At 38.9% G+C, this 144,179-nt stretch overlaps 4 protein-coding genes, 1 long non-coding RNA gene and 1 pseudogene across 7 annotated transcripts; 3 read left to right on the plus strand and 3 right to left on the minus strand.

The window, feature by feature from the left end:
- Positions 1 to 8,254: 8,254 nt before the first annotated feature.
- LOC143216463 (UDP-glucosyltransferase 2-like) lies at positions 8,255 to 33,599 on the minus strand. The gene is made up of 5 exons (XM_076439525.1): positions 33,043 to 33,599; positions 24,861 to 25,231; positions 17,379 to 17,598; positions 15,755 to 15,974; positions 8,255 to 10,788 (listed from the first exon to the last, which is right to left on the minus strand). Exons 1-5 carry the CDS (start codon positions 33,521 to 33,523, stop codon positions 10,491 to 10,493), a joined length of 1,590 nt encoding a protein of 529 aa, XP_076295640.1. The 5' UTR covers positions 33,524 to 33,599; the 3' UTR covers positions 8,255 to 10,490.
- A 3,594-nt stretch (positions 33,600 to 37,193) lies between these two features.
- LOC143216470 (uncharacterized) lies at positions 37,194 to 38,543 on the plus strand (the record flags this gene model as incomplete). The annotated part of the gene is made up of 1 exon (XM_076439552.1): positions 37,194 to 38,543. A coding segment is annotated over one exon (1,017 nt), but the record flags the coding sequence as incomplete, so codon positions are not given.
- A 12,088-nt stretch (positions 38,544 to 50,631) lies between these two features.
- On the plus strand, positions 50,632 to 53,400 carry LOC143220098 (uncharacterized). Its single transcript, XM_076445837.1, has 3 exons — positions 50,632 to 51,403; positions 51,749 to 52,062; positions 52,123 to 53,400. Exons 1-3 carry the CDS (start codon positions 50,632 to 50,634, stop codon positions 53,398 to 53,400), a joined length of 2,364 nt encoding a protein of 787 aa, XP_076301952.1.
- A 3,696-nt stretch (positions 53,401 to 57,096) lies between these two features.
- On the minus strand, positions 57,097 to 75,093 carry LOC143216453 (UDP-glucosyltransferase 2-like). The gene is made up of 5 exons (XM_076439516.1): positions 74,296 to 75,093; positions 67,407 to 67,777; positions 66,279 to 66,498; positions 61,731 to 61,950; positions 57,097 to 60,243 (listed from the first exon to the last, which is right to left on the minus strand). The coding sequence occupies exons 1-5, from the start codon at positions 74,780 to 74,782 to the stop codon at positions 59,946 to 59,948; spliced, it is 1,596 nt and encodes a 531-aa protein (XP_076295631.1). The 5' UTR covers positions 74,783 to 75,093; the 3' UTR covers positions 57,097 to 59,945.
- A 36,867-nt stretch (positions 75,094 to 111,960) lies between these two features.
- Positions 111,961 to 121,260, minus strand: LOC143219203 (uncharacterized). Of its 3 annotated transcripts, none has more exons than XR_013011273.1 (5): positions 121,103 to 121,260; positions 120,792 to 121,019; positions 119,673 to 119,962; positions 119,492 to 119,587; positions 111,961 to 119,343 (listed from the first exon to the last, which is right to left on the minus strand). It is a non-coding gene; the product is annotated as an uncharacterized LOC143219203 (long non-coding RNA). The 3 variants fall into 3 exon arrangements; XR_013011275.1 differs by having other exon boundaries at positions 119,673 to 119,756; positions 119,847 to 121,019; XR_013011272.1 differs by having other exon boundaries at positions 119,673 to 121,019.
- An 18,425-nt stretch (positions 121,261 to 139,685) lies between these two features.
- On the plus strand, positions 139,686 to 143,609 carry LOC143220109 (SCAN domain-containing protein 3 pseudogene; annotated as a pseudogene).
- The last annotated feature ends 570 nt before the right edge of the window (positions 143,610 to 144,179 follow it).

Raw genomic sequence — 144,179 nt, forward strand, 5'->3', positions numbered from 1 at the left:
CTCCAACCAGCAGATGGATCATGGACTCCGGTACGACAGCTCATATGGCGAATGATGATAAACTAATATATAATGTAAAACCAAAGGACTCTAGTATACATACAGCCAAAGTAAATCAAATAATGAAAGCAGAGGGAACTGGACACGGTGAGTTCAAATCATGCAATCTTAAAAACATCATTTATGTTCCAGATTTAGCTTCTAACCTGTTATCGGTTAGCGAAATTACTGCAACTAACGCAACAGTTATTTTCTCAAAAGATAAAGTGGTAGTAAAAAAGGATAACACTGAAATTCTGCAAGGAAATAAAAATAAAGACGGACTGTACGAAGTCGAACTCAGAAGAAAACCAGTAGAAAATTCGTACTTGACAAGAAACATCAAATCAATAGAATATTGGCACAAGGTGCTGGGTCACCTGAATAAAGAGAGCATGAAGAGACTGTCGACCATGTCAGAAGGAATGAACTTCAGCACTACAGAGGTAGACAAAGTGAACATATTCTGCGACATCTGCGCTAAAGCAAAACAAGCGAGACAACCATTCGGAAATGAAAGAAGCAGAGCAACGAGACCATTGGAGCTAGTGCATACTGATCTGTGCGGTCCAATAAGTCTTAATACATGGGACAATAAGAGATACATTTTGACGTTTTTAGACGATTACACACACTTTGCAGTAACACTGTTAGTAGCAACTAAAAATGAAGTGACAGATAGGTTCAAAGAATACACACAATGGGTAGAAGCAAAGTGGAATCTTAAAATATCAAAACTAAGATGCGACAACGGGCGCGAATATATAAATACAGGATTAATGAACTGGTGCAAATCCAAAGGAATTCAGATGGACTGTACCACGCCCTATACTCCACAATTGAATGGCCGAGCAGGAAGGATGAACAGAACTATAATGGAAAAGACTAGAGCCCTGCTCATCGAATCTGGTCTAAAAAAAGAAATGTGGGGAGAAGCTGTGCATTCGGCTACCTATCTGGTTAACAGAAGCCCAACGAAGGTTCTAAAAGTGACGCCTTTTCAAAAATGGATGAACAAGAAACCCGATTTAAAAAATTTAAGAATGTTTGGCTGTAGAGCGTTTGCAAAAGTGCTCACTCCTGTGAAGAAACTAGACGAAAGGAGTAGAGAATACAAACTCGTAGGATATGCACCGAATGCATATCGGCTGTGGGATGACGCAGCGAGAAAAATAGTCCTGTCCAGAGACGTAAAGTTTGAAGAAAATAAAAGTAAAGAGTTCAGAAACCGATAAATTCGGAAACGAAATGTTCGGTGAAGAGTCCTCAGAAGCAGGAGAAGAAAACGAAAACGAGCTATCAGGCACAGAAGATACAGAAGATTCAAATGAAAGAGAAGAGATAATCTCATCCGAAGAATTTGACGATGCAGAAGAAAATCAAGAAAACACCAGGGAAGAGACTGGAACACCAGAAATTCGAAGATCACAAAGACCTAGAAGAATTCCGGAAAGGTTCAACGATTATATTGCACTTTTTACATATAATGAAGCTGTTACAGGTTCCGATAGAAAAGATTGGAAAAAAGCCATCGATGAAGAGAAGAAATCACTAAGCAAAAACAATGTATGGGAGCTAGTGGACAGTGGGGCAGCTGTCGGAAAGAAACTGTTATCCAGCCGATGGGTTTTCAAGGAAAAGGAAAACGGTTTAAAAAAGGCTCGTCTGGTTGTCAGAGGGTGCCAACAAAAACACGGTATAGATTATGAAGAGACGTTCAGTCCGGTAATAAGTAACAACTCACTGAGAATATTGTTCGCGCTCGCTACAACGAGTAAGTATCACATAGTAACTTTTGACGTAAAAACAGCCTTCCTATATGGTGATCTTGAGGAAGAGGTTTTTATGTTACCCCCTGAGGGCTATGAGTACGGTAAAAAAATTTGTAAATTGAAAAAGGCTCTCTATGGGTTGAAACAAGCTCCATTACGGTGGAATCTAAAATTGACTAATTTTTGAAGGAAAAACAGTTGTGTCAACTGAAAACAGAACAATGTTTGTTCAAACATAATAATAATTCATTAATTTTAGGAATTTATGTGGACGACGGCATTATAATTGGTCAAAGTATGAAAGAAATTGATAACCTGCTTAAGGACTTAGAAGCGAAATTCGAAATTAGAATCCTTAAAAATCCAAAGACTTTCCTAGGTCAAGAAATTTACAGAAACCAAGGAAGTTTAAAACTTTCTCAGACTAAGTATACCAGGAGAATTCTTGAGAAGTTCAACATGGAGAACGCCAAACAAGTGAACACACCCTTGATGCCGAATAATACAGATGAATCTCAATACTCAGAAGAAGTAACATTTCCCTATCGAGAGGCTGTTGGAAGCCTGTTATACCTATCAAGTAAGACTAGACCTGACATTGCCTATGCAACGGGATATGTAAGTAGGTATACCACGAAACCAAAGTCCAACAATGTGAAAGATGTAAAACGTATATATAGGTACTTGAGGGGCACAATTCAAACGGGAATTGGCTATGACGAAAAATATAATGCGGATGTTATTGAGGCATACTGTGATGCAGACTTTGCGGGAGATACGGAAAGCCGTAAAAGCACTACTGGTTACGTGATATTGTATGGGGGAGGTCCAATTGCTTGGTACTCTAGAAAACAAGAAATAGTAGCTCTCTCAACCACTGAGGCTGAGTATATTGCAGCAGCGGACTGTTGTAGAGAACTTCTATATCTAAAATCCTTACTTGAAGAACTAACAAATCGTAGCTTTCTTGTAAATTTAAAAGTAGATAATCAGAGTGCGATTCACTTAATGAAAAACGGAATAATGAACAAACGGTCCAAACACATTGACGTTAAATATCATTTTATACACGAAAAAGTAAGAAACAAAATACTAAACGTAACTTACTGTCAAACGGAAAAACAATGTGCGGACGTATTAACGAAAGCGTTATCAGGTGTCAAATTCGAGTCATTTCGAGACATGTTAGTTGAACCGATAGAGTATGACAGTGAGTGAAATAAAAAAAAAATAATAATAAAATAATTTTTCGCCTGTAAATTACCAAGATGCAGAATCAAGGAAGAGTGTTGGAATTTGAATACTTGGCGGGAGTTCATAATGATTCTGCATGTTGGTAACACCGAAAGTGTGGATGCGTGAGAGAGTTGGTAGAAGCGGTAGAGAGAGAGTATTGTAAAGATGTCGAGCGAAAAATGGTCTGTAAATGCCACGTGTGTGTAAAAGATTATACGAGAGTCACAAAATCCAGTGTAATCGAATTATTATACTAAAGCAAATTGTGAAGTTTTGTTGCCGGGCAAAAGTAGTGTTTTGTGCAGCCCAAAATAAAAGTTTATTTTCTGTTCCTTTGTAAAACCAAAGATTAAAATCATTTGTAATATAGCCCACGCTGTCCAACAAGGTGAATTGTCTATCGGTCTAACGAATGGTTTTCTTATCGCCGTATCGTAGAGGTATCGGTTCAGGTGCCGATTGAGGTATTGGTTAAGGTATCGGTTGAGGTATTGATTATGTTTCGGATGTTTTATACTCATTGCATGGTTACAGTGGCACGCCGCACGGTGGTGCGAACAGGGAAAAAAATTAATTTTTCGAATGTTAGGTACGGGTCATTCCATGCCGAATCGATCACTTTTTGCAGACACCATCGTCGATTCTGTTCTAAACGAAATATGTTGTAGTCCATGAAAATTAGGGGGGGTTTAAGTCATCATTTTGCCGGTTTCTAATTTTTTTAGAAATGGCAGGCCTTCAAAGTTGTCAATTTTTGCCCATTTCGGCAAAAACGGGCCACGCTTACGAATTTTTGTCTCGGGAACTGTTTGTCCGATTGACCTACATTTTTCTTTGTTTATTCGGGAAGAATTGGGCTATTACAAAACAATTTTCTCAACCTCGAAAATCAACTTTATAATGTCGAAAAATGGAAACAAATTCTTTTTTTACGGTTTTTTCGATGAGGGGTCGGAGTGATTTCAATTTTGAAAAAAATATGGTTATATTCCTTGAAGTTTCTCCTTTAAAATGAGCCCTTGAAAAAGATGGTGTCATTAAAATTGGCGTCACAATGAGCTTGTAAAGGACGCCGCGTACCTCCGTTTCAGGTAGAGACGAGTCGAGCGCACGGCTATTGTGGTCCGTTGTCTACCGCTGGTCTCAAGAAAATACCAGCAGACTGTATACCACTAAATAACCCCATTTATACCTCGAGAACAATATAAGTAACCACTCTTGGCCAACAACACCTTTTTAATCATGACTTTATTTATAGATATTAGTTTTTATACGAATTTTATATGTTCTACAAAAAAGGTGTCGTTGCTCAATGGAAGCTACGAGAAGGTGGTGGTTTTCTTCCATCGGGGAGGGATAAGCAGAGTTTATGGTAAGAAGTATGAATAGGATCATTGTGTGGGATAAACTTAAGGATTATGGGAAAAATATAAGAAAAACTATTTCGTTACACTAAAAACAGAGCCATCATTATCGCACGAGCAAGTTTTGCATAGCAGTTCTTTATTCGATAATGGGGTAAAGCTATGAAAGCTTCTAGTGCCTCTAATTGGTAATGCTGTTGCAAAGCGAGCTTGTAAACAATCAGCATGTTTGTTATTGTAACCAAGAGTGGTTACTAATATTGTTCTCCAGGTATAAATAGGCTTATTTAGTCGTATACAGTCTGCTGGCATTTTCTTGAGACCAGCGATGTAGACAACCGACCATAATAGCCGTGCGCTCGACTCGTCTCTACCTGAAACGGGGGTACGCGGCGTCCTTTAATACCTCATTGTGACGCCAATTTTAATGACACCATCTTTTTCAAGGGCTCATTTTAGAGGGGAAACAACAAGGAATATAACCATATTTTTTTCAAAATCGAAATCGCTCCGGCCCCTCATCGAAAAAAACGTAAAAAAAGAATTTGTTTCCATTTTTCGATATTATAAAGTTGATTTTGGAGGTTGAAACAATTATTTTGTAATAGCCCAATCCTTCCCGAATAAAACAAAAAAAATGTAGCTCAATCGGACAAACAGTTCCCGAGATAAAAATTCGTAAGCGAGACCCGTTTACGCCGAAATGGGCAAAAACTGAAAACTTTGAAGGCCTGCCATTTCTAAAAAAATTTGAAACCGGCAAAATGATGACTTAAACCCCCCCTAATTTCTCATGGACTACAACATATTTCATTTAGAACAAAATCGACGATGGTGCCTGCAAAAAGGTTTGGGCATGGAATGACCCGTACATAAATTTTTCATTATAATTTCGTTTACTAAATAGTTGGAGTATTTAAACTAACTTAAACATTCTGAACAACTTTTGTCATTACATGTACCCGGTGCTCGGTTTTAGTTTTCCATCACCACCTAATCCTAACTAATTCTGATCGCATAATTTTTGCATTCTACAGAGTGTCTCAAACTTCGTGAACTTCCCGAAAGGGAGTGGTTCCTGAGACCATTTCAAGCGACATTTTCCTATGCAAAAATGTTATTCGCGGCTTTGTTTAAGAGTTATTAACGAAAAATACGGACCAATCAGAGCGCGACCTAGACGCGACTTGCCACAGTCGGCCCGGCGCGCCAACTGTCTATTGGCGCTCTGATTGGTCCGTGTTTTTCGTTAATAACTCCTAAACAAAGCCGTGGATAACATTTTTGCAAAGGAAAATGTCGCTTGAAATGGTCTCAGGAACCACCTCCTTTCGGGAAGTTCACGAATTTTGGGACACCTTGTATATAGCCGTCATACAGAATTTGAACTAGTAATGGAAAAATCATACGATCATAATTAGTTAGGATTAGGTGGGGGGGGGGGGCCACGCATACGAAAATCCAGAAGTCGTCTTTCAAAATTGAAAGCTCACCCTATACATATAGAGTGACACTCTGTTTTGTTTTCTCTTTCTTTCCCACAACGTGTTTACAAACAGAAAATAAACAGATGCCGCCCCGCGGAGCAGGATTACCACGGAGCATGCAAGAATACGGAAAATTCAATACAGTATTAGCAATAGGTTTTTGCGAATATCTCGAGAACTAATGTAAGTCCGAGCGACAGATAGATGTATGTATTGACAAAAGTTGTTCAGAATGTTGTCCTTGACAACATATGTCAAGGTGAAGGTCATCCGAGAAGGCTCCTCTCAAAACTACATTTACCAACATTTTTTGTTAAGACTTTCAAAGTGCTCGCGTAATTCAAGTTCACGGATTCGTGTTCACGGATCCGTATTCACGTGTTCGTGGATGCGTGTACAACCTCTCTTCCATGCAACACGCGCCTTCGTCGCACAGGGCGCTCCTCGCTTCCTCGCGGCCGCGATGCGCGAAGCCTTCGCGAGACATGCGCACTACTCGCTACGGGCGAAGCGCGTTCTTTCTCCATGGTAACGGTGGATGCTGGTGGGAGGCAGTTGGTGCTGTGGTGTGGACGGTCTTGCCTCAAATGAGGCAAACATGCCCATCCCTGGTGTACAGTGTACACGGATCCGCATTCACGGATTCGTATTCACCGATCCTTAAATTCGTACTACATGCACGGTTCACGTACCATGTGTATTTACATACACGTGAAACGGGAATCTCTAGTATACAGGGTGTCCCAAAATTCCTTCAACAGCCGGAAATGGGAGGTTCCTAAGATCATTTGGAGCAACATTTTCCTTTGCAAAATTGTTATCCGCGGCTTTGTTTCGGAATTATTAACGAAAAACCACGGACCAATCAGAGCGCGACCTAGACGCGAGTTGGCACAATCGGCCCGGCGCGCCAACTGTCTATTGGCCGACTGTGCCAACTCGCGTCTAGGTCGCGCTCTGATTGGTCCGTGGTTTTTCGTTAATAATTCCGAAACAAAGCCGCGGATAACAATTTTGCAAAGGAAAATGTTGCTCCAAATGATCTTAGGAACCTCCCATTTCCGGCTGTTGAAGGAATTTTGGGACACCCTGTAGATTATGGTCGAGAAATGAGGCAATACTACAACAGTAAGAAATGTGTGCAACAATTCGAGGATCATATTCTAGAAAGCAGGATAAAGGAGCATTGAATCATAGCAAATGAATATAATCATCCGACAACACGCAATAATAAAGCGTAATAAATGTAATAATATTAGTGTAATACTTAATCTAGAACAAACAATACAATTTAGTAAATAATAAAAAAACTTTGGGCTACCCCCCAATGTCAGAAGTACAATGAAAACAATGACTACACTTCTTAAAAATCTTTTATTTACATAAAAATTTTAGAACATTTCCTATAAAAAAACATGCTGCCCCGTTCGTATTTATATACTGTATATACCTACAATTATTTTGAACATGGTTACATCACTCGAGTGTTAACATTAATTAATGTGGAAGATACAATAAAAATAATCGATTAATTCGCCATGTTCTCGTTATTAGCTCAAGAAGGTGAATCGTCAATTATACACTGTATTCTTGAATTGTGTCTAGAATTCTCTAGTCTAGACATTGTGTCTGGGCCTGTGCTGCGATCGAGTGGAACATTGTCAGTTTAGAGTTATTTATTGGCGTGCGTAGCTCTTAGAATTAGTCACGGACTAGGGTACGGTTGAAAGTCGAGTGTCCTCTTTCGTTCGGAAAAGCAAATCAGCCGTACCCCGGGCAATGACGATTGACGCATCGCAGGCCCACACTCAGCGGAAAGCCGACACCAGTTTGGGGACAGATACCTGAACAAGGGACCATTGTGTATAGGCTTGTCTTATTTACGAGGCTTGCGTGAGGAACAAAATCACGATTTTAGTAGGCGTACCAAATAATGGGATTACGCCCCGAACTGGTGATTGGTCCTTCGGTTACCCCTACCAAAGAAACGATTTTCATCCCGAACTTCGGTAGGGGATTGCAGCGGAAATAGCGGGCAGACTTCTTATGACTTTGAAGAGAATCGTACGAACCTGGTACCTTGTTACATTAATTCGTGGAACGTTACGAAGCGTATGATTAGAAGATATTAATTCGGATTCGAACTTGAAGTGTGAACGGGAGTTGCGAAATTGAACTGTGAAGTGGATTGTGAACTTTCTTCTAAACACTTTTATGAACTTTCTTTCGATCTTTTTTATGAACTTTCTTACGAACCGTCTCGTAAGCCTTTCTTGTGAACTTTTTCTGAACTTTCTTACGACCGTCTCGTAAGCTTTCTTGTGAACTTTTTATGAACTTTCTTACGACCGTCTCGTAAGCTTTCTTGTGAACTTTTTATGAACTTTCTTACGAACCGTCTCGTAAGCTTTCTTGTGAACTTTTATGAACTTTCTTACGAACCGTCTCGTAAACTTTCTTGTGAATTTTTATGAACTTCTGAACGTTGTCTTATGAACTTTGTTATGAACCCTTGCTTGTGATGTTACGTCCCGGAGTCTGACTTTCGCGAAAACTATCGTTCCGCGACCCATTCCCCTTACTGGACGCTCTCAAATGCGATACAACCTTTTGTCCACGCGGCACGTTACGTCCGACGTCTGACTGGGAACCACGACTTTCGCGAACATGCGTATTCTACTTAACGCTTACAGTAGATTCGCCCCAAAGCGGCGGACGAGAACAGAGATAACTGAGACGGCACGAATCTTCGCAGGGAAATATCTAGCAACTTATCGGACAGTTGAGTATAGCGATCGGTGAAGACAGGCTGGCTTCCTTTATGCGAACTGCTTCCGTTGCTCGCTGACGGCTGCAGTTGAATCAGGCTGGATCGTCGTAGGAAGGACGATGATCCTCACTCGTCCTGGGAAGATCACGTCGTCGGTGATCCTCGGTTGGCGGGAGATACCCCGCTGTTGTCCTCCGTCTCGCGTTCGTTGACGCGCACGAGCTTTCGTAATTGATAGCGACGAACGCGAATTGAATAGGAGAGTATTGCAAGCGCGAGGATGTAGGGAGAAGAACTAAGCGAGACTCACTTATTAAATTAATAACTGGGAATATATTTGTAACGTATGAAATGAAATTATAATGAACTAGAAGCGCGTGTTATATCAGGACCGCTCAAAGGCGGATGAGAGCGAGGACTCGTCGGAGTCTGGACCGGGACATCCAGGAGGCGGCGAGCCTCGCTGGAGTCTTGAACGAACGTGTCAGACTGGCTGTCCGAATTGAACTGAACTAACTGAACTCTTTTTAGGATCGTGAGGTCGAATACATAGGTGTCTTATTTTCTACCGGATGTCTCGTTAGACATAACGCTATGGATGTTATGAGAAGCGCGCGATTAATGATTACGGTGAATGCTACGTGATACTGCTACGGGGAATACATTAAGATATGATTATTATACAAGGGTTAAGATAAGAATGGGTATATGGTATGAGGTGAGAATCGGATCTGATGAACGGAGCGAAGTATGACTACTTATAACTAATCAATATTCTTAATAATTACGGTTACAATATCCTACTCTTATTGGCTATGCTTATAACCTATGGCAACACGTCGGCAGACGTGACAGTGAACTTATGAACTTTTACTATAAACGTTATCATGAACTCTTATTATGGACTTTTCTATGAACTGGTGTTTTGAACTGTGAACTGTTGAATCTTGGCCGTTCCAAGATCTTATGACGAGTGTGATCCGTGTACGCATCCTTGTGCAATTCAGAGCGTTGATTGCTCTTGAACCAGCAGCAATTTTGGATTCAACAACGCTCTAAACAAATTGTTATGCATCACGCTGTTGCATAATAACATCAGATAACTGACTTTAAACTGTACAATATGTACAGTGACTCCGATTAATATTCGGACGTTCTAAAAAAGACGAATCACTGAGGGTGCGTTCCGTTTCACTTTCCGGAACACTTTTCCATAGATTTGATGCAAATAAAAAATGGCTGCTTACATGGGCAAAACATTGAAAAAGAAGAATTGAACAATCAATGACAGCGAAGATGAATTGGAAGATATTTTTGTAAATTTTGATTTGGGATTAATTTATTTATAATTACATGTTATGTGCAAAATATATTGATTGTATATATTTTATACCTTGAGTAGCCCTCGCAGCACTTTCCTTGTCAAGCAACAAGGTCAGTACTTCGTTGCTTTCTTCACAAATCGTGCTTTGTTTCACAATGTGCTTTACTTGCATCTACTTTTTTCAAATGTACCGCTAATGCATCGACAACGCATCAAACGCTTTACTTCTGAACTGTGGTAGCTGATGCATGGTTGATACGCGAGAAGTGGTGGGAATCTGCGGAATTCTGTACGCTCTGATGCGTGCATTGAATGAAACTGAACGTTCCTCTATGCAGTCTATGCGCATGATGCGTTAAACGTAATGCACCCTGAGTCGGTCAGTATAGTTCGCCACACACGAAACGCATAACAAATGAAATCAATAAATATTCTGATACAGGTCTGTGGTTCTTGCATCGAAAGTGTGAACTCTCTTCGTGTTCTATCACTTTATAATTAACTAGCTTTATGTTTCCTCAACGTGGATATCCTTCGGTAATGATTGTAAGAGCGCACAGCCAATTTCGCAATGATACTAGATATGTTTGAAATTATTAAAACTGCCACGATCGTCAGAAATATCACAATGTCCATATCGCAGCGTTGGTACCATGGTTGATGAGCTAAATTTGAACGAAAATGAGGAGCACCTTTATTGCGAATTACGTACTCCGCCCACCATGCTAAATGCTTCACCATATTGTACGGAGTATCGTTCACGAGCTTCTTCAGTTCAACCATTCTCTGCTTGTACCTAAAAAAAAACAGCGTATAAAATTATACTTTCCTACAAACCTTATCAGAAATTGGCGGGCAAAGAAAGTGTAATGCGATGTTTTTGTATTACTATTTCATACTATTACAATTGTAAACTGAATTTATACAAGGTGTCTCACAATCAGCTAAAAAAGGCTACATAACTATCTCTACAAATTGTAAGAAAGAAGTTTCTTTTACTTAACACATTACCGACCGGTGATTATTGCATAATTTTCAAAAATCTATGGTATGTACAAGGCTGAACACTTTTTAATGGAACCTTCAATGGCAACAGCAATTTTCAATGTGAACTAACAAGTCACCCTCAATAACGTCATCTAATAGTTTCATTTAAGATTGCAATGTAAAAGAAAATTTCTATGCTTCCTTCTGGTACAGCACAATTATTGAAAATCCTATTAATAGGTTTCCGGTAGGTAAAGTGTTAATATGAATGGTGTCAAAGGATTTATATCTGGCAAGAATATTTTTCTTCTTTGGTCATCTTTCTTGGAAAAAAGTAATTCTTGTCGAATATTAGTCCTTCAACACGTACCATTCACTGATCCATTTTTTGCATTATTTCCAATTCATATGAACCTCCAATTCAGCTGACCTCCTTCAATCGAGACACCCTATATGTGGTACTGGCCGCTCTAAATTCCTTTATCATATTGCAGTGCCTCGCTCGTTGCACGAAACGAGTTCGAAAATGCGTGTAAAAATCGAGGTTGTGCAACGAAAGAGGTAATCAATCACGCGAACTGTTACCCCTGTTCCCCTCTCCGTATTTCCACTAAATTACCATAAAAATCTCCACTATGAATTGCAAAACATCTAACAACTCTTGGTGGGAATCGCTAGTACGCAACAACCGAAGATACCGTCCGATAAATGAGGCTCGGCTAAACTTCACCTCAGGAAACAAAAAATACCGACATCCCAACTTCAATGTTAGGAATTCACTGGTTCAAAAGTTAAGGATACAGGTTCGTATTTTACCTTGGTCGAGCAAATGTAGGCCATCTTAGGGGCCATGCGAGCTAGATTGATCTTTTATCTAGCGATTCTGACTACGTAGGGGCCCCAAATGTGCATTAGCGAGACGAATAACATCGGGAGCCGGACCCTTGCAATCTCGTGTACGTATGTATATGTATCTAGCGGTGTGTGAGGGCGCCACCACACTCTCGCTCGACCAAGGTAAAATCCGAACCTGTATCCTTAAGCGTGTTTGACAGGAAAGGGAGCCGCCATAATGGTATGTACTCAGATATCGTTCGATGAACCAAGCCGTGACAACCGTTGGGCCGGCCTGACTACGCTTGCAGACCTACGTTGCCATTTAGCGGCTCCGCTCGTTAGACGACGCATGACGCTGAATACATACCAACATCCCGTCCAAAACGCTTAAAATCACTCTACTTTAAACGAGCATAACTTCTGAACTAGTGAATATCTAACATTAATATTTGGATTTCTGGCACGTTCACGTTGAAATCTACAGGATTACATAACAAAAAGTTAAACATTTGTTGTTTCCTGAAGTGAGGTTTTTTTACCTGAACCTCTCTACTGTAATTCGCACTAGAAAATACATTTTTATAAATCCCAAGTATTGTTATGTGCGGCTCTGAAGGATTCATCAGTCTTTATCTATAAGACCACAGTCAGCATAAGCATCAGTCTTTAAAAACGTGTCACAGACAGTGTCGCCAGTTCGCCAGCAATCGAGGGGAATCAAGTATCCCCTCTCTGATGATCAGTCCAGTCTACGGCACGGGCACCGTGGTCTACGGTCTTACAAGGAGAGGACGCGGTCGACGAGTCACGGATTTTCCTGAAACTTGCAGTATTTGAAGATGTCGTCTCCGTATGTAATTTCGCACAGCTATAGCGCGCACTACTCAAGATTTTCCGAGAAAATTGCACTTGAAAATCGCTTTACTCGGTTATGAAGAGTTTGCGTTAATGTGCCAACAAGAAGATGAGTGGCCGAGGGCGTAGCGAGAAATACGAGTAATGTAGGTTGCTGGTTCGAATCCCGCTATCGACATTTTTAACTTCCCGATTTTATAGGGAAGTTATTGTAATGACCCCGAAAATCGAAAATCGATTTTTTAGCAGATCTTCACGTTTCATGGTCATTGCAGTAATTTTAAACTAATTTCAGCAAAATGTTCGTATGTGTGTGTGTGTGTGTGTGTGTGTGTGTGTGTGCGTGCGTGCGTGCGTGCGTGCGTGCGTGCGTGCGTGCGTGCGTGCGTATGTCTGTTTCTATGGTATCAAATTTTTCGTTAACGTTTTCTGAAAAAGTAACAACGCGATCAGAATGATGAATGATGCAATCGATGTGCCCCGTCGTAACTTAGAGCTGATTAGTTTTTGGTCCATATTGGTCAAGTAGTTTTTTAGATTTTTAGTTTTTTTCGAAAGGAGTTGATTCTACAATGCAATTTATACGAGAGAACGGAAAGTTTCCACCGAAGAAACAAACGTAATTACACAAAAAATTTTTTTTTCATTTTTTTAATTAAAAAAAAATTTTTTTTTCTACCTTATGCTAATGGTTCCGCTTACAATAATCGAAAATTATCCCAATGCAAGAGTGAGTGAATCATCTCTACTCCCAAGAATACATTTTCAAAGAATATCGATGAAAGTACAAAAAAATTTTATATTACAATCTTTAAAAAAACAAAAATTTCAAAACGAATTATTAACTGAGATTAAATTGAAAATTAATATAAACTATATGATAATTATTAATAACATTGATGTTGAAAACGGATTGGTTAATGGAGCACACATGCGGAATATTAAAATTTATTACTTTTCAAGAAAATACTAAAATTCCGTCTATATTGTGGTTAGATTTTCAATTGCCCAGAGTAGGAGTGAAAGTAAGAACTCGTTATCGTGATTATATGAAAAATGCAAATATTGATCAAAATTTAACACCAATAATAAAAATATCGAATCAAGTAAATATGTCGAGTGAGGAAAAATATCAAATCACACGTAGTCAATTTCCAGTGGTTCCTGCTGAAGCGATTACGATTCATAAAAGTCAGGGACAAACATACGAGAAAGTATGTTTGGATTTTAAAAAATCAGAAATGCGAACTTTACAAATGTTGTATGTAGCACTGAGCAGAGTTTCAAAATTGAGCAGTTTATATATTTTGGGACAATTTAAATTAACAGTATCGAAGAAATCCAAGATCAATACTGCAAACCCGAATAATGAGAAGTTGTATCGTTTGCGAAAAACTAATTAAGACAATTTATTTTGCAACATTAGTACGCTATAAGAAGGAACCAAGCGAGCAACGAGCCTACGATGTTCGTTTAATGCGACGCCATATAGCAAACATCTTGATAAGTAGAAAACTATTGAATTTCCCTGAAAACGTATAATCTAATATAATAAGTACTAAAAATAATGATAATAATATACTGCAACTAACGAATCGGGAAGTTCTTTGTGTGGCTCGTGGAGAGTCACACACCAAATAAAAAAAAACATAAATAGCTATAGGTACTACTACCCATGCGTACCACTAACCCTTTCGCAAGAGCAGTCCTATCCGCGAGCTCGCGAAGCGAGCGAGCAAAAACAACCCTACTCGCGAGCGAGCGAAGCGAGCGAGCAACAATAACCCTCTAGTTTTTTCTTGAAATTCATATCTATCTCAATTTTAATAAACCTAAAATCTATTATTTAAAAGTTATTTTTATTTTTAAAGTAGAAAATACATGTTTTTTATTTGTGGGAAATGAGGAAATAAAATAAATCGAACATAAGAATAATACGAAATGTTACTTTATAATACAACTTACTGTATTATTGCACATGCTTTTTATTAATTACATCCTAGTATGTGTGTGTGACACGGGCCAGGGTGATATTCATCGTAAAAACATGGAAAACAATAATTTTGGCGGCATTTAGCACTTAGGAAAACATACCTCGTTCACATTTATAAATATTTCTCTAGTATCATAGAGTTTGGGCGCAAACCATGCATACTGTAACATAATAATAATAATAATAATAATAATAATAATAATAATAATAATAATAATAATATATTATTATAATTTAATTCTTAATAGTAATTTAATAGTTTTCCATGTTTTTACGATAAATATCACCCTGGCTCGTGCCACACACACATACTAGTATGTAATTAATAAAAAGAATGTGCAATAATACAGTAAGTTGTATTATAAAGTAACATTTCGTATTATTTTTATGTTCGATTTATTTTATTTCCTCATTTCCCACAAATAAAAAACATGTATCTTCTACTTAAAAAATAAAAATTAACTTAAATAATAGATTTTAGGTTTATTAAAATTGAGATAGAGAAAAAAAAAAGAAAAAAAATGTCGAAAGCGGGATTCGAACCAGCAACCTACATTACTAGTATTTCTCGCTACGCCCTCGGCCACTCATCTTCTTGTTCATTCATTAACGCAAACTCTTCATAACCGAGTAAACCGATTTTCAAATGCAATTTTCTCGGAAAATCTTGAGTAGTGCGCGCTATAGCTTTGCGAAATTAAATATGAAGACATCTTCAAATACTGCAAGTTTCAGGAAAATCCGCGACTCGTCGACCGCGCCCTCTCCTTGTTAGTGGGGGACGTTAGAGTGTGCGCATGGTGCTGGAATGGGATAGTGGAAGGGGAAAAGGAGGAGAGGAAATGAAGCCACTTTCTACCTCAACTGGCGACATTGGTCACAGATTAATGACTGCCATACAATCCTACGGCTCATCAAATTCAGCCTATAAAAACACCACGCGAGCAGGACTCGTGGCTTTTTTTGGTTTTCGTCATTTGTTCTGTAAACTTATAACAAAAATACGCGAGTCTGTATCCGTGTAAGCACCTGTATCCGGATCCCGGCCCTTCTCCTCATACGCAAAGTCGCGGCTTAACAGTATACTCACTGTTTATTATTCATAACCTCCCGAATAGCAGCTTCCAACTGTTCCCTCGTCACGGTTGTGATGTCCATGTATTTACCGACACCAAGGGCCTCCATCCTGAGCACTTGGTAATCCTGGTCCGCCAATATTGGAAAACCTAATAATGGTACCGAGAAGTGCACCGCTTCCTCGCTACTTTGCAGCCCTCCTTGATAGATGAACATCTTGACATTGGGGTGTGCTATATAACAGTGTTCCGCGGTTAATAACCAAACGTCAATATCTACAGGGTGAGTCCGAAGAAACAGATCACCTACATATCGCCGTTACTTTTCGTTGTACAAAAAAACTTCTTAGGACAAAGTTACACTGTTTGATGGGCCACATGTAACGGTGTAAGGGAAATAATTTTCAAGGTCAGTTTTTTACAAGATTTCAAGGTCATCGATGTTTTTTTAAATGGAATGAGGTACATTTTAATACATGAATCGATGTAGCTGGGCATTCGTTATAAAAAAGTACTAAGCCGTTAGCGTTTACTTGCTAGTGTAAATTGAAGAGTTGAAATTGAAATTGAAAAATTGACGTTGAAGATAAAATAGAAGATTTGAAATTAACGAATTAAAATTGAAAAATTGTAGTTGAAATTGAAATTGATGTTACTTACTTGTGTAACTTGTTAGTAAGACAGTAATGGTGTTTTAGAGTTATTTAAATTGAAATATTTCCTGAACTACTAACTTTTCGACATACGTAGGTTAGTACTTTTTATAACGAATGTCCAGCTGCATCGATTGATGTATTAAAAAAATACCTCATTCCATTTTAAAAAATATCGATGACCTTGAAATCTTGTAAAAAAATGACATTTAAAATTATTTCCCTTACACCGTTAGATGTGGACCTTCAAACAGTGTAACTTTGTCCTAAGAAGTTCTTTTGTACAACGAAAATTAACGGAGATATTTAAGTGTTCTGTTTCTTCGGACTCACTCTGTATACAAGATTCACGAGAAAATGACTGGAAACTATCTAAATATAACAACAAACAAAAGAAAATACCATAGGAAAAAGTGATATTGTTGAAAACATTATTTTCAAGATCTTTTGAAAGCTGTCGGAAATTTTCTAACACCTTAGAAATCGATGTTACAACGACTAGGTTTAGATCATTTAATATTTATTCCTAGCATCTCAAGCACCTGCGTCTCATCAATCAACTAAGACAAGAATTAGAAAAAGAAAAGAATTCAACGATGTAAGATACAGTAATCTTAAAATTGTGACTGTTTCATTCTCTTCCTAGATAACGTCTACTTTATATGAAATGTTTTTAAATTTATATGAACAGATTACTCGTTACTGTTACGAGATTCTGATGATACCAAGGCACGCTATCACTTTGACCTCGATGACATGAGTATGGAATAAATTACTTTCGATCTACTAAAATTAATTATATTATAATAATTTACTTTCTGCCCACTGAAATTATTAAAGAAAAAAAGAAAATTGCAAGTAGCTCCTGTTTGTTGTTGTAGATGTACACGATTTTTGTTTTGCATATCGAGATCCGCAGGGTGATAATCAATATTCCGTGAATCTCCTGGGAAGGTGATACATTAGATAAAATATGATACTGTACCAAGAATACTCTGCTGTGGAAGCCATTTTCCAATAAAGACATTATCCGGCTTGTTGGGCATATCCTTCTCGAATTTCCACACAATTTTATAGGGCAACTTGGCGAACACATCGATGAAAACCTGTAGGGTTTCCTTTGGCAAGTCCGAGCTCATAGCGTTACTGCCTAAACTGAAATAGATGAACCCTTTGGACGCGCTGTCCACAAAGCGTTTCAGATCCTAGCAACAAAAAATAGAAGATAATAATCTGCCTGTGTAGATGAATGATAAGTTAAACACAAAGTGAGTTAACACAAAGTAGGTGCGGCTTGTTATGTGTATGGCTTGGAGAGTTCGTGGCTTTAGATGCACCTTAAGCAAATGACTAAACTTAAGTATTGATTATTCCTACTGCAACAATTTACAAAATACACAGGACGCAAAGATGCAAATTTTCGTATCAGACGAAAGTTCTAAAATGACTGACCGAAGTTTGATTTTGATCAGTTATTTTACGCAGTATTAACCTAACAAAATGAAAGCGTTCAAGTTTCGATATTTTCCTTGATAACACCATTTTGACTTTTTTTGTTACACTCTCTTGTTATCAGATTAAGAGTAATATATGTACTCTTAAAAATCGTTTCGTTTTTCGAGATAACTTTACACGTGTGTCTGTGCTTCTTAACTATTTACAGTAAAAGCGCGTTTACTGTCAGGTGTCGCCTATGCGAGCACTGTCAAGTGCCTACCCATTCTACTGCCAGCCAACCAGAGATGGGCAAAATTTTTATTTTAATAAAAATTCCGGGTACTGAATAAAAGATACAAAATTTTTATTCTTTATTCGAGGGCTTGAATAAAAAAGTAACTATTATTCAAAAATTATTAGAATAATTTTTTATTCACCGAGAATTTATTCAAGCTTAGAATAAAATTTTTATTCTTTATTCTTATTCTTTATTCTTATTCTTTTTTCTCGAAAATGAATAAATCCATGAATACTTTCGGCCAGCTCGAGGCTACAATGAACACGACCGACGCCCGAGGGTCGAGCCCTGAGGCCTGAGCCCAGAACACAATAGTAGTGCAATAAACACGGCCCGACAATCCCCCGGCGAGCCAGGTAGCTCGGCATGAAACCGCTAAGGAGCGAATGGTGAACTTATTTATTTTCCGTGCTACCCTCACGAAAGTCACACGAGCCAATTCGTGGCGTTCTCCCGATTAAGAAAAGCCTAAACTCGACGGAATTAGGACCGTTTCTAGTGGTTTTATTAATTAAAGTATGCTCGAAATTTTTATTCTAATAACTTTCTGGCCATCACCGCGCTAGCGCGACGAAGCGACGGGGACTTGGGACGCCTTGGCCAAGTGGTGCAATAAACACGGCCCGACAATCCCCCGGCGAGCCAGGTAGCTCGGCATGAAACCGCTAAGGAGCGAATGGTGAACTTATTTATTTTCCGTGCTACCCTCACGAAAGTCCCACGAGTCAATTCGTGGCGTTCTCACGATTAAGAAAAGCCTAAACTCGACGGAATTAGGACCGTTTCTAGTGGTTTTATTAATTAAAGTATGCGCGAAATTTTTATTCTAATAACTTTCTGCCCATCACCGTGATTGTCACCGAGATTGTCGGGCCGTGTTTATTGCACCACTTGGCCAAGGCGTCCCAAGTCCCCGTCGCTTCGTCGCGCTAGCGCGGTGATGGCCAGAAAGTTATTAGAATAAAAATTTCGAGCATACTTTAATTAATAAAACCACTAGAAACGGTCCTAATTCCGTCGAGTTTAGGCTTTTCTTAATCGGGAGAACGCCACGAATTGGCTCGTGTGACTTTCGTGAGGGTAGCACGGAAAATAAATAAGTTCACCATTCGCTCCTTAGCGGTTTCATGCCGAGCTACCTGGCTCGCCGGGGGATTGTCGGGCCGTGTTTATTGCACCACTTGGCCAAGGCGTCCCAAGTCCCCGTCGCTTCGTCGCGCTAGCGCGGTGATGGCCAGAAAGTTATTAGAATAAAAATTTCGAGCATACTTTAATTAATAAAACCACTAGAAACGGTCCTAATTCCGTCGAGTTTAGGCTTTTCTTAATCGTGAGAACGCCACGAATTGGCTCGTGTGACTTTCGTGAGGGTAGCACGGAAAATAAATAAGTTCACCATTCGCTCCTTAGCGGTTTCATGCCGAGCTACCTGGCTCGCCGGGGGATTGTCGGGCCGTGTTTATTGCACCACTTGGCCAAGGCGTCCCAAGTCCCCGTCGCTTCATCGCGCTAGCGCGGTGATGGCCAGAAAGTTATTAGAATAAAAATTTCGAGCATACTTTAATTAATAAAACCACTAGAAACGGTCCTAATTCCGTCGAGTTTAGGCTTTTCTTAATCGGGAGAACGCCACGAATTGGCTCGTGTGACTTTCGTGAGGGTAGCACGGAAAATAAATAAGTTTACCATTCGCTCCTTAGCGGTTTCATGCCGAGCTACCTGGCTCGCCGGGGGATTGTCGGGCCGTGTTTATTGCACCACTTGGCCAAGGCGTCCCAAGTCCCCGTCGCTTCGTCGCGCTAGCGCGGTGATGGCCAGAAAGTTATTAAAATAAAAATTTCGAGCATACTTTAATTAATAAAACCACTAGAAACGGTCCTAATTCCGTCGAGTTTAGGCTTTTCTTAATCGGGAGAACGCCACGAATTGGCTCGTGTGACTTTCGTGAGGGTAGCACGGAAAATAAATAAGTTCACCATTCGCTCCTTAGCGGTTTCATGCCGAGCTACCTGGCTCGCCGGAGGATTGTCGGGCCGTGTTTATTGCACCACTTGGCCAAGGCGTCCCAAGTCCCCGTCGCTTCGTCGCGCTAGCGCGGTGATGGCCAGAAAGTTATTAGAATAAAAATTTCGAGCATACTTTAATTAATAAAACCACTAGAAACGGTCCTAATTCCGTCGAGTTTAGGCTTTTCTTAATCGGGAGAACGCCACGAATTGACTCGTGGGACTTTCGTGAGGGTAGCACGGAAAATAAATAAGTTCACCATTCGCTCCTTAGCGGTTTCATGCCGAGCTACCTGGCTCGCCGGGGGATTGTCGGGCCGTGTTTATTGCACCACTTGGCCAAGGCGTCCCAAGTCCCCGTCGCTTCGTCGCGCTAGCGCGGTGATGGCCAGAAAGTTATTAGAATAAAAATTTCGAGCATACTTTAATTAATAAAACCACTAGAAACGGTCCTAATTCCGTCGAGTTTAGGCTTTTCTTAATCGGGAGAACGCCACGAATTGGCTCGTGTGACTTTCGTGAGGGTAGCACGGAAAATAAATAAGTTCACCATTCGCTCCTTAGCGGTTTCATGCCGAGCTACCTGGCTAGCCGGGGGATTGTCGGGCCGTGTTTATTGCACTACTATTGTGTTCTGGGCTCAGGCCTCAGGGCTCGACCCTCGGGCGTCGGTCGTGTTCATTGTAGCCTCGAGCTGGCCGAAAGTATTCATGGATTTATTCATTTTCGAGAAAAAAGAATAAGAATAAAGAATAAGAATAAAGAATAAAAATTTTATTCTAAGCTTGAATAAATTCTCGGTGAATAAAAAATTATTCTAATAATTTTTGAATAATAGTTACTTTTTTATTCAAGCCCTCGAATAAAGAATAATAGTTATTTATCTTTTATTTAAAAATTTATTGAATAATTTTTTATTTGAATACTGCCCATCTCTGCAGCCAACGCACAGTGGTCTAGAGACCCTGTTTTCGCGGCCAAAATTCAATTTTTCAACTTTAATATATTAAAGAGATTTTTTTCCTATAACGTAACAACCCTTCAAAGCTCCCAAATTCAAAATATTATTCATTTTAGATAATTCTGTGATGAGATACAGCGTTCCAAAGACAAAGTCAAAAAATTCAAAGTGAAATAAAACGTTTTAGATTTCAATAATCGAATATCAGAACATAGATTTTAATGGTGGTTTTATATATGTTAGTAAGCGCATTTCAAGTATTTAATCCATTTTTAAACATTGCTTAGTCCATACACGAATAGCGTAAATTAATAGCATTTCAAACTTTGAAAAGAATTATACAAAAACGCTTAAGGCCGCTAAGCGTCAGACTTGTTTTATATGAAAGCTTGAACATTTACTAAGAAGATCATGTAAATTTTAACTGCAATCTTGAACTATGAACGGATTTTAAAAAATACGGGCCCGCATTATTCGACGCCTGGATACGCAGGTCCACTTGAATCTTGCATAGCAGCTTGGAATTACAATATATGTATGTATACGTTTTCTCTGCGCCAGTCGGAGCCCCGAAAACCTCTCATTACTAGATTTCGTATAATTCCTATGAAGAATTCAATCTTATTGTTTGCTACTTTTCCGCGATTTCTAGACAATTGTATGCATTGTGAGAATTGTTAACAAGTTTTTCAAATATTTCCGATGATCTGACAAAAAAATGTTTCGAACGAAAGTTAATCAGTATTCACTTTTCTACAAACTGCAATACAAAAAGTTAAAGAAAAATCTTTTTTTATAGAAAATGAAGGTCACCTCAATGTTTTAAATATTAACATATATTTTTTACTTTATAATATTCTAACTGGTATCAAGACGAATCCAACGACCTATAATAATATAACATTAAACCTTAAAATAACGCTACGATAGTTTTGGCCACAAAAGGCGAGCTACCGGACCATTGTGCAACGCCGCACAGTGGGCAATTTGGTCGGAACTCGATTCAAAATCAAAGAACTTTCGATAGAAATGAGGTAGAGCGATGAAATTTTTTTTAAATTAAAGCTGAAACATTGCAGGATCTGGGAAAAATAGGGAGATTATGGTAAGAACGTTTTTTAACATTGAGAAAATTCGATAAACTTGCACAATTTCCAGAAAATTGTGGTTCTTCCAATACCACGCGCAGAAAAAATTTTTTTTGAACATGCTGTACTTCATTTCCCGTAGATTTTTTCACGCTGATTTCAAATCTGGTCTCAAAATTTTTCTACGACCTCAGGATATTGCAAAATCGATTTCGTGAAATTCTACATGTTTAACGAATTTTCTCAAGGTTAAAAAACGTTCGTTCCATAATCTCCCTATTTTTCCCACATTCTGCAAAGTTTCAGCTTTAATTTAAAAAAAATTTCATAGCTCTACCTCATTTCTATCGAAAGTTTTTTGATTTTGAATCGAGTATGGTCCAAATTGCCCACTGTGCGCCGCGTCGCGCCGCAGCGCAGGGCGGCGATGATTGATCTCGGCTTGGGTATATCGGTGTGAACACCACAACATTGACTCGAAAGATTCGAATGTTCAAACTTCATAATTTTCATTATTTTATTATGCCACTTTCACTAACTTATATCCGGTATTTTTCTGATTAAAATGACACCAAGCACGATATAATTTCAATTGTATTTAGTGGTTTAATCGACGATGAAAGTTTCGGTCGCAAGGAAGGACAGCGACAACGCGGGCCTTGGAACTGTGCCGGCGACAGCGGCTGTCCGCGTTTCTTTCTTTCCCATACGCTGTTCTTCGTTGCGTTCGAAAATTCTATCGTTGAGTAAACCACTAAATACAGTTGAAATTATATCATGTTTGGTGTCAAATTAATCATAAAAATGTCAGAAATAAGTTAGTGAAAGTCCCATAAAAAAATATATAATGAAATATAAAGCTTTTTCGACTGTCATTACATTGTGAGAACACGCGGGTCTTTAAGGGGGTCTTTTCCAGCAGACGACGCACAGTGGGGTATTTGGCCTGAAAAAGTGGAAAAAACTATTGTGGCGTTATTTATAGGCTCAAGGTTATAATATTATATATCATTGGATTTGCCTTAAGATCAGCTACAACATTATGAAATCCAAAATACATTTTAGTATTTGAAAAATCAAATTTACCTCAATTTTTTGAAAAAAATTTTTTTTTAACTTTTATATATTGAAATTTGTAGACGACTGAATACTGTTCCTCTTTTGTTCGAAACATTTTTTTCTCAGATTATCGAGAACCCCTGAAAACGCGAGGCGATAGTGGAATATTTGCACTATTATAACTTGAAAAGTATTTAAGAAAAAAATATTTTATTACAGCGTTTTGGAAAGCTCTGAAAACAAGCTGCAAGAATATGCAATAAAAAATAGGGTTTTCTATTTAAGAAATTGAAGATGACCTTCGCGTGATTTTCAAACGACTATCCAAAGTCAAATCAATGACGCCGTTTTATGGCCCCCTCGAAACCATACAACTTTTGTCAGAAACATTTTTTAACCAAAATGCTAAATTTCGAAGATATACGTCTGTTTCACTTTGAATGACTCACCCGGTATATATACATATATATTATAAGAATTTTAAATTTATTTTAAAATTATATTACCATTAATTTTCATCCGAAAACACATAAGAAATTTCTATCTCGGATAATATTTCTTCTTCATTTGAGGCCAAGCGTAGCCGAACATGCAGGCGTACGCGAAACGCTGCTAAACGCTTAAATACTAACTTAGCTATTTTGAATCCGGACATATCCGGAATCAAACTTTGTTGGCTTATAATCACAAATCTTTACCGAATGTAATGACACCAAAAAGAGCACTCAATATCGCTTTATACTATAACAAAATTGTCAATAAAGTTTTGTAATTTTTAAAAAGCTTACAGAATGATCGGTAATATTCAAATATTAATAACTATACTAATTTAGATGATAACAAAATAAAATCTATGCGAAAGTGCTCTGTATACCTACCTGAACAACTTTTGTAATACAAGAATTTACAGAATTTTCCTTCAAACACTTGAAAATCGCCAATGAACATACGCTGTCTTAGAGACTGTTTAAGAACGCCAAGCGCGCCTTAAAATCTCTCGACTTTCGATGAAGTTTACTACTTCACGGGTGTACAAATAGAAAAAATAATATTACGAGTTACAAAATATACACAAATACACATGTTATACATTCATTTTTCAGACTCAAATCATACCAATTTTTTAAAATTCTGCGGGGTGCTCAAGGTACCCCATTTTATCGAGAAACTTACTTTACTGAGGCTGAAAGCGCCACCAGCGGCCATCCATCGCACGAAAAATCCTCGACAATATCGGAACACTGCTCTCGATGGAAGCCTCGCCTCGGCGCGGTCGGCGCGGCAAACGCAATCATAAAAATATAGTGTCCCTAAACGATCACTGTCAGTGCAGAACACGGCTGTTTGACAGTAAACGCGCTTTTACTGTGCCTACAATTTCTGAAGATTTCACAACATGTACTAAAAGCAGTACTAGAAAATTGGGGGAAAATGGACAGAAAGTCTCGCAAAACCGAAGTAACGAATTCCATCAAGCAAAAACTGAAAGATTAACATTGTTCAAAGCCACTGTTGACATTTTTACAGCATATTTAAACAAAATCTAGTTGATTGAACACATTAGGATAAAACTTAATTTCCTGATGTGAGTAAGGGTTTTCGTATAGTATATGTATACCTCAGGCAAAGGAGGCTGGTTCTCCTCAATGTGGGAAGAGGTGAAGGTGATCACGTTTGCTAGTTTCGGTCGGGCTGGTGTTACGGCATCAGCTTGGTTAACAAATACAAGGCTGGTGTTCTTCTGTATGTCAAGCATCGGAGGCACATCGGTGCCGAAGTACTTTTCCACTAATTTCTGGTGTCGTGGATAATGATCAGTGTGCATTAGGTACAAGACCCGCCAGACTTTAATGTAATTTTGTAGTCTCGTCCAAAATGGCTGATTCGTCCCCACGTTCGCCTCCATTTCCCAGGTGTACTCGTGCGATGGCAACACCAGACCACCGAGAACGTATTCGGTTAAAGACAAAAGTCCCAGTGAGCTCAACCCTAAAAGTACACCAAAACAGAAAATTATTTCACATCATATGTCCAACAAATTAATGGGAAAAAATTCTTAGTAAACGTAAATAAAGCTTGATTTGATAACAGAGAGTTTTTTTCGTGACCTGCGACAATGAAAATTTACAGAAGGTACTTTCTTCAAATTTGATAAGTGCTAGTTTATAGAATAAAAGATGAGAGTAATACTTATTTTGTGTTTTATCATAATATCTGAACGATGTACCACAAAATAATAATTCCCGTATAAAATAAAAAAATTGATGTTAAAATATTTTGAAAACATATACATTTTTGTATTAGAAATTTTCATATCTAATCTAATTTTTGTAATTCCCGACAGCTTCGTAAGAGTACTTCAGTAAATATGGTTTATTTCAGCATAATTATAAACTTTTCAATAATTAATTTTTCTCCGTTTATAGAATTTATGATTAAAAAGATCAGAAATTAGTCAATATTTTCGTGGCTAATTTCATCTTTTATATCGAAATAATCGTAGGATAAATACGCAGGTGACTAATATTATCTCCTACCTTGCGAATCAGTAAAATTTATACATGCTGGTAGAAGATATACACTTATTAAGAGCACTATTTGTGGTAAGCAACTGTTTCAACACATGCTTGTTTCAAATCGCGAACACGCAGAAGGAACATGTTATTCGTTTAAATACAGTTTCTCACAATAAAATGTTTTGGTTTATTTAGAAAATATATTGTATGTGTTTCTATGCTTACGTAGGATTTAAGGAAATAAATATATGTCTTTGTAGTTAATATACACATACTATGCTTTATTAAAAAAAAGTAGTTTGATTTTTATCTAAAAAATATTTTTAATAGAAGTTTATCTCTTCTAATAATTATATGATTTGAACCTTTATATGAATAAAAAGTAATGAATGTAACAATGTAGGTTCGCATGGTTCAGCGAGGAAGCACATCAAGTAAACGGTAGTCCCGAATCCGAATCCCGCCAACTGCATAAAAATTTCTGAATTGTGATAAGGTCCTTTCGAAGACAAAGTGGAATATTTCCTCAAGTAGTGCATAGAAAGTAGTTATATTTACAGGGTGTCTAAACATTCACAGTCGGCCAGTTGACAGTTGGCTCAGCGGGCCGACAATGCCAACACGCTGCGGAGATGAGAGAGAAAACAGGGTCTCACTCTAGCCATACTGTATAGGGTGAGCTTTCAATTTTGAAAGACTACTCCTACATTTTCGTATGCGTGGAAGAAGCCTCTCCGCCCCCGCCACCTAATCCTAACTAATTCTGATCGTATATAAAAAAGTAATTCAAACTATTTCTAATTGTATAATTTTCGGATTTTATATAGCCATCATACAGAATTTGAACTAGTATATAATATAATTAATATAATTATAAATATAATATATAAATAAAATGTTGTTTGAAATATCGATCGCAAGATAATGAAATGTATAATATTCAAATGTTCTCGGCGCAACGGTTCGATCAGTTAATAGGAATCACTTCCTAATAACAACTATTTTCCTATTACATACTATATAAATTACATCTTTTTCATATATTTAATAAAAGTTTTTCATCATATGGTCACGAACATGTGGCAAGTTTGTGTTTTTGACGTTTTTCACGGTTTGAAATAACCGCCAAACATCGATCGACGATTGACTTTGTTTTGATCGATCGACCAGTTACGTTCTGTGTCTAATGACTTTGATGGTCTATGATCCAGTATCCTGTCTGACGACATGAAAGCAGCATGTGCTAAGACAATTTCAATTCCGTATTTATAATCTTTATAAAGCAATGTAAGTAAATTATTGCAGTATCTTGTTACATTGTTACATTCTGGTTACGCAGATATTTTAAAGTTTCTGGTTTTACATTGTGAAAATATATTTTTCAGACGCAGTTTTTTCTACTTTCTTGAAAATGATCTGAGTGAAGATCGAAACGTTGAAATTTCCTAACTAACGTGCAAATTTTGCTTTTTTCCTATTAGCTGATCGAACCGTTGCGCCGAGAACATTTGAATATTATACATTTTATAAATAAAATATTAATATAATATATAAATAAAATATTAATATAATATATAAATAAAATATTAATATAATATATAAATAAAAGTTTACAATGGGAACATTATGTAATCAGAATTAGTTAGGGTTGGGCGGAGGGGGCGGAGAGGGCCGGCCGTTGGGCCGACCCGACCACTAGGGTGGACCTTAGTTATACTTGGTGAAAATTATTTTGTCGAATTTTTTTCGGGACACCCCTAGAATTGTGACACTTGACGCAAAAATAATGTGTACAAAATTTGAAATCGATCGGATAACGGGAAGTGCTGCCGCATCGACTTTGAAAATTTTTTAATTTTGTAACTCGACTTTCTCCACTGTAGTATATCATTAGTATATATTTTTATATCGTTGAATTTGTCTTTTTACGCACTATAATAATGCAGAAACAAAATATAGCATTAATTTAAAAAAAAAATTCGTGACTGTTGAGGAATCGGCTGATTCCTGGTTGCTGATACAACCTTGTAAGAATGTTTGAAAATCGAGGCGGCGGGTGCCGGTAGCCTGGGAGATAGAATTGAGCAACACCTCGTTCTTGTTCGGTTGCCGCACGACGAACACGTGGCACGGACGTTTATTGATATAATACGTACTTTCGCACTACGCGTAATGACTGGTAGCCTGGTAGCACGACGCGTAACAATAGACGTTGAAACCCGCTTGTGGTAATTCGTCGCACTTGGTCGATGTTAACGGGTATTAACAATCAAAAGAAAACGAGATCGAGTGTGTCGCGGTCTTGTCGCAATGAAGGTTGTACATGGAAGAGAGCGAGTGCGCGTTCCGCAATTCGGGAGTCGGTCGCGAGCCGATGGTACAGCGCTCTAATAGGCTAATTTGGTAGTCGAAATTTTGGGAGAGGTAACAGGTGCGTCTCAGCAAGGGCATTTCCATAATCGCGTAGCGATTGGCTGAGACGCCTGATCCCTTCCTAAGTTCAGCTCTGATTCCTGAACAGTGACCTTGAAATCTCAAAAATTGACTTTTCAAAAAAAAAATTTTTTTTGCATTATATTTAATTTAATAAACAATACAACTTTTGTCTAAGAAATTTTTTATATTTTTATAAATATACATCTCTATCTCTTCTCTATCTCTATCTCTATCTCTATACAGGGTGTCCCAAACTAAGTGTAAGTCCCGGAAATGGAAGGTTCCTGAGACCATTCTAAGAGACATTTTCCTTTGCACCAATGTCAACTGCGGCTTTGTTTAGGAGTTATTAACGAAAAACACGAACCAATCAGAGCGCGCCCTGGGCCGCCGCGCCGCGCCGCGCGGGCAAGCGAGTGTCGGTGGTACGCCGTGACATCGCAACGAACAAGAGTTTCTCGATTATGTGAATGCTCTCCGATTTCAATGAGCTTTGGATATGTGGTCAAGATCATTATTCTGAACAACATTTCTCTTTAGACTTTTTGGCGATCGGCTTTAGTTTACGAGATTATCGCGAGAAACTTTACTTGTAAATCCATGGGATCGATGTACTACTAGCTTCTATCCGATTTCAATGAGCTTTAGATATGTGGTCAAGACCATTATTCTGAACAACATTGGCATTAGTTTACGAGGTTATCGTAAAAAAAGAGAAGAAGCAGAAACTGATTGTATTAAAAACTCACGTATTCAACCGTAAATCCATTTGCTGCTTCGAAATATGTGTCTTGAAATTTCTCCACACTCACAGTCACTGTTCACATTTGTCAACACATAGTTATGCACTAATAATAATTGCCATATTCCTTGTACTGCTGCACAAATCACAACAATCAGGTAATGCAATCACTAGACCGCGGATTTCATGCATTTGCAGCAAACATGAGTAGGTGCATTTTAAGACAGTAGAGAGATTAAAATAATTTCAAAACACCATAGTATTATTTTCAACTTCTTAAAATGATCACAGTGAGAATCAAATATCTGTCTGGCTCCTGTCCCTTGTAATAGCGGCAGCCAACATTAATGTTGCATAAAGATCCGTAGTCTAGTGATTAGTTTAAATATTACTATCAAAAACACAGCTAATAGCAACCGTTAGCTTTGAATTGACAAGTCTTTGGAGATGTTCTCTCTATCGCGGCTCGAACGACACTGATTTTCCGCAAGATTTTTCTAAAGAATTTAGGAAGGGCATTTAGAGTGTCGAAATTCGAAATGCACGCTGTAGCACGTTTACGAAAACGACGGGACGGTTAGACGAAAAACAGAACGCGAGAAGGACCGCTGTAAGATTTACGGCAAACACATGTTTAGTTTTTCCTACAGATCGGTACGCAGAGTCGATGGGTAACCGCGCGTTCGAAAACGTCATCCGTCCTTTTACCCAGCAAGGGGTAAAAATGTCAGGTCAGCGTACCATCCCTATTGTCCTATACCTTCCTTAAGAAACTTTCTAAAAGAAGGACAGACGACGTTTTCGAACGGTTACCCATCGACTCTGCGTACCAATCTGCAGGAAAAACTAAACATGTGATTGCCATAAATCTTTAAGCTGTCCTTCTCGTATCCTATTTTTCGTCTAACCGTCCCTTCGTTTTCGTAAACATGCTACAGCGTGCATTTCGAATTTCGACACTCTGAATGCCCTTCCTAAATTCTTTAGAAAAATCTTGCGGAAAATCAGTGTCGTTCGAGCCGCGGTAGAGAGAACATCTCCAAAGACTTGTCAATTCAAAGCTAACGGTTTCTATTAGCTGTGTTTTTGATAGTGATATTTAAACTAATCACTAGACTGCGGATCTTTATGCAAAATTAATGTTGGCTGCCGCTATTACAAGGGACAGGAGCCAGACAGATATTTGATTCTCACTGTGATCAGTTTAAGAAGTTGAAAATAATACTATGGTGTTTTGAAATTATTTTAATCTCTGTACTGTATTAAAATGCACCTACTCATGTTTGCTACAAATGCATGAAATCCGCGGTCTAGTGATTGCATTACCTGATTGTTGTGATTTGTGCAGCAGTACAAGGGATATGGCAATTATTATTAGTGCATAACTATGTGTTGACAAATGTGAACAGTGACTGTGAGTGTGGAGAAATTTCAAGACACATTTCGAAGCAGCAAATGGATTTACAGTTGAATACGTGAGTTTTTAATACAATCAGTTTCTGCTTCTTCTCTTTTTTTACGATAACCTCGTAAACTAAAGCCAATGTTGTTCAGAATAATGGTCTTGACCACATATCTAAAGCTCATTGAAATCGGATAGAAGCTAGTAGTACATCGATCCCATGAATTTTGAAGTAAAGTTTCTCGCGATAATCTCGTAAACTAAAGCCGATCGCCAAAAAGTCTAAAGAGAAATGTTGTTCAGAATAATGATCTTGACCACATATCCAAAGCTCATTGAAATCGGAGAGCATTCACATAATCGAGAAACTCTTGTTCGTTGCGATGTCACGGCGTACCACCGACACTCGCTCGCCGGCGCAGCACGGCGCGGCGGCCCAGGGCGCGCTCTGATTGGTCCGTGTTTTTCGTTAATAACTCCTAAACAAAGCCGCAGTTGACATTGGTGCAAAGGAAAATGTCTCTTAGAATGGTCTCAGGAACCTCCCATTTCCGGGACTTACACTTAGTTTGGGACACCCTGTATGTATTCAGGGTGTCCCACTGTATCGAGAACGGCAGAATATCTCGGAAGACAGTGTCGTTATCAAAAAAGTGTTCCTACAAAAGTTGTTTGGTATTACGGGCTACGTTACGTGGTATTAATTGTTTTGTTGTGGGTGGAGTGGTGGAGGACATTTCAAGGTCACCTTGATTTTTTTAAATGGAATACTATATTTTTTTCTTTAGAAAATAATAGCGGGTAGTGAGACGAATCCAAAGATGTGCTACACGATATTATTCTGATTTTGATGAAGGTGAAAAAAGCTTGTGTTTACATCCTGGATCGGTCGTCGGCCAACAGCCAGCAGCCGCTGCTAAGTGGCGTCGAATACGTCGGTATTAAATTACTGCGATAGGACTGCGATAGGTTTGTGGGAATCTGTTTGAAAAACAGATTGCAGTCGCGAAAAAGCACAAAAAAATAAAATAAAAAATTTTTTTTTTTTAAAATAGCAAAAAAAAAATTAGCACATCTTTGGATTCGTCTCACTACCCGCTATTATTTTATAAAGAAAAAAATATAGTATTCCATTTAAAAAAATCAAGGTGACCTTGAAATATCCTCCACCACTCCACCCACAACAAAACAATTAATACCACGTAACGTAGCCCGTAATACCAAACAACTTTTGTAGGAACACTTTTTTGATAACGACACTGTCTTCCGAGATATTCTGCCGTTCTCGATACAGTGGGACACCCTGTATGTACTGAAAATTTCATCGAAATTGATTAACATACACACGAGTTATAAGTGGTTAAAAGTGGTGAAAATCTTGGTATGTACTATGTACACATACACAGCTCTTACGGCTCCTGGTCAGTTCCTGCATACGAAAATGCGAATACATATCTCGAAAACTAAAAGCGACCCCCCTATATTGGAGAAGGAAAAAGTTGTTCAAAATGTTGAAATCTATAACATATTTAAATTTCATCAAAATCGGAGAACAGTAAAACAAGTAAAAAAAAATTTTAATGAAAAAATAAATAAATTAATAAATAAATAAATAAATATTTATTTTCTTGCCACATAATCGTTGTACCTGTGGCATGCTTTCCACAAATTTTCAAGCAAATTTGTTGGATAGTTGGTTTTTTATAGATTTTTTTCCGCTTTTTGGCCATTTGGCACCACTGTGCGCCGTAGGGCGGCGATGATTGATCTCGGCTTGGGTATATCGGTGTGAACACCACTCGACTCCATTGACTCAAGTGAATCGAATTCTCAAACTTCTTAATTTTCATTATTGTTTTATGGACTGTTACTAGCTTATTCCTGGAATTTCTCTGATTAAAATGACACCAAACACGATATAATTTCAACTGTATTTAGTGGCCTTTGAACTGTGCCGGCGACGTCGACTGTCCGCGTCTCTTTCTTTCCTATACGCCATACGCTCTTCTTCGTTGCGTTCGAAACATTCATCGTCGATTAAACCACTAAATACAGTTGAAATTATATCGTGTTTGGTATCATTTTGCATTAGAAAAATGCCACGAATATGTTGGTGAAAGTTCCATTAAAAAATAATGGATAATGAAGAAAATACAACTTTGGTGATGACGCACGGGCCTTTAAACTTTAAACTGTGCCGGCGACGGCGACACGCTTCGGCCACGCGATCCTATTTCATTCTGACCTTCTCTATGTTCGGCTCGTCGATTGAATTCTCGGCGCGTTTGGCGCGGTTGATGCAGTCATAAAAAAGTAGCCTCTCTACGCTACTGAAGTCCATTCAAAACATAGGTGTTGGGACTTCGATTGAAGAATTACTGTACTGAAGTCCGTTCAAAACACGGGTGTTGGGACTTCGATTGAAGAATTACTGTAGTACCAAGATCGAAAGATGCGAAGAAATCCCCCCGAGGCGTTCGCATCTACAGGGTGTCCCAAAATTCCTGAACATCCCGGAAATGGGAGGTTCAGGAATTTTGGGACACCCTGTACAGAAAATTTACTGTACATATGTAGTTTATGAGTGAGTTTGAGTGGTACATACAGTTATACGATTCACCCTGAGCCTTTTTTCAGATGTAAACATTTGATACAATTGTAAATTAATTCTTGGCATAAGTGATACGTAAATGTGAAGAAATACCTATTAACGGGGCGTTGAACCTATGAGCGAAGACATATGTACTGGGAGCCACAAGCATCTCAGTCATCACGAGGTCGAATTTCTCGTTGCTGTTGGGCGCGTAGATCGCTTTCATATCCGTGTGGTTAAGTATATGTTCGGCGAAACTGAGAGTCATGTCACACAAATGATTCTGCACGAAAAACAACCAGTCATGCTTCTCGAATCGAAGCTTAATAAAATCGATGGCCCTGATCTTCTTGTACGATCCACTGACGTCAATCTGCTTGAACCTCGTCGAATTCATATTCGGGATCGGATTCGATGTGATGAGCACGATGTCGTGGCCACGTTCGTGCAGTTGGAGCCATAATCGGCGGTACGGGATCTGGTGGCTGTAAGAAGGTGTCGGGACGAGCGCTAAGATCCTGGCTGGTTCCGCCTGTCTGACGATACACGTCAGTCCGATGACCAACACCAAGACGGGCAAAGCAAACTTCATCGTTGACGAGAAGCACTGATCGATTTCCGATGCTGGACGCGAAGCAACTAATTACCGGATCCGACGCTACTTTACTTTAAATAAGTTCAGCTTTATGAAGAAACTGTATCAGTAATACAATCCATAGATGCTGCTGCTGAGTCATGGTGTCAATGTGGGGTATTATAGCAATTCATCATCCACCGCGTTACATTATGTCGCAACACTCGGTATCTCTGCACGTAATACCGAACGTCAGACAAGAAAATCTATTCATTTTCTTCGTCTTTTAGACAGATTAGCCATGTTCATGTTTGAAGTACCTTATATCGGTAATGGAAGGAACGACTCAAGTGGATTATTTTCTATACTTTTTTTCAGTATTATCAATTCTATAGGTGATTTTTCAAGTCTGATTAATTCTGTTCCTTTATCTGTGATGTTAGTCTTGATTTGACACTCGAGCATAGCATAATAACTGTAGTAACTATTGTAGATTGAGTATCTGTACGGAAATTAACAATTTTCTTTCTTAGTTACAACGAAGGAAAGTTGGATAGATATAGTTTTAATGTGTTGACAGCAATGTGACTATTGCCGTCTATCCTGCTGTTGAGTTCAGTGTGTTGTGTTCCGGCTGTGCCTTTTTATCCTTAGTGAATGGAATCCGCAGTCTAGTAATAACATAAAACAATATAATACATTGCTATATTTTAATATGTGATGTATAAATTAAAAATTAATATAATGATACATATTTTATCAATAAGGAACACGCAGCAATATATTGATTATGTTCTCATTTAACTACCTTCAACGTAGTTAAGGTAACATCGATAAATTCAAATTGTCTGAGGCACCGTAAATTTTCGAGCATTAGAAATAAATCGTTCTATTTAAGAAAGCGAAAGTGGCTTTCATATTTCTTTTCTATTTAAAAAAGCGAAAGTGGCTTCCATATTTCTTTTACGTGTCCACTTGTTAAAAAACTGGTATTACTATATGATTAATTGCTTTAAATCATATAACTTTTATTTGAAGCATTTTCGAATATTGTTTAAAATAACGAAGATATTTCACGTAGACAAAGTTCGTGGGACACGCTGTATAAGATTGCGTGAGCTTATGATAACTTACGTTTTTAAATGGAACTGAAGCAGCTAATGCTGAATGAAATTCTAATCTTCTTATATATATGTGGTTCTGATAACGTACGAATAAAATAGTGCTGTTGTACAGGGTGTCTCAAAAATGTTGTACTTCCTTGAAGAAGGTGATTCTTGAGATCATTTAAAATGATCCGTCGTTAAGGAGCTATTAACAAAAACCAGCGCCCGCTCTAGCGGTTACGTCGCCCCGGACAAAAAGACAAATTGCCGCTCCTTGAGAATATATATATATTTTTTAAATAAAGGTACATATTTTTTATCTTAAATAAAAATCACATCATTTTATTTAAATTTTAATAGAAGCATTTATAATATTTTAATAAAAGAAAATTTTCTATTAATTGGGTCTTTGAACTCGTCAATATTTTTCTCAGAGTTACAGCCAAAATGGCGCCCCTAAATTTTCGCGCCCGGGACAAATGTCCGGGTTGCACCCCCCCCCCCCTAGAGCGGGCCCTGCAAAAACCATTAGCTAATCATAACACGATAACGGCTGACGTATTCTGGCTCGGTCGCTGCCACCGTCTTTGCCCGCGGGACTTGTCGACGAGCTGGAATCTGTTCGCTGTATCCAGTGCTGGGCCAATTCAAATAAAAAGTATTGGAAATAGTAGTTACAATACCTTTATTCAAATAAAGTAGTATTTCAGCATTTATTTTATTTCTTACAAGGGAACATATTCAGATGCGAAATTCGAATTTTGATAAAACTTTGGGAGTTTATAGTTCTTTGAAAAATATTTGACACGTATTTTTTTTTATCGGCAACCATCCACTTGGAAGGAGTGAAACCAGCCCTCAAAGTTGGGGGTCAAAACCATACTTCCTGAGATATCTCGGAAACCAGAGGTCGAAAAAATTTGAATTATTTTTTAAATTGTGTGTTTTACAATGGGCAATGTAGTCGCGCAAGAAAATTTTAACAAAAGTTTTTTGTTTAAACAATATATTAAAAATTTGATTTCTTTTTGTAGTTTCTCTTGTTTATTGTTAGTTAATTTTAATGTAAACTTGGGTGCGTGATCTTTGATCCAAAATAGGGGATACATGTTTCAGGATTTTCTTTTTTTTTTGCCATTTAACAATAATTATGCATAATGGAATATAGTCTTGCACCTGGCGTGTGGGGGAATTCTGGCTTGTTTTATCGAAATATAAGCATTTAGTATAAACGTATGTAGTATTTTAAACAATACCACTGGATTACATGACGTTTATTGTTTTATCAGCAGCTAAAGAAGGTGGCGCAGGTACCAGCGTGACGCGGTGCTAATTACCGCGGCGGAGTAAGGGTACCGACTGGTATGTATTACTATGTATAGCCAATTCTCCTGCAAATTTCTCCGGTTGTTGGGTGTTTCCTTGTTATTATTGCTGTGATATGTTTCCACCAAAATGTTTATAATGTTCATTAGATTGACCTTCATGTTTGTAAAAACGAATCTAAAAATAAACAATCAGTAAAAGTAAATTATTTGAAGGATCCACAGTGTATTTGAAAAGGCTCCAGGTATATTTTGACCGAAAGCCCAACAACCGCAGAAATTCGCAGACGAATTGGCTATAAGGTGAAGTGCCCTAAGTCTGGACAGTCCAAAAGTGATACCTAAATCTGGACAATTAAATTTTCATAGTAAAATCAGTAATTAAGAGATTTAATAATTATATTATATATTCTGAGGCCTCTTAGCTACAAGTAGGTGTGAATATTATTTCATTATGACATCAATTGACATTTAAAAATAAATTCAAAGTTCATCTGAAAACAGTATACAAAATAGTCCATTTACATGCGAATCATGTGCATTTATAGTTCGAACTTTTGTTAGAAAAAAAGATATAATTTAAGCCCTCGGACAAAAAGTAATTATCACGCATAATAATATTGATATTTTAAAATAAATTGGCAATCAAACTTAACGTAAATAATAATTATTAATCCGAATATTAGATGTCCAAGATTAGGACTGTTTTCAAATATAAGTACTCCATTCTGGGACGCGATGACAGTAGCTGTCCCACTTTAAGGTTATACGCAGTTTGCTTACGCTTGAAGCCGGACACGCGTTTGTAAATAAAATCAACGCATTGTTTGCAAAATATTTAACTAAATATACGTATAACTAGTCTTCCATTAGATTGAATAACGTATGTAGAAAATGTATTCCGGTTGTGACGTTAATAATACTTTATGTTTACATCATAAATCTATCCGTATTACTACCTAACCTTAAAAGTTGTATTATGACAAGTTTTCTTAAAACAGTAAATGAAAATTAATTATTCATGTCGGTATAATTCTTTAAAAAATGTTTTTTCAGATTGTAAACTTGCTTTAAAAATTAAAATGTCAGGATGACCATCACTAGAAGTAAAACTCTTGATCCTAGTCGAAACAGAATTAATAAGTATGATAGAGTACAAATTAAAAGTAACAGCAAGCCAAAAGTCTTCATAAAATCTAAGGATATTATTAAAAATGACGGATTAAAGGACAGTAGAAGATTTAATAAAAATAAAAATTTAAGAGAATTGAAGAATCTCATTCCGTTGAGTCCATCGTACAAGCTCTCAATGCAATGGATGGTGGGTTATCGTTCAGAGAAGCTGCTAACCTGTATGAGATTCCAAAAAGCACATTGCATTCAAAAATGAAAAATTTAAGTTCTGTGGATGCTAAGAAAGGATCACCAACTGTACTGTCTAAGACAGAAGAAGATGACATAGAAAAATGGATTATTTACTGTGCCGAGCAGGGATTTCCAGTAACAAAAGATATTGTGTGTGATCAAGTTCAAAAATTTATCACTTCAGAGAACAGAAAAACACCTTTTAGAAATAACAGACCAGGCCACCGCTGGTTTAATGGATTTATGAAGAGACATACAAACCTAAGCAAGCAAATCGCACAAAATCTTACTGTAAAAAGAGCGTCAGTTTCTGAAAGTGATTTGAGGCTTTGGTTTCATGATGTTGAAAGCAAAATGAAAGATAAAGGAATACCCTTAATAGATCCTAAAAGAATATTCAACTTGGACGAATCCTCTTTCATGCTTGTACCCAAAGAAAGTAGTGTTTTGGCAGAGAAAGGTGCACCAGTAAAAAGAATTGTTTCAAACAATGAGAAGGGCTGCTTAACAGTATTGTTTACAGCATCTGCTGAAGGGGTAATTCTACCTCCAATGATCATGTTTGATCTAAAAAATGTACCCAAAAAAGAAATCTTAGAAAAGATTCCAGAAAGCTGGGGAGTAGCCTATAGTGATAATGGCTGGATGACAGGAGAAACTTTTTTCCAGTTTATAGCAAATATTTTTGTACCTTGGCTGAAGAAAAATAATTATCAATTCCCTGTAATTTTGTTTGTAGATAACCATGCGTCACACGTTAACTTGCCTTTATGCAAGTTTTGTGTAGAAAACCAAGTGGAATTGGTCGCACTATATCCCAATTCTACTCACATAATAGGTCTAAAGCAACTAATGATACAAAAAGAGATGAAATTAAAGAAGAAAAAGCAAAATTATGCACTCAATTAGACAATATGGAAAAAGAAGTATTGTCTCTTGAAGTGATTGCTTTACAACAAAAACTAAAAATTAGAGAATAGAATTTAATAGAATAATATTTGGTAATTATTTACAAAAGCACCACCCTCTCCGATTTTGATAAAATTTATATATGATATAGATATGGACATTTTGAACAACTTTTTCCTTTTCCAATATAGGGGGGTCGCTTTTAGTTTTCGAGATATTTGCAAAAAACTATCGCGAATACTGTATTGAATTTTTCGCATTCCTGGACACTCCGCTGCAACGTAGACCTGTTTAGGTACGGCGTTTGTTTACATTTTGACGCTGTAGAGATAAGAGAGAAAACAAGGGGGCGGAAAGGGCCAACCTGACACCACACACACCCACCCAGTGCTTAACACGCACCCACTGTTTCTAAATTATACTCTAGGTTCTTACGTATTTGCACGTGCTGATTACGAATATGATAGTGAAAATTGGTGCAAATGTTAATTTCTTAACGGAAACCTTCTTTTTAAAAACACTGGGTGCGTGTTAAGCACTGGGTGGGTGTGTGTGGTGTCAGGCTGGCCCTTTCCACCCCCCCCCTGTTTTCTCTCTGACACCACACACACACACCCAGTGCTAAACACGCACCCAATGTTTTTAAGAAGAAGGTTTCTGTTAAGAAATTAACATTTGCACCAATTTTCACTATCATATTTGTAATCAGCACGTGAAAATACGTAAGAATCTAGAGTATAATTTAGAAACAGTGGGTGCGTGTTAAGCACTGGGTGGGTGTGTGTGGTGTCAGGCTGGCCCTTTCCGCCCCCCCTGTTTTCTCTCTTATCTCTACAGCGTCAAAATGTAAACAAACGCCGCACCGAAACAGGTCTACGTTGCAGCGGAGTGTCCAGGAATGCGAAAAATTCAATACAGTATTCGCGATAGTTTTTTGCAAATATCTCGAAAACTAAAAGCGACCCCCCTATATTGGAAAAGGAAAAAGTTGTTTAGAATGTGTTGCTGTATAACATATATAAATTTCATCAAAATTGGAGAGGGTGGTGCTTTTGTAAATAATTACCAAATATTTTTGTATGTAATTTGTTAAAAATTTAATAAAGTTCGATGTTATAGACATAATTATATGTTGTGGGTTCGTAAATAACGAGAAGCACCTTCAATGGTTAACGATATAAACATATATTTGGTTAAATAATACAATACGCAAAGCATCTTTTATTCGTCATGCGCAACCAACCAACGTTTTAGGTTATGTTCGTTCGATCAACTCGTAAATTGAATTTGTCCCGGTATAGGCTTTACTTCTGTCCAGGTACTAGCTTAGATTGGATTTAATATGTCCCACTATAGGTTTGAATTATTCTTGTTAATACAATTAAGATATTAACCTAAACAATGATTTTTTTATTTTAAATTACTTTACAAACTCTGAACTGTATGTTAAAAATCTAAAAAAATTATTTTTGTTTATTTAAAGTGATAAAATTTAAAATAGAAAAATATGCTGTCCAGGCATAGGGCACTTCACCTTACCTGCGCCACCTTCTTTAGCTGCTGATAAAACAATAAACGTCATGTAATCCAGTGGTATTGTTTAAAATACTACATACATTTATACTAAATGCTTATATTTCGATAAAACAAGCCAGAATTCCCCCACACGCCAGGTGCAAGACTATATTCCATTATGCATAATTATTGTTAAATGGCAAAAAAAAAGAAAATCCTGAAACATGTATCCCCTATTTTGGATCAAAGATCACGCACCCAAGTTTACATTAAAATTAACTAACAATAAATAAGAGAAACTACAAAAAGAAATCAAATTTTTAATATATTGTTTAAACAAACAACTTTTGTTAAAATTTTCTTGCGCGACTACATTGCCCATTGTAAAACACACAATTTAAAAAATAATTCAAATTTTTTCGACCTCTGGTTTCCGAGATATCTCAGGAAGTATGGTTTTGACCCCCAACTTTGAGGGCTGGTTTCACTCCTTCCAAGTGGATGGTTGCCGATAAAAAAAAATACATGTCAAATATTTTTCAAAAAACTATAAACTCCCAAAGTTTTATCAAAATCCGAATTTCGCATTTGAATATGTTCCCTTGTTAGTTCTACATAGAAAAATAGTTGAAAATCGGTTGTAACCGAACTATTGTTAACCTTTCTATAAGAAACGATCGTATCAAAGTTGAAGGGTTAGCGAGCACGCACTCGTTGGAAACTCACCGTCGTTGTTCGGTACAGCGAGAGGATCTCGGCAGGGCACGATAACGTGGCCGTGGCGAGTCGTCCGCAGACCGAACGTTCCGATGAGTTAATCCCTCAAAATGTGTACTGAATGCAATAGGGTGAAGAACCAAATGTAAAATGCGAAAAACCGAACGGCACTGCTGGAGAATCACAGGAGCGGCGAACGATCTCGAATTGTAAAGAATCACGGGTGAGCGTAGACAATCCGATCAGCGTCGGCAGGGCACGATACCGTGGCCGTGGCAACAGTGCTTCGATTGTGCCCAAATTTTCTCGCGCATGCGCGGCGATTTCAGCCTCAGTAACATAAGCTTCTCGATAAAATGGGGTTTCTTAAGCAACCCGCAGAATTTTAAAAACTTTATATGATTTGATTCGGAAAAATGAATGTATAACAAGTGTATTTGTGTATATTTTGTAACTCGTAGGACACGTCCTGAAGTCTTTTTGTCCGGTAAGATTATTTCGGTACATTCCCGCTAATACAGGGTGTCCCAAACTAAGTGTAAGTCCCGGAAATGGGAGGTTCCTGAGACCATTCTAAGAGACATTTTCCTTTGCACCAATGTCAACTGCGGCTTTGTTTAGGAGTTATTAACGAAAAACACGGACCAATCAGAGCGCGCCCTGGGCCGCCGCGCCGTGCTGCGCCGGCGAGCGAGTGTCGGTGGTACGCCGTGACATCGCAACAAACAAGAGTTTCTCGATTATGTGAATGCTCTCCGATTTCAATGAGCTTTGGATATGTGGTCAAGATCATTATTCTGAACAACATTTCTCTTTAGACTTTTTGGCGATCGGCTTTAGTTTACGAGATTATCGCGAGAAACTTTACTTGTAAATCCATGGGATCGATGTACTACTAGCTTCTATCCGATTTCGATGAGCTTTGGATATGTGGTCAAGACCATTATTCTGAACAACATTTCTCTTTAGACTATTTGGTGGTTGGCTTTAGTTTACGAGGTTATCGTAAAAAAAGAGAAGAAGCAGAAACTGATTGTATTAAAAACTCACGTATTCAGCCGTAAATCCATTTGCTGCTTCGAAATGTGTGTCTTGAAATTTCTCCACACTCACAATTACTGTTCACATTTCTCAACACATAGTTATGCATTATTAATAATTGTCATATCCCTTGTACTGCTGCACAAATCACAACAATGAGGTAATGCAATCACTAGACCGCGGATTTCATGCATTTGTAGCAAACATGAGTAGGCGCATTTTAATACAGTAGAGAGATTAAAATAATTTCAAAACACCATAGTATTATTTTCAACTTCTTAAAATGATCACAGGCAAAATCAAATATCTGTCTGGCTCCTGTCCCTTGTAATAGCGGCAGCCAATATTAATTTTGCATAAAGATCCGCAGTCTAGTGATTAGTTTAAATATCAATATCAAAAACACAGCTAATAGCAACCGTTAGCTTTGAATTGACAAGTCTTTGGAGATGTGCTCTCTACCGCGGCTCAAACGACACTGATTTTCCGCAAGATTTTTCTAAAGAATTTAGGAAGGGCATTTAGAGTGTCGAAATTCGAAATGCACGCTGTAGCACGTTTACGAAAACGACGGGACGGTTAGACGAAAAACAGGATGCGAGAAGGACCGCTGTAAGATTTATGGCAAACACATGTTTAGTTTTTCCTGCAGATTGGTACGCAGTGTCGATGGGTAACCATTCGAATATTAGCAGGTCGCAAATATACATTTTTCAAACCTTAATTTGTGTTTATTTAAGAATACACGAATACATTTATTTCATTATAGCAGTATAGCCTACCTTTCCGGAGCAAATCAGCTTGTATAAGCGTACGGTGTTTTCTGCGCCACTCGGTAGCATGCTCCACGAGGTACGCGGCAGCGGTAGTGGTAAGAATGGGGCAAGCGAAGGCAGGCTTAACGCAGCTTGGTGGCGAGAGACGGAAACGTAAGGGGCCGGGTACGCCGTACATCTGGCAACCCTGCTCTAGACGCAGCAGAGTGATCCATCTGCAGCTCGCGTCGATCTCCTTCGATTGTAATCGAGAGGGGATCGATGCGCGCGCATCTTGTCAGGAACACATATATATATATACATATATATATATATATATTTCGCTCGTGCGTTCCTTGTCTATGACAAGGATCCTGCATGACGTCACGTACATATATATATTAACTTGTCCGATGAGTATGTCAATATATAACCGGAGCGGTTACAAGGTATAGAAAAAAAAACATAAAAAAAAAGTTTTCCTTAGTTCTATCGCACGCAATGTGGTATAATATATGATAGTTTAACATTAATTATAAATTATAACAATTGATATTTTATTTCCCGTACAACATTATTATAAAGTCTGTCCCAATTAAGAACATACTTCCTTCGCGCAGCTCGACTGATCGCAGCGCCTTGCTGCGAGCCTCCGAGCTCCCACTCCACTACCCACTCCCCACTGTCTCGACGCGAGTCTTCATATACGCGGTGTACCGGAATGAAACGGGTTAGCATATAGCATATAGAGAATAGTATATTATACAGAATTATATAGAAAAGAAAATGTACAAGTGACAATTGAATTATACAGATGCAGATAATACGAAATCGTGACTATTTACATTTATTGATATCTAAAAAAAATGTACAAGTGACAATTGAATTATACAGATACAGATAATACGAAATCGTGACTATTTACATTTATTGATATCTAAAAAAAATGTACAAATGACAAAATTGACTATTTACAAGCTATTTAAAACTATTTAGAAGCTATTTACAAGTTATTTAAGACTATTTACAAGCTATTTAAAACTATTTAAAAGCTATTTACAAGTTATTTAAGACTATTTACAAGCTATTTAAAACTATTTAAAACTATTTAAAAGCTATTTACAAGTTATTTAAGACTATTTACAAGCTATTTAAAACTATTTAAAACTATTTAAAAGCTATTTACAAGTTATTTAAGACTATTTACAAGCTATTTAAAACTATTTACAAGCTATTTAATTACTACTTTGTCCGTCTGTGTCCGAGTCTTCCCCCTCAGACTCAGAAATCCAATCGTCCTGCTCATCAAAAACTGAGTCGATTGTCCGATCTAGTTGTCGAAATCTCTCCTCCTCCTTCTTTACATGTGCAATGTAATTTTGCCAGTTTGTGGGGGACACGTTCTCCACGGCTTCGTTTACAAGATCACGGACCTTCTCCAATTGAAATGTCGTGTTTCTTGTCCTTATGTAATGTTTTACTTGTGCCCACGCGAGCTCATCAATTGGATATAGCTCGCAGTGCTAAGGGGGAAGGCGCAATACTAATTTGTCATGCTCTTTTTGCACATTCATCTACAGCATAGATTTTGCCCGGCTGCCTATATTTTTCGGCAATGTCTAATAACTGCGTCTTTACGAGATCCGCGTCAATCGTTTCCCCCTTACCCTGCAGCCACTCCACAATTCTGGCTTTCTTCCAGATTACTTAGTAAGGAGCGTTATCCATAACTATTACTGCCCTATCTCTCAGCGTGGGCAAAATTTTTTTGAACCAGTCCAAGAACGTGTCCCCGTTCATCTCATTGTGGTAGTCGGCCGTATTTTTCTTCGATTCGAAGCAGAGGAGACCCCCAGGTAAAAACCCGTCCTCTGACCCGATATGCAGGATAATGAGCCGCTTTCCTTTATTAGCGGGAGCAGGTAAGCCGGTCGACAGCCGCCTTTCTTCGGCGTTTCTCGGGGAAGTGACCGTAGTATCTACCCATAATTGATTGACAACATCCCCGCAGTTGTACCATGTTTCGTCCAGGTAATAAATTGGACGCCCTTCCTCGCGCAGTTCCCTGATATTCTTGATATAGTTTTGCCGCCAGCTGACAATATGCTGTTTATCTATCAGCGCGCTGTTCCGCTTCCTTTTGATGAAACGGAATTCCACCCCCTTCAGCAGGCGGTGTAAACTCGATCGGCTGAACGACGGGAGTTCCTCGTCATCATTCACCGCCTGCAATATTTTATCGAGGTTCGGCACCTCGCGCCGTACCCAAAAGTCGTGGACCTTTCTTCTGATGGCCAAAATATCCGCTTCCAAGGTTTTCTCCAAAATACTGCAACGACGCCTCTTCATATTCGGCGACGAAACAGCGCCTGTACTTTTGTACTCCGCTATCGCATATTTTACAGTACATATTCCAATCCCCGTCGTCTTCGTCAGGGATTCAATAAGCGCCTTGTAGGAGATCCCAGCGTTTTCCTGTTTCAGTTTTTTATACAGGTTGATTATCATCTCCTTCTGCCCAGATAAAACGTACTAAAAACAGAAAAAAATTGAAATAAAGATTTTTAATTCATTAAAGAACAGGTAAAATAACGTCTTATTTACATTGTCATGCATTTTACAAAATTACGGATATCGAAGATTCGAAATTCGAATTCAAATATATAATCGAAATGCATTATTAATATGTACAATGCGTACGTACCTTTCCTCTCGGATTCCGCTTCTGTGGAGATACACCTGATGGCTCTCCTTGGTCCATTTTCTTTCACCAATAAACACTTTAAAGAAAAGCGCGGAAAAACTAGCGAAACAAACGTGGTAAAATAGCGAGGGCGGTGATGCGCAGCGATGCGTGTAACACAGGACACCTGGTATAACGCGAGTGAGGCAGTTTGCAGCGCTGCATCGCGTGGCGTCGCTTCAGTGCCACTGCGCGCATGCGTTGTGCATTGGGAGTACTACCAATCAGGGCGAACCTGCGCAGCGAACGATGTAAACTGGTCATTCGCGAAGTATGTTCTTAACTGGGACAGACTTTACATGATTGATTCTGTTACGAGCCAGGGCTGTGAGCAGCACGAGTGGCCGGCGAAGGGTTGTTACCCTAGGAATATGGTCTCAATTTGTTAGCTAAGGTACGCGGACGAACCCAATGCGAAATTGGGGAGCCGCTAGGATTATAGACAGCGAGGACGAACCTGACGCGAAATCAGGGAGCCTCTAGGAATGGAGTGAAACGCAGACGAACCTGATGCGTAATCAGGGAGCTGCTAGGAAGGTGAAACTTTCTAGCAGCCCACTAGGAGTCACTAGGAACGACGCGACGCGCAGACGAACTCGATGCAAAACCGGGGTGCTACTAGGAGGTTGGGAGCCGCTGGGTGGTTGGATAAAGCACAGACGAACCTGAGGCGAAATCAGGGAGCTGTTAGGATGCGGACGAACCTGATGCGTAATCAGGGAGCCGCACAGTAGTCCCAAAGCCCGAAAACGTAGTCAAAACCTCAAATCGTATTAAAAAATTATTGGATCTGCTTGAAAATTGGTATTAACCTGTTTTTGGGGTTGCTGATTACGAATCTGAACTCAAAATTTAAAAAAACAAAATGGCGGATCCAATATGGCGGACATATACATTAAAAAATTATTGGATCTGCTTGAAAATTGATATTAAGGCGTCTTTTAGGTCGCTGATTACGAATCTGAACTTAAAATTAAAAAAACAAAATGGCGGATCCAATATGGCGGACATATACTGTGACGTGGCAGTTTTGCCAACGTCACCCGATGCCGATTGTCGGAAGACCGGGTCACCCTCTGGCAGCCTAATACGCGAGAGGCGCCGTGGCGAGCGCTCGCCCTGGGTGCGAACGAGACCCATGGGCGAGTTCTAATATTTTTGAGCGTCGCGCCAATTGCGCGACGCGTATCTGCAGGACCGTAGTCGGGCCCCGAGGGGGGACCCGAAGCACCTCTCCCGCCGAGAAACGGAAAATATCGGCGCCGGCGATAACTCCAACGCCGAGCGAAGCGAGGAATCGACGTGGCACAGGAAAAACAACCTGGAGGCGCCGACGAGGATGGGAGCTGCCAAGCCAAGAATCTCAGCGGACTCGCCGTCGCCTCATCCGGAGAGAAACCGGATCGCTGCCGGATTGGCTCACGTCGATCACCTCTGCGGGAAGCAGCCAATCCACACGCGCCGCTGCCGGAGAGCCACCGAATCGCCGAGCGCCAGGGACCGTCTCGCAGGGCTAGGCCCTGTCCGAAAATCTATCCGCGATAAGGGGGGCAAGGGGGGGACGCTTCTCTTCCGCGTTCCCGAGACACACAGCGACTGATCACTTCTTCGTTGGCTCTGATAATAGACAGTCGCGTAGTAGAAATCTCAATTGTTGCGTAATAAACTAAGTACCTTGTGTTACTGCGAAGAGAGCTGCCGGTTTGAGGGACGAGAACGTTCGACGATCCATCGTTACCCTGGGTAAGCTTTTGTCAGATCTAATTTCGTGAAGTGATCTTTCTCGCGTTGGCTCGGTAGTGTGTCGTGTTCGCGATCGCGTCATCGATGCACCGACGTGGTTTCGCAACTGCCGATATTTGCGAAGTATAACATTCCATTCGCGAACGGGAGGAACCCATCGGTCAACGGGCGCGCGAAGAAAATATATTTAGCGGGTGTTAGTCTCAGTAGAGGTCGGTTGTAGGGATCCGCGCTGTTCGGACCTCGACAGGCGCGGTGACGGAGTTAGCGGAGACGAGCCACCATTCTTTTGGCGAAATTCGCGCGTCGCTGTCGTATTCACGCTAACCTCGAGTCGTCTCACGGTGCGACGTCGCCACGTGCTCTCGCCGTATTTCCGCGATTCGTTCTGCCGACGAGAAGCTTATAATAACGCGTATTCCATCCGAATCCGGGCGTAAAACGCGAAGATTGTGTGCGCCGACATTAAAATCACGTTGCTGCCGGATTCGTAGCGTAAAGAGAAGGACCAGGAAAGGTCGAAGCGCGCGTACAACGAGTTGTCGTTGCCGATCACCTATTACGCGTAGGTTAACCGTGAAACGCTGCCGGTCGCTGCCGGCATCGTCATTGTACCATCGGGACAATAAATTTTGTTAACCAAGATCGTACGAGAGTGTTTATTGCGTGAGAAACCTTCCCGCCGCGGGGAATGCCTCGTGTACGACCCGCGTAGGATCCTGCGACCAATAGTTTATTATCTTCGTGTAATCTCGATTGTCGCAGGCTCGTACGATTGTCTCTCGAAGTGTTCGCATTTGCGAATTTAGCGTGGCACCTTCCGTGCCTGGCGCCCGAACTTCACATAAACGATCTCGAGAGACGACGAGCCTGCGTACAATTTTTGTCCCGGGTGGACCACGTTTCGCGCGGCCGAACGTGGCCCGGCGGAATTGCTTGTACATAAATACCCGGTTTCGCTACCGTTTCAGTAAGAGACGATAAACGACGTGACAAGAAATTAAAAAATTATTGGATCTGCTTGAAAATTGATATTAAGGCGTTTTTGGAGTCGCTGATCACGAATCTGAACTTAAAAATAAAAAAAAACAAAATGGCGGATCCAATATGGCGGCATAAAATTATTCGTTCTTCTCAAAAATTGTTTATTAAGATTTTAAACGTAGTCATTATAAATCAAATTAATTAAAAAAAAAGATAACTTAGTTTTTAATACATAGTATATAATATAATATCAGTATAATATAATAATATAGTAGAATATATAAATTACAATATAATATATAAATTACGATATAATATAACAGGATATCTACTCATTTTGTTAACGCGAACGCGTATCTTTATGTAATTTGTAATTCGCGCTATACTTGTTTTGTTTTCTCGTCACCTGTGATTGCTCTATTTAAATGTATATGTCGATCTGTATCTTGTATATTCTCGTTCTGTCTGTATTGTCCTTACTCGGGCAGTATAGTTCGCACCGTCAAAATAAGCGGATCAGTCCTCAAGTAATCAGTACATTCTCTTTGTCTGTTCACCTCGTGTAATAATCTCACGTTAATACTCTGATCTTCTTTTCACTACCGGGCTTCAGGATTAGATATTATAACGAACCGCTCTCTACATTAATGGTCCTTCGAGCCGGATCTTGTAAGCTATAACGGTAGTGAAAAAGAACAGGACGTTACCGCGCTAAACGTAGTCGAATATATCGCGCCTCTCTTGTTAGTTCTCGATTCTCGGCGATCTCGATACGTATCGTGCGTAAGTGGACATCTCTCGTGATTTAAAACGCATTCTGGAACGCGTATTTAAATCTTCTCGAAAGTACTTGACTCTCTCAAACTCTTATTCGTATGTGCATGTGTGAGTGGTAACCGTTGCGGCTGACCGTTGGAATAAAAATTTGAACCTAGTGAACTCAGTGACTCCTATTGTTGTGGTTGACTATGACTTTGCAGATATCGAAAATGAGTGACGCGAGCTTCGAATATCTTCTCGAACAACAACAAACGCTGTTTGGACACATTTCGCGTTCCGTCCGCAACGTTCGAAAAGTCGGAACGGAAAAGATCACTCGCCAGCGCGCGCAAGGTCGCCTGGAGGCTCTTTGCAAAAATTGGGAGAAATTCGAAGCGAACAACGACAAAATTTGCGCTGCAAGGGCCACAGTCAACGCTGAGTCCTGGGAAAAAGTTAATGAACTCGCGTACTTCTCGGAAGAAGTTTTTATCACGTGCGAAAAGAACTTTGTTGATGCTCAAGAGGCTATCCAAATCCTGGTAGACGATCTCACGGAAAATGAAACCAGTCTGAAAACGAAAGACCAGGATGACGAGGACCAACCAGGCACGAAAAACAAAAAAGCTCGACTTCCGAAAATCGATCTTCCCAAATTCAACGGCGATTACTCGGAATGGGGAGAATTTCACGATTTGTTCAAGTCTATGGTTGTCTCCAATACTGACTTGGAACCCGTGGAAAAACTAAAGTATCTCAAGTTGTGTCTCTCAGGAAACGCACGGCTACGGTTAAAGAATGTCGCTCTGAGAGCGAGTAATTTTCAAATCGCTTGGGACGATCTGGTGGCGTATTACGAAAATAAGCGCATGCTTGTGGGCGCCGCGTTAGAATCGCTCTTTTCCGTTAAATCGCTAAATCGTGAATCAGCGTCCGATCTCGAGCGACTATATTCTGAAATTAAACAAGCTCTCGGCGCTCTCGAAGCTCTCGATAGACCTGTCAAATACTGGGACGACATACTAGTCTTTACGATGGTTGGGAAACTCGACGCAACCTCAATCAAAGAATGGGAAAGTGAACTCGGTGCCAATACAGAACCTCCAACCTGGAAGCAACTCATACAATTCATGATTTCGCGAATCCGATCGCTGCATGCGTACAAGAGAGCTAAAGAAAAGCCACGCGCCGAGCCTCAAACCTCCTCAAATTCTCGCCAAACGAGTGCTAAATCGCATCATACGGCAACTTCGACAGGTGCTATCACGTGCTCACTCTACGACGCCGCTCATTATCTCTCGTCTTGTCCAAAATACCTTGGAAAGTCTATGGAACAGCGTCGCGAGTTTCTCGCGCAGAAAAGACTCTGCTATAATTGTGTAGGTCCGCATCAACGCAAGATGTGCCGTTCGCCAAAACGATGTCGAATGTGCGGAGCTCAACATCACACATCGATACATAGTGGAGACACTGCTCTCACAGCAGTTCCAGCGCATCAGCATCTCGAGAAGACTACTGATCCTGCAGCATCCGCGTCATTTCTCCCGCGCCGCGATCAGACGATGCCGAGCGGCTCAGCATCGAGCAACGTTGCTCAAGTTGGTGGCCTCGAACGACCGCCGGTTCTTCTAGCCACCGCCGTCGTCAAAATTATATCGAGCAGCGGTGAACCTCTCGAAGCCCGCGCGCTTCTCGATCAGGGATCGGAGATCTCTCTCATCACGGAGTCCTTATCGTCGGTATCGGAGCGGAATCGTCGCGTCCTTCGCGTGGCTCAGTCGCACTGAATCTGCAATCTCGCGTACAACCAACGTTCACATGCAAAGTAAACGCCTCTATATTGTCGAAACTCACAGGATACTTGCCCCCAACGAAAGTATCCGATTATAGCTGGCCACACCTACAGGATCTCGAATTGGCTGATTCGAACTTTGCACAACCTGGACGTATCGATCTCGTGCTCGGAGCGGATGTTTACGGTTTGTTCCTCGAAGAAGGCGTTCGCAGAGGACCAGTCACAGCTTCGATGGCTCAAAATACGACTCTCGGCTGGATGCTATCGGGCGTCGTCCCCGCAGCGAACGCAACATCATCTTAGCCAATAGCTCAGAGTTTTCAATGTGCACCCGATCGCGGACTTCTGGAGCTTTTACAGAAGTTCTGGATGCAGAAAGAAGCGTTCTCAGTAGTTCCGGACCAATTGTCGCCTGAAGAAACTCGGTGCGAGTCTCATTTCGTCGCTACTCACGCGCGAAATTCGGAGGGAAGATATATTGTTCGTCTACCCTTCAAAAGGATACCGGAAAATCTAGGGAATTCTCGATCGCAAGCTCTCAGGGTGTTAACCCGCCAGGAAAAACGCTTCTCCAAGGATTCGACCATGCAAAACGCCTACGTCTCATTCATGGAGGAGTACGAAAACCTGGGACACATGCGTCGCGCGGCAGACACAAATCCGGATCAGAATCGCGTTTATTATCTTCCGCATTTGTGTGTAATCCGCGAATCGAGCTCCTCCACGAAGTATCGCGTCGTGTTTAACGGATCTCAACAGACAGATCGCGGTATCTCGTTCAACGACTGCTTGCACGAAGGTCCGAAGTTGTTGAAGGATCTCTCTGACTTCATCACTCTCTGGCTCGTATTCAAGTTCGTGTTCTCGGCAGACGTGTCAAAAATGTGTCGCCAAATCCTTGTTCATCCAGAGGATCAAGATTTTCAAAGAATCCTCTGGCGTAACTCCCGCGGTGAACTCGTAGAATTCGCCTTGTGCACCGTAACGTACGGCCTATGGTCCGCGCCCTTTCTCGCGAACCGAACTCTACGGAAACTCGATAAGGACGAAGGTCATCGCTTCCCTCTCGCCGAAGGAGTGATCAAGGAAGGAACCTATGTGGACGACGTCTTCTCCGGTGCGCACAGTCTGGAACAAGGCCGTGAGAAAATTGAGCATGTCGCCGATCTCTTCAAGGCGGGCGGCTTCCCGCTGAAGAAATGGACCGCCAACCACGAAGACCTGCTTGAAAACATTTCGACAGCTGATCACGAAACTGCTCTCTCTCTCTCTCTCTCTCTCTCTCTCTCTCTCGACAACAGGCCTTCGTTTCGTACACTCGGTCTAACGTGGCGACAACAAACCGACGCGTTCGTGTTTACGCTTACGCATACAAGCGAGCCCGCTGTCACAACAAAGCGAACGGTATTGTCGCGTACTGCTCAGCTGTTCGATCCGCTAGGCTGGCTCGCTCCCGTTGTGGTACGTGCGAAAATATTCATGCAAGAACTCTGGTCTGCTCATCTCGGATGGGATGAACCTCTACCGCAGCATCTCGCCGCTCGCTGGATGGACTACGCGCGGCTACTTCGAGATGTAACGTCCATTTCGGTGCCGCGATGGCTCGGTCTTTCGCCATCAGCTCTCGGCGTCGAAATACATGGATTCTCCGACGCGTCTCATGCAGCTCTCGGCGTCGTTGTTTACGTGCGTGAGCTCTACGATGTCGATAATCCGAAAGTCACTATTGTATCCGCCAAAACAAAAGTCGCGCCAATCAAAAAACATTCGTCTACCGCTAAGCGATCTTGTACGACTCGCGTAAGTACTCCTCGTCTCGAACTCTCCGCGGCGATTCTTCTCGTTTGACATTTGTTGCAGATACAACATGCTCTCAAGGTCGACGACGCTCCAGTCCTCCTCTGGACTGACTCTACGACTGCGCTTCACAGGATTCAAGGCCATCCCTCACGTTGGAAAGATTTTGTGAGGAACCGAGTCTTTCAAATTCAGGAACTCGAGGACGTCGACCTCGAAGAACGTCAGAAAACGGTCACCCTTACGAACTCCGACAGTTCTCTCGTATGGAATCTTATCAGTAGATACTCGCGCTTAGTACGACTCCTTCGCATTACCGCTTGGTCTTTCCGCGTCGTAGAGAGGTTTCGCCGTCGCGAACGAACCACCGCGTACTCCTCGCCTCTACAGCCGGAAGACATCGAAAACGCGCGTCGTTACTGGGTAAAATCAAGGCAAGAAAGCTATTTTTTCAAGGTAATGCAGCAACTCTTGCAGGGCGGCAAACTTTCGCGTTCGAGTCATCTGATCCGTCTCGTACCGTTCCTCGACTCGGACGGAATGCTCAGCGTCGGCGGGCGGCTCCGTAACGCACTTTTGGATCCAGATGTAAAGCACCCCCTTATTTTGCCACAAGATTCGGAGCTTACTCATCTCGTACTTGATGACGTACATAGGGCAACCCTGCATGGAGGAGCTCAAGTCATGCTCGCCACGTTGAGGCGCTCCTACTGGATCATAGGAGGCCGCGTTCCCGTTCGTAGTTTCGTCCTTAGGTGCGTTATCTGTACTCGACAGCGAGCTGCTACGGCGACGCAGCTAATGGGGCAATTGCCCATGTCTCGCACTCTACCGTCGCGTCTGTTTCTTCACTCCGGAGTGGATTACGCCGGCCCTTTCACTGTCAAAACATGGCGAGGGAGGGCAGCTAAAACGTACAAGGGCTACCTCGTCGTGTTCGTATGTTTTTCGTCTTCGGCAGTCCATCTCGATCTCGCGACGGATTATTCCACAGCAGGTTTTTTAGCCGCCTACAAAAGGTTCACAGGCCGTCATGGAATTTGCGCTACGTTGACAAGCGATTGCGCCACCAATCTCGTAGGCGCGGACAGCGAACTCCGCCGTCTTTTCGATTCGTCCTCACGCAAACTCGCCGATCTTGCGAACCTCCTCGCGAACGACGGTACGAAATGGTCGTTCAACCCTCCAGCCGCGCCCTACTTCGGTGGTAAATGGGAAGCGGCAGTCAAGTCCGTGAAATTTCACCTGAAACACATCATCGGTGAAACTAGTGTCACGTACGAAGAATTCTCGACGCTCCTGGTGCAGAGCGAAGCTGTTTTGAATTCTCGACCGATCTGACCACTGTCCGACGATCCCGCTGACCTCGAAGCTTTGACACCGGGTCATTTTATCATTGGAGGAGCACTCAATACAGTTCCTGAACCGTCTCTCGAACATCTGCCAGAATCACGTCTGTCTCGTTGGCAACTTTTACATCAATTCCTCCAAAGGTTCTGGCAAAGATGGACCACAGAATATCTCCAGCGGTTTCAGATCTCAAATAAATGGACCAGAGGACTCCATCAAGGTCAACCAACTGGTACTGGTTGCAGATGAACGATACCCACCGTCAAAGTGGCGGTAAATGTAATATCATTTAGAAGGACTATCTTTCCTGTGTAAATGGTGTGGTTGTTGAATATTGTGCGATTTTTTTTATTCGAGTTATTCAACATTGAAGTAAATACGGGCTTTTTAACTTTAACTGGCTCCAGAAAGCGAAAAAGTTATCGTAGAATCTTGTGCAAAAAGGCAAAAGAAAGAGCGTTTCTTTCTCTTCAAGTCCCGCTAAGGCCGGGACCCCGCGGAATTTAAAATGGCGCGGGATTGTCGTCCTTAATCGTGATCAACCGACTACACCAGACAACATGCAAGGAAGAATAATTAGATCTTGTATATCAATTTCAACAAATTGAAAGCAATTGATTGCCTTGCAAAACGTTTAAATGTTTTTACATATGTTACATTTGTCTGTGGACATTTAATTTAATTCAAGTAAAATCTTTGCACATTTAGAAATTATCGTTGTCTATGATAAATTTTCTAGTTCAAGGTCATTTGTGGAGGTCATAGTGTACCACGTCATTGAACTCGTCTTAACACCTGCTATAACACTATGAAGTTAAAAATATTACATATTAACCATATAACCAAATACATATGGTTCCATTTATAAATAATTGATTGTTGGTTTTTGGGAAGCAAGGTAATTTTATAATAAAGAAAACAGGCAGATATCTTTTAAACGATATTTATGTAGATGCTCTCTCTTCAGAAGGTAGGTTTAGATTGATGATGGTCCGGAGCTTGCCGGTACATTTTATACCAAAACGCGAGTCATTGTCGTCATGCGGATTCAAACGGCCGCCGCTCTATCTCTGTTTGTAAACCTAAGATATCGCAGAGATTAATGTAATAGGACCGGCAGAGATGGTCCCTGGAATGTTTAAAACAGTGGTCGGCACGGAGGAGACTCTGCAGGCCGTTTTCGGCTCGCGCCGCCTCTTTTCACCGACCGCACGTCCGGTTCCCCGTAACGGCCCTAGTCCTCGAGGCAGCTCAGGCCCGTACCTATCCCAGACCGTATGAACTGCGCGTGGCGCATTAGGGCGACACCCGTATCAATAGGTTTCCACATTACCATTGAGGTACTATTGTAAATGCGTTTTTTTATGTGGTTTCCCCTGTAGGCCTATTCCACTCTGTTGCATGACAATTTCTGAAACTAACTTTGAACGAATAAACACGGAAAAGATATATATATATAACTTTGACAAATACTTCGATAACCGTTTCACTGATTTCGATTCCCTTAAAAATGATTTCAGACTATTTCAGAACCCCCTCGCGGCCATAATCGAAGAACAAGCTTCCGAGTATCAAGAGGAACTTCGCGATTTTCATCAAAAAGTTCCTCTGAAGACTAGGGAAGAAAACAGTGTCGAATTTTTTAAAATATTAAATGAATCAAGATATCCTCTCCTCAGAAATTTCGCACTGAGAATTTTTTCAATGTTCGGATCGACATATCTGTGCGTATGTTCGTTTTATAAAATGCGGAATATTAAATCGGAAAAGCGCACCCGGTTGAATGACGCTTCTTTATTGTCTGCGATGCGAGCCGCGACATCTAATCTTTCATTTGATATATCTGATATTCCGAGTACATCTAAACGTCCACGAAGAAGTTTGTCTGAATGACTGTTTAAAATTTTGGCAATGGAATTAAGAAGTAGTTCTCTCTCTCTCTCTCTCTTCCGCATTTATTGTTCAAAGTTAGTTTCAGAAATTGTCATGCAGCAGAGTGGAATAGACCTACAGGGGAAACCACATAAAAAAAACGCATTGACAATAGTACCTCAACGGTAATGTGGAAACCTATTGATACGGGTGTCGCCCTAATGCGCCACGCGCAGTTCATACAGTCTGGGATATGTACGGGCCTGAGGACTAGGGCCGTTACGGAGAGCGAGACGTGCGGTGGGAAAAGGAGGCGGCGCGAGCCGAGAGCGGCCTGCAGAGTCTCCTCCGTGCCGACCACTGGTTTAAAACAATGGTTCTCGGAACAGTATTCATTTCTGTATCATGACGTCACATATCGACACCCGAAGATATGGTTCCCCGAATGTATATGTATACAATAGTTCTAGGAACAGATAAACAACGTCATATATCAATATTGATGACCTTCAAAAAACCTTGAAAACGACAACAATCAGAACATTTTTTTATATCACATTATTCGCCTCTTTTAACAGTACAGTCAAACCTGTTTTATGCGATTTTTTTTGTGCGATTTGTTTTGTGCGATTTTTTATGCGGTATATGAATATCGAGATTCTTTTCGCCGTATGTTGTTATCTTAAAAAATAAATAACAATTCCGAAAGAAGTTTAAGTTCCAAAATGAGCTTCGATCGTGTATATCTGGCTATCGCGACGTTTACAAGCAGCTGATCAAACAACCGTCGCGTCGTCGCAAAAACTTATCACCGACTACATGGTAACAAAAAATAAATCAACTTTAATATCTTCATGTGACGAAAGCAATTTCGAACGAGCTCATCACGAGAATATGCGCGTTTTGGACTAGGACGAGTAGTATTGAATTATGTACATTTTGAAAATTTCTCCATGTTTAAAATGAGAAATTAAATTTTTTTTAAATGTTTTTTTGTTCTTTCTTTTTTTTGGTTTAATGCGACGCCATATAGCAAACATTTTAATAAGTAGAAAACTATTGAATTTCCCTGAAAATGTATAATCTTCTTAAAATGTACACTTAATAATGATAATAATATACTACAACTAACTAATCGGGAAGTTCTTTGTGTGACTCTTGGAGAGTCAAATAACATCCGTACCACTAACCCTCTCGCGAGCTCGCAAAGCGAGCGAGCTACGACAACCCTACTTGCGAACAACAGCAGCTAGCAACAACACCCCTCTAGTTTAATTATATATTTTGTATGGAAAGCACTTTCTCGCTATTTCGTAAAGCTTTGACATATTCTCTAAGTGAAACTTTTTTTATGCGGTCCCTCTCCACCGCACAAAAAAGTTTTCTTTAATATGTTGTGAAAAATTATTTCTTATAGCTATTCTATGAAGTTTGTAAATATTTTTTTTGTGCGGTTTTTTTCTGCAGTCCCTATCTACCGCACAAAAATAGGTTTGACTGCACAGCTTTTCTTTCTAATATTTTCTTCTATCTTCAAGCTTAACGGAGCTATTTAGGTGTCCTGTTTCTCGTGAATCACCCGGTATATTATTGTATACGCCATTTTTTACTTGTTATCTTACTTTACTAACAGTAATTATTTACTAATAATTAACCTCTTTTTAGACCATGTTTTTTATTTTCGTGGATCACTTCAGTGATTTATGATTAGTTGGAACAATTACCACCGCAATAAACATGTATATGTCACCAGGAAGCAACCGTTGAAACGCGCACGTGGATGTAAAATTTTATCTTTCAACAAGACAATGCACTTGTGTTCAATGAAAAATTATTTATTATAAAAGTATACAAAAAATTATTTTAAGAAAGTACATATAGACATTTCAAGGCCTACTAGAAGTAACATTTCATCTTCCAACGTGACCATGCACTTATGATTAGTGCTAAAACTTATTTATTATAAAAATTAAGAAAAATTACATTAAGAAAGTAGATTCATTTCAAAGCGTATATGCGTCTAAAACAAAGAGTGCTTGCTAACAGCACTCTATAGAGATATACAATATTACCTCGACTATAGTCAAGTACATCTTACACGGAAAGCAATTTAAAAGTGTTGAGGAGTGAAGAATGTGCCCGTGTAACAGCCTGTACGGTGCAGGCCTGTTACTATTAGACACGCGCCAAACACAGCCGACCGACGCCGAAGATTACCGAACGCGTCGTTCGCATAACGCGTCACTACGTACAATCCCGCCCTCCGAGACACATTCGGCGGGAAACGGACGTCGAGGTTCCGCCATCTTAACGGATACGGAAACTCGACGTCACACATCCGTTATCCCCCACCACCAACCTCCGCCTATAAAAGGCGATGCAAACGAGGCACGGGCCTCTTTTCCCAGCCTGGGCAGCATCCCAGGAACACCTTCCTACCTAACCTAGTTCCCACCGGCGCACAGTGCTGACAAATGGCCTAATATTCGGCACTTCTCTAAATTTGGTTATTAATGTATATATAGGTAATTTTTTTACAGAAAATGATATTTACCAATATAATTAATAAATTTATTAAGAAATTAACAATTTTTATTTAAACAAAAATATATTTTTAATAACTAACGTATTTAAAACGTAATTAATAATAAATGAACCATATTTAATATTAATAATAATAAACTTAGACAAATTATAATAGCATAAACAAAACTAACAAACTTAACAAAACGCTATTCGCTATCCGAGTCATCCTCGGTACTTTGAATGTGATCCAAAATGAATTATTCAATCCCGTGATCTTGCACATTTCTGATTAAATATTGATGAATTTCAGTAAAATCGCAAGATTTGCTTTTTGTTGTTGTTTCTCGAGATATTTCAATCTCTTCAGATAAATCGTCCACCCTGTATAATTATTGCAAAATTGTATTATGCATAAAAATGATTATTATATGATTATTAATAACAATTTCCACCCTAATACGCATTTTTTGCTAAAGAAATGTATTTCATATCGTGATATACACGAATATTCAATTTTTCTGTGGCGGACAAATGGCAAAATTTTGTACAAAAATCCAAATTTGTTTACGAATGTATATGTATTGTGGTAATTATTCGCAGAAAATGAAATTTAACGATATAACTAATAAATTTAAAAAGAAATTAACGAATTTTCCACAATACAACATAAAGGCAAGGTACGGGAACTTATTAAAAAGTTTATAAAATTAAGAGTAGCAGTTAGTTGCAGGCTAAACTATGAAATTCTTAAACTACAACAAGTGATATATCCGAATATGTCAAAATCTCAGGATATTTTTTGCCTTTCTCGAGATATGTTAATTTGAAGTTTTATATGCAAGTAATAAATAAAACCACCGTTGAAAATTTATACAAAAAATAAATCTACTTTATTAAATGTAAAAAGAATGCATATACCTTGGTGAGCATTTTCCATTGTACAGAATTATTATTGCAACACTGATTTACAATTAATGTAATATTATTTGATTTTTTGGACTTTAGAGAGTGCGACACATGGTAAAATTTTTTATAAAAATCTAAATTTGGTTACTAATGTCAATGCAATAGTAATTATTCACAAAAAAAAAATGTAACAATAAAATTAATAAATTTAAAAAAAAAATTAACAATATTTATGCATAAAAATTATTGTTATATGATTAATAATATCAATTACCACCTAATAAAACGTTTTGCCAAAGGAATTTATCGTACATCGTGATATACACGTGTAGTGAGATATGCCACGTTTGTCCGCACTGTGCGGCGTGACAGCATACACGCCAAACAGGGAGGGCAGCATCCCGAGAACTCCGACAGCTACCGGAGACGACTAAATGAAGGGGCAGCTTCCTCTTCATTTACCGTAGAACCGCCACGGGGAATTTCCCGACTCGTGGCCGGGTTTCCCGACCACTCCTGTCTGAACCCAGTCGCCGGTACAAGCACCAGGTCCGCGAACACGCGTCGCGTCGCGATGAACGATCACGCAAGGATCGTCCGTAGAATCACGGATCAGTAAGACCGTCCACGAGACACACGGTTCCGCGAACGTACGAACAGCGAGGAAATACAGATACACGTCGTCGTTATTTCACTGCCCGCGCACCTCGTCCATTTTCAGCTTCCGTCGATTCTCTCGCCGGTAAACGAACCCGGCGCGACGAGCTATTCCAGCACGAGAGGATACGACACCGCGACAACTTCTCCGTCGGAAGCAGAACCGTTACACCCGTAAACAATGAAAAAGTGTATAAAATTGCTATCAAAAAGCAACGACAAGAAGATTTAAAGATTTGCAAACTGCACGTGAAAGAACATCTCTCAATGTAAACAGCAGCACTCTATAGACAAAAGTCGTACATTTAACTCTATTTACAAGAAAAATTTATGATTTATCTGTTTCTTCAGATACTCACGGTGTATACATAATATTTAGTTTTTTATGTGCTGCTTATCGTGCATGCTTCTACTTAACAACACTGGTTACACTGTCCGCAATCACTAAGTCGATCAGTATGTATAGGTCGCCACACAAAACGTATAATAATCAAAATCAATAAATATATGTATTCTTATACAGGTCTGCGGTTCTTACATCGAAAGTTTGAACTTTGTGCTCTATCAATTTATAATTAACTAGTTTTATGTTTCCTCAATGTGGATATCCTTCGGTAATGATTGTAAGAGCGCACAGCCAATTTCGCAATGATACTACTTATGTTTGAAATGATTAAAACGGCTACGATCGTCAGAAATATCACAATGTCCATATCGCAGCGCTGATACCATGGTTGATGAGCTAAATTTGAACGAAGATGAGGAGCACCTTTATGACGAATCACGTACTCCGTCCACCATACTAAATGCTCCACCATATCGTACGGATTATCGTTCACGAGCTTTTTCAGTTCCACTATCCTCTGTTTATACCTGAAAAACAATGAATATAATTATACTTTCTTGCAAAACTTATCAGAAATTGGCCGACAAAAGAATGTCAATTCTCGATTCTGTATTGTGACATAGATCATAACAGGGCAGTATTTTTTGTGGCTCGTCGACACGGCAGACATCGAAAAATAGCGTATCCGTGAGACAATATACCAGTGCAATACTGAAACTTTTTTATTTTTTACTTACTTTTAATGAAATTTTACCAGTATATTTGTGACATTTTTCCGATTAAAATGATACCAAACAAGATGTTTATTCTACATGTGAAGCTTAATTTATTATTTAGCATAGTATATTTAACATATGCTATATAGCATCTCAAAAATATGTTCTCAAGGAATTAGATAAGAATTTGGCACATTAACGGAGCTACACCCCGTTGGAAGTAATTAAACGACTCATTTTAATCAGAAAAATGTAACAAATATCTTAAGAAAGGTTGTATACGAAGGAAATTGTGAAAATAGAAAAGTTAGCATCGCAATGGTATTTTGAACAATACAATAAGTTTTGAATTTTTCCGACCGTCGCGCGCGCGGTCGCTGTTTCTCTTTCTTTCTCACTCGTTATCCTCTTCTCTGCAGTGTCGCTAGACTGACTAAAGATAGTTTACGTATACATACAATCATTTCTTACGAAATCATTTTTATTATTTCAATAATTGTAAAAAAAAATCTGGAATCAGTCGTTTTGACCGGTGGTGGTAGGTTTAGTGTTAATCAGAAAAGTGCCACAAACAATTTGGTGAAAGTTCCATAAAAAAATAAAGAAGTTTTGTTATTGGATTAGTAGTAGTTCCCACCGATATGCCCGACCCGGTATCAGATTGCGCGGCATGTTTACACTACTCGATGACCGAAGCAGCTCGAGCTTCTGGCTTCTTGGCTTCTCGCGAGATATGCCACCCAGTGGAATGGGTAGGCGAAGCGACATAGAGCGGTATCCTCCGCCGCGCCGGACTTAGAATGGGACATTACTGTGTATCTATTCATTTGTTTTGCTCAATTATAAATTAGATTTATACGTGGTATCTCAGCTGCAAGAAGCTACCTAACTATCTCTTCAAATTATAAAGCTAAACATTTCCATTACGTAACATGATTGATGTCAAAGCATTTATATCCGGCAAGAATATTGGTCCTTCAATAAATATCATTCATCCTTCCATTTTTGGTATTCTTTCGAATTCAAATGGACATTTAACTGATTTCCTGTAGCCGAGACATCCTGTATGTGATACACGTTTATGAAGTGGAAGGGAAAATGTAATCAATCACGCGGACTGTTTCTCCAGTTTCCCACTCCATATTTCCCTACGAAGTCTACGAAGCGAGTTCAAGAACTTTTAACGACTCGTAGTGGGCCTTGCAAGTATGCAAAGAACGAGGATTCTGTGCGATAAATGAGGCTCCACTGTAATTCACACTACAAAATACATTTTAGTAAAAACTGTGAGTACTCACCGTTTATTATTTAAGATCTCCAGAATAGCAGCTTCCAATTCTTTCCTCGTCACAGTCGTGATTTCCATGTATTTACCAACACCAAAGGACTCCATTCTGCGCACTTGATAATCCTGGTCTGCCAATATTGGAAATCCTAATAATGGTACCGAGAAGTGCACCGCTTCCTCGCTACTTTGCAGACCTCCTTGATAGATGAACATCCTGACATTGGGGTGTCCTATACATAACAGTGTTCCACGATTAATAATCAAACTTCAATGGCTATACAAGATTCACGAGAGGATGACTATCTAAACATCTTTATTGGGATTTTAAGTATAAGAAAACACCAAAGGAAAAAATTATACTATATAAAAAAATATTTGCAATGCTCTTTCATATAAATTAATCAAACATCTATTTCGGCATTTTAAAAAATTCAACCCCAGAGGGGGTAAAAAGGGGTTGTAACGTTTGAATGACAATGGAAGGTTTAAAAATGAAAAGAAATATTAAGAGAAATACAGCGTTTGGAAGTTTAGAATCCGAGCGTTATTGACAGAACAAAATGTTATTGAAGTAATTGATGATATAATTCCGGAAAAGTTAAGTGACTAATGGGTTAAAGCAGAAGGAACAGCAAAAAAAACGTGATCTATATAAATAAAAATCAAATGCTGTTCGTTGGTAAGCGCATCACTTGAGAAAGGCTGGACCGATTTGGCTAATTTTTTTTTAACGTTCGTCATAGTCCGAATAAGGTTTTTAGGGAAAGAAAAATTGGAAAAGTTGCCCGGAAAATAATATTACCGATTACCGAGCAGCACCGCTAGATGATAGCACGGACACAGGATATGAATAAAAAAAACAAAAATCGCTAACATAGAGAAAATAACGAGCAGCTAGTCTATAATATTTTCGTCTATATCAATACGTTTTCTCCGATAGTTTCCAATTTCAATGTATGTGTTGGAGTGACATAAGAGTCACACATACTTCATGCGTTTGTTTGCGTATGATCTGATGCGTGCACAGCAGAAGCGGGCAGCTTCCCCGCGACTGTTCGATTATGTTTTATTTCGTGCGATTCTATTCTTTTTATATTACCTTCTTCTGATGGCTCACTCGCCTTTTGTCCGTGCAGTGTGCAACATCACGACTCTTATATTAAACTACACAATCTACGCGTGTCTTTTTTATTTTGGAGTAACCCCAGTCCTCAACAGTATGCCTTACTAATTTCGAGATAACTCATATTGTCCAATTCATCGTCTGAGGAGGACGAATCCACTTCCATTGCTCTTATAGAATATTGCAAGGAAATCCATGTACGAGTGGAACAGAGTCGTCCGTGAACAAAGACAGTCAACAGACAGATTTTCTGTTGTTCTTGTGGTGTGTTGATTCGTTTTGTTGTACGAAACCTTCTCAATGAAATTCACAGGGTTGCTCCACCCGAAAAAGAGTAGACAACTCAATAATTACATAAGCAACCGAAATCAATTTTCTCATCAATAACACTGTCCAACACCAAATTTCTTCCCTAATTACTGTTAGGTCCTTCTTATAGAGTTTTTTGCGCTGATTCTGAATCTGTTCTTAATTTTTCTCCTATACGCACAGTTTTTGAGGAACATGGCTTTGAAAAAAAACATATTTCTCGACTTTAAACAAATATTGTGATGTTATTATAAAAGACATTGAATTGATCTATGCAGTGTAACGTCCTAACGTCCGTCACCGGACTCCCTCCTTATATTTGTGTCACAAACAAACGTATAATTAATTAATATTAATGTCTGAGAAGACTTTCATGTGACGTCATCACATTGGAATGTGATCTCGTCAAGCCTCAATGATTTTGGGAATAACAATTTCAAGGCCTGCTCACTCAGGCATACGATCTTATTGTTTCCCCCACTGATCCATTGCCTGCTCTCTCAACCATGAAATTCTTTCTATTGTCTCCCCACCACAAATCCACCTGGCAACAGGCATATAAAAGCCAGGATCGGAGAGCAGAGAGTGAGAGTGAGAGCAGTATTTCGACTTCATTAAATCATTAGTATTTCGGCAGTATTTCGAGCATTTCAAAAGTATTCAAAATCTTCAGTAGTTGTCAGTCTGTCGAGATCATTTAATCAAGAATCACTAGTCGAAATTATCCAGTCAAGAACAATTTCATCGATATAGTACCGAATATCTATTCAATATCCGCGTAGCATTTCTGATCTACGTTTACAACGATCCGAATTCCATAGAACAGTTCTCATTGATGAACAAATCGGGACGCTATAAATTATTTATAGTTAATACCCGTGATCTGAGAGAACGCCTCCTTTCATCAAAATTCTCCTCTACGATTCACGTGCGGTTCCTACAACGATCTACTCATCAAAGTGACGTGTGCGCGTGCGACGAGGACAAAGTGCGAGTGAAAGTGAAAATCGCGTACCCATAAGAACCCGTTATCCTTTTCTCCCTCGAATTAGGCGGACTTGGTCTAGCCGTTCGGGCACCCTCTTCATTCACGGTCAGGCGGACTTGGTCTGGCCGACCAAGAATTCCTAAATCACGTCTCAAAAGCCCAACGATCGAATCACCAAAACCAATTAAAATTTCACTCGGACCGGGACCTGCGTGGTACACTCCCACGTCACCGCGAGTCGCAAGCGAAAAGTCGAAAGCGCGAAATCGAATCGTTCCCATATACTTCCAACGCCCGACTTCGGACGTTACAGCAGCAAAAGATTCTGTAGACATTCCCGAATACAGTGATATCCAATATTAATACATTATGAATGTTTAAACAATTGTAACGATCCGACTTCGCGATGCCCTGTAGCTCAAGAGTTACCAGGGTTCGTTAGGATGGTGGTAATGAAGGTTGTGCGAAGTCTGGTAAAACTCAGGTTTATTTAATAATTATTCCTGGTGCCGGGACGAGTTTCTGGCGGTACGATCTCTGTCGCGACAGCGGTAGCTGACGCGACGACGGCGACGGCGGAGGTTCGCGGTCCGGCGAGAACGCGGCGGAGAAACGGCCGGCGAACAGTCAGCCTGGTCGGTCAAGGCTCGGTCGGCGCACTTACAACTAACACTACACTAATTTACGGCGCACTTACAACTGACACTACTCTACCTACGAACTACGGACGCGGGTTAAAAGACGGGCCGGGTGCGGTCCGGACAAGCGAGACCATGCTTCTGGCGGACACGGTGCGTTGGCGATTCCGGACTATGCTACCGCGGCTGGATTCTGGACGCGGGTAAAAACGGCGATCTCGTCGTCCAGCGGTATCTGGCACGACGAGCCGGTCTGGTACGGTGCGCGAATATTCTCGCGACTTGCGGGAACGTCTTTCCGGAGACGGTGCTACGGATGCGCGGATACGTCGCGGATTCCGGTACGTCGCGGTTTCGACGGGGAGCGTCTCCTGGAGCGGTCGTCTCGACCTGCGGACTGGACGGCCTCGTCGTCCAGCAGGAACGTCTGTACACTCGAACGGAAGCCCCCGATCGAAGAGTACCGAAGCGCTCGCGTCCTGGACGCACCCAGGAGTATTCGAGCTCGTTCACTGACTGGCGAGGATGAGACTGTCTCCAGGTGAACTCCCGTGAAAATTCGTCTCGTTCTGCCTTATATAGACAGAAGACGAAAGCACGGACCACGAAGAGTGCCGCTCGCGTCGCGGCTGATTCTTCGCGGTGATTGGTGCGGGCCAGTTTCGGCAAAGTCTACAAATATGACTGCCGTTCGATCGCTCTTACTCTTAGGCCTAGACGCGGCTCGCGACGAGACGTTGTCTCGTCGCACAATCATTAAAGATAGGGAGACACCACTTTTGCCTCAATTGTTGAGGATATTTTTCAGTTTGTCTTAAAAAGTAAGGGTCCGGCGTAAAATCTAACTGTATCACGCGATAGAGCAGACTTTTATTTTGAGAAACCGCTCTTTAAAGTTTGCAACATCAACGATTTTTCGAATGAAAAAGCAAAATATCTTCGCCCGTACTAATGGCGAGCGCCACTGGCGGCAAATCATGTCGGGCGAAGATACTTTGCTTTTCGATTCGAAAAATCGTTGATGTTGCAAACTTTAAAGAGCGGTTTCTCAAGATGAAAGGCTGCTCTATCGCGTGATACATGTTTAAACATGTTTAAACATTCATAATGTATTAATATTGGATATCACTGTATTCGGGAAAGTCTACAGAATCTTTTGCTGCAAAGAACAATTCAATATCTTTTATAATAACATCACAATATTTGTTTAAAGGTAAAAAATGTGTTTTTTTTTAAAGTCATCTTTCTCAAAAACTGTGCGTCAGATTCGGAATCAGCGCGAAGAACTTTATAAGAACCGCCCAACAGTATGTTGGACAGTGTAATTTACTTTCGGCCCACTGAAATGATTAAAGAAACAAAGAAAATTGCAAGTAGCCCCTGTTTGTTGTTATAGATGCACACAACTTTTGTTTTGCATATCGAGATCCGCAGGGTGATAATCAATATTCCGTGAATCTCCTGGGAAGGTGATACATTAGATAAAATATGATACTGTACCAAGAATACTCTGCTGTGGAAGCCATTTTCCAATAAAGACATTATCCGGCTTGTTGGGCATATCCTTCTCGAATTTCCACACAATTTTATAGGGCAACTTGGCGAACACATCGATGAAAACCTGTAGGGTTTCCTTTGGCAAGTCCGAGCTCATAGCGTTGCTGCCCAAATTGAAGTAGATGAACCCTTCGGTCGCGCTGTCCACAAAGCGTTTCAAATCCTACCAGAAAAAATAGAAGATAATCATCATCTGCCTGTGTAGATGAATAATCAGGTTAACAGAAAGAACGTGCGGCTTGTTATGTTTATGGCTTGCAGGCTCAAGATGCACCCTAAGTGAAGTATTAAACTGAAGACCTGATTTAAAATTTTTGTATCAGATAAATGTTCTAATCTGCCTGCGCGAAATTTGTCTTGAATCAGTTATTTTACGCATTATTAACCTAAAAAATTGAAAGCCTTCAAGTTTCCATATTTTCAATGATAACACCGTTGTGATTTTTAAAATATATACTATATATGGTCCGTTTTTCGAGAAGACATTAGGACAACTAAAGGAGGAGATAACTAAAAAGTTGACAACATGTAAAACTACTATTAGAAAATTGAAGAAAAAAGAGACTGAAAATCTCGCTAAACCGAAGTACCGAATTCAAACAAACGGAAACTGGAATATCAACATTTTTCCAAGCTTCTGTTTGGTTGCCTGTTTCTTCAGCATAAAAGTGAATTTTCTGATGTGAGTTTTTGGTATATACAGGGTGTCCCAAAATTCGTGAAAATCCCTAAAGGGGGTGGTTCCTGAGACCATTCTAAGAGACATTTTCCTTTGCACCAATGTCAACTGCGGCTTTGTTTAGGAGTTATTAACGAAAAACACGGACCAATCAGAGCGCGCCCTGGCCCGGCGCGCCAAGCCGCGCCGGCAAGCGAGTGTCGCTGTACGCCGTGACATCGCATCGTGACGGCGCTGCGGCCCAGGGCGCGCTCTGATTGGTCCGTGTTTTTCGTTAATAACTCCTAAACAAAGCCGCAGTTGACTTTGGTGCAAAGGAAAATGTCTCTTAGAATGGTCTCAGGAACCACCCTCTTTCGGGATTTTCACGAATTTTGGGACACCCTGTATACCTCCGGCAAAGGAGACACGTTCTCCGCAACATGGAAAGAGGTGTAAGTAATCATGTTCGCAAGCTTCGGTCGGGCTGGTGTTATGGGATCAGCTTGGTTGACAAATATAAGGCTGGTGTTCTTCTGTATTTCGAGCATCGGAGGCACGTCGGTGCCGAAGTACTTTTCCACTAATTCCTGATGACGTGGATACAGATAAGTGTACGAGCGGTACAAGTATCGTGAGAGTTTAAGGAAATTGTGTAGTCTCTTCCATAATGACTGATTGGTCCCCACATTCTCCTCCATTTCCCAGGTGGACTCGTGCGATGGCAACACCAGACCACCGAGCGCGTGTTCAACAGAAGTGAAAAGTCCCAGTGAGCTCAATCCTAAATGTACACCGAAAAAAAAGATTATTTCACATGATATTTTTAACATATTAATCAGATAAATTCTTAGTAAAAGTAAATGTAGCACGATTTAATAACAGAAATACATTTATTGAAATATTTCTGCGTCATAACGGAATCATCACTGCGTTTCACTGTGGGTATTATCAATTTTTGTATAAATGTTTCATTTTTCATTCCCCAAATATGTATATTTGTTTTTCCTATTTGATTGTAATTCAGACTTTGATTCATCACTCAAGGTGACATGGATGTTTTAAATGCTTTTTACCAAATTTCTAACGCTTTCCCTTTGGAAAAATCTACAGAAGGCACCATTCTTCGGATTTGATAAATGCTAGTTTATAGAATAAATGATGAAAGTACTCTTCGAAAATGTAACAATTTGTTTAAACTAATACTTACTTTGTGTTTTATCATAATATCTGAACGATGTGCCACAGAATAATAATTGTTAAGTAAAATAAAAAAATTGATGTTAGAAGATTTTGGAAACCCCCATTTTTATATTAGAAATTTTCATATCCAATCTAATTTTTGTAACACCTAACAGCTTTGTAAGAGGACTGTTAATAAACATGGTTTATTTCCATATAATTATAGACCATTCAGTAGTCAATTTTTCTCCGTTCAGAATTTCTGATTATGAAGATCAGAAATTAGTCAATATTTATGTGGCTGATTTTATATTGGTCTAATCGCTTATGAAATAAACAGGTGTCTAATATTATCTCCTACTCTGCGAACAATTTAAGTATCATTAAAATCAAAACATGACGCTACGAAAGATTCGCATATTGAGAGCACTATTTGTAGTATGCAACTGTTTCAACACAAGCTTGTTACAAAACACAAGCATGAAAGAGGAACATGTTACATATATACGTTGAAATATTGATATCCTCGTACTCTCAGAAGTTCAAAATAGGTAGAACCTAGATATCACGGTTTTGGACGTGTACTAAAATACACGTGTACACATGGTACGTGAACCGTGTAGTACGAATTTAAGAATCCGTCAACATGGATCCAAGTACATACACGCATCTACGAATACGAATCCGTGTTCGTTTGGCACGGCACGTTCGAGTCCGACAACTGAGGCGTTATTGTTTTTCGATCGAATTCTTTTCAACTGTTGATGTTAGGAGTGAGACAATAATAAAGTCGCGGTAAATTGTTAGACTTTAAAGGTAGGCGCACACTAGACCGCACCGCGACTGCACGCCGACCACCCGCTTCCGCTGTTTTGACTTTCGTATGTGTAGTTCATAGTTCTATGTTTTACATCACGCATGGGCAAATTTTTGCTCGATCGGAGGCATTTTCGAGGGATACCCCCACTTCTCCCGGCCGCGCGTCTCGCTTCCCTTGGCGACCGTAGTGCCGTATCCCTTGAAAATGCCTCCGATCGAGCAAAAATTTGCCCATGCCTGATGTAAAACATAGAACTATGAACTACATACTACTACTACAAAGTCAAAACAGCGGAAGCGGGTGGTCGGCGTGCAGTCGCACTGCGGTCTAGTGTGCGCCTACCTTAAATCAGCGTATATTAAAATACACATGTAAAATAAATACACGAATATTTGTGAAATTAAAATACACAGGTACCTGTGTATTTAGTACAGAGATGGGTATTATTTTGCCAAAAAAATATTTGAAATACTATTTAATATTTTAGATTTTATTTTGCTTAAAGAAAATAGTATTTAATTTGAACAATCTAAACTTCGAAATAAAATATTTCTGTTTGAACAATCTGAACCTCGAAATAAAATACTTCTATTTGAACAATCTGAACCTCAAAATAAAATATTTCTATTTTAACAATTTCATCCACAAAATAAAATATTTCTATTTCAATCATCTGAAACACAAAGTAAAATATTTCTATTTTAATAATCTGAAACACACAATAGAATATTTTATTTTTTGCGTCGTTATACCTAATACTTTCAGAAATCCCATTACTTATTTAATATTTCTTATTTTAGCAATAATTTAAAGAAGAAATGGTACTTAATATAAGAAACTACATCATTTGCCACATTTTCGTTTTATTTTTTTGTTTGACTGCTGCTATTCGCATACAACAAGGTGCAGCGTTCCAAATTGGAATCCGTTAGGGTGCTCCTTCGAGGACACAGAATCAGTCCAGCAAAGCTAAAAAGTCTCTCAACTGGGGCAGAGGATGGAATAGCTGTGTTGTATTTTTAAAATGATGTTTTCATGTATTTATACTGTGGAGGATGGTAATATGGAAGAGAGGTGGAAAAAGGAAGGAGAGCGTTTCGTCCTAGGCCCGCTAGAGGACTCATCAGTAACGCTATCTAGCGGGCCCTGCCTTAGGGTAAGATCACAGTGGGTCCGTTTTCGTCCTACATCAGACATCAGCCCACACAGACGAGCGTTCGGAAGGGATGTGTTGGTGTCTTTTCGTCCGTTTTCGTCCGGCAAGGTGCTCACAGTGGGCCAGAAACCGGACGAAATGGTCAAAATCACGGGGAGCCGAAACTTTTTCAGGTACTTCGAGGGTAACAATGGACAAACCCCATGGGGCCTCGACGCTGGACGATGTAGGAGGAAGTTAAAATGATTTTGATTTTCGTCTGATGTAGGACGGAACAGCGTTCACTTCAAATCAAGAGGACACTTGGGGCTATATTATCATTATTTTTATTTTTCCAATTTCCTGGCGGTATGATAGCAATGCGCCTGTTTAAAAAACAATTGCAAAATAAACTATGAAAATAAATATTTTTTCAACTGAAATAATTTTTATTAAATACTCTTATGGTTTCACTATGTGCACCCAAAACTAAAATTATCATTGTTTTGTTAGTTTGGCAGTTATAATTTAATGAAAAAGTTGTGACACCTCATATTCCACGTCCGCATAGAACCATCAATTTTCAAGATTTCAAAGAATTCTCTTTGAGATACGTTCATATTTTACTAAAGACTGCAACATATCCAAATTTGAACAAAATTCGAAACAGGAGTTCTATTTTGCATGGAATGATACATGTGCATTAATTGTATGTAGATCAACGTTCACGGAAGTATGGATACTCGAGAATAATTAAAAACTAAAACAATTATAAGATACTGCGATTTTTAGATCAATCGTAAGCAGAATTATTTTCTTTAATTGTTGTTTATTTTAATTATCATTTCATTGATCGTCTGATTTTTGAAAAAAACTGAAACACGCCACATCCGGATAGTGTTTTCATTTTCTTAGTTTTAAAAATGTTAAGCTTAATAAATATAGATTCAAGAAAATCGTTTATCTCGCTGTTTTTAAAACGATAGTGACCTTATTTATCGGAAAGTTAAAAATGTCGCAAACTGAGTTACGTAAAGTACAACTCGTGCTGTCCGAGAAAGAGAACAATACAATGAAAAAGAAACGATTACATAGATAGATGTAAGCATGCATTTAAAGACGGCAGCATTGGTGACGCGTAAATACATATGAACAGAGAACGTATTTGAGTAACGCCTGCGTTACTTGAGGTGTGAGCGTAAATAATGACTGTCCTGCGCTAATACATTTTGATCATCAATTTAACGATGTTGCGAAAACAAATTTTTGGGTTACGACCGCGTTTTCGACCGCGCGATTTTTGTTTGTGGTTGTTCGACCGCGCGGATGCGTGTGAACGAATCCATATACGCTAATGTAAGACCTCGTTCAGACACGGCGAAATCCGCGCGGGCCTTATTTACATTAGCGTTTATCTATTCGTTCACAGTTCACACGCAACCGCGCGGTCGAACAATCAAAAGCAAAAATCGCGCGGTCGAAAATGCGCGGATTCCGCCGTGTCTGAACGGGGTCTCATGTCAAACATGTCATCAATGTCGTCATTATACAACAATTGCAAAGCTGTTTGTTGCAATAATTTTTCTGTATTCCTGTTTACTGTTTGATGGGGCAAAATTTCTAGTTCGTTTTTTATTATGCTACAAATTTTATTTCTCATGTGAAGAGATCTGTGCTCTAGATCTGTATATCGGGGGTCGAGGAAGCTAGGATTTAATGATATACTACTATTGCTATCTTCATTAAAATTGAGCTGAAACCGTTGCGTTATTTCGGGAAGTACCGTTTCTTTAAATATGCGAATAACGTCATTATCCGTTTCTTGAGAATTAAAAAGATTTTCTAATAATTTTTTAAGCAATAGTCTTGACAATTGTATTGAATTATATTGTCAATAGTATTGACAATGATGCATTTTTTTCTCCACAAAACAGCGTGGTTTCCCATTGATATTCAATGCAAACACGTCCACTTAAATCAACTGCCTAAAGCAAGCTATTTGACAGGTCGATTCGGAGTGTATGGTATGTTCAAGGCCGGCGCGAGGCAGGTTCAGCGCGTTCACCGGAACCCGGCCTCGCGTTTTAAAAGGCCCCGCGATCTACGAAAACTCATCAGACATTTTGCAGGACCCCCTGTACAGGGTATCCCAAAATTCGTGAACTTCCCGAAAGGGGGTGGTTCGTGAGACCATTTCAAGCGACATTTTCCTTTGCAAAAATGTTATCGGCGGCTTTGTTGCAGTCGGCCCGACGCGCCAACTCGCGTCTAGGTCGTGCTCTGATTGGTCCATGTTTTTCGTTAATAACTCCTAAACAAAGCCGCGGATAACATTTTTGCAAAGGAAAATGTCGCTTGAAATGGTCTCAGGAACCACCCCCTTTCGGGAAGTTCACGAAGTTTGCGGAAAATGCACTCTCATAATCCACTAATCGATGACAACTTGCTACACACTGACATGAGTTCAAGATTTTCTCTCCCGTCTTTGCATTGAAATATTTCGTTGCAGCGGGTTGCAGACGTTGACATTAAATCTTGATATCAAACGTTGTCACGTCTGCAACACGGGTGCAGAGGACATTAGGTGTGTTAAGTTAATTACCCAATTAGAAAACACCGATTTTGAATTTTAAGATGCAAGACATTCTTTTAGTAGCGATGATTCAGTTTGAAGGCGTGACAAAAATCATCAAAGTTCAGTGTAACTCCATAAAGTCCTTATATCCTGGAAACTATTTCAGATAAGAAAGTCCAAACGCTTTCAGAGGAATGTACTTTTTACGAGAAACTAAACTATACAGGGTGTCCCAAAATTCGTGAAAATCCCGAAAGGGGGTGGTTCCTGAGACCATTCTAAGAGACATTTTCCTTTGCACCAAAGTCAACTGCGGCTTTGTTTAGGAGTTATTAACGAAAAACACGGACCAATCAGAGCGCGCCCTGGGCCGCCGCGCCGTCACGATGCGATGTCACGGCGTACCGCGACACTCGCTTGCCGGCGCGGCTTGGCGCGCCGGGCCAGGGCGCGCTCTGATTGGTCCGTGTTTTTCGTTAATAACTCCTAAATAAAGCCGCGGATAACATTTTTGCAAAGGAAAATGTCGCTTGAAATCGTCTCAGGAACCACCCCCTTTCGGGATTTTCACGAATTTTGGGACACCCTGTATTAATAGTTTTTTGCGGAAGTCATATATAATTACAGATTTTGTACTTTTATTGAATTTTTTGACCCTTGAAAGCGAATTATGGATGCGAAAAAATATGACTTGCATTTCTTTAATGTACCAATATTCTAATCGGTATCTTCAAGTTGGGTAATGTCCCATGTAAGCGATTGCGATGACCACGGTGCGGCTTTACAAATAATGTTAACTACTCCAGTAACATTGGCTTTTGCTGATCGTAGTTTCTCGCGGTTGAAACTAATAAAAAATGATCTTCGATCATCAATAAGCCAAGACCGATTTACGATTTAGATAAGACCGATCTCTGTCTACTCTTACAATAGAAAGCGAAGTAGCAAACTCAATCAATTTTGATAACGTAATCAAAGATTTTACGGCGGAAAAAGCGAGAAAAATTATGTAATATTTATCTTACAAAAAATATGTGTAATTTAAGTAGAGGATTTGAATGTGTACTCTGGCCCCGCACAATTTTTGACCCGGGACCCGCAAAAGGTCACACCGGCACTGGGTATGTTCACATCAAGGACGGATATTTTCAACAACGATATGTTTTTGCTGCTACCAATATCATCTATGTGTCAGGCTACGAACTTTCTGAATGACCTGGTACTAAAAAATATGTAGTGCCATTTTAAAAAATGTAGGTGACCTCCATGCTTCGGAAACAAATTTCTTTTTTCATTTTTTTCTATTGCAATTTATGACCGACTAAAAACTAATTTTTTTCCAAACATTTTTTATCTGACAACCAAAAGTGCCCGAAAAATCGTGGCAACGGTTACGTGGGATACCCTGCGTATGTAGTTAACGCGTTCTGTGCCACCAGTGGTACACGCGGCCTGAATGGTTATAACGATAACGTGTACCATCGGTGGCACGGAACGTGTTAATGAATGAAGGTGTCACAGTTATACAATTCACCTGTACTGTAGATTAATCTTTAGCATAAATTGTAATAGGTAAATGTGAAGGAATACCTATTAACGGTGCGTTGAACCTATGAGCGAAGACAAATGTAGCGGGCGCCGTGAGCATCTCCGCCATCACGAGGTCGAATTTCTCGTTGCTGTTGGGCGCGTAGATTGCTTGCATATCCGTGTGGTTAAGTGCAAGTTCGGTGAAATCGCGAGTCATGTCAAACAGATAATTTTCGACGAACGACAACCAGTCAGCCTTGTCGAATCGAAGCTTAACAAAACTGACGGCGGACCTGAGGTCCTTGTACGCAGTGTCGCCAAGGTCGACCTGCTTGAACGTAGTGGAGTTCACGTTCGGGATCGGAAACGGTGTGACGAACACGATTTCGTGGCCGCGTTTGTGCAGTTCAAGCAATAATCGCCGGTGCGGAAGCTGGTGACTGTAAGAAGGTGTCGGGACGAGCGCTAAGATCCTGGCTGGCTCCGTTTGTCTGACGATGCACAGCAGGCCGATGACCAAGACCAAGACGGGCAGAGCGAACTTCATCGTTGACGAGAAGCACTGATCAATTTCCGAAGCTGGACGCGAAGCACTAATTACTACATCTGACACTACCGTGGATTTAAATAAGTTCAGCTTTATGAAAAAACAGTATCAGTAACGCAATCCATAGTACTGCTGCGTCACGATGTCAATGTGGGGTATTATAGCAATTCATCGTCCACTACATTACGTCTCAGCACGTAATACCGGCCGTGAGGCTAGAAAATCTATTTACAGTAATTCTTCAATGGAATTCCTGGGTCGCCTGTGCGATCGAAGTCCAGTGTCTACTCACTCCACTGCCGGCCAACGCAACGCTGCGCTCTAGTGGTCTGAGAGCGGCAGAAAACGGCAAAAACCCTAGGAAAGCTTTATTTCGGGGGAAATCTCGACAAAAAATGTTTGTAACCGTTCTTGATCACGAAAAATAATAAATACATTAAAAAATAAGTAATACATTAATAATAAATAATAAATTTTACACTTAAATTGAATATAAAATAAATTTTAAATGAAATATAATTCAATTTAAATTAAAGATAATAAAAAATGATTCCTCTCCATATAAAATAACTATTAATTTAAAAAACAATAATTTCATGTCAATTAAAATAAAATTAAATAATTTCATGGAAAGGGCCTAGCCGATTAAGATGGTCAAAACTGCCCTTAGAGCTTTTTCAATGGCTATTGAACCATTCGAAAGCTGCCCAAGAAAAACCCCTCTGAGTAAAATTTCAGCCCTCTAGCTTGCCCGTGAGGGTAGTTACAGGGTAAAATAGATTTTGCGCTTTTCGGCGCATTTTCCGGTCTAAAATGCGTTCTAAAATTCTGAAAAAAATGTGACACATTCCTGATCCTAAGGCGCATTTTTGAGAATTTTTTCAGATTTTTTTGTTTCAAACTGTGGTCGTAAAAAATGAAAAACCTCAAAAAAATCGGAAAAATATTTTTTTCTCAAAAATATGAAAACATGCCATTCTACTGTTTGGTCCCCTGATAAAGTACTATAACAGGCAATGTTGTCAATTTTTTTCACATTTTTTGTTCGGCTGCATCATTGTCAAAAACAATAAAAACCGAATTTTTTCGACGTTTTTGCTGTGAGGAAAGTTACACTTGTTGGCTTTACCGTGGGCGTATATTAAGTAATTTTTAGCGTTATTACACTGAAACAAGCAATTATTTTACCTAAAAAATGTGATTTGAGAGAAAGCAAAATTGTATTCTGTGCGATATATACCTGAATGTTCGCAACGCTTACAACATCGCCGGTTGGCACAGCGGTTAAGGCGTCCGACTATCGGGGAGTCCCCCTCGAACCTTCAAGGGAGACGGACGTGCCGACCGCTGTCCTGCGAGCTACCTGTCAAGATCAAAATCGCTCAACTAGAATCAGTGAAAAGTTTTTCTGTAACCTGGCATTTTTCTAAAAGAAAAAATTAGTGAAAATACAGATAGTGCACAGGGGGTTTACCCTCCGGACCCAGAAGTGATAGAAGAAGAAACTAAAAATAGAAATAGAAACACGGAAAATGTGATAAGCAATAAAGTGTTCCTCAACATAATAAAAACGATCAAGGATGAAGAGAGCCTCGTCAACAGTCCCTCCGTCCTTAAAAACAAGTTAAACAAAATACTTAAAACAAAGAAAACGATTGAAATATCACTACAAAAGCCAAACCTAAATGGTAAAAAACGACTCCATTTAAATAGCAGTCCTAAAGTATTCGACGAAAAAATGCCAAAGACACCTAGTACAAAGAAAAAACAGAAGGAGAAGAAATAAACAAAGAACTATTACAAATGATCGATAGTCTAAAAAAAAAAAAATTGAAAATATAAGCAAGGAGCTGGAAGAGGAGAGAGCCAAAAACGCATCGAGCTCTACGCAAAATAGCATAGCAGAAAGCCCAAAAAGAAAATCTACAGCAAATGGCAATGAAGAAAAGAAATCACCAAGTACCGTTAGCCGCACGACCCCCAACTACGAACAAGGGAAACAATGGCCAGAAGGTCATAGCACAAGCAAGAAAAGATGTAACGGAACAGGGGCAACCCAGGAGTACCTGAAAGAACAAAACAACACCGCACCAACCGACGACAATATAATGGACCTCGACGAGCCACAGGACCCCAACCCAAAGACAAAGACAACGAAACCAAACGTAGGCAATAAAGTGGTACAAGAAATAGTAACGAAAGAACGACAGGTAAAACCGCCGATAATAAATATTTTCGAATCTTCCCAGCAAGTCACGTACAGAATTGTTAAAGAGTCCCTAAATATTAACAAATTCAGCATTAAATACATTAATAGTAATAAACATTATTTACAACTTGAGAACCTAGAAGACCATGCAGCAGTTATTAACATACTAACAGCAAGAAAAATTAAATTCTTCACATATACACCGAAGTCGATCAAACCAAAATCCATACTTTTAAAGGGTATTGATAACAGCTTTGTCCCGGACGAAATATTAGAAGAAATTAATAACCTAAATCTACATAAAGTTTCGATTATCAAAATAACCAAATTCAGCACGCAAAAATCTATCAAAAATAACAATCCATTACCATTCCTACTAGTACAAATCACCCCTGACAGTGATATCGGAACCCTAACAAGCATAAAATACATTCTAAATCAATCGGTTAAATGGGTAAGACTAATAAAAAAAGAACCAATCATGTGCCTTAGATGTCAAAGAATAGGACACTCAGCGTCAAATTGTAAATTAGACTTTAGATGCGTCAAATGTTCCGAAAACCACGATCCAGGTAACTGCAAGATCAAAAAAGATAGCTTGGTAGAAAAATCAAAACTCTTTTGTGTAAGATGCAAAGAATTTGGACACCCGGCATCGTACAAAGGTTGTCCCAAGTTCAAAGAAATAAAAGAAAGATACACACACTGTTACGTCCCGGAGTCTGACTTTCGCGAAAACTATCGTTCCGCGACCCATTCCCCTTACTGGACGCTCTCAAATGCGATACAACCTTTTGTCCACGCGGCACGTTACGTCCGACGTCTGACTGGGAACCACGACTTTCGCGAACATGCGTATTCTACTTAACGCTTACAGTAGATTCGCCCCAAAGCGGCGGACGAGAACAGAGATAACTGAGACGGCACGAATCTTCGCAGGGAAATATCTAGCAACTTATCGGACAGTTGAGTATAGCGATCGGTGAAGACAGGCAGGCTTCCTTTATGCGAGCTGCTTCCGTTGCTCGCTGACGGCTGCAGTCGAATCAGGCTGGATCGTCGTAGGAAGGACGATGATCCTCACTCGTCCTGGGAAGATCACGTCGTCGGTGATCCTCGGTTGGCGGGAGATACCCCGCTGTTGTCCTCCGTCTCGCGTTCGTTGACGCGCACGAGCTTTCGTAATTGATAGCGACGAACGCGAATTGAATAGGAGAGTATTGCAAGCGCGAGGATGTAGGGAGAAGAACTAAGCGAGACTCACTTATTAAATTAATAACTGGGAATATATTTGTAACGTATGAAATGAAATTATAATGAACTAGAAGCGCGTGTTATATCAGGACCGCTCAAAGGCGGATGAGAGCGAGGACTCGTCGGAGTCTGGACCGGGACATCCAGGAGGCGGCGAGCCTCGCTGGAGTCTTGAACGAACGTGTCAGACTGGCTGTCCGAATTGAACTGACTAACTGAACTCTTTTTAGGATCGTGAGGTCGAATACATAGGTGTCTTATTTTCTACCGGATGTCTCGTTAGACATAACGCTATGGATGTTATGAGAAGCGCGCGATTAATGATTACGGTGAATGCTACGTGATACTGCTACGGGGAATACATTAAGATATGATTATTATACAAGGGTTAAGATAAGAATGGGTATATGGTATGAGGTGAGAATCGGATCTGATGAACGGAGCGAAGTATGACTACTTATAACTAATCAATGTTCTTAATAATGACGGTTACAATATCCTACTCTTATTGGCTATGCTTATAACCTATGGCAACACGTCGGCAGACGTGACATCTCACCCCTTGGGGAAATAATTTTCGGCACGAAAATTATTTCTCATCCTCGGAGTCGAACGTCGCGGTTCAACGTAACGTTTCATAAAATGTCGTCTTGGACTCGCATCGTCAAACATGTCGGACGAGTCGTAATCCATCGTAGAGGAAATAGGGAAGGGTTGACGCGTCATCGTCTTCGCTGAAAATGTATATCGCTTGCGGCTTATCGGTTGTAACACAAACGTCTTAGATTTCGGAGAGTTTACAATATGCATGTTACGCTTCGCAGCTATCGCTCTAAATGTAAACGTTTTTGATTTCACGGGTTTCGGTTTCGTGCGAATGACTCGGTCTGTCTTGTATAAGCGGTCGCTGGAGAGGTGAGATTTATCGTGATTATCGCGCGTTGAACTTTGAATATTTCTCTTCTTGCTGAGATGGTCGGTACTAATTATGTCCGTGACCTCGTCGCAGCGGGAATCGAGAGAATATGAATTGGAAAGAGAATTAGATGAATTGGGACGAAGATTTAGGATTTTTAGATTTGGATTGGACTTGGGATACGCGTTGGTATCTAAAATGGAAGAATCGAGATTCAACAATGAATTCGGTTTTGAATTCGAAATAGAAATTGAATCTGAATTTGAATGATACTTGTTCGTATCGGAATTAGTAGAATTGAGATTCAACGATGAGTTCTGCTTTGAACTCGAAATAGAAATTGAATCTGAATTGGAATGATACTTGTTCGTATCGGAATTAGTAGAATTGTGATTCAACGATGAGTTCTGCTTTGAACTCGAAATAGAAATTGAATCTGAATTTGAATGATTCGCTCGCGAATCTGGATGCTCATGGGCATTTGATATAGTAGACTGAGAATTTGAAATTGGGATTGAATTTGAAATAGAATTCGTAAATTCTGACTCCGGATCGGCGATTTCCACGATACTTTCTACTTCCTCCAGCTCCATGTTCGGCGTGGAGAGTTCGATCGGTTCGCTCGTGGTGTTGACGCTCTGTATGTACGCTTTACCGTCGGAGATGCGCTTTGAACAATTCGGAATTATAACGCCGGGCGCGATTTCGCATTTTCGCAGGTAACCTATCCTAAGTCCGGCGGCGTTCATCGCTGTGTATACCGCGGCTCGCGGTTCGGTATGGCAACTCTCGCGTGAGATAAAAGGAAACTCGTTTCCTTGCCATGTCATGCACCGGTTTCTATACGAAATGTCTGCGCCTTGGACTAAGAACGCAGATCCAAGAACTCCTTCGGATGGAATTGCAGATGAATCTGGCACAACTTGAAATTCTACGGGCGTACCAGATATTGTTAAACATACGGATCCTACAGTCGACACGATTTCGTCGGTAATGCCAGACATTAGAATTTTATTTCCCGTGTCGATTACAATATCGGGCTTTAATACTGAGGCTCTGATCAGGTTCGGTTCTGATCCTGTGTCTAGCATGATCTTAATATCTTTCATCAACTCGGGGATCATAACAATTATATGCGGGATTGCGGTATTGTCGCTGAGAGTTATTCTCGTTACTCTCTGGCCCTTTCTGTGCTCGGCTCGGTCGCGATTATTCAAGCGAATCGTTTGAGAGGTGCCTCCTGTCGTGGACTCGCGGCGGACAGGAGGCTTGGTCCGTTTCCCGACCGTTCGGTTTCGCGTTTGCGGCATTCGTAAATATCATGCTCGGACGTCTCGCAATAATTGCAGTACTTTGCTGGTGCAAAAGAGCTCGCGTAATCATCTTCGCGGCGTTGGGAGGAGGTGTACGCATCGTGATATGACTCGAGATGACATTCTCCGCGTGGTCTGTTTGAAAACAGGTCGGCACGCGTGCGATAAGGAGAGTCGTCGCGTGGCCCATCGTGGTATCGGTCCGGGCGATAACGGTCGTCGCGATAGCGCTCGGGTGTCGGACTACGGTCGACTCTGAAGTTGCGATATTGTTGTGCCGAAGAATCCCTATCGTATGAAAATGCGTATACGTCGGATTGGCGACTTCGGTAGGAAGAATATGATTGATCGAATCTCGGGTTCGACTGTGGGTGCTGCGGCGACGTCATCCTATCGGGGGTTCTGTCGCGTGACGCGTCCGAAAATCGTATTCGTTCGTCGAATCGTTCGTAACGGTCTCTGTCTATTTCGGCCTCTTTATATAATTCTATCGCTTTATTGAATACGTGATTCAGTGATCCGTGTCGAAGGCGCCGGATTTCACTTCGGAGGTTCGGGATTAACCCGCGGATGAAACTATCTATCGTGAGATCGTCTACGTTCGCTATGTTCGGTCGATCGCGATCGCAGTCGAGGATCGCGGCGCGGAGATCTTTTACGCGGCAAATGTAATCGAGAATATGCTCGTTTTGCCGCATGAAAATATTTGCCATCTGACCTCGGTAGTGGTCGACGGTGTGACAGGTGCCGAAAACGTCTTTGAGACGGTTGCACAGTTCGGTTACTGTTTCGACGTTTTCGTCTTCGATTGCGGTATACGCGATTCCGCGGAGTTTAATGATAATCAATTTCGACAGCGTTCTTTCCGCATGTCGAGGAACGAGATCGCGGGCGCGCTTGCAGGCTCGCGTGAATTGCAGCACAGAAATGTTCGTGCCATCGAATGAAGGAATCGAATCTATTGCGGCTTTTATAACTAGTCGCGAATCTTCTCGCTCAGGCGAGTAATCTCTACGAGTTGGCATCGGATCGTCTTGAAGAGGCTTTGCTAACAGGTGCAACGGAAAGTTAATCAAATTTTCTGTTCGCTGAGAACGCGTGTTTCTCGTTGGGTTCGCCCTTTCGTCGTGGTGGTTGATCGATCCCACCGCTGCCACCAATTTGTTACGTCCCGGAGTCTGACTTTCGCGAAAACTATCGTTCCGCGACCCATTCCCCTTACTGGACGCTCTCAAATGCGATACAACCTTTTGTCCACGCGGCACGTTACGTCCGACGTCTGACTGGGAACCACGACTTTCGCGAACATGCGTATTCTACTTAACGCTTACAGTAGATTCGCCCCAAAGCGGCGGACGAGAACAGAGATAACTGAGACGGCACGAATCTTCGCAGGGAAATATCTAGCAACTTATCGGACAGTTGAGTATAGCGATCGGTGAAGACAGGCAGGCTTCCTTTATGCGAGCTGCTTCCGTTGCTCGCTGACGGCTGCAGTCGAATCAGGCTGGATCGTCGTAGGAAGGACGATGATCCTCACTCGTCCTGGGAAGATCACGTCGTCGGTGATCCTCGGTTGGCGGGAGATACCCCGCTGTTGTCCTCCGTCTCGCGTTCGTTGACGCGCACGAGCTTTCGTAATTGATAGCGACGAACGCGAATTGAATAGGAGAGTATTGCAAGCGCGAGGATGTAGGGAGAAGAACTAAGCGAGACTCACTTATTAAATTAATAACTGGGAATATATTTGTAACGTATGAAATGAAATTATAATGAACTAGAAGCGCGTGTTATATCAGGACCGCTCAAAGGCGGATGAGAGCGAGGACTCGTCGGAGTCTGGACCGGGACATCCAGGAGGCGGCGAGCCTCGCTGGAGTCTTGAACGAACGTGTCAGACTGGCTGTCCGAATTGAACTGACTAACTGAACTCTTTTTAGGATCGTGAGGTCGAATACATAGGTGTCTTATTTTCTACCGGATGTCTCGTTAGACATAACGCTATGGATGTTATGAGAAGCGCGCGATTAATGATTACGGTGAATGCTACGTGATACTGCTACGGGGAATACATTAAGATATGATTATTATACAAGGGTTAAGATAAGAATGGGTATATGGTATGAGGTGAGAATCGGATCTGATGAACGGAGCGAAGTATGACTACTTATAACTAATCAATGTTCTTAATAATGACGGTTACAATATCCTACTCTTATTGGCTATGCTTATAACCTATGGCAACACGTCGGCAGACGTGACACACACAACTTAAAAAAAAAGAACGATAACAAAATTACTACTTTAGCAGAGATAAAAAATAGTATAACCCCGAAATACAAAGTTTCATATGCTGAAGCGGTTCAAACAAATAACCGATCTACCGACAATCAAATAAACAATAACACAAACCCAACAAACCGACACTACTCTTTTTCTCAACGACCAATAGACAGCTCACAGCACACATAAACACAACAGGACAAAGTACATACACACGTAACAAACCTAACATACACAAATCAACAAAGCATACCCGACCCTATAATGGAGCTAAAAAATCTTTTTACATCACAATTGAACAGAATAGAGTACTTAATATCTCAAAACACTCAAAACATACAAAATCTATTTAAATTATATTGTGATGGTACACCAGAACTAGTAGACACTATAGACTATGAAACAAACGAAGAACTAACCAATGGCTAACAAAAGCGTAACACAGTTAAATATTATTTCCGGAAATGTAAACTCCATCGCATCAAACGAAAGGAGACATAATATAGTACAAATCATCAACAACCTCAATCCGGATATTATATTACTAAACGAGACAAAGCTTAAAAAATTTCACAACCCGAAATTTAAAAAATACAATCTAATTAGAAACGACAGGAACTCAGCAAACGGAGGAGGCGTAGCAACCCTCATTAAAAATCATTTTAATTACGAGAGAATAATACCAATAAAAGAACTGAACATAATAGAAACGGTTATCTTAAAACTCAAACTAGAAAATAACAATAATCTGTTCATCATAGCAGTCTATGCCCCTAGTACGGAAGCAACCGATGTAATAGCTGATTTGGACTACATTTTTTACTTTTTAGAACTACATAAGACTAATAATTATTTTGTAATAGCGGGCGACCTGAACGCTAAACACCAAAAATGGAACAACCATTATCAGAATGCTAGAGGGCGAGCTTTGGCTAACTGGATACAAAAACACGAAATAGACTATAAAATAGTTTTAAAACACACAAATATACCAACCTTTGTAAGGAGCAATTCATATTTAGATATAGGTCTGATCGACAGCAGAATAAAATTAGAAAACCTAAATCAGGATGGTACCATACAGACCACAGACATCGATAGTGACCACAGAGCTATCAACATACAATTCTCACTACCAAAAAAAGACGACATAATTGTTTTTAAAAACCATAAATATCCATTACTCTACAAAAAAAACAGACTGGACTAAATTCAAAAAATACCTAGCGGCTAAATACACTACGCATATTCCGCAAAATAGAAATTTAACCAACCAAGAAATAAATAACTTTCTAGAAGAAATAAATACAGCCATAGTAGACGCAATAAAAAAAACATGTTCCTAGACAAGTAGACTACAATTCATCCGACATGTATATAAACAGAACCATGAAAAACTTGCTCGCACAAAAAAGCAAACTATTAACCATACTAAATAATGAATACAGACACCCCTCTCCACAAGCTATGGTCATAATTAAAGAATCCAAAGAATTGATCAAAAAATGTAAAGCAGAAATCAAAAATGAATTCAAGAAATCGGTCAATACGTTCTGGGAAAACAAAATAAAAAACATACCCATAAATTCAACAAAAATGTTCCCGAAACTAAACTCAATTTTTAGAAAAAAAACAACTGAGAATATCCCAAATCTAGAAACCGATAACAACTATGATATTTTAAAAGACGCGAAAATAGACATAAATTCAACACAAACAAACAGCACGGGAAAATATATAATAACTAATAATAGGGACAAACTAAATTTAATAGGGGCTAACTTCGCAAAAGTCTACACTCAAAACAAAAATCTGGGAAAAAATAGATTATCTGAAATTATCGATAAACACCACAATAATCTCATGCAGAACATAGAAGAGGATTTGGCCAATAACAAATACCTAATACAGTTCGACGATAACAATCAAGCGAGAAACCCAGAATGGGAAGAGGACCCAAGCTACTTCACAAACGTAGCACTAACAACCAGCCTCTTTAAAAAACTTAACAATAAATGCTCCTCAGGGCCAGACGAAATACCAAATATAATACTCAAAAATCTTCCACTCCACATCATATACGACTATAACACAATTTTCAATAACTGCTTGAACAACTGTTATTTCCCAACAAATTGGAAAACGGCAAAAGTAATCCCGATTGCCAAGAAAGGTAAAGACCCTTCTTCTCCTCTTAGCTACAGACCAATCAGCCTTCTCCCCAATATCTCTAAAGTATTCGAAATCCTAATAAAAAGAGCTCTAGAAAAATTTTACGATGATAACAACTTAATTCCGGACACACAATTCGGGTTCAAACATCAACTAAGTACAATACATGCAATACATAAACTAACATCCGATATCCACGCAGCTATTTTTAATAAAGAGAATGTGGCAGCCTGCCTTATAGATCTAGAAAAGGCCTTTGACACAGTGTGGGTCAAAGGTCTCTTATACAAAATGAAAAAAAAGGCTGCGAATCACACCTGTTAAAAATACTAACGAGCATGTTACTGAACAAAAAATTTTACACAAACACACACGAAGATATTCTATTCGAAATAGAAGATGGCCTGCAACAAGGAACAGTTACAGCTCCGATTCTTTTTAACTTTTTCAATGCAGAAATTCCGAACCTATTTGATATACCGGATTCAACAGACATAAAAGTCATATTTTTCGCAGATGACTTAATAATATACATTACAGGAAAAAACGTCAAAAATCTCCAAGCCAAAATGCAATCAATAGTTAACAAAATAAATGAATACTATAAAACCTGGAAGTTAAAAATAAACCCAACAAAATGCGAAACTATTTTATTCAGGCCAAAAATAGACAAACAGAGCAAAACTTTTAGAAACTCCTACAAATCATTCCAGATAAAAATTGACGATACAACAGTTCCGCACAAGTTTATTAAAAATACTTCTATCACGCGTCATATGACTCGTTGACCCTGAGTCCAATATCCAAGTTGTCTTCTTCATTTCTTTTTCTGTTTTGTTATTGTATTCTTGGTGTTGAACATACATAACTGACTCCTCTCCAGTTCTCATTGAGGTTTCTTCTCTGTGTCCACGTCCATATCCTCTTGTTCCGCGGTTTCCTTGATATCTTCCTCGTTGACCTCTTCCTCGTGAAGGTTCCTGATTTCTTGCCTTCTTACAATTTGCCGATATGTGACCAAATCCATTACAACTAAAACATTTCAATTTGCCGTAACACTCTGTCGACATATGGCCTTTCTTTCCGCAATTGTAGCATGAGACCTCACTTTTTGCATAATCTCTCACTTTCCTCACGTTTTCTTGATCTCTTGGTGTCTTTTCTTCTCTTGTTCTTTCCCTTCTTAACTCTTCTTGCTTTAAAGCATATCTTATATCTTGGATTCTTATGTCTCTCTGGCTCTCGATAATCCTCACGTTGTTGTCGAATTCCGAGCGGAGTCCTCGCAGCACGTACATCCTCAATTCGCATTCTTCTATTATTTTCCCAAGTTGTCCGCATTTATTTTTCAAAGCCTCAGCTCGATTTACATATTCGTCAACACTCTCTTCCCTTCTCATCTTTAAATTGGTCAACTCGCTTAACGATTTTATCCTCATTTGTTCCGTCTCAGCTGCCATATTTTCTTTGATCAGATTCCACAATCTGTCCGCATTGCGTTCATTACTATATTTTAGCAACTGTGCTTTACTCATGGTATTGATCATGATGGCCCTCGCCGCATGGTTATTATCGTCCCACTTATCCCATACTACCATTTTCTCATGGTATCTCTCGTCTTCTTCTTCCGGTTTCTCCGGAGTTTTTATACCAATAACTTTCTTCCATAGTTTCTTTGCTCTTAAAATACTCTCTATTTTTTCCTTCCACAGGAAATAGTTGGAATCATCAAGTAGCTCAACGTTTGCCAGGTTCCAATTCTCGGCCATTTTATTTTTATTTAGGAACACGTGTCTCTATTTCTCTTTTATCTCTTTATTTCTCCTCTTTTCTTTTTACTTTCAACCACGGTCTGCTACCAATTGTGGAGACACGAGGAATGGATTAAGACAAAGAATCAACTCCCGATGAAACACAACTTAATATTTATTAACTAATAATGAAACATGGAACACTCTCTGGATGCATATGTATCTCATCCGCCACACTCTGCTCGGGACGACGCTTCCAAGCGTACCAATCGTCTCACGCATAACACACTGCGTCGCTACCAACCTCAAATATCTTTCGATCGATTTATAGATCGATATAACCTAACACTCTGTTCTATCAATAAAAACAACCTCACAGCATTCATGGCTAACAGCAAAATATTCCATTCCGATTACCTAAATCCGCAAATTAAAAAATTATGTTACATGCTCTTGATCAGACCTATAATCTCATATGGTTGCCCTATTTGGTTTAACACGAGCCCACATATAATAGAATCTATTAGAAAATTCGAACGTAAATGTCTAAGAGCGTGTACGCGTGTATATAGGAGTAGAGAATCGAATTTCAAAAAATTCGAAACATGTAAAAAAACTATATGACACGGCAAATATACCAAGGATAGATAGCTTTATGATAAAATTAAATAGAGATTATTTCGCAAAAATTAGACATATAAGAAACAACAATTTAATTTCTAGTTCGCTATACCCAAATGACGAATATTACACAAGAACGTGCAATACTGGAAATATCCCTCCAGAAGCTTTCCTATTATTAGACAAAACGGGTAGAATCACAGATTCAAATAATATACCTATTATATACCATATAGAGAGGAAATCTAGTGATAAAAGGATCCTATATCCACATAATCCTAACAGCAATGACCTTTCTCTCAGATCAAAACTAGTCTATAATATGTCTCTCCCTAAGAGAGATATCGAAGATAAATACTACAAAAACACCAAAATGTATTGGTGGCTAAAAAGCGAGTAAATAATAAGACTGATGCAGGCTGCGACAGCTAAAGTTTGTTACTAAATATATATAAATAAGATAATCTAGATCTAGATAGCAACATCTTTAGTATACCATATATAGATATCAAAAAGTACAAGATTGAATGAATGAATGAATGAGTATGTAAATAATAGTGTGCAAGTGGTAGTCAGATAAGTTATCCGCATTGTTCTGTATATATGTATATATCCCGCAACCCGATACATAGAGGTTAAGAAATTAAAATTCCGTCTTTTTCCTGTTATCTTTTTTTTACGGAAGAATTAGAATGCGCAAAAAAAAGAATCCAGAATTATGGATAATGCTAAAAAATAGTTATAGTTATGTATAAGACCAGCCTTTAAGACATAGAATAAGTTAAAGTGGTTGTGAGCGTTAAATTATATTGACCATTCAACTCGTTTATATATTTTTTTTGTCTCCGATATGTGTTGTAGTATATTCTCTACATGTAACAATGTGCAATCTTGTTTATCATTGTTTCCTGAATAAAGCTTTTAAAAAAAAAAAAATAAGGCGTCCGACTACGGAGCGGATACTCTGGGGTTCGAATCCTGTCGATAGCAGTTTTTTTCCCATACGTCAAACTTCATTTTTTCAATTTCTTATTATGTATGTAGTTTACTCATGTGAGTTTAACAATATTTTTTTAATGTTTTAAAAATATTCAAGTAACATTTTTAAGCAAAATACATACAAAAATAGTTTTGGATCATAAAAAGTATTATAAAACTCCAGCATAATGCATGTACCGTCGACGGTCAACTCTGGTCTCAGTGCCTATAAAATCCCGCATTCTCCCCACAATTATAAACGATAAGTCTATTTAAATAATTCTGTAATTAACAGGTCACGTAAAAACAGCAGCTAATTGGCTAACAATGACAGCTCGGAAGAACAGCTGCTATATATACTTCTTTCTATTTTACCCGTTTCTACAAATTCTGAAAGGCCTAGAAACTATATTCATGATTTTTAATGTTAAAAATGTTAAACAGGACCGCCATGATGAACATATACAATTAGAGAATCAAGGAAATAATAGATACTCCAAAACTATTTTTGTACGTATTTTACTTAAAAATATTACTTAAATATTTTTAAAACATTAAAAAAATATTGTTAAACTCACATGAGTAAACTACATACATAATAAGAAATTGAAAAAATGAAGTTTGACGTATGGGAAAAAAACTGCTATCGACAGGATTCGAACCCCAGAGTATCCGCTCCGTAGTCGGACGCCTTATTTTTTTTTTTTTTTAAAAGCTTTATTCAGGAAACAATGATAAACAAGATTGCACATTGTTACATGTAGAGAATATACTACAACACATATCGGAGACAAAAAAAATATATAAACGAGTTGAATGGTCAATATAATTTAACGCTCACAACCACTTTAACTTATTCTATGTCTTAAAGGCTGGTCTTATACATAACTATAACTATTTTTTAGCATTATCCATAATTCTGGATTCTTTTTTTTGCGCATTCTAATTCTTCCGTAAAAAAAAAGATAACAGGAAAAAGACGGAATTTTAATTTCTTAACCTCTATGTATCGGGTTGCGGGATATATACATATATACAGAACAATGCGGATAACTTATCTGACTACCACTTGCACACTATTATTTACATACTCATTCATTCATTCATTCAATCTTGTACTTTTTGATATCTATATATGGTATACTAAAGATGTTGCTATCTAGATCTAGATTATCTTATTTATATATATTTAGTAACAAACTTTAGCTGTCGCAGCCTGCATCAGTCTTATTATTTACTCGCTTTTTAGCCACCAATACATTTTGGTGTTTTTGTAGTATTTATCTTCGATATCTCTCTTAGGGAGAGACATATTATAGACTAGTTTTGATCTGAGAGAAAGGTCATTGCTGTTAGGATTATGTGGATATAGGATCCTTTTATCACTAGATTTCCTCTCTATATGGTATATAATAGGTATATTATTTGAATCTGTGATTCTACCCGTTTTGTCTAATAATAGGAAAGCTTCTGGAGGGATATTTCCAGTATTGCACGTTCTTGTGTAATATTCGTCATTTGGGTATAGCGAACTAGAAATTAAATTGTTGTTTCTTATATGTCTAATTTTTGCGAAATAATCTCTATTTAATTTTATCATAAAGCTATCTATCCTTGGTATATTTGCCGTGTCATATAGTTTTTTTACATGTTTCGAATTTTTTGAAATTCGATTCTCTACTCCTATATACACGCGTACACGCTCTTAGACATTTACGTTCGAATTTTCTAATAGATTCTATTATATGTGGGCTCGTGTTAAACCAAATAGGGCAACCATATGAGATTATAGGTCTGATCAAGAGCATGTAACATAATTTTTTAATTTGCGGATTTAGGTAATCGGAATGGAATATTTTGCTGTTAGCCATGAATGCTGTGAGGTTGTTTTTATTGATAGAACAGAGTGTTAGGTTATATCGATCTATAAATCGATCGAAAGATATTTGAGGTTGGTAGCGACGCAGTGTGTTATGCGTGAGACGATTGGTACGCTTGGAAGCGTCGTCCCGAGCAGAGTGTGGCGGATGAGATACATATGCATCCAGAGAGTGTTCCATGTTTCATTATTAGTTAATAAATATTAAGTTGTGTTTCATCGGGAGTTGATTCTTTGTCTTAATCCATTCCTCGTGTCTCCACAATTGGTAGCAGACCGTGGTTGAAAGTAAAAAGAAAAGAGGAGAAATAAAGAGATAAAAGAGAAATAGAGACACGTGTTCCTAAATAAAAATAAAATGGCCGAGAATTGGAACCTGGCAAACGTTGAGCTACTTGATGATTCCAACTATTTCCTGTGGAAGGAAAAAATAGAGAGTATTTTAAGAGCAAAGAAACTATGGAAGAAAGTTATTGGTATAAAAACTCCGGAGAAACCGGAAGAAGAAGACGAGAGATACCATGAGAAAATGGTAGTATGGGATAAGTGGGACGATAATAACCATGCGGCGAGGGCCATCATGATCAATACCATGAGTAAAGCACAGTTGCTAAAATATAGTAATGAACGCAATGCGGACAGATTGTGGAATCTGATCAAAGAAAATATGGCAGCTGAGACGGAACAAATGAGGATAAAATCGTTAAGCGAGTTGACCAATTTAAAGATGAGAAGGGAAGAGAGTGTTGACGAATATGTAAATCGAGCTGAGGCTTTGAAAAATAAATGCGGACAACTTGGGAAAATAATAGAAGAATGCGAATTGAGGATGTACGTGCTGCGAGGACTCCGCTCGGAATTCGACAACAACGTGAGGATTATCGAGAGCCAGAGAGACATAAGAATCCAAGATATAAGATATGCTTTAAAGCAAGAAGAGTTAAGAAGGGAAAGAACAAGAGAAGAAAAGACACCAAGAGATCAAGAAAACGTGAGGAAAGTGAGAGATTATGCAAAAAGTGAGGTCTCATGCTACAATTGCGGAAAGAAAGGCCATATGTCGACAGAGTGTTACGGCAAATTGAAATGTTTTAGTTGTAATGGATTTGGTCACATATCGGCAAATTGTAAGAAGGCAAGAAATCAGGAACCTTCACGAGGAAGAGGTCAACGAGGAAGATATCAAGGAAACCGCGGAACAAGAGGATATGGACGTGGACACAGAGAAGAAACCTCAATGAGAACTGGAGAGGAGTCAGTTATGTATGTTCAACACCAAGAATACAATAACAAAACAGAAAAAGAAATGAAGAAGACAACTTGGATATTGGACTCAGGGTCAACGAGTCATATGACGCGTGATAGAAGTATTTTTAATAAACTAGAAGATGAAGAAAGAGAAATTAGTCTGGCAGATAAGGACGGAAAAAAATTAGTTTCAAATGGAAAAGGTGAAATTCTCATTAAACAAGTGGAAACTGATGAGAATGTAAGATTGAAAAATGTATTGTTTGTTCCGGGTCTGAGTGCGAACTTAATATCAGTGGCTAAAATTACAGATTACGGTTACAATGTTAAATTTGACAAACACAGTGCAAAAGTGTATAAGGAACATGAGAAAGTTAAGTTGATAGCGAAAAGAGAAGGGAATGCGTACTATGCAGTGTTAGATGCTGCAAGAGATGAAACAGTGAATATGTCAATTGATGAAGACATTTGGCACAGGAGACTTGGACACGCAAACAGAAGAACCATAGGGGACATGAAAAGAGAAGATCTAGTAATTGGGATGGAAGAGAAATGTCAAACTGATGTGCAGTGTGAGTACTGTATTGGAGGAAAAATGTGTAGAAAAACACATTCGAGGTTAAAGAACAGGAAAACTAGTGCAATTCTTGAATTATGGCACATGGATCTAATTGGTCCCATAAATCCAAAAACAAAAGGAGGTAAAAAATATATATTTACGATCATAGACGACTATTCACGAGTGTTGTTTACTGTGTTATTAAAAGAAAAAAATGAAGCGTCTGAAGAGTTGAAGAAACTAATCACCTTGAAAGAAAATCAAACTGGGACAACACTAAAAGCTATCAGATCTGACAATGGAGGAGAATTTATAGGCAAAAATTTAAGAATCTGGATGGAGCAAAAAGGGATTAAACAAGAATTTAGTCCACCAAGAACCCCACAGTGCAATGGAGTGGCAGAGAGAGCGAACAGAACTCTGATAGAAATGACCAGGGCAATGTTATTAGACTCAAAGCTGCCTGTTGAATATTGGGGTGAATGTGTAAGTGTGTCAACACATGTTAAAAATAGAATAAAATCCAGTATTCATGGAAAAACACCATACGAAATATGGCATGGACGTAAGCCGAACATTAAATATTTGAGAAGGTTTGGTTGCGTTGCATATGTGTTAAACAAAGGGAGGTTAACGAGTAAATTCGATGAGAAGACGTATAAAGGTATATTCATTGGATATGGCATGAATAATACATACAGAGTGTATATACCAGAACTAGACGTAGTGAAAAGTGACTGTGACGTAAAGTTTGATGAATCGAAGAATGGTATAGAACTGCTAAAAGATGAGTGTGATCATGAGACAGAAATAGTTAAGAAGTTGGTAGTAATAGGATTGGATGAAGAACCTAGTGGAAACGATATACAACTGGAAGACGTAGAAGAACAGGTGGAAGTTTTAAGTGAAGAGGATAGTATATATGAAGATGCAAACACTGATAGTGAAGACGGAGAAATTAATGCACACACTGATGATGAAATCAACGAAAACAACAGAGAAGAAAGAATAGATAATACAGAGCAACCAATTGAAATTGGAAAAAGAGGAAGGCAGAAAGGAGCAACATCAAGCGCGATGGAGGTAAGAAGACAATTAAGACGAGAAGAGGCACAACATAGAGCTGAAAGAGAAGGCTTAAGAAGATCTGAAAGACTTAGAAATAAAAACATGGCTATGTTAATAACTAATGAAGAAATACCAACATGCGTGCAAGAAGCTAGAAATTCAAAAGACTGGGAGAAGTGGCAAAGAGCGATGGACGAAGAAATGAAAGCAATGGAGAAACACAAAGTGTGGGAGATTGTGCAACGTCCGGATAAGAAAGTTATAAAAAGTAAATGGGTGTTCAATTTGAAGGAAGACCCAAATACAAAAGAGCGCAGGTACAAGGCAAGGCTGGTCGCAATGGGTTGTGGTCAACGACCAGGTTTTGATTTTACCGAAACGTTTGCACCAGTTGCTCGGACTGAGACAATAAGGATATTGTTTAGTATTGCCGCACAGTTGAAAGTCAAGATAAAAGCTTATGATGTTAAAACTGCATTTCTGCATGGAAAGTTGAAAGAGGAAATATACATGGAGTTGCCACATTGTAATAATAAGAAGAATGTGTGTAAACTAAAAAAGAGTGTCTATGGTTTACGACAAGCTGGCAGGTGCTGGAATGAATTTCTAACTGAGACGATGCTAAAAAATGGATTAAAACAGTCGACAGAAGATCAATGTCTGTTTTATAAAAGAGATGGAGAAAATTATATATATTGTGTGGTGCATGTAGACGACATGATAATTGTGTCGAGTAGTAAAGAGTTTGAAAAGAAATATATGAAGGAAATAGCCAAAGTCATAGATATAAAAGATCTAGGGGAAGCAAAATCTGTATTGGGAATGCAGATAGAACAGAAGGAAGGAAGAATTTTAGTGCATTTGAAGGATTATATTGAGAAATTGCTTGAGCTCTACGGAATGAGTGAGTGTAATCCTGTAAAGACGCCGATTGATCCGAATGTCAAGATGGACAATAGTGAAGAGAGTAATATTTGTGACGAGCAAGAATACCAAGAATTGCTTGGAAGGTTGATGTATGTGAGCATATACGCGAGACCGGATATTTCATATGCTGTGACCTGCTTATCACAATTTAATATTAAACCAAAGAAGATGCACATGTTAGCGTTAAGAAGAATATTGAGGTATTTGAAAGGATCTATAGATTATTGCTTAGAATATGGAGCAAATCCAGAGGAAAAAGAACTGAAGTGTGAGAGCGACGCATCATGGGACAGCACAAAGGATGCAAAATCCTTTACAGGGCTGTTAATTTATAGAAATGGAGATCTGGTGCATTGGAGGAGCAAAAAGCAAACGATTACTGCATTGTCATCGACAGAGAGTGAGCTGGAAGCGATAATTGAGGGTACGAAGGAAGTGATATGGACTTTTAATTTGTTAAGTGAGATAGGTATGGGTGATAAAGTGAGAAAGACTGTAAAATGTGATAATATGAATGTGGTAAAATTGGCAAAAGGAGGAAATTTTAAGACTAAATCAAAGTTGTTAAACAGGAGATGCCATTATTTGAGAGAGTGTGTGAAGAATGAAAGGTTAGAAGTGTCACATGTGCCAAGTGATCGTATGAATGCGGATAGTTTAACAAAACCTTTGAGTGGGCCAGTATTGTTAAAAAATGTGCAAACTTACCTTAGGATTAAGAATCAATAAAACCAAAGAGAGTGAGTGTGAGGTTGTTTTTATTGATAGAACAGAGTGTTAGGTTATATCGATCTATAAATCGATCGAAAGATATTTGAGGTTGGTAGCGACGCAGTGTGTTATGCGTGAGACGATTGGTACGCTTGGAAGCGTCGTCCCGAGCAGAGTGTGGCGGATGAGATACATATGCATCCAGAGAGTGTTCCATGTTTCATTATTAGTTAATAAATATTAAGTTGTGTTTCATCGGGAGTTGATTCTTTGTCTTAATCCATTCCTCGTGTCTCCACAAATGCTTTTCTAGCTTTTTCCATTTGTATTTTTATGTGTTCGTTTAGTATTATTCGGTTATCTAACAATAAGTAAATTCCGAGATATCGTACTAGATTTTTGTGCGGAACTGTTGTATCGTCAATTTTTATCTGGAATGATTTGTAGGAGTTTCTAAAAGTTTTGCTCTGTTTGTCTATTTTTGGCCTGAATAAAATAGTTTCGCATTTTGTTGGGTTTATTTTTAACTTCCAGGTTTTATAGTATTCATTTATTTTGTTAACTATTGATTGCATTTTGGCTTGGAGATTTTTGACGTTTTTTCCTGTAATGTATATTATTAAGTCATCTGCGAAAAATATGACTTTTATGTCTGTTGAATCCGGTATATCAAATAGGTTCGGAATTTCTGCATTGAAAAAGTTAAAAAGAATCGGAGCTGTAACTGTTCCTTGTTGCAGGCCATCTTCTATTTCGAATAGAATATCTTCGTGTGTGTTTGTGTAAAATTTTTTGTTCAGTAACATGCTCGTTAGTATTTTTAACAGGTGTGATTCGCAGCCTTTTTTTTCATTTTGTATAAGAGACCTTTGACCCACACTGTGTCAAAGGCCTTTTCTAGATCTATAAGGCAGGCTGCCACATTCTCTTTATTAAAAATAGCTGCGTGGATATCGGATGTTAGTTTATGTATTGCATGTATTGTACTTAGTTGATGTTTGAACCCGAATTGTGTGTCCGGAATTAAGTTGTTATCATCGTAAAATTTTTCTAGAGCTCTTTTTATTAGGATTTCGAATACTTTAGAGATATTGGGGAGAAGGCTGATTGGTCTGTAGCTAAGAGGAGAAGAAGGGTCTTTACCTTTCTTGGCAATCGGGATTACTTTTGCCGTTTTCCAATTTGTTGGGAAATAACAGTTGTTCAAGCAGTTATTGAAAATTGTGTTATAGTCGTATATGATGTGGAGTGGAAGATTTTTGAGTATTATATTTGGTATTTCGTCTGGCCCTGAGGAGCATTTATTGTTAAGTTTTTTAAAGAGGCTGGTTGTTAGTGCTACGTTTGTGAAGTAGCTTGGGTCCTCTTCCCATTCTGGGTTTCTCGCTTGATTGTTATCGTCGAACTGTATTAGGTATTTGTTATTGGCCAAATCCTCTTCTATGTTCTGCATGAGATTATTGTGGTGTTTATCGATAATTTCAGATAATCTATTTTTTCCCAGATTTTTGTTTTGAGTGTAGACTTTTGCGAAGTTAGCCCCTATTAAATTTAGTTTGTCCCTATTATTAGTTATTATATATTTTCCCGTGCTGTTTGTTTGTGTTGAATTTATGTCTATTTTCGCGTCTTTTAAAATATCATAGTTGTTATCGGTTTCTAGATTTGGGATATTCTCAGTTGTTTTTTTTCTAAAAATTGAGTTTAGTTTCGGGAACATTTTTGTTGAATTTATGGGTATGTTTTTTATTTTGTTTTCCCAGAACGTATTGACCGATTTCTTGAATTCATTTTTGATTTCTGCTTTACATTTTTTGATCAATTCTTTGGATTCTTTAATTATGACCATAGCTTGTGGAGAGGGGTGTCTGTATTCATTATTTAGTATGGTTAATAGTTTGCTTTTTTGTGCGAGCAAGTTTTTCATGGTTCTGTTTATATACATGTCGGATGAATTGTAGTCTACTTGTCTAGGAACATGTTTTTTTTATTGCGTCTACTATGGCTGTATTTATTTCTTCTAGAAAGTTATTTATTTCTTGGTTGGTTAAATTTCTATTTTGCGGAATATGCGTAGTGTATTTAGCCGCTAGGTATTTTTTGAATTTAGTCCAGTCTGTTTTTTTTGTAGAGTAATGGATATTTATGGTTTTTAAAAACAATTATGTCGTCTTTTTTTGGTAGTGAGAATTGTATGTTGATAGCTCTGTGGTCACTATCGATGTCTGTGGTCTGTATGGTACCATCCTGATTTAGGTTTTCTAATTTTATTCTGCTGTCGATCAGACCTATATCTAAATATGAATTGCTCCTTACAAAGGTTGGTATATTTGTGTGTTTTAAAACTATTTTATAGTCTATTTCGTGTTTTTGTATCCAGTTAGCCAAAGCTCGCCCTCTAGCATTCTGATAATGGTTGTTCCATTTTTGGTGTTTAGCGTTCAGGTCGCCCGCTATTACAAAATAATTATTAGTCTTATGTAGTTCTAAAAAGTAAAAAATGTAGTCCAAATCAGCTATTACATCGGTTGCTTCCGTACTAGGGGCATAGACTGCTATGATGAACAGATTATTGTTATTTTCTAGTTTGAGTTTTAAGATAACCGTTTCTATTATGTTCAGTTCTTTTATTGGTATTATTCTCTCGTAATTAAAATGATTTTTAATGAGGGTTGCTACGCCTCCTCCGTTTGCTGAGTTCCTGTCGTTTCTAATTAGATTGTATTTTTTAAATTTCGGGTTGTGAAATTTTTTAAGCTTTGTCTCGTTTAGTAATATAATATCCGGATTGAGGTTGTTGATGATTTGTACTATATTATGTCTCCTTTCGTTTGATGCGATGGAGTTTACATTTCCGGAAATAATATTTAACTGTGTTACGCTTTTGTTAGCCATTGGTTAGTTCTTCGTTTGTTTCATAGTCTATAGTGTCTACTAGTTCTGGTGTACCATCACAATATAATTTAAATAGATTTTGTATGTTTTGAGTGTTTTGAGATATTAAGTACTCTATTCTGTTCAATTGTGATGTAAAAAGATTTTTTAGCTCCATTATAGGGTCGGGTATGCTTTGTTGATTTGTGTATGTTAGGTTTGTTACGTGTGTATGTACTTTGTCCTGTTGTGTTTATGTGTGCTGTGAGCTGTCTATTGGTCGTTGAGAAAAAGAGTAGTGTCGGTTTGTTGGGTTTGTGTTATTGTTTATTTGATTGTCGGTAGATCGGTTATTTGTTTGAACCGCTTCAGCATATGAAACTTTGTATTTCGGGGTTATACTATTTTTTATCTCTGCTAAAGTAGTAATTTTGTTATCGTTCTTTTTTTTTAAGTTGTGTGTGTATCTTTCTTTTATTTCTTTGAACTTTGGACAACCTTTGTACGATGCCGGGTGTCCAAATTCTTTGCATCTTACACAAAAGAGTTTTGATTTTTCTACCAAGCTATCTTTTTTGATCTCGCAGTTACCTAGATCGTGGTTTTCGGAACATTTGACGCATTTAAAGTCTAATTTACAATTTGACGCTGAGTGTCTGTTCGATCGCGGAACTACCAATTTCAAAATGTTCGATTGTAGAGAAATGGGTTCGCGACTGTTCGAATGTTGCCCGCCAAACTAATCTTAGACAACTGTTTCAATTTAAATAACGGATCGTGTGGATAAGGAATTGACTGGAGGAATCGCGTTTCGTTCTAGATCTGTTGGTGAACTCGTCAGTAAGGCTAATCCAACAGATCCTGCCTTAGACGCGCGCAGATCAAACCGTGTTGATCTGTATTGTAGTGAAATGTGCTGATCGAGTATGCAGCAATCACGTGAGACGCTCAAGCAAGACTGGTCAGTGTTACTCGTTCAGAGATTCGGAAGCGAACTGCTGAAAGTACTGGACGTTGGTCTTAGCGAGAGGTCGGTTAGGCTCCTCGTGGGTGGAGAGGTTGACCTTAGACAAGGAAAGGGAAGTAGAATCTATTGTGATGAGGGAAAGAACTGTCCGGGTTGGTTCAGTCAACTCGTCGTTTACCAATCAGGGCACCCTTAATTGTTCAAACTTCCTTCCATGGTGACTGAGAGGCTGGTCTAGTCGGAAGGAAGAGTGGGGTGCTACCTGGTATGAAGGCAAGAGCGGTAATTGACGTCGCTCGACGGTTGACTGTCGCCCCTTGACCGTGTCCTTAAAGAATTGAATGTTTAACCTTGGACCGAGCTTAGCGAACGCGGGCGTACACATCTGGGGTTACACATCTGGGGTTGTAATTTATGACGGCGAAGGTTCTTTAGAGTTGTATCTTGAGTGACCGTGAATATTCTTAACCCGGGACGAAGTAAGTATTCCGAGAATTGCCGGATGTACAAAATAACATTTGGCCGTACCTGAGTGACCGTAGCATAAATAATCTTCTAATCCGAAAAACGGTTGGTAACGGCTATATCGAAAATAAAATACGAAGTCGACCCTTAAGCTCTTTATTTCGCGCGGCAGTACGGTTCACTGCAGATGCTATGGTTCTTTATGTTTAAAGGAGAATTGCCGTTAACGAATTTCTTGCGAGGAAAAACATTTCTTTGTGTAGGACTACGATCCGTTGCGACGGAACAGTGTCCTATTCTTTGACATCTAAGGCACATGATTGGTTCTTTTTTTATTAGTCTTTCCCATTTAACCGATTGATTTAGAATGTATTTTATGCTTGTTAGGGTTCCGATATCACTGTCAGGGGTGATTTGTACTAGTAGGAATGGTAATGGATTGTTATTTTTGATAGATTTTTGCGTGCTGAATTTGGTTATTTTGATAATCGAAACTTTATGTAGATTTAGGTTATTAATTTCTTCTAATATTTCGTCCGGGACAAAGCTGTTATCAATACCCTTTAAAAGTATGGATTTTGGTTTGATCGACTTCGGTGTATATGTGAAGAATTTAATTTTTCTTGCTGTTAGTATGTTAATAACTGCTGCATGGTCTTCTAGGTTCTCAAGTTGTAAATAATGTTTATTACTATTAATGTATTTAATGCTGAATTTGTTAATATTTAGGGACTCTTTAACAATTCTGTACGTGACTTGCTGGGAAGATTCGAAAATATTTATTATCGGCGGTTTTACCTGTCGTTCTTTCGTTACTATTTCTTGTACCACTTTATTGCTTACGTTTGGTTTCGTTGTCTTTGTCTTTGGGTTGGGGTCCTGTGGCTCGTCGAGGTCCATTATATTGTCGTCGGTTGGTGCGGTGTTGTTTTGTTCTTTCAGGTACTCCTGGGTTGCCCCTGTTCCGTTACATCTTTTCTTGCTTGTGCTATGACCTTCTGGCCATTGTTTCCCTTGTTCGTAGTTGGGGGTCGTGCGGCTAACGGTACTTGGTGATTTCTTTTCTTCATTGCCATTTGCTGTAGATTTTCTTTTTGGGCTTTCTGCTATGCTATTTTGCGTAGAGCTCGATGCGTTTTTGGCTCTCTCCTCTTCCAGCTCCTTGCTTATATTTTCAATTTTTTTTTTTTTAGACTATCGATCATTTGTAATAGTTCTTTGTTTATTTCTTCTCCTTCTGTAGAAGACTTCTCCTTCTGTTTTTTCTTTGTACTAGGTGTCTTTGGCATTTTTTCGTCGAATACTTTAGGACTGCTATTTAAATGGAGTCGTTTTTTACCATTTAGGTTTGGCTTTTGTAGTGATATTTCAATCGTTTTCTTTGTTTTAAGTATTTTGTTTAACTTGTTTTTAAGGACGGAGGGACTGTTGACGAGGCTCTCTTCATCCTTGATCGTTTTTATTATGTTGAGGAACACTTTATTGCTTATCACATTTTCCGTGTTTCTATTTCTATTTTTAGTTTCTTCTTCTATCACTTCTGGGTCCGGAGGGTAAACCCCCTGTGCACTATCTGTATTTTCACTAATTTTTTCTTTTAGAAAAATGCCAGGTTACAGAAAAACTTTTCACTGATTCTAGTTGAGCGATTTTGATCTTGACAGGTAGCTCGCAGGACAGCGGTCGGCACGTCCGTCTCCCTTGAAGGTTCGAGGGGGACTCCCCGATAGTCGGACGCCTTAACCGCTGTGCCAACCGGCGATGTTGTAAGCGTTGCGAACATTCAGGTATATATCGCACAGAATACAATTTTGCTTTCTCTCAAATCACATTTTTTAGGTAAAATAATTGCTTGTTTCAGTGTAATAACGCTAAAAATTACTTAATATACGCCCACGGTAAAGCCAACAAGTGTAACTTTCCTCACAGCAAAAACGTCGAAAAAATTCGGTTTTTATTGTTTTTGACGATGATGCAGCCGAACAAAAAATGTGAAAAAAATTGACAACATTGCCTGTTATAGTACTTTATCAGGGGACCAAACAGTAGAATGGCATGTTTTCATATTTTTGAGAAAAAAATATTTTTCCGATTTTTTTGAGGTTTTTCATTTTTTACGACCACAGTTTGAAACAAAAAAATCTGAAAAAATTCTCAAAAATGCGCCTTAGGATCAGGAATGTGTCACATTTTTTTCAGAATTTTAGAACGCATTTTAGACCGGAAAATGCGCCGAAAAGCGCAAAATCTATTTTACCCTGTAACTACCCTCACGGGCAAGCTAGAGGGCTGAAATTTTACTCAGAGGGGTTTTTCTTGGGCAGCTTTCGAATGGTTCAATAGCCATTGAAAAAGCTCTAAGGGCAGTTTTGACCATCTTAATCGGCTAGGCCCTTTATTATGTACTGTATACAGGTAAGGTTTATTTACATTTTGATCACGAAAAATAATAAATAAATTAAAAAATAAATAATAGAATAATAATAAATAATACATTTTACACTTGTTTTTACATACAGTGGGTAACGGGTTCGCACAGGTTCTTTCAATATTATGCATTGTGAGAATTGTTAACACGATTTTTCAAATATTTCCGATGATCTGACAAAAAATTTTTCAGACGAAAGTTTATCAGTGTTCACTTTTCTACAAACTTCAATACAAAAAATTAAAGAAAAATCTCTTTTTGTATAAAAAATGAAGGTCATCTCAATTTTTTAAATATTAACATATATTTTTTGCTTCATAATATTTTAACTGATATCAAGACGAATCCAACGACCTATAATAATATAACATTAAACCTTGAAATAACGCTACAATAGTTTTGTCAATGTTCGGAACGTCAAGTGTTTCAGAAAGCGGAGCGTTCTTTGACGCGTTCTCGCCGACATTTCATGAGATAAAACCCAAAGCCGCAGGTTACCGCAGCTAAACTTTGCATTTATTGTTGACTTAGATATCTACAAACGTTATTTTTCCATTGGCACCTTGGCGCAGTTTGGCGCAAGAAAGATATCGTCTTTCAAACTTCATTAACGTTGCTCTTTTCCCCGTTTAATAGCATTATCTGCAAAACTACTCGAAAAAATTAAAAATAAACATTTTTCGCGGTTTACTCCGGGTCTTCATCCTTGAAGGAAGCCAGAAAAGGAAACATTATTTACATTACTATTTTTACAGGCGCATACGGTTTCTTCAAACATTCGCTTGAATTTATGCTGAAAACTAGGTATGCTTAGCATGGCCAACTTTATGACGTTCTACAACAAAGTGAATTTGGATTTTGAACTGATTCATCCTAGAAATGTTTGAATTTACTCTCTTACTAGTCAAAAATATAAAAAATTTGGTTTTTTAAGAATCTTGAAAATATGGGGTTTTTGCCGCACTCGGACCACTGTGCGCCGCACAGTGGGCTGGATCGACGTATTTTCCGGACATGGGCCTAAATATAAAAGTTCGAAATTGACATTTCTAACACCATCACATCTTTTACCTAGTTTTGGAGTATAGGAATATGTAGAAATATTCTTTTAAAATCCGCACTAAATTTTGTGACCTTGAGGTGAATTTAGCATTGCAGTTTTTTAGTTTTTCCTTTTCCTCTTAAAAGAGCTCTTCAATATTTTTTTTTTAATTTCCAAACTTTTTACACTTTAATTAGTAGACTATGATCTACAATTTCACACAGGTGCCGTTTCGATCGGATGAGATAAACGTCTAAACGGAACCAACATTTTAAATATTCTTCAACCTATGATTACGAAAAACGCTTAAAAGAGCCCAGGGTCTAATTTACACTGTTTTCAACCTTGAATATTAAGGTTTAAAGAAATGTAAAGTTTGACTGCGCAAACCTGCGCTTCTTCGAGTAAATTCAATTTAACGCGTTTACCGCTAGATGGACGCGACTCTCGCTGGTGATTGTTGGCCAATCTAATTCAAGTTTTGTAAAGAAACGCCAGAAATAATCAAACAAGAAGTCAACATAATCAATGAAGAAATTTCGTCACTAATCCCAACAAAAGTTAATTCAACTGAAATAAGTCACCAATTAGTAATGACTATGGTAGACGGGAAAGTCTGCAACGTTTTGACGGAAACGAATTCGGCAATGAGGTGCTACATCTGCCAGGCATGTTCCAAATAGATGAATAACTTAAAACGAATGAGTAAATCATTTAAAAAGTGGTCAGCATCAAAGCCACAATACAAAACAATGCAGACAAGTAGAAAATTACTTGTTCAAGAAAGATGTCGTTCTGAGTTGGGTTTAATGGTGGACAAAGTTAAGCAAGGAACTGGTACGTATAACGATGGAAATACTGCCAGAAGATTTTTTAAAAATCCTAAGAATACGTCAGCAATCACTGACTGGAGTTGATGAAAATTTAATTTACAAGTTTGCTGTGGTTCTCCCAGCCATTTCATCTGGAGAAAAAGTTAATGTAGAAAAATTTGCACGCTAGGCGACGGAAACTGCGAAATTATTTGTCACTCTTTACCCATGGTATTACATGCCAGCCAACGTTCATAGAATATTAATACATGGCAAAAAAATTATTGAGAAAGCTATAGTACCTATCGGGCAACTATCGGAAGAAGCCCAAGAGGCAAGAGATAAAGAATTCCGAAAGTTCCGGGAATTTAAGAGTAGAAAATTTAACAGGGTGGCTACAAATGAAGACATATTGAACAATTTACTCGTCACATCTGACCTACTGATATCTTCTCTTCGACCACAGTTAATTAAAAAAAACATGACTGTTTCCAGAAGCATTTCAGCTTTTAACAATAAGTGATCTCAGTGAAGAAAATTGGAACGAACCTATGGAAACAGAATAAACCTGACTCACTTGTTGGACTTGAACGATTTTCAGTACAGGTACTCTACATAATAAGGGTTAAAAGTCTGTAAAGTTTTAATCCAATATCTTCAGCCAATGAGATATTGTATATACTATGAATTGGAGATTCTCATAAGCCAGCCGTACAGCGGTTCCGGCGAGTTGAAAAGGACTTTAGATGCCACCGCTCCTCCGTTTGGTTGATGTACTAAAGGAAATAGCGCGAAGCTTGAAAAATATATAGTATATAATATTTGTTTTCACGACTCTTTTTTCTAATAAATACGTAAATCCCATACTCTAAAGCTCAATTAATGCAGAAATTCAAATTCTTTGAAATTGTGAGATATGCAGCGTTTTTCCTTACAACTGCAGATATAATGTATATCATATTATGTACATAATGTAGTACATACAATCATATAATACGAATTGCTTGTATGATGGTTGAAATTCAGAAAAGTTAATCAGAGCATATGAAATTCATGAAAATAGTTAAATAAATATATAAATGTAATATTAAACAAACTAAAGTGAAGCAAAAAGTGAATTTGAAATATTTGTAAAGTTTTGTCGTTTGCTTTATTGTTTGAGATAAAGGAGATGTAGGAGGAGCATTAAATGAGAAATTGAATTCATAATAGTACTAAAATAAATTTATTAATTTTATAATAACATATACAAATATAAATCTGACTCGTAGAAAAGAAGATCTTTTGGAATCCACGTGAGTCCAAGTCAGTACTTTATATTCTCCCAAACAATTCCTAATATTTTTTAACATGTGACAGGGATCCTGAATTATGTTAATGTTTGGCTCGCCAGGCACGGGATGAGGAAAATGTACCTTGAAGACATCGTACAGATTCTCATTGTCTATTTTTTTTTATTTTTATTTACATGCATTCGACCACCCAATTGCTCAACCGCAGCAAAATGGTCACTTAGCCCATCAAGAGTCAAAGAACACACAGTTACATTTGCTTTCTGCAGTCGAATGAACCCAGACAACCAACTGCTCCGTTCTGCAGCTGTACTGCGCCGCAGCTATGTCGCGTTTTGGATCCCTGCTGCCGCGCCACTGCACGGAGAACGGGGCTCGATTTTGCCTCTCCGTAAGAGGGCAACACGGTCGCGCCAGGTCGCATTAATGTAGGACGTACTATGTGGTAGATGTCGCTAAAGTAAATGTCTATTATACAAATGTGTAGCAGCAGCAGTCTTTCTTTTTACTGACAAAATTAATATTTTTATTTAAATTACATACTACATACTATCAGGTCGTTCGGAAAGTAATTTCGTTTATCGTGTAGGGATGGCAATGCTTCCGTTTGTCATTACTAGACTGCGAATCTTTCTGGAAAGTAGAAATTGACTACATCGATTGCAAGAAATAGAAATCAAATTGAATGTTATTTCTTCAGCAAAGGAGAAAACGAAATGACATTCCGAACGAGCTAATACATTAACATATTACAATAGGAGAGCTGCATAAAGTCTAAATAAAATCAATCTTATCACTTTCATACAAAGAAACATTTACCAGTTACTTTTAAGGTTCGGTAGGTGTAGAGGGTTGAAACATCTTCGTGCAAAAAAAATGTGTCCTAGAAGGGAAAAGAAACTTAATTTATAATTTTCGGCTCGAGCGCATTTCAAGCTACCCGAGTGCATCGGGCTGCCCGGGAGTGTCTCGATCTCGTCGGACGGGTTCGGAAAGAATCGGACAAGTTCGGGCGAGCGAGTTTTCGCGCTACTCGAGATTCAATTCTGCGTTCGCACGAACTTGTCCGCTTCTGTCTGACGTCTGAACGCGCCCGACGAAGTCGAGCCACTCTCGGGCCACCAGGCCACCCGATGGTGTGTCACGGATAGTCTGCGGATCTTTCTGCAAAATAAAAAATGTCAGCGTCGATTACAGGAAATAGAAACTAAATTGAATTGAATTATTTCTTCAGCAAAGGAGAAAACGAAATGACTTTCCGAACACGCTAATACATTAACATATTACAATAGGAGAGCTGCATAAAGTCTAAATAAAATCAATCTTATCACTTTCATACAAAGAAACATTTACCAGTTACTTTTAAGGTTCGGTAGGTGTAGAGTGTTGAAACGTTTTCGTGCAAAAAAAATGTGTCGTAGAAGGGAAAGGAAACTTAATTTATAATTTTCGGCTGGAGCGCGTTTCCAGCTACCCGAGTGCATCGCGCTGCCAAGGGGTTTCGAGCTGCCCGGCAGTGTCTCGATCTCGTCGGGCGGGTTCGGAAAGAATCGGACAAGATCGGGCGAGCGAGTTTTCGCGATACTCGAGATTCAATTCTGCGTTCGCACGAACTTGTCCGCTTCTGTCTGAGGTCTGAACGCGCTCGACGAAGTCGTGCCACTCTCGGGCCACCGGGCCACCCGATGGTGTGTCACGGATAGACTGCGGATCTTTATGCAAAATAAAAAATGTCAGCGTCGATTGCAGGAAATAGAAACTAAATTGAATGTCATCTCTTCCCTTAATGATTTTAATAGAGGAGAAATCATATATTGACATCTTCAATTTTAAAAATTTTCCAACAACTGTCAATTTCATCTACTCAAGTTTGCTATAAATGCATAAAGATCCGCAGTCTATCCGTGACATATCAAGCGACCCGAGAGTGGCTCGACCTCGTCGAGTGATTTGAAAATTACAGTCAAAACGTGTTGGTCGAGGAAGTGTCGACTTCCAGCTCAATAGTAATGACCTGTCATAAATCTCTCTATACAGAACAGCCCCGGGAACGGCACGGAAAGAAATCGAGCCTACCGGGTTGGGTCTGCCTGGGTCTGCCTAGCCCGACCCCAGCCGCGCGCCCGTAGTCTCAATGTGTTGACTTCGATGGCGCACGCTGCGTAGTATGTGTGACCGCTGTAATAAGTATTTCAATACAGCCGAAAATGCGTGTGAAACGAGTCCTGCCTCCTCCACTCTGATCCAATCGTCCGCGCATTCGCACCTAGACACTTCACCGTAATCCTGCCTGGGAACCTTCTTCTCAGGCTTACACCAAGTACAATGTCACCAGTTCGAATCCATGCGTGTTGGCGTCTTGCCGCCATCCCCTACAATTGCGTAGTATGTAGTGGGCGGTAACGGTATCGTATCCTAACCCACTGCTGTTCCGCTATCGCTCGTACTTTCGGGGCAGTGTATTGGATCACTTGTTGGACATAGACAAATCTAAAATGTTTTTTCACTACGTAAATGAAATATGTAATTTCAGGACAGACGCTGTCGATCCTTACGTCAGAAAATGTCTGTTCCAGGGTTGTTACCTTTCACTTAAAAAGGCATCGTTGGTCAAGACTGGTTGCTAATATTAGTCTCGAGGTGTAAATGGGGTTATTTAGTCGTATACAGCGTCCGTTGCCAGCTCCTTGTGACGCCAATTTTTATATCTCCATTTCTTTTGAAGGGCTCATTTTACGGTGGAAACTCCAAGGAATATAAACATATTTTTTTCAAAATTTAAATCACTGACGCACAGTGGTCTGGATTGGAAAATCGTGTGCCATTTTGTTATAACTTTTGAACCAGAAGAGATACTGCAATGAAATTTTCACTAAAAATATTTAAAAAAATAGTCATTTTTAACTATAGGTAATTAAATATTTTTTGCATTTGTTAAACAATAATTTTTTATAAATTTTCATTGATATTTTTGATTTAAAAAAAATTTTTTGGAATATAATCGTACATACTATTTTTTACTTTCTAAATATGTATTTTTTATATTTATGTTTCACACATGTGTAACGTTTTATGGAATACGTAAAATATAAATTTGAGAAATCTTGTTGCAATCAACATACACAAAAAAATTACTGTAAAGGTAAAAACGCATTACAAGCGTGTCAAAGATATTTTTTATAATAATTTATAATGATTAAAAAACGAAACGAGCCTACTACCTTATATCTTTATTTTACTAGAAGTGACCGAAATATCAGAACGAAACAGAATTGAAAAACTTCTATTATATTTTAATACTAAAGAATTACCTCGGATGCAATATTTAACACTAAAATCTTACATTCTTCGCTATGTGAAGTCATCTGATAATAATTTGTACCAACAATATACCTCGCAAACATTCTATTACCAAATATTTGCGAAAATACATAATTTTTTCACATACCCGACCGCTATTTTGTTTTTTTAATTTTGACATCAGATTCATATTCAACGACCCTTGAGTTTCAGCAATTGATGCGATACCGCATCCAACTTTAATGGCTTTAAACAATAATAATTTGAGCGGGCGGAGAGGGGCGGAATTAATTTTTTCATGATTATTTAGAAGGAATGTTCCGTCGTACCGGAATAGAATTCGTAGGTTTCCTTCGGACAGGATTTATGATGCGAACGTGCCTAAATATCCTCCTCAAGGAATAAACAACTAGGGTCATTCGGCGACCAGTCAAGGCATCTGTTTAACGTTCAGTTTTTCTACACCCTCGAAATTACACGGTGTCATAAATTTTGTCCCTCCGAAGGACCGTCCGCGACCGTTACGCAGGGTCTCGAATTACCTGGAACCGTCGCGTCGTCGACCGAGTAAGATCTCGCCCCACTCCTCCTTCCCAGGGCCTCATTCAGAGCTACGGGAAGGAGGTCCTAGAAGCCAAAGTGTGTACTGATTGGGAAATGCAACTTTCTGCAGGAACCAATCAGTGCATCTTATTTCATATTCGAGAATCCAACGAGCATCGCGCTAGGACTGGAAGACGAAGTCGCTCAGTTGAGTTTTACGTTCTAACGCCGTGACATTCTCCAGTCCTCGGGTAGACAAGTACAACGCACGAGCCGTTGTATTGTCAATCGTTTATAACATGTGCAAAGTTAGCATCACGGTAGTTCGTCGTCCAGTGATCAGGACACCCGACAAACCGGGATCGCGTCGGTCGAAATCCCTCGCGAACCGGATCAAATCAATCGAGATCCCTCGCGTGCGTTCAATCACAAACGCGAATCTTCATACCATCATCTGCGTGCGTATAAGGCAGGGCCTGCTAGATCAGCCTTACTGACGAGTCCACTAGCAGGTCCGGGACGAAACGCTTCCATTAACGTATTCATGCGATATCAAGTCAAGCGAATCAATTATTGTCTTTTGCGATCATTCTATCATTTGAACTAGCTGCCCAAGATTAACTTGGCGGGCAGTGATCCGGAACAGTCGCGAACCCACAGTTCCGCGGCTAAACAAGGAAGGTGTACTAAAAATATTCCAATTAATTAGAAAGCTAAACTCGGCTAAACTTTAAAGATATACCATCTTAAATGGAAAGGACTTCACAAATTTTTCTTACGGCATTGAGCATTATTATATAAATAGAGTATTTACATTAATAAATAATAGAAAGATATGATTTTTATCACAAAAGTCTGCTCTTCAATATAAAAAAAAGCGAGATATAATATTAAATAGGAACGTCAGGGCACCGCATCACAGAGAAGCAATTTTTCTCGTGAAAAATCCTCTTAAAATGTCCTATTTTCAATGTTTATTGCAACTATTATATTTATTAAATTGTACTATTTTCTTCATTTCCGAGGTCTGTGAACATTTGGGAAGCAATGTTTATAGATATCGATACGAGAAAGTTCGTTTTTGGGCAGAAAGGCACACGATTTTCCAATCCAGACCACTGTGTGACGGCTCATCGAAAAAGACGTAAGAAACGAATTAGCTTAAATTTTTCGACTCCATACAGTTGATGGTCGAGGTTAAAAAAATAATTTTGCAATAGCCCATTCCTTTCCTAATAAAACCACCAAAAAAAATGTAGCTCAATCGGATTTCAACGAAAATATGATTTCATTTGTTTCGTTGACAAAAAATTCGATTTTTTATAAAATCCTGAGGTGGTAGACAAATTCTGAGACCAGATTTGAAATAAGCGTGCAAGAATCTACGGGAAATGATGTACAGCATGTTGCAAAAAAGTTTTATTGAAATTGTGCAGGTTTAACGAATTTTGTCAAGGTTAAAAAACGTTCGTACCATCATTTCCCTACTTTTCCCATATTCTGCAAAGTTTGAGCTTTAATTTAAAAAAAAATTCATCGTTCTAGCTCTTTTCTATCGAAAGTTATTCGATTTTAACGCAGAATTCATCGGGTTGTCGCGCTGTGGCGACCCGGCGGTGACGATCCTTGCAGCGACCCGTGCAGCGACCCTTGCAGCGACCCAATAGCTGCACGGGTCGCTGCAAGGACCACCCGACCACCCCCTGGATCGCGACGGAATGGCCAAAAAAGGTCTGTCACAGCACTGACCGACCAGTCCTGAACCGCTAGAGGACTCATCAGTAAGGCGGGCCCTGCCCGAGACGCTGCGATATCGGAAGGCGGTTTAAGACTGTATATACAGGGTGTTTACCTACAGGTGGGAGAAAATTTAAGGGGTGGTTCTCGACGATAATATAAGACGAAAATGAAGAATAAAAAAATTGCGATTTCGGCTTCATTATTTAGTTATTAACAATTAAAAATCCGCCTAAAATGCTGCAACACTTCTAACAAAAGTATACGTTGCGTACCTCAGACAGGCGCGCGACAGTCTCGTATCAAGTGACAAACGCATGCATACCTTGGTTCTCATTTGGGGCCCCAGCGAGGTGAAAATGTTTAAAAAATCGGTGGACGAAATTGAACCTACCTACTCGTTAAAATCCACAAGGGCATTTCTAATATCCGCCCTATGAAATTATCGAGTAGAAGGGGTCAATGCCCTTTCACTTTTAAATTCTCCTCACACATATCCACAAATCCTTATCCTGCACTATAATTGTTCATAACACCGTACTTAGTATACTGGAATAAACGCTCTAGCACTATTTACAATATCATACACACGCACTACGAGTTTACAGAGTCATGCGATTTCTGCGAACGGAAATCTTCGACGCGTGCGAGAAGAATCGTCCGTACAAGCTAGTATCCGTATGCACACTGATTCAAGACAGCTAATGTGATCAATGCACACACATGAGATATTTCGCGGTCACAGACAGAATGAGAAAGAATCACGAAATTCGTGAAAACAGGATAGACAATGTATTGGTATAGCAACGCGCGATGTTTGGGCGGTAGTTTGCTATAGATCTTCATTTGTTTTATCGATCTGGCATCGACCCATCAGCTGTCTTGAATCAGTGTGCATACAGATGCTAGCTTGTACGGACGATTCTTCTAACACACGTCGAAGATTTCCGTTCGCAGAGATCACACGACCTCAAGATGTCCGTTCCGTCTGTGAGCGAGTCTCGCGACGTAAATCAAGTTCAATAAAGAGCAGTGTTTCAACATTAAAGGATTACCAGTTCTTCACATTCTCCTCATTCCCCTCAGTAAACTTGTACTCTCTGTAAACTCGTAGTGCGTGTGTATGATATTGTAAATAGTGCTAGAGCGTTTATTCCAGTATACTATGTACGGTGTTATGAACAATTATAGTGCAGGATAAGGATTTGTGGATATTTGTGAGAAGAATTTAAAAGTGAAAGGGCATTGACCCCTTCTACTCGATAATTTCATAGGGCGGATATTAGAAATGCCCTTGTGGATTTTAACGAGTAGGTAGGTTCAATGTCGTCCACCGATTTTTTAAACATTTTCACCTCGCTGGGGCCCCAAATGAGAACCAAGGTATGCATGCGCGTGTCACTTGATACGAGACTGTCGCGCGCCTGTGTGACGTACGCAACGTATACTTTTGTTAGAACTGTTGCAGCATTTTAGGCGGATTTTTATTTGTTAATAACTAAATAACGAAGCCGAAATCGCAATTTTTTTATTCTTCATTTTCGTCTTATATTATCGTCGAGAACCACCCCTTAAATTTTCTCCCACCGGTAGGTAAACACCCTGTATAGAGATCGGTGACGGATCAGGTAGCAGCGAGAAAGGTCTTTCTTTGACTATCTGTCCATCTTGTGGCAAATGTACGAAATTAGCTGCCACAAAAGAGAGCGAGTTATTATTGTCCGCTTCTGTCCGAACGCGCCCGACGAGGTCGACCACGTTCGGGCCACTCGCCCGATGTGTTACGGATAGACAGCGGGTCTTCGTGCAAAATAAAAAACGTCAGCGTTGATTACAAGAAATAGAAACTCAAAAGAATGTCATCCCTTTCCTTAATGATTTTAATAAAGGAGAAATCATATATTGACATTTTCAATTTCTAAAATTTTCCAACAACTATCAATTTCATCTACTCAATTTTGCTATAAATGCATACAGATCCCAAGTCTATCCGTTACACATCGGGCGGCTCGAGAGCGGCTCGACATCGGCGAGTGATTTGAGGAGTTGGTGACAGATGAGTTGGGCATTTAATCGGTCATCCGATTGACGATTGATAATCGTTAGTCGCGATTAACGACTAAAGTAGAAATTTAATCGTTATCCGCAATTAACGATTAATAAGTATTTAATCTTATCTGCAAATATAACGATCAATCGGTATTTATTCGTTAACCACAATTAACGACTAAACGGGGATATTAATTGTTAATCGCGATTAACGATTGAAGTAGAAATTTAGTCGTCAATCGTCGATTGAATTTTTGCCCAACAATGGTTAGTGATTTTATTTTTATTCTATTTTCTCGAAAATGAATAAATCCATGAATACTTTCGGCCAACTCGAGGCTACAATGAACACGACCGACGCCCGAGGGTCGAGCCCTGAGGCCTGAGCCCTGAACACAATAGTAGTGCAATAAACACGGCCCGACAATCCCCCGGCCAGTCAGGTAGCTCGGCATGAAACCGCTAAGGAGCGAATGCTGAACTTATTTATTTTCCGTGCTGCCCTCACGAAAGTCACACGAGCCAATTCGTGGCGTTCTGCCGATTAAGAAAAGCCTAAACTCGACGGAATTAGGACCGTTTCTAGTGGTTTTATTCATAACGAAGTGTACACTTTCCACCTTTAAATATAAGAAATTTAAAAATATGTGCTAGGTGTCTCTTTTTATTATGTCGAGCACCCTGTATATGAGCACCAAAAACTAATTTTCATCGTTTTGTTAGTGTTTGACACGCGATTGTAAATACGTTCAAAGCATTGTGCTACCGTCTCGTCCCGTGTTATTGTCTTTACCGTTCGCGTTCAATTTGAATGATTTCTAACGAGCTCCCCAGTATGAGAGTATGGTGGGGATGCCCGCGTATTACGCGAGGACCCCGATCCGCAACAGTCGAGATTGATGACTGAGAGAGATCTCTGTTCCTCCGAAACGAGAACCGTGAGTCGTTCCTCCGAAACGACATCTCAATTGTCAGTTATTTGTACCGCGTGTTTAAAATTATTATTAAAAGTGATCTTGAAGTCGCAGAAACCCGGCTTCCCTGTTTAAACCAGTGATTTTAATTCACCCACTTACACTTTCTCCACTACCGGACTGATCCAACCCTTCATACCTGATTTTAAACGAAGTGCTCGTGTCGGGGTAAACAGTTAGTTTGACCGTTATAATTTAAGGAAAAACTTGTGACACCTCATATTACACGTCCGTAAAACCAACAATTTTCAAGACTTCAAGGAATTGTTTGAGATACGTTTTCTCATATTTCACTAAAGACTGCAACATATCCAAATTTGAACAAAATCCGAAACAGTAGTTCTATTTCGCATGGAAGTATGGATACTCGAAAACAATTAAAAATTAAAACAATTATAAGAAACTGCGATTTAGATCAATCGTGAGCAGAAAAATTCAAAGATTCTTTTCTTTACATCTTTCAATGCCTACTATGTATATCTGTTTTATGTGTTGACCGTTTTCGATGACATTTCGGGTAATCGGATAGTGTTTTTTCATTTTCGTAGTTTTAAAAATCTTAAGCTTAATAAATATGGATTCGAAAAAATCGTTTGTCCCGCTGTTTCCAAAACCATTGTTTAAACATGTTTAAACAATCATACTGTATTAATATTGGATATCACTGTATTTGAAAAAGTCTACAGAATCTTTTATATGGCGGGGGTAGCGAGCGCACGGTAACCCCAAGGAATCTGGTTAGACCGATTTGGTCTTTAATGTCTTTATGGTTATTACGGCTATTAACTCTTAAGGGTACGGCTGGTGGCACATTGCAGTTCGGCCATGGCCCAACAAAAGCCCAAACTTAGTTTTTCAGGAGCTTTTGCTCGAAAAAGTATATTAACGGTTTCGGTGTTATTTCAGCCGCTTGGCATAGTACCGTTACCGGTATTGTCCGGTATGTATAAATATTTTACCGGGATTAAGTCCCTGATTTCACACAGTGAATTAAAGTTTCAAAGCGAAATGTTCAGCTCTGTACGAAGCATTAACGACATTAGATTCGAGACTAAAAGACTTAAATTTTTGGAGATGTTATGACATTCCGACGAATATTGCGCCGGACGGCGCACACGGTTTTCACCGACTCCAGATTTGACCGGCAACAGTTACAGTAAATAACTCTGACGTTTTTTATTTTGCATAAAGACCCGCTGTCTATCCGTAACACATGTAGGCGGGTGGCCCGAACTTGGTCGACCTCGTCGGGCGCGTTCGGACAGAAGCGGACAATAATAACTCGCTCTCTTTTGTGGCAGCTAATTTCCTACATTTGCCACAAGATGGACAGATAGTCAAAGAAAGACCTTTCTCGCTGCTACCTGATCCGTCACCGATCTCTATATATACAGTCTTAAACCACCTTCCGATATCGCAGCGTCTCGGGCAGGGCCCGCCTTACTGATGAGTCCTCTAGCGGTTCAGGACTGGTCGGTCAGAGCTGTGACACACCTTTTTTGGCCATTCCGTCGCGATCCAGGCGGCGACCCTTGCAGCGACCCGTGCAGCTATTGGGTCGCTGCAAGGGTCGCTGCAAGGGTCGCTGCACGGGTCGCCGCAAGTTTCTGTGTTAAAGTCGAATAACTTTCGATAGAAAAGAGCTAGAACGATGAATTTTTTTTTAAATTAAAGCTCAAACTTTGCAGAATATGGGAAAAGTAGGGAAATGATGGTACGAACGTTTTTTAACCTTGACAAAATTCGTTAAACCTGCACAATTTCAATAAAACTTTTTTGCAACATGCTGTACATCATTTCCCGTAGATTCTTGCACGCTTATTTCAAATCTGGTCTCAGAATTTGTCTACCACCTCAGGATTTTATAAAAAATCGAATTTTTTGTCAACGAAACAAATGAAATCATATTTTCGTTGAAATCCGATTGAGCTACATTTTTTTTGGTGGTTTTATTAGGAAAGGAATGGGCTATTGCAAAATTATTTTTTTAACCTCGACCATCAACTGTATGGAGTCGAAAAATTTAAGCTAATTCGTTTCTTACGTCTTTTTCGATGAGCCGTCACACAGTGGTCTGGATTGGAAAATCGTGTGCCTTTCTGCCCAAAAACGAACTTTCTCGTATCGATATCTATAAACATTGCTTCCCAAATGTTCACAGACCTCGGAAATGAAGAAAATAGTACAATTTAATAAATATAATAGTTGCAATAAACATTGAAAATAGGACATTTTAAGAGGATTTTTCACGAGAAAAATTGCTTCTCTGTGATGCGGTGCCCTGACGTTCCTATTTAATATTATCTCTCGCTTTTTTTTATATTGAAGAGCAGACTTTTGTGATAAAAATCATATCTTTCTATTATTTATTAATGTAAATACTCTATTTATATAATAATGCTCAATGCCGTAAGAAAAATTTGTGAAGTCCTTTCCATTTAAGATGGTATATCTTTAAAGTTTAGCCGAGTTTAGCTTTCTAATTAATTGGAATATTTTTAGTACACCTTCCTTCTAAATAATCATGAAAAAATTAATTCCGCCCCTCTCCGCCCGCTCAAATTATTATTGTTTAAAGCCATTAAAGTTGGATGCGGTATCGCATCAATTGCTGAAACTCAAGGGTCGTTGAATATGAATCTGATGTCAAAATTAAAAAAACAAAATAGCGGTCGGGTATGTGAAAAAATTATGTATTTTCGCAAATATTTGGTAATAGAATGTTTGCGAGGTATATTGTTGGTACAAATTATTATCAGATGACTTCACATAGCGAAGAATGTAAGATTTTAGTGTTAAATATTGCATCCGAGGTAATTCTTTAGTATTAAAATATAATAGAAGTTTTTCAATTCTGTTTCGTTCTGATATTTCGGTCACTTCTAGTAAAATAAAGATATAAGGTAGTAGGCTCGTTTCGTTTTTTAATCATTATAAATTATTATAAAAAATATCTTTGACACGCTTGTAATGCGTTTTTACCTTTACAGTAATTTTTTTGTGTATGTTGATTGCAACAAGATTTCTCAAATTTATATTTTACGTATTCCATAAAACGTTACACATGTGTGAAACATAAATATAAAAAATACATATTTAGAAAGTAAAAAATAGTATGTACGATTATATTCCAAAAAATTTTTTTTAAATCAAAAATATCAATGAAAATTTATAAAAAATTATTGTTTAACAAATGCAAAAAATATTTAATTACCTATAGTTAAAAATGACTATTTTTTTAAATATTTTTAGTGAAAATTTCATTGCAGTATCTCTTCTGGTTCAAAAGTTATAACAAAATGGCACACGATTTTCCAATCCAGACCACTGTGCGTCAGTGATTTAAATTTTGAAAAAAATATGTTTATATTCCTTGGAGTTTCCACCGTAAAATGAGCCCTTCAAAAGAAATGGAGATATAAAAATTGGCGTCACAAGGAGCTGGCAACGGACGCTGTATACGACTAAATAACCCCATTTACACCTCGAGACTAATATTAGCAACCAGTCTTGACCAACGATGCCTTTTTAAGTGAAAGGTAACAACCCTGGAACAGACATTTTCTGACGTAAGGATCGACAGCGTCTGTCCTGAAATTACATATTTCATTTACGTAGTGAAAAAACATTTTAGATTTGTCTATGTCCAACAAGTGATCCAATACACTGCCCCGAAAGTACGAGCGATAGCGGAACAGCAGTGGGTTAGGATACGATACCGTTACCGCCCACTACATACTACGCAATTGTAGGGGATGGCGGCAAGACGCCAACACGCATGGATTCGAACTGGTGACATTGTACTTGGTGTAAGCCTGAGGAGTAGGTTCCCAGGCAGGATTACGGTGAAGTGTCTAGGTGCGAATGCGCGGACGATTGGATCAGAGTGGAGGAGGCAGGACTCGTTTCACACGCATTTTCGGCTGTATTGAAATACTTATTACAGCGGTCACACATACTACGCAGCGTGCGCCATCGAAGTCAACACATTGAGACTACGGGCGCGCGGCTGGGGTCGGGCTAGGCAGACCCAGGCAGACCCAACCCGGTAGGCTCGATTTCTTTCCGTGCCGTTCCCGGGGCTGTTCTCTATAGAGAGATTTATGACAGGTCATTAGTATTGAGCTGGAAGTCGACACTTCCTCGACCAACACGTTTTGACTGTAATTTTCAAATCACTCGACGAGGTCGAGCCACTCTTGGGTCGCTTGATATGTCACGGATAGACTGCGGATCTTTATGCATTTATAGCAAACTTGAGTAGATGAAATTGACAGTTGTTGGAAAATTTTTAAAATTGAAGATGTCAATATATGATTTCTCCTCTATTAAAATCATTAAGGGAAGAGATGACATTCAATTTAGTTTCTATTTCCTGCAATCGACGCTGACATTTTTTATTTTGCATAAAGATCCGCAGTCTATCCGTGACACACCATCGGGTGGCCCGGTGGCCCGAGAGTGGCACGACTTCGTCGAGCGCGTTCAGACCTCAGACAGAAGCGGACAAGTTCGTGCGAACGCAGAATTGAATCTCGAGTATCGCGAAAACTCGCTCGCCCGATCTTGTCCGATTCTTTCCGAACCCGCCCGACGAGATCGAGACACTGCCGGGCAGCTCGAAACCCCTTGGCAGCGCGATGCACTCGGGTAGCTGGAAACGCGCTCCAGCCGAAAATTATAAATTAAGTTTCCTTTCCCTTCTACGACACATTTTTTTTGCACGAAGACGTTTCAACACTCTACACCTACCGAACCTTAAAAGTAACTGGTAAATGTTTCTTTGTATGAAAGTGATAAGATTAATATTATTTAGACTTTATGCAGCTCTCCTATTGTAATATGTTAATGTATTAGCGTGTTCGGAAAGTCATTTCGTTTTCTCCTTTGCTGAAGAAATAACATTCAATTCAATTTAGTTTCTATTTCCTTTAATCGACGCTGACATTTTTTATTTTGCATAAAGATCCGCAGTCTAGTAATGACAAACGGAAGCATTGCCATCCCTACACGATAAACGAAATTACTTTCCGAACGACCTGATAGTATGTAGTATGTAATTTAAATAAAAATATTAATTTTGTCAGTAAAATGAAAGACTGCTGCTGCTGCTGCTGCTACACATTTGTACAATAGACATTTACTTTACCGACATCTTAATGTGGAAGATCCACATCAGCGCGACCAGCTCTGTATCACCTTACCGGGGCGAGAGACCCCCTGCCCCCTAGTACAAGGCCTGTACGTGCCTGTACGGCGCTGCGTACGGCATTCGAAACATTGGCGCAACTATGTTGCCCTCTTACGGTGAGGCAAAATCCCCCACCGTTTTCCGTGCAGCCTCGCGGCAGCAGGGATCCAAAACGCGACATTGCTGCCCGGTGCAGCCCTGGTTGTCTGGGAAGCTTTCTCTCAATAAATTTGCTTTTGCTTCAGCATTTTATGAGTTTACCAAGAAGTAGCCGATTGGCAATTTTCCATGTGTTTGTAGCATGACTACCATTAGCACTACTGCGTTCTTTGCCTCAAGAAGGTCATCGCCACCGCTTGTGCCCACACCTAAACCCCTCTGACAACCTTTCCTTATGCTCATCTCATCCATTACCACAGAACATAGTAATTTTTTGCCTTTTTTCTGTAAATCACTCGACATTTCTTTTAATGTTTCAAATGACTCCTCTGTAAAACCTGGCTCAGCATCGACATTGCTGCACCAGGTTCTCAAGACGTCTGGATGTGGAAGTGCTAAGGCAAATGTCTTTCTAATGTAGGAATATGCTTTTGGCGAATAAAAATGCACCGTTAATGCAAAAGCACGTAATCCTGGAGGATATTTTTCTCCGGTAAGTTTACCCCTATTATTCCTATTTTTGATTATACGATGAAACAATTCTAAAGAAATGTCTTCATATGCAGATAAACAATAATAAGCACTATCGGGTAATAGCTTTTTTTGCTTTAGTGCTTCCACCACCTCCCGTAAGGAATTTACCGTTTTTTTCAAACGTCGAACTGATTCGCTTAGTGTCTTGATTTTTCTTTGAGATGCGTCCAATTTGCTGCGTACACTGTCTAGTTTCCTTTTCATAGTGCGTGGAGTGTCCTCATAACGGTGGTCATGTGAAACCGGAGAATATTTCCTCTTCAGTGCACCTGTTCTATTTGGTGGGGAGCATTTCTCTGGACTAACTGCAATGAGAAATAGTGCTCAGTACTCACACACAACACATTAACATTTTATACTACTTTCAATATCTCAATAATAATTCTTCAAGTTTTCTTTTAATAATATATGCAATTAACTGAAACAGTGTATTTCAAACTAATTTCAACTTACGTATCTCTTAGCCTGTTGCAGGAGAGTCACTATATTCCACTATTTTGCCTGCCTCTGGGACTTGATCAATTATTGAGGCTGGCCCAGCATCATAATCTGAAATATTTATTACATAAGCTAATGCAAAGGTGTAAAGGAACATTCATTATTACCTTTTGTCAACATAGACACACTTTCTTACCTGCAAAATTAGTTTCCATCAAAACATTCCTCCGTGGTTCACAATTTTGTTTGTCAGAAATTATAGCTACATCTTGAGCTTCATCTGAAAAAGATATAACTGTGGACATATCAGTCATAGTATTTACATTTAAAGCAGAAAGAAAAACTTGCAAAAGAAAAAACATTCAAATACATTGTAACTTGTAACGGTTCTGCTTCCGACGGAGAAGTCGTCGCGGCGTCGTATCCTCTCGTGCTGGAATAACTCGTCGAGCCGGGTTCGTCTACCGGCGAGAGAATCGACTGAAGCTGAAAATGGACGAGGTGCGCGGGACGTGAAATAACGAAAACGTGTATGTGTATTTTACGGGCCTCACTGCTCGTACATTCGCGTAACCTTGTGTCTCATGGACGGTCTTACGGACCCGTGATTCTAGGGCCGATCCTTGCGTGATCGTTCATCGCGACGCGACGCGTATTCGTGGACCTGGTGCTTGTACCGGCGACTCGGTTCAGACAGGAGTGGTCGGGAAACCCTGCCACGAGTCGGGAAAATCCCGTGGCGGTTCTACGGTAAATGAAGGGGAAGCTGCCCCTTCATTTAGACGTCTCCGGTAGCTGTCGGAGTTCTCGGGATGCTGCCCGAGAGGTTTGCTCAGGATGCTGCCTGAGCGGCAGAGAGGGATGCTGCCCTCTCTGTTTGGCGTGTATGCTGTCACGCTGGTGGGAACTAGGTTAGGTAGGAAGGTGTTCCTGGGATGCTGCCCAGGCTGGAAAAGAGGCCCGTGCCTCGTTTACATCGCCTTTTATAGGCGGCGGTTGGTGGTGAGGGGAATGGTGCGGGGAGAACGGATGTGTGACGTCGAGTTTCCGTATCCGTTAAGATGGCGGAACCTCGACGTCCGTTTCCCGCCGAATATGGCATGGAGCGCGGGGATCGTGCATCGTGACGCGTCGTACGCGGACGACGCGTTCGGTAATCCCCGGCGTCGATCGGTTGTGTTCGGCGCGTGTCTAATAGTAACAGGCCTGCACCGTACAGGTCTGTTACAACATTAACTATCAATTTCTGTATATATACTTTTATAACGGATACTTAGTTTTAATAACTTTTATGAATGATTAAACACTTTTTTACCTCTACAATTTGTTTCAACCAAAACGTCCTGCTGCTTTTGAAGGCTTGCCTCTTTTTTAAGATTGTAGGCAGATTCCTGGCTTTAAATGTGTGCGATTATTGAAGTGCGTTACAAAACAGTCTTCTGTGAAGTGATTTGAACATAATAAAGTATGGTTTTGAACATTTAGTCCCTCCATACCGGTTAGTTCCAACCACTTTTTGCGTAATGATTCGTCTCGTGGAAATCTACGCATAATCGTACGAAAATTAGAACAAAAATATATTAATACTACTGAAAATTAATAAGAGGTCAGGTTATCTTTACGTACCTATGTAATGTCACATTCTGCTTATTGGTGCCCAAAATCGCACAATATATGCATTTGCCCATTTTGAAAATATGATTACATAAAACTATATACACTTTTTCTTACTGAGCGTTACATATATTCGCAAATACTCCAATTGACTCCAATATACTCGTGTCGGTATTGTCGGCGCATGGCAAAATCAAAATGAGGCAGAGTGAGGCAAAGCATGAAAGCATGGAGCTCCGCGGGTGATCGCGGGGCGAAGGGCAGTACATAGTACATCAACCGAACGGTGATGGCGCATCATGCAAAAGTCTTCGTCTAATGGCCGAACTTGCCGCACAGCATCTCCAATCCATAGTATATATATATATATATATATATATATATATATATATATATATATATATATATCAGTGCTTGAAGTCCGTTCAAAACACGGGCGTTGGGACTTCGATCGAAGAATTACTGTACTTTCTTCTTCTTTTACTTAGATTGGCCACGTTCATGTGTTTCGTGTACCTTATGTCGCTAATAGAAGGAACAAATCAAGAGGATTCCATTCTATATTTTTTCCAGTATTATCAATTCCACAGGTGGTTTTGAAGTCTGATTGCTATTGTTCATACAGTATTGTATACGTTAATATAACGTATCCATTAAAAGTGAATATATTTAATTATACGTAATACATATACAGTGACTCCCACTAATATTCGGACACTCTTAAAAACACCATAACCTTTTTAATAGTGAACTATGCGATTTGAACTTTTTTGGGAAGCTAAAGCAACTAGATTACTACAGGATGAGAAAAGAAATTTTTTCAAAAATTGCATTTGGTCGGAATTGTAGAGAAAATACTAAAAGTTGCATTTTTCAACTTTTTTATGCGGGTCTATATTGAAATTTTAAAAAGTACGTTTTGTAGATCTGTATAAATTATACGCACTGCGAAAGTTTCATAGAAATCGGTTGATGCGGGAAAAGCGACAGGCATTGAAAGATGTAAGAATCCTTAGAATTACTGCAGTTGGAGGCAGAAAATCGTGAAAAACTGCAATTTTTAACATCTTTAAACGTGTTTAGCCGCGGAACTGTGGGTTCGCGACTGTTCCGGATCACTGCCCGCCAAGTTAATCTTGGGCAGCTAGTTCAAATGATAGAATGATCGCAAAAGACAATAATTGATTCGCTTGACTTGATATCGCATGAATACGTTAATGGAAGCGTTTCGTCCCGGACCTGCTAGTGGACTCGTCAGTAAGGCTGATCTAGCAGGCCCTGCCTTATACGCGCGCAGATGATGGTATGAAGATTCGCGTTTGTGATTGAACGCACGCGAGGGATCTCGATTGATTTGATCCGGTTCGCGAGGGATTTCGACCGACGCGATCCCGGTTTGTCGGGTGTCCTGATCACTGGACGACGAACTACCGTGATGCTAACTTTCCACATGTTATAAACGATTGACAAGACAACGGCTCGTGCGTTGTACTTGTCTACCCGAGGACTGGAGAATGTCACGGCGTTAGAGCGTAAAACTCAACTGAGCGATTTCGTCTTCCAGTCCTGGCGCGATGCTCGTTGGATTCTCGAATATGAAATAAAATGCACTGATTGGTTCCTGCAGAAAGTTGCATTTCCCAATCAGTACACACTTTGACTCCTAGGACCTCCTTCCCGTAGCTCTGAATGAGGCCCTAGGAAGGAGGAGTGGGGTGAGATCTTACTCGGTCGACGACGCGACGGTTCCAGGTAATTCGAGACCCTGCGTAACGGTCGCGGACGGTCCTTCAGGGACAAAATTTATGACACCGTGTAATTTCGAGGGTGTAGAAAAACTGAACGTTAAACAGATGCCTTGACTGGTCGCCGAATGACCCTAGTTGTTTAATCCTTGAGGAGGATATTTAGGCACGTTCGCATCATAAATCCTGTCCGAAGGAAACCTACGAATTCTATTCCGGTACGACGGAACAAAACGTATGTAGCTCATTACAACGTCGACCGATTTTGATAAAATTTCCGAATATGTTTAATTGATACAGATCTCTACGAAACGTGTTTTCTAAATTTTCCATATAAGCCCACATAAAAAAAGTTGAAAAATACAACTTTTAGTAGTTCCTCTGCAATTCCGACAACTTATAGTTTTCTTCAAAAAATTTTGTCACGTTCTGCAAACCAATTGTTCTAACTTCTATAAAAATTTCAAGTCGTATATTCCAATATTAAAAAAGTTATGGTGTTTTTAAGAGTGTCCGAATATTAGTGGGAGTCACTGTATCAATAAGGATCCCGCACCAATATTGATTATGTTCCAAATTATCTACCCTCAGCGTGTTTCACATTAAAAACAGTGAATTACTTTTAATCAATCAAAATAAAACACATTTGATGATAACTCATGAAAAAGTATTGTTTTTGTACTACTCCTGTTCACAAAATTTAACTATTTAACTCTTTTTCTTTTTAACATTCAAGTACTTTCAAATATAACAATCGACTCTTCAACATTAGACTTTTACTTGAGACCCTTCGGCTCATAGGTCATTAATAGTATTTCTGTTTTGTGTAGTGGCTAATATGAATTTGATATGATTATTGACAGAACTCCCTATTGGTATAAAAGGATTTTTCACCGATTCTTAAATACCTCGTTTATTTACAGTTTTCTTGTTAAAAAACTGCTACTACTATATGATTTACTGCTTTGATCCTATAACTTTTATTTGAAATATTTTCGCATATTGTTTAAAATAACGAAGATGTTCCAGGTGGTCAGAGTTCGTGGGACACACTGCATTAGATTGTGCGGGTTTATACGAATTTACGTTTTTAAATGAAATTGAGGGAACTATCGCGAAATCAAACTCTAATTACCTTATAATATGGATCTGATAACACTGTCCAACACCAAATTTGATTTCAATATACTGTTGGGTCCTTCTTATAGAGTTTTTTGCGCTGATTCCGAATCTGGTTTTAATTTTTTCCCTATACGTCCAGTTTTTGAGAAAATGGAATTTTAAAAAAAGACATATTTTTCAACTTTAAACAAATATTGCGATGTTATTATAAAAGATATTGAATTGTTGTTTACAGCAAAAGATTCTGTAGACTTTCCCGAATACAGTGATATCCAATATTAATACATTATGATTGTTTAAACATGTTTAAACAATGATTAAAGACGGAGATGCACCACTTTTGCACCAATTTTTGCGGATATTTTCGAATTTATCTCAAAAAATAAGGGTCCAGCGAAAAATTGAACTATACCACGCGAAAGAGCAGACTTTTATCTTGAGAAACCCCCCTGTGAAGTTTGCATGGTCGACGTTTTTACCGAACCAGAAAGCAAAATATCTTTGCCCGACATGCGTTGACGCCAGTGGTGCTCTTCCACTAGCGCGGTCGTTCGTCGGGATACGGCGCGTGGCTATGAGCGCGCAATTATGTCAGCTTACTTAAATGTAATATTTTATTAAATGTTATATTATTGTTATTTATTATTTATTAGTATATTTATTCTGTATAAATTATTTTATGTATTTTTTAATGTTAGTCTCTCGTTTATAGTATATTTAATACAAAAAATACCTTTTGTAACAAAAAAATAATTTATTCACACACTACACTATTACACTATTTACAATGCTAATATATATGTGTACACTATTCAGATATAATACACTATATCGATTTAATATGGAGCAAACTATTTTAATTATGTATTTAAGTCAATAAAAATAGTCCCGTTTATATTGTGTTTGGACTTATTTTACTCGGAAGAATCTCGAGTGTTCATTGGCACTATAATTACAATACATAGATAAGACGACAATTACTGAAAATAAAATTTTTCAGTCACCGCATTGCAGACTTTCCTTACATTGTATGTATTCCGTTGTCCGTAGACCGTCATTTATTTCAAAATATCGTGTTGGTTCTTAAGAAAACTGATGCCAGAGTTCAGTTTCGGCTTTGCGTTTGTTGAAATCAGTCGTGTCAAGCATTTCAAATCTGCATTGCTACGTATAAAACTTCATAAAAAACATTTATAGTTATTTATAGTATTTTAGTTGTTGTGTATATGATATATGTATTTTAGTAGTGTATTATATCTGAGTAGTGTACACATATATATTAGCATTGTAAATAGTGTAATAGTGTAGTGTGTGAATAAATTATTTTTTTGTTACAAAAGGTATTTTTTGTATTAAATATACTATAAACGGGAGACTAACATTAAAAAATACATAAAATAATTTATACAGAATAAATATACTAATAAATAATAAATAACAATAGTATAACACATTTAATAAAATATTACATTTAAGTAAGCTGACATAATTGCGCGCTTATAGCCACGCGCCGTTTCACCGCAGCGCGCCGCGCCGTATCCCGACGAACGACCGCGCTAGTGAAAGAGCACCACTGGCGTCAACGCATGTCGGGCGAAGATATTTTGCTTTCTGGTTCGGTAAAAACGTCGACCATGCAAACTTCACAGGGGGGTTTCTCAAGATAAAAGTCTGCTAATTCGCGTGGTATAGTTCAATTTTTCGCTGGACCCTTATTTTTTGAGATAAATTCGAAAATATCCGCAAAAATTGGTGCAAAAGTGGTGCATCTCCGTCTTTAAACATTGTTTAAACATGTTTAAACAATCATAATGTATTAATATTGGATATCACTGTATTCAGGAAAGTCTACAGAATCGTTTGCTGTTAACAACAATTCAATATCTTTTATAATAACATCACAATATTTGTTTAAAGTTGAAAAATATGTTTTTTTTTCAAAGCCATGATTTTCAAAAACTGGACGTATAGGAAAAAAATTAAAACCAGATTCGGAATCAGCGCAAAAAACTCTATAAGAAGGACCCAACAGTATATTGAAATCACAAAAAAAGTTGAAATTTGTTGGACAGTGTAATGTAGAAATAAAGTAGTGCTCTGTTACATATTTCAGGAGATTACACTTATCTTATCGCTTATGGAAGGTCTTCGTACATGAACCGATGAAGATTCTTAGTTTAGTTATTTACGTTATTACATTTCAATTGAAAATGTCGACAGTACGACGTTACGTTTAAATTTTAATTGTTACATTATGTATTACCAAAATTTTGCATGTACAGTCAGTCATAAAACTCTCCGTACACCGTAGAAAGATTTATTTAAAGTAGCATAATTTTAAAACAAATGGTAATAGATAAATAATTCTTGCGTCGTTACGTTCACAAACATAACGTTTATTAACAGTGCAAAAAAGCTATGTTACATTTGTCTGTTAACAAATGAACAAAGGCAAAATTCAAACTCAACGGAAACGAGGTCCAAAAAGTCGGCGTACACGTAACATAATTATTTACTAGTGGTCAGTTGGGCCGCCTGTTAATATTATAATTTCTTGCACCCTCTTTGGGATTGTTTGGACTAATTTTTGCGTTGTACTTGCCTGAATATTTTCCCATTGCAACAATATTTCAGATTTTAGGCTTCCCTTGTTTTTAAAATTGTGTATTTTTTCAAATTTCTTTTTATTTCTCCCCACAAATGTTCGATTGCATTAATATCAGTAGATTGTGGAGGTGTATGCAGCTGTTTCGGGACATTGTGTAATACCCATTCCTTCACTTTCTTAGCCATGTGCTTAGTATTGTTATCTTGCTGGAAGATAAACGACACTTCAAGATGTAATTTTCTGCCACTCTCTGTTTTTTCAAATTTTCTTTAAAAATGTTCAAATATTTATGCTGATCCATTATCAGTGATGGGCAAATTTTATTATAAACTAGCTTTTTCCCGCGGCTTCGCTCGCACAGAAAACCGTTTAATGCCCTCGGAAATTAATATTGTTTCTCTATAAAACCTTTTAACCCCCCATGCCGCCATCTTAGATTTCAAAACCCCTTTTCACCCTCCTAGGGGATCAATTTTTTAAAATGCCGAAACACACAGGTGTTTGATTAATTATATCAAAGAGCATTTGGACCAAGTTTCAAGCAAATCCGACCACGAACAAAATATTCCTCATACAAACGTTGCAACCCCTTTTCACCCCCTTAGAGGTCGAATTTTTAAGAATGCCGAAACAGGTGTTTGATTATTTGTATCAAAGAGCATTGAGACCAAGTATGAAGTAAATCCGACTACGAACAAAGTATTCCTCATACAAACGTTGCAACCCCTTTTCACCCTCTCCGGGGGTTGAATTTTTTGAAATGCCGGAACAGGTGTTTGATTAATTATATCAAAGAGCATTAAGACCACGTATGAAGTAAATCCGACTACGAACAAAATATTCCTCATACAAACGTTACAACCCCTTTTCACCCCCTTGGGGGTTCAATTTTTTAAAATGCCGAAATAGGTGTTTGATTAATTATATCGAAGAGCATTAAGACCAAGTACGAAGTAAATCCGACCACGAACAAAATATTCCTCATACAAACGTTGCAACCCCTTTTCACCCCCTTGGGGATTGAATTTCGAAATATCCTTTCTTATCCCTTGTATAGATCATAAGGGAAACCTCTGTGCAAAATTTCAGCTTTCTAAGTCCAAGGGTTTAGCCTGGGCGTTGATAGGTGAGTCAGGACTTCGCTTTTATATATATAGATAATAAATAAACGTGTGATTTTAATTGCAAACTAGAGGGTTATTGTGGCTCGCTCGCTCGCGAGTAGGGTTGTTTTTGCTCGCTCAGTTCGCGAGCTCGCGGATAGTACTGCTCTTGCGAAAGGGTTAGTGGTACGCATGGCTAGTAGTACCTATAGCTATTAATGTTTTTTTTATTTGGTGTGTGACTCTCCACGAGCCACACAAAGAACTTCCCGATTCGTTAGTTGCAGTATATTATTATCATTATTAAGTGTACGTTTTAATAAGATTATATGTTTTCAGGGAAATTCAATAGTTTTCTACTTATCAAAATGTTTGCTATATGACGTCGCATTAAACCAACTTCGTAGGCTCGCTGCTCGCTTGGTTCCTTGTTATAGCATACTAATGTTGCAAAATAAATTGTCTTAATTAGTTTTTCGCAAACGATACAACTCCTCATTATCCGGGTTTGCAATATTGATCTTGGTTTTCTTCGATACTGTTAATTTAAATTGTCCCAAAATATATAAACCGCGCTCAATTTTGAAACTCTGCTCAGTGCTACATACAACATTTGTAAAGTTCGCATTTCTGATTTTTTAAAATCCAAACATACTTTCTCGTATGTTTGTCCCTGACTTTTATGAATCGTAATCGCTTCAGCAGGAACCACTGGAAATTGACTACGTGTGATTTGATATTTTTCCTCACTCGACATATTTACTTGATTCGATATTTTTATTATTGGTGTTAAATTTTGATCAATATTTGCATTTTTCATATAATCACGATAACGAGTTCTTACTTTCACTCCTACTCTGGGCAATTGAAAATCTAACCACAATATAGACGGAATTTTGGTATTTTCTTGAAAAGTAATAAATTTTAATATTCCGCATGTGTGTGTGCTCCATTAACCAAGCCGTTTTCAACATCAATGTTATTAATAATTATCATATAGTTTATATTAATTTTCAATTTAATCTCAGTTAATAATTCGTTTTGAACTGATTGTTTTTTTAAAGATTGTAATATAAATTTTTTTTGTACTTTCATCGATATTCTTTGAAAATGTATTCTCGGGAGTAGAGATGATTAACTCACTCTTGCATTGGGATAATTTTCGATTATTGTAAGCGGAAACATCATCATAAGGTACAAAAAAATTTTAAAAACTAAAAAACTACTTGACCAAAATGGACCAAAATCTGATCAGCTCTAAGTTACAGCGGGGCACATCGATTGCATCATTCATCATCCTGATCGCGTTGTTACTTTTTCTGAAAACGTTAACGAAAAATTGGATGACATAAAAATGATGACTGAAAATAGTCTAAAATGACTCCAATGAGACCATGAAACGTGAAGTTAATAATAACTAAACTTTTTATTTAAATAAAAGTAATTTAAATAATTCCAAAAGTGATCTATTTATTATTTCTTATTTGCAAATATATTATTATTTATTATTTGGATTCTGTGACGTGGAAATCAAATAAATAGTTTTTGGTCTTCTCTTATTTCTTGTATTTTGTATTGTAAGCAATGAACACGTGCGCGTTTTTTGTCTGCTATTGCTATAGCAACCTTTTCAAGTACACCGCCGCGCCGCACAGTGGTGCCAAATGGCCAAAAAGCGGAAAAAAATCTATAAAAACCAAACCATCCAACAAATTTGCTTGAAAATTTGTGGAAAGCATGCCACAGGTACAACAGTTATGTGGCAAGAACATAAATATTTATTTATTTATTAATTAATTTATTTTTTCATTAAAATTTTTTTTACATGTTTTACTGTTCTCCGATTTTGATGAAATTTAAATATGTTATAGATTTCAATATTTTGAACAACTTTTTCCTTTTCCAATATAGGGGGGTCGCTTTTAGTTTTCGAGATATTCGCATTTTCGTAAGCAGGAACTGACCAGGAGCCGTAAGAGCTGTGTATGTGTACATAGTACATACCAAGATTTTCACCACTTTTAACCACTTATACCTCGTGTGTATGTGAATCAATTTCGATGAAATTTTCAGTATATATATAACTAACGTAGATCTACTAAACGTATATTTTAAATTTTCTATACGGGGGGACAAATAAAAAAAATTTTTAAACTGCCTTTTTTTACGTAATTGCTAGGAGTGCGCGGGTTCCCGCATATACGGGTTCGGGTCGAGCCGGAGAAAGTCGAGCGAGCTCGAGCGAGTACTCGAGACATCTGAATGTTCGAGTAGCTTGATCGCATCGAGTAGCTTGATCGCATCGGGTAGCTTGATCGCATCGGGTAGCTTGATCGCGTCGGATGCTTGATCGTCACGGATAGCCGGAGACATTCGGATTACATTATTACATAGATTAGCCAAACTCGGACGCGATCTTTTTATACTCGTGATTAAATTTGATTTCGGTTTCGGCTATGATTCTGATGATTTCGATGATTTTTTATAATGTTATACAAATCAACATTTTGAACAAATAATTACAAAAATTTGTATTATTATGTATTATTAAAGTATTATCTATTATTATTCTTTATTTGAACAATTTTTTAAATAAGTAATCTTTTATAATATTTTTAAATAAGTAATCTTTTATTATATTTTTACAAGAACGCTAACAGTCGAATGATTTTAATGGCTTTGTTCACGCGACAGAAACGTGCAATTTCCGCACGTCGTTTGTTTTAGTCTTTCCTTTGTTTTGACGGTTAAAACGACTTTGTTGCATTTCAGATTATTGAGATACAGCTAATGTCCGATACTAGGTGCTGTCCGGGGCTAGGGGAACTCCCCCTATATAAATATATATATATATTACAGATATTTATTTATTTAAATAATCGTTTTGACAATAAATTCTTATTGAAACAATAATTCAAATAATGTAAAATAAACAAGTTTCTATACATTATAAAAATTTATTTATTTAAAAATTGTTTAAATAAATAATAATAAATAGCTATATAAATAATAAGTATACAAACGGATTTGTATACATTATATTTTGCAGCATAAAAATTTATTTAAATAATTGTTTAAATAATAAATACGTATTTAAATAATGAGTATATAAATAAAATTGTAAATATTACAGAAGATTACTTATTTAAAAAATTGTTCAAATAAAGAATAATAATAGATAATAGTTTAATAATACATAATACTTAATACTAATTTTTGTAATTATTTGTTCAAAATGTTGATTTGTATAACATTATAAAAAATCATCGAAATCATCAGAACCATAGCCGAAACCGAAATCCACAACCGAAATATATATATATTGTATATTTCGTCTTATAAAACCGAGTACATAATTTAGGACCGCATTAGTGCGAATTACGAATCGTATGTTTAATCACGAGTATAAAAAGATCGCGTCCGAGTTTGGCTAATCTATGTAATAATGTAATCCGAATATCTCCGGCTATCCGTGACGATCAAGCATCCGACGCGATCAAGCTACCCGATGCGATCAAGCTACCCGATGCGATCAAGCTACCCGATGCGATCAAGCTACTCGAACATTCAGATGTCTCGAGTACTCGCTCGAGCTCGCTCGACTTTCTCCGGCTCGACTCGACTGTCGGGTTCCCGTAAATTTACGGGAACCCGCGCACTCCTAGTAATTGCTATTCTTTCAAAAAATTTTTTGCACGTTATTTAGTAAACAACAGCATTTAATTGATCACAAAAAATCAGATCGTTTGGTAAAAGTTTGGATACATGTGACTGACTACAGTTAGAAAAAATTGGTCGCAGAGCCAGGTTTGCAGGAGTTCGCAGCCAAAACCTGGTTGGATATGTACTTTAAAGTGTGTTGCATGATTTGCAACAAGTTTTATCTTGGCGCTTTTTGGCGCAAACAAGTTATGTCAAATTAAACTTTAATTCTACTATTCAAAATAGCTCTTTTTCAATTTGTGTTTTAGATAAATAAATGACACTTACATTAATTAAAGCTACGTTAAATAAATCATCTATTATAAACATAATCAAATTATAATATTGTTCAAGTGTTAATGTTTTAGATTCTTGTGGCTGCGTTTATACGTAGACGCATTTATAAGCCAAAATCGCAGGTTTCCTTTTCCCAAACTTTCATGTCATATTATTCATAGAAATAAGTGATACTTACAAAAAATTTTTATTGGTTTAAATTCTCCAACTATATAGTAAACGAAATTGCAATGAAAAATCTATGTACCTAACATTCGAAAAATTGATTTTTTCCCTGCTCGCACCACTGTGCGCCGCACATTGCGTGCTCTTTTTGGTGTCATTACATTTGGTAAAGATTCGTGATTATAAGCCAAGAAAGTTTAAATCCGAATATGTCCGAATTCAAATCTTATAGTCTATGTAGTATTAAGCGTTTAGCAGCGTTTCGCGTACGCCCGCACGTTCGGCTACGCTTGGCCTCAAATGAAAAACGTGGTAAAAGAAACATTATCCGAGGAAGAAATTTCTGATGTATTTTCGGATGAAAATTAATGGTAATAATTTTCAAATGTTCTTATAATATACCGGGTGACTCATTTAAAGTGAAACAAACGTATATCTTGGAAATTAAGCATTTTGGAGAAAAATGTTACAGACAAAAGTTGTATAGTTTCGAAATGGTGTCATTGATTTGACCTTGGATAGTCGTTTGAAAATTACGTGAAGGTCATCTTCAATTCCTTAAATAGAAACCCCTATTTTTTATTGCATACTCTTGTAGCTTGTTTTCAGAGCTTTCCAAAACGCTATAATAAAATATTTTTTTCTTAAATATTTTTCAAGTTATAATAGTGCAAATATTCCACTACCGCCTCGCTTTTCCAGGAGTTCTCGATAATCTGAGAAAAAAATGTTTCCAACAGAAGAGGAACAGTATTCGGACGTCTACAAATTTCAATATATAAAAGCTGAAAAAAAACTTTTTTTTCAAACAATTGAGGTAAATTTGATTTTTTAAATACTAAAATGTATTTTGGATTTCATAATGTTGTAGCTGATCTTAAGACGAATCCAACGATATATAATATTGTAACCTTGAGCCTACAAATAACGCTGAAATAGTTTTCTCCACTTTCTCAGGCCAAATACCCCACTGTGCTCCGCACAGTGGGTCAAATCGTCGTTCTAGCTGTTCACGCCTATTTCACCATTATTTCAAAACATAAAAACAAAATTAAATATGTCGTTGGATTCGTCTTGGCGTCAGCTATAACACTATTGAGTATAAAATATATAGTTATAAATAAATAATCAAGGTGACCACAATTTTTTACTGGAAAGACCTGATCGACCTGCAGTCTGGCTATGTAAGGAAACACCACCACATCAGTGACACAGTTCTCATAAATATGATTAAAGAACACCTTGGGATCGGCGAATATAATCCGATTCTTATGTATACGGATGGCTCAAAAAAAAATAATAGCTCATCAAACGGAGCAGGTATCGTTACAAAAAAGGACAACCTATGGGATGAGGAGGGACTTAGCATTAACAAAATTGCCACTATCTATACCACCGAGTGCATTGCAATTAGCGAAGCTATTAAAATAGCAGAGGAAAAATATCTAAAGGACGATGAGAAAATAATTATACTAACAGACTCAGAGAGTGCCCTGTCGGGTCTATTAAACATTTCTTCAGGTAAGGCTATCAACCCATGGATTAAAAAGATTGCCAAACAAGCTAACAAATTTAACATGAATGGTCTCAAAAGAGTCTTATTTGCATGGATACCTGCACATATGGGAATTGAAGGTAATGAAAGAGCGGACCAGATAGCAAAGGAAAGAACGGAGTACGAACATGACGAGGATATCAAAATCCCAATTAGTGACATAATTAATCATATCAAGGATAAAAAATGGCAAAAGTCAGACCTTAAACACGTAAGGGAAGGTACTCACAAGGGAAAAAAATATTTTGAAACGTTGGACAACAACATTGGCAATAGAAGACCTTGGTTTGAATCGATAAAAAATATAGAAAGGCACTCCATCAACATACTGAGTAGAATTAGAGCCAATCACTACAATTTAGCAGCCTCTCTCTATAGGAAAAATTACGTCACTTACTCACAATGCGATTGTGGACATGAGAATGAGGATATAGATCACATCATATGGAACTGCCCGCTATACGAGGAGAAAAGAGGGAAGCTTCTTAGATTTTTCGCCAGGAAAGATATTATCCAGAATGAGGAAGTTCTAAAGCTACTATGTAAAAAAGATGATTCGATATTAAGATCAATAGCTATTTTCCTGATCCAATTAGATAAAGCAATATAACTATGCCTCAATAGTATCCCTAATAATAAGCTGTAAACCAATGTAATGTAAACATAAGTAATGTGATTTAATTAAGATAATCAAAAGAACCATGTTAAATATTAAAAACATGTAAATCATAGGAAGTAAGAAAAACGTTTTGTAAGAATTAAATGTATTGACAAGCTTGCATTGGGCAAATAGAGCTGCGGCTCTCCAACGCCATCTCTGTATCCTACACGGGGAAAAGAATAAACCATTAAAAAAAAAATTACTGAATTTTTTTGTACTGAGATTTGTAGTGTTACGAGCCAGGGCCGCGAACAGCACGAGTGGCCAGCGAAGGGTTGTTACCCTAGGAATATGGTATCAATTTGTTAGTCAAGGTGCGCGGACGAACCCAATGCGAAATTGGGGAGTCACTAGGAATGACGCGCAGACGAACCCGATACGAAATCAGGGAGCTGCTAGGAGGTTGTATAACGACGCGGACGAACCCAATACGAAATTGGGGAGCCGCTAGGGTGGATAAGTCTCTGTTTGGACAATTGGAATGTCGCGAACGAACCTGATGCGAAATCAGGGAGTCGCTAGGATAATTAGTAAGCCTCGTAACTAATATAATTTAATTGATACAATCCGAGCGGTAAGATTGTATCGTGTGGGGACGTTCAATTACTTGATTAGGATATTGGACAACAATTATGGGTTGAATGAATTTGCGTTAATTATCAAAGAACACAAATATATTCTGACTATAAGAATTCGTATTACAATTGTGTAATTGTCGCGAATGGATTGAATTTAGGATAGAAAGAATTGAAAGATGATATTACCTAAACTAACAATAAGATGCACGGTGTTGACGCGCTGGCAATGCGGGGATCTCGGAGTAACCTTATCACTGCCTAATAGATTTTACACCGAACTCGCGGAATCTATAAGGTTAAACTTGATTCGAAGGGAACTTTAGCCCGATCTCACTGGTAGTTGACTTCCGAGATGCAGCACGACGCGACACGATTCGTGATTACGACAGTACTGGCCCGCGAGAGTAGAAATGGAAGGGCTTATATAACAAGACCTTCAGAAGATCTTGAAAACGACTATAATCGGAACATTTTGTTATATCACCATATTTGCCCCCTTTAACAGTACAACTTTTCTCTCTAACATTTTCTTCTATCTCTAATCCTAACGGAGCTATTTAGGTGGCCTGTTTCTCGTGAACCACCCGGTATAGCTCTGCAATGACAGGTGGTACTTGTCAGTACCCTTCAAGTGAACATTCGTATTTTCTTAACAACCAGTTGGTCGTGCGTACGTTTGGGCCCTAAAGTAACTGTTTAGAGATATGTAAGCGCTTAGGCTTAGGGAAACAAGAGGTTTCCACGGAGTTCCTTGATGAAACCAGATGGGCGAGACTAATCGAGGAATTTGGGTAAAGTCACGCAACCTCTTGGAGGAGCTTCTCCAATTTCTCATAAATAGACAGTCAAAGTCTCGAATCGGTCGAGGACAGGAAGTCGTAATTCTCAGTCAAAGACCTCTTGGGACTCCCTCGGACCTCTCTCTCGCTCGGTCCCACGACCCTTGTTTTGGCGGGCTTTCGCCCTCGCGTGTACCCCGCTCTCGTGCGCGCACTATTGAGGCACCTCCACCACCAATCACCATCGAACTGCAACCGAAGACGGGCCACCCGACTAATCAACGTCCAGCTGAAGGATCCCAATTTTCCTATTGGCCAAGGAAAAGGAAGCTGGAAGGAGACAAACTTCAGGACGAGGCGAACACGAGGAAGATACATCAAGATTTTCTCAGATTCTTTCCGACTGTCGATTTAGTAGCACCTCCCTCTAGAAACCTTGTACATAGCGGCAGTCGAATTCTCACTTAGCTTAGCAATAAAGTACACTGTTTACAACGCATTTCAACTTAGTTCTTCCCTTTGTGGGGAGTGGTCCTTCGAGACGAACAAAATTAGTTGGCACACTACGTGCAAGTATACGAGAAGCTCGAACGATCTACTGATCGACCACGAGCAATCCTCAACAGTAACCTAAACAGTTATGTAGATTTATCTAGGGTAGCTCTGTTCGTTTATCTAGGACGGTTCCTGCCAGAGATGATATTGAACACCTGTTCGTCATCCGTAACAGTAGAAGACTGTATACTGATTACTTTTTGTAGGAAACATTTTTTTGTCACACCACCGGAAATATCTGAAAACTCGTGTGAATAATTAATAATATTTGAAAACTGGCTGTTCAGGCTTTCAAACGAGAGTGTGTTTGAATGAAGGAATGAATTTTATGACATTTAATGAAGTAACAAAAATGTGTTACTATATGCCTTATTTAAAGAATTACAAATATTCAAACAATAATAAGTATTATATTTTACAACGTTACTAACTATTATATAATCCATAAACAACCACACAGAAAAATCTATACAATAATTCTGATTAACAAAGATAATAACATTTTTATTAGAAATATATTACATATAATATATATCATATATTTTTGTAAAAAAACGTAATGTAACTATAGACCTACAATAGACCTACTCATGATCGAAATACATTTTTTACAGATTACTGGTTACTGGTTTAAAAACTGTAATTTACAGAAAATACATAAAAATTATAATTGGATACACACTACCTGTATTCAAATGTTCAAAAAAATACATTAATATTACAGGTAAAAAAGTGAACAGAAAATAAAAAGACAACAGAAAGTAAAGCATATGGCATCCGCCATTTTGTTTTTGTACTTTTGACATCAAATTTATAACCAGCGACCTGAAAAACCTCATAGTATCAATTTTGAATTAAAAATTGTAGTACTCCTTCCTATCTTGGCCACGATTTCGATCGAACTCCCCACTGTGCGCGAGTCACGCGACGCTTTAGAATATCATAACTTCGGACTTGGGATTAGTTGGGATCTGAATTTTGCATGAACTTTCAGAGGAGATCTTGCCGAAAATGTTCCACTTTGTTAGAACACACGAATCGACACGAATGACAACTTTATCCCTTGTCAAAGGTGAAAAACTTTTACGACTTTCCATAATTGACTAAATATTTTTTTTTATAATAAATTATGAACAATGAAAAGCCGCTCCGCACAGTGGGCCAGATCGACGCGCTAGCCGTTCATGAGCTAAAAAATCGAAGTCCACATATCGATTTTTAACGAATGTACAATGTTACTTAAATGTCCATTACATTCGAAAACGATAATAATAATTACAGTTACTAAAAACTCTCGTCACAATAAGCGTTCAAAAAGCAAACATTTTCAGATACGATTTATCACCGAAAAAAATCCTTTTCTTCATAACGGTGTCCTGGAAAACCTACCGAAGATTAAGTGGCCAATTTTTTTTATATGAAGTATGTATATCTATGTTGAGAACGTACCAGGAACTAAACAATATTGTTCATAATTTATTATAAAAAAAATATTTAGTCTACTAATTGTAAGGAAAATCGTCGAAGTTTTTCATATTTCACAAGGGATAAAGTTCTCATTCGTGTCGATTCGTGTGGTGTGACAAAAATATGTTTCCTACAAAGAGTAATCAGTACACAGTCTTCTACAATACAAAAAAAGTCAATAATTTTTTTTAATAAAAAATTGTGGTCACCTTAATTATTTATTTATAACTATATATTTTTTACTCAATAATGTTACAGCTGACGCCAAGACGAATCCAACGACATATTTAATGTGGTCTTTATTGTTAAAATAATGGTGAAATAGGCGTGAACTGCTAGAACCCGATCTTTTTGAACAAAAATCTGCCGAGAAATCAGCTTTTCATCGATTCAATTGGAATTGTTTTTTAAATGTTCGTGCAGGACTATACTTTGATGAAGTGCTGCGCGAAAATCGTTAACTGTCACAATCAAGAATCCTTATCTACAAAGTCCAATAACTCCGATACTTGATCCGCCCATACCATAAATTTGCATGTCCCAGCTGAGTTGCCGACACTTCTTAACCCTAAACCCAAAACCGCAAAATTTTAAACTGAAAATCTGGCCCTGACTATTACCAATAGAATAGAATTACATTCGGCACTTATGAGACTTACCATTAATTTATTGATCCAACAGCAGCATTTTCGCTTCTTGAGAAAGAACTTCCTTGTGCTTGCCGTCCTTTATTCTTAGAGAGCTTATAAGTAGATCGGATGATAATAACATATGCCGTATAATATCTATATTTGTCTTATTGCGGCATCACATTCGGGAGTTTTCAGCTCGTGATTTCCTGAAGACTTTATTATTTGCCTCTTGTGGTTCTTCTGAATATAAACCAATTGGCAGATCAAATGTAGCAAGTACTTCACTTTGCCATGTTGCAGTACCTTATGAACTGATGGAGGTAGTTTATACCATGGAAAAATTTTAATGCACAATTTAGTCGTCTCTGAACAATATTCTTTGAATTTCACAGAATCAGCTTTCTTGTCACATGTAATTACCTAAAGAATGTTATGCAATCTTGTGATAATAACCGCGTTTAATCCAGTCACTGCAGCAACTGATTCGGCTTATCTAAAGATAGTTTGGACCACGCAAATTTATGGTATGGGCGGATCAAGTATCGGAGTTATTGGGCTTTGTAGATAAGGATTCTTGATTGTAACAGTTAATGATTTTCGCGTAGCATGTCATCAAAGTATAGTCCTGCACGAACATTTAAAAAAAAATTCCAATTGAATCGATGGAAAACTGAGTTGTCGGCAGATTTTTGTCCAAAAAGATCGGTTTCTGGCCGCGGTCTGATTGGTCCGTGGTTTTTCATTAATAACTCCTTAACAAAGCCGCGAACGCCATTTTTGCAAAGGAAACTGTTGCTTAAAATGATCTCAGGAACCTCCCATTTCCTGATGTTAAAGGAATTTTGGGACACCCTGTGTATATTTTGTACCATATCTCTTACTAGCTGTTTACGTTTTTAAAAATAAGAAGCTGTTATTTACAAATAGTACCGACCACTTTCTCGATTTACGCGGATCGCTTAAGGCAGTGGTCCCCAACCCCCGGTCCGCGGACCGGTAGTGGTCCGTGGATCAAATGGTACCGAGCCGCCCAAGGAACTTTAAATTATTTCCATTTTATGAAGGGAGACTTCAATAGAAAGCCGAACATAGAGAAGGACAGAATGAAATAAGGATCGGGTGACCGAAGCGTGTCGCCGTCGCCGGCACAGTTTAAAGGCCCGTGCGTCATTACAATGTAACAATTTTAACGTTGTACATTTGTAAGAGAGTAAATGCTCGAGGAGGATTTGACAATAGTATTTATTTCGACCTTTCAATAGACTGTTCCGAAAAAGACTGAGTACTCTTCGTACGGCGTTGCCCACGAAGCCTCGGCCGATCGTCTTTTACACATTTGTTTAACGGACATGATCGTCCTTTTACACACGTGCTGCTCATTTATTTAACAGACATTCACTTGTTTAACGGACATTCACACACACACTCACACATGCATACCCGTCTCTATCCTACACATTTAACAATTTAACATATTTAATCTTCTTCGGCAGTGGCGTTGTAGCTTTGGTAAAGAGAAGGTGTGTATCGCTCTTCTCTCTGTTCACCGGTATTTTCTCATGTTTAGTAGTGCTTGGTGTACGTGTATATTGTGTTTGCTCAAATTTAACCGACAAATTAGCAGAAATGAGTACGAAACAGACGTCGTTAGAAAGTTTCCTTGGGAAAAAGAAAAGGCCCAGTGAAGAAACAGAAGAAGAGCCTTCAACATCAAAGAAACATGTAACTTTGAACAGACAATACCATGAGTCCTATTTGAAATATGGATTTATCGGGACAGGTGATTCCCACACATCAAAACCGCTCTGCATATTTTGCGGCGACCAGCTCTCTAATGATGCAATGAAACCTTAAAAACTGCTTCGCCACTTGAACGCCAAGCACCCTGGATTAAAAGACAAGCCCCTGGAGTATTTTGAAAGAAAAAAACGGGAACACGAAGGACAGAAGAAATTTATGAGGGCCACCACATCAATAAAGGATAATGCACTGAGAGCATCATATTTGGTGGCTAACCGTATTGCTAAGGCTAAAAAGCCATTCACTGTCGGTGAAGAATTGATCTTGCCCTCCACTATAGACATTTGCCGTGAACTTCTAGGAGAGGCTGCTGTGGAAAAGATAGCACATGTGCCCTTGTCGGCTAGCACTGTGACTAGGCGCATTGAGGAAATAGCCGAAGACATTGAGTCACAATTGTTGGAGAGGATTAATACATCACCGTGGTACGCACTCCAGGTTGACGAATCTACAGATATCGACAACAAGGCAATACTACTTGTTTATGTGCGATATCTACATCAGGAGGATGTGCATGAGGATTTGTTATGTGCACTATCTTTGCCAACCAACACCACAGGAGCAGAACTGTTCAAGTCACTGGATGGTTATACAGGGTGTCCCAAAACCCCTTCGACTCCGGGAAATGGGAGGTTCCTTAGGTCATTTGAAGCAACATTTTCCTTTGCACCAATGTCAGCCGGGGCTTTGTTTAGTAGTTATTAACGAAAAACACGGACCAATCAGAGCGCGATCTAGACGCGCGATGGCACGTTCAGCCTGGCGCGCCGGGAGACGAGCGTGGTGTAACGCCGCGATGCCGTAACGAACAAGAGTTTCTCGAGATTATGTGAATCTTCCCCGATTTGGATGAGCTTTGGATATGTTGTCAAGACCATGATTCTAAACAACATTTCCCTTTACAGTTTTTGTCGGCCGGCTTTAGTTTACGACATACATAATTGTAAAAACTTGTAATTGTAAATCGATCGATGTACTATCTTCTACCCGATTTGGATGAGCTTTGGATATGTTGTCAAGACCATGATTCTGAACAACATTTCCTTTAGACTTTTTGACGGTCGCGGAAGAACTTTACTTGTCAATTCATATGGGTGGATCTCTTTACCCGACTTACGGCAACGTTACCCGAACGAGGGAAGAAGCAAAAACTGATTGTATTAAAAACTCACGTATTCAGCCGTAAATCCATTTGCTGCTTCGAAATGTGTGTCGCTGGGTCACTCGGTGACGAACTGCACAGATGTCTTCAGGTATACGACAGTACCGAAAGCTAAGGGACGTACGGTCAGGTCGACGAAGTGCACAGCCGGTGGTAGAAGGCCTAAAGGATGCGCGGTCAAGTCGACGATCCAGAATTTCACTTTCATTTTCGAATCGATAAATAATTCGTATGTTTATTTCACACAGATGCCTTGAAATTTTTCCACACTCACAATCACTGTTCACATTTGTCAACACATAGTTATGCACTAATAATAATTGCTTAAACTAATTAAACGATTATTTAATCTAATCACTAGACTGCGGATCTTTATGTAAAATGAAAGTTGGCTGCCGCTATTACAAGGGACAGGAGCCAGACAGATATTTGATTGTGATCATTTTAAGAAGTTGAAAATAATACATTGGTGTTTTGAAATTATTTTAATCTGTCTAGTGTCTTAAAATGCACCTACTCATGTTTGCTACAAATGCATGAAATCCGCAGTCTAGTGATTGCATTACCTGATTGTTGTAATTTGTGCAGCAGGACAAGGGATATGGCAATTATTATTAGTGCATAACTATGTGTTGACAAATGTGAACAGTGATTGTGAGTGTGGAAAAATTTCAAGGCATCTGTGTGAAATAAACATACGAATTATTTATCGAATCGAAAGTGAAAGTGAAATTCTGGATCGTCGACTTGACCGCGCATCCCTTAGGCCTTCTACCACCGGCTGTGCAGTTCGTCGACCTGGCCGTACGTCCCTTAGCTTTCGGTACTGTCGTATACCTGAAGACGTCTGTACAGTTCGTCACCGAGTGACCCAGTGACACACATTTCGAAGCAGCAAATGGATTTACGGCTGAATAAGTGTGTTTTCAATACAATCAGTTTCTGCTTCTTCTCTCGTTCGGGTAACGTTGCCGTAAGTCGGGTAAAAAGATCCACCCATATGAATTGACAAGTAAAGTTCTTCCGCGACCGTCAAAAAGTCTAAAGGAAATGTTGTTCAGAATCATGGTCTTGACAACATATCCAAAGCTCATCCAAATCGGGTAGAAGATAGTACAATCGATCGATTTACAATTACAAGTTTTTGCATTTATCGCGTAAACTAAAGCCGGCCGACAAAAACTGTAAAGGGAAATGTTGTTCAGAATCATGGTCTTGACAACATATCCAAAGCTCATCCAAATCGGGTAGAAGATAGTACAATCGATCGATTTACAATTACAAGTTTTTACATTTATCGCGTAAACTAAAGCCGGCTGACAAAAACTGTAAAGGGAAATGTTGTTCAGAATCATGGACTTGACAACATATCCAAAGCTCATCCAAATCGGGGAAGATTCACATAATCTCGAGAAACTGTTGTTCGTTGCGGCATCGCGGCGTTACACCACGCTCGTCTCCCGGAGCGCCTGGCTGAACGTGCCATCGCGCGTCTAGGTCGCGCTCTGATTGGTCCGTGTTTTTCGTTAATAACTCCTAAACAAAGCCCCGGCTGACATTGGTGCAAAGGAAAATGTTGCTTCAAATGACCTAAGGAACCTCCCATTTCCCGGAGTCGAAGGGGTTTTGGGACACCCTGTATATCAGGACAACTAAAATGGTCCTTTTGTGTCGGCTTATGCACAGACGGAGCTGCTGCCATGACCGGACGACTGTCTGGTTTAACTGCTCGGATTAAGGAGGTTGCACCTGAGAGTGAATCTACGCATTGTCTCATTCACAGGGAAATGCTGGCAAGCCTAAAAATGTCACCGGAATTTAACAGCGTATTGATTGATGTCGTTAAAGTTATTAACCACATCAAAGCACACGCCCTTAACTCGCGCCTGTTTGAGCAGCTTTGTGAGGAGATGGACGCAGAGTACAGATGCCTTCTCTTACACACAGAAATAAGATGGTTATCCAGAGGAAAATCACTAATTAGAGTATTTGAATTGCGAGAGCCATTGCAAAGATTTCTCTCAGAAAAGAAGTCACCGCTGGCAGCACATTTCAGCGACAAGGTATGGGTCGCAAAACTAGCTTACTTGTGTGACATATTCAGCCTGCTCAATGAACTCAATCTGTGCCTTCAGGGGAAAATGACAACTGTTTTCAAGTTGGCAGACAAAGTAGCTGCATTTAAAGCCAAACTGGAGTTGTGGGGACGGCGCGTGAACAGAGGAATTTTGGACATGTTTCAAACATTATCGGGGATTTTAGGCGAGACTGAGCCTGAACATTCATTCTCCCAGTTGGTACACGATCACCTGTCTTTGCTTTTAAAAGAGTTCGAGCGCTATTTCCCAACCACAAAAGACCCACGAACTGGTAAAGAATGGATCCGAAACCCATTTGTCAACAAATCAGGCGAATCTAGCATGTCTGTGCAAGAAGAAGATCAACTGCTGGAGATTGCAAATGACGGCGGCCTTAAATCTACGTTCGAGACAACAACTCTGCCGGTGTTCTGGATTAAAGTTATGGCGGAATACCCTGAGATTGCCACCACAGCACTTAAATCCCTATTGCCATTTCCGACAACCTAGCTGTGTGAAGCGGGGTTTTCAGCAGTGACAGCAACAAAAACAAAACAACGGAATAAATTGGACATACGCAACACACTTCGGGTATCATTGTCTCCTATTACCCCCAAATGGAACCGTCTCGTTGCAAAGAAACAAGCTCAGGGTTCTCATTGATTTAGCGTTCTAGTGAGTTAAAATGTTAAATAACTTTATATTCAGTTTTTGGTGTAACTGTATTTTATTTTCAAGGCATGTTTAAATACAATTAAATTAAAATTATTAAATCAAAACAATCTAAAATATAAACCATCAATGTCGCCCCCCCCCCCCCCACCTCACAGCGGGCCGCGGTAAAATTATCAAACGTTGACCGGTCCGCGGCGATAAAAAGGTTGAGGAGCACTGGCTTAAGGTGTTAATGGTTGCAGTAGCGCGTTATAACTAGTTGGGGCCTTGGGCAAAGTAGAATTTCGGGGCCCCTAATCCCAACTAAATAACTTTATAAGAAAAACGTAGAATTTGAATCTCGGTTTGTGTTCGGGGTTCCCATTTGCTTGGGGCCCCGGACATTTGCCCAAGTAGCCCATAGGG

This window comes from Lasioglossum baleicum, chromosome 2 (genome assembly GCF_051020765.1).
Source record: "Lasioglossum baleicum chromosome 2, iyLasBale1, whole genome shotgun sequence".
Classification (NCBI taxonomy): Eukaryota; Metazoa; Arthropoda; class Insecta; order Hymenoptera; family Halictidae; genus Lasioglossum; species Lasioglossum baleicum.

Coding starts and splice junctions, on each gene's coding strand:
- LOC143220098 (XM_076445837.1), top strand. CDS start 50,632: ATGCAGAAAGAAGCGTTCTCAGTAGTTCCGGACCAATTGTCGCCTGAA. Junction 51,404..51,748: donor GCACAGTCTGGAACAAGGCC/GTGAGAAAATTG, acceptor TATTCATGCAAG/AACTCTGGTCTGCTCATCTC. Junction 52,063..52,122: donor AGCGATCTTGTACGACTCGC/GTAAGTACTCCT, acceptor CATTTGTTGCAG/ATACAACATGCTCTCAAGGT.
- LOC143216463 (XM_076439525.1), bottom strand. CDS start 33,523: ATGAAGTTTGCTTTGCCCGTCTTGGTGTTGGTCATCGGACTGACGTGT. Junction 17,599..24,860: donor ACCAGCCTCCTTTGCCTGAG/GTATACATATAC, acceptor TTTTGTTGCTAG/GATCTGAAACGCTTTGTGGA. Junction 10,789..15,754: donor GAGGTTATGAATAATAAACA/GTGAGTATACTG, acceptor GTTTTTTTTTAG/GTACAAGCAGAGAATGGTTG.
- LOC143216453 (XM_076439516.1), bottom strand. CDS start 74,782: ATGAAGTTCGCTCTGCCCGTCTTGGTCTTGGTCATCGGCCTGCTGTGC. Junction 67,778..74,295: donor GTTCAACGCACCGTTAATAG/GTATTCCTTCAC, acceptor GTGTACATTTAG/GATTGAGCTCACTGGGACTT. Junction 66,499..67,406: donor ACGTGTCTCCTTTGCCGGAG/GTATACAGGGTG, acceptor TTTTTCTGGTAG/GATTTGAAACGCTTTGTGGA.